Source organism: Rhinolophus sinicus, chromosome 15, assembly GCF_057876585.1.
Source record: "Rhinolophus sinicus isolate RSI-liver-muscle chromosome 15, RSI-T2T, whole genome shotgun sequence".
Classification (NCBI taxonomy): domain Eukaryota; kingdom Metazoa; phylum Chordata; class Mammalia; order Chiroptera; family Rhinolophidae; genus Rhinolophus; species Rhinolophus sinicus.
Window position 1 is genome coordinate 85,057,229 of NC_142515.1, and position 102,108 is coordinate 85,159,336.

Consider the following 102,108-nt stretch of genomic DNA (forward strand, 5'->3'; position numbering starts at 1 on the left):
TCTCACACTGGTGCCCAGAATCCGCTCAGAGTTATGCATATGAAACTCACAGAAGACAAAAAGCCTCTGGCCTTTGGGGTTCACAGTCTGGCAGGAGTTCAAGTCCTGCTTCCAGGCCACCCAGGGCCTAGGCTGAGAACTGCCTGCTGGGAACAGAAACAAACAAACCAGCCTGGCTGGGGATTTCCTCATCAGATTCAGGGGAGGAAAGGCCTACTGGGAAGAGGGCACCTAAAGGTGAGGGAGGTAAGTCTGAGGGGTCCAGACAGAGGACGACAGAGCTGGGAGACCTTGAGTAAGTTCTGCCTCGCCCTTGCTCTGACTCTTGGATGTGCCAACCCCCTCTGGGCTGTCCTCCATCTGGAAAAGGGGATGTTGGATGAAGGCCTGAGAAGAGGCTGATCTTACCCAGTTCCTGTCCCAAATTTCCCTGAAAGGGGGTCTCAGCTCTTATGAGATCTGCCCATGGTCAGGCTCCAAGATGAGGCTGAATTTGAAAAATGGAGCTGCTGAGTGAAAGGATTGGATGCTTTCCTCCTGCAATTAATAATAGAACGCTGGAGAAATGCCCAAACTCCCAGCCCTCATTCCTTCTAGACCTACATGATCCAGCTTCAGGTGGCTGTTCCTGGTGTCCTTGGCAATTTGGGGTGCACTTCCCTAGCACCTCCTCCTCCTATGCTGGGCTGGATCCACCTGCTGACAGGTCCACCCAGAGAAAAGCCAGGGGCAGGGCCAGGGAAGGTGAGAGGCAACAGGGCTGGCTACATAGATCGGGGGAGTAGTAGGAGAAAAAAAAACAAGAAACAAAGTCCAGAGAGGTACAGTAACTCACACCAGCCACACAGCAAAGGCATTCAACATGACAGCACAGAAAAAAGGGAATCCTGGCACATAGTGGGTGCTCATTAACTATTTAGGGAAGAAAGGGACTTTGTAGCCATGAGCTCTAAGAATTGGCTGCTCAAAATGTGGTCCTCAGACCTGGATATCACATGCTGTATCTTGGAAATGCACAATCTCAGGCTCTAACCCAGACTCACCAAGGTGATAACTGCAGAATTTTTGCCATTGTCCCCAATAAGAGGAGTTTCTGTCCCTTCTCCCTGAATCTGGACTGGCCGGGGGGTTCCTTAACCAATCGTATGTCGTTCAGGTGGTGCCATGCCAGTGATAGCCTTGAGGAGGGCTGACAACTTACACCCCTCGGAACCCAGTCACCATGCTGTGAGGAAGCCCAGGCCACCTGGAAAGTCCTCACTTGTTTAAATTCTGATCAACAGCCCCAACTGAGTTCCCTGCCAATAGCCAGTGTCAATTGCCAGCCATATGAGCGAGCCTTTGGGTGGTCCAGCCCAGGTGAGCCTCTACATGACTGCCCCAGGCGGGGTGGGGTGGCATTACGTGGTACAGAAGAACCATCCAGCTGAGCCCAGTTGACATGCAGAATCATAAGAGAAAATAAAATGGTCATTGTTTCAAGCCACTAAGTTTGGGGGCTCTGTGTTATGTGGTGATAGCTCATTAATATATCTACTGTTTCTCTCTCTCTCTCTCTCTCTCTCTCTCTCTCTCTCTCTCTCTCTCTCTCTGTTTATTGGGTGATGATTGTTCACAAAAAACTAACCTGACCAGGGGACGGCCGGTTAGCTCAGTTGGTTAGAGCGCGGTGCTCTTAACAACAAGGTTGCTGGTTCAATCCCTACATGGGCCACTGTGAGCTCCACAGCTAGATTGAAACAACTACTTGACTTGGAGCTGATGGGTCCTGGAAAAATACACTTAAAAAAACAAACAAACAAAAAACTAACCTGACCACCACCTCAAGCCACAGAAGGGAGATTTGGAGAAGGGAACTTTGGAAACTGTGGTGTCATACAAAGAAGTCGTTTGTCCCCTCTCCTCCCCATAGACAGGGTCAACTGCCAGCCCCCTTTAATATATATATATATATATATATATACATATATGTATATGTATATATATACATATATGTATATGTATATATGTATATACTAAAGAAAAATATATACCTTAAGATAAGCATAGAAATCTTAAAATATAAATTGTATATTTTAAGATTTATATATAAGATATCACACATAAACCTTAAGAAAAATATATATGTATATATAGATGGGTGTAAATAGACATAGATAGATAGATATAGGTAGATAATAGATATAGATAGATGTAGGTAGATGACAGATAGATAAATAATGAGTGAATGAATAAATAGACAGATGATAGATATGTATTAGGTTGGTGCAAAAGTAATTGCGGTTTAAAGGTTAAAAATAATTGCAAAAACTGCAATTACTTTTGCACCAACCTAATAGGTAGGCAGACAGATAGACAGATGTTATTAGTCTGTTTCTCTGGAGAACCCTGACTGATACAGAGGTGAATCTAACGCCTCTCTCCTTCAATCTGAGCTGTCCTCAGTGACTTCGGGAACTTCAAGTCTATATCATAAAAGGCTCGCAGCTTCCTTCCAGGACCCTTGGAATACGCCCTCCTGGACACAGCTGCCATGTGAAGAGGAAGCCCAGGCAATGCCACGCTGCGTCCCTAGGTTGATAGGAACTGAGGACCTCAGCCAGTACCCAGCACTAAATCGCCAGCCATGAGAGTGAATTATTTTGGAAGTGGATCTTCCAGCTGCAGATGAGCTACCCCAGCTGATGTCATGTAGAGTGGAGAAAGCTGTCGCAGCTGAGCCCCGCCAAATTGTAAATTCGTGAGGAAACTAAAGTTTGTCAATTGAGGCTACTAAACTTCCTGGCAGTTTGCTAACTGGAACAGGTTATATTTCCCAACGTGTTTGGAGCCCTCAAAAAAATGGGTATGTATGCATAAATACTTGTATATACATTGAAAAATGTTCATATATGCAATTTTTAAAAACTGGAATAAAATCAAACCAAACTGCTGGACTGGGGGTGGGGCTAGGGAGCAGAAGTGGAAGGATTTCCCTTCTAAATTTCCACATTTGTAACTTTTGTTTTTTTTACATCAAGCCCAAAGAATATTTGGAGAGAGGAGATAAATGCATAAAGTGCTGACAACATTCTGACATTCTCACAGTGGACACCAAGCAAGCATGTGTTTGCCATTATATCTCTTATTTCATGACAGAATGAAGACACAGGACCAGCCATGAGCATTAGGACCCTGTTGTGTATACTTCAGGGACCTTACTGGCTGTGAATGACGCTCATTTCTTCAGCCCTTAACAAAGAGGCACCCAAAAGGGAGCAAGCACTGGGCTTGGGGTCAGATGCCCCAGGGTCAAAGCCCAGCTTTGCCACTCTCCATCTGTGTGCCCTAGGGCAAGTAATGTGAGCCTCACATTCCTCTTCAGGAAAAGGGGCATAATAATAGGCCTGTGGGGATTGGAGGAACGAGACTGTGTGTCTTAGTGTGTGTTCCTTGAAAGTAGACTCTGATATAAGGATTCAAGAGCAAATACTTTATTTTGAGACAAGAATTTAACTGCAAGTTGTTTTCTTTGGGAAATGATCCCAGAAAATGCTATTTGGGCATGGGGAAGTCAGATAGGGAAGAGAGGGCAACAGGGAAAGAATGCTTTAGCAAGGAAGTTCCCACTGTGGGCACCTGGGGCTCAGTCCCCCTGGGGACCTCTGGGGGAGAGCAGAGAACATGCACTCACTCTCATTAGTCAGGGCTGCTGGCAAGGACATTATTTCTCTGGAATGTCCTGTGTGCTGCAAGGCTGAGGTCTGGACAGTGGCTTCTGCCTTGAGCAAGAGCACAGCCTGATGTGGCCAGTTACAGTCATTCAGTGAGTGGAGTTCTCTTCTCTCTCTCTCTCTCTCTCTCTCTCTCTCTCTCTCTCTCTCTCTGAATGGAGACCTGACTCCTTAGAGCCTGTTGTCCCTGAACTGTCCAGCAGAGGGAGCCTCTGATACGCTCAGAAGAGGAAGGAGGCCCCACAGCCGCCAGTGACAGCTCTGTCTTACGAACCACACGCAGGTGCAGTCGAGCCCTGGGCCCCACGGACCCCACGCCTCCCCTCCTCCCCATTCATCCATCATCAAGACCCTAGCGGAAAGCCAATGTGTATTACAAGCATGATGATCCTGTAAAATTCACATGGCAGGGGAGAACCGAGGTGCAGAGGGGCAGTCACGTGCCAAGGTCACCGCTAGGAAGGAGCAGAGCCGGGGTTTGAACCTATATATGTCGCTTCCCGAGGCCAAGTTATTTTTGCTGGAGATGACAGTGTCACACCGAGGCGTGGGGGCGGGGAAGAGGAAAGCTAGTGCAATGTTTGGGGAATGATGCGCAGTGGGAGACCCTCCGTCGGGCCCAAGGTGTGGGAGAAGCAGCGTCGGCAAGAGCCGGTGGCTCCTACAAGGCCCGTGTTCCCAGCCCCCCAGTCCTCCCTCTAAGCCACCTCCCTGCCACCTCATGGCCAGTGCTGTCCCTGCTCTCATACTCTCTATAGCTCCCTATTGCTCTCAGCATAAGGCCTGAACTGTGATGCGGCCCACAGTTCCCACGCTGCTGGCCCATGCCTACCCTTCCGCCACTCTGCCCCACTCCCCAGATCCAGCCACCCTGGCCCCTTGTGCATTCCTCAAGCACACCATGCTCCCCCGCACCTCAGGACATTGGCAGATGCTGTTCCTTCTGCCTGGAATGATCTTCTCTCCCTCATCACCACTCAAACTCTACTCCCCACTCAGCGTCAGAGAAGGTCTCCCTGAGCCACCCACACCCACTGTTATGCTCACCCAGCACCAAGGACCTCTCCCTTGCAGCACTTATCACAGGTTTCAGTAAACATTATTATATAAAATTATTTGTTCAACATATGCTCCCCAAAAGGCAGGAATCAGGCTAGCTGTGCTCCCTGACCCAGTGCCAGCAGACAATCAATGTGTAGTCTGTTGATAAAATAAGTGAATACACAAAAACTCTGAGTTTATGTCTAAGGACAATGGCTTTCCAGCCTCCTAGCCCACAGCTTCCCTCAGCCGCCTCCCAACTGTCCAGAGCCCTTCATTTCCTTGCTGGGCTCCAGGTGTCAGGATCTGGTCCGGCTAGAGGGTTGGATGGTGGAAGATGTCTGTATCCCTTGCTTTTATTCTACCAAAATCAGAACACTTAGCAAGGGCCTTTGAGCAAGGGAGGAAGCAAGGGGCTTGCGAGGGGTGGTCTGAGTTTACAAAACAACAACAAAAGCAAACAGCCCAGCCCTGGGGTGTATCCTGATGCCTGAGAAGTTTGCCCATCTGAACTGGAGGCCTCAGGAAGGTGATGTACAGGTTCAAGACTCTGACCTCGGACTCCAGCTCCCAAATCCTCCGTTTAGAACCGAGTCGGGATCCGCGGGGAGCGGAGCTTCAATCCGGACGCCTTTGATGTCTGGTTTTAGGTCCTGAGAAGACTCGGTGGGTGGGGCCTGAAGACCTGAATCCGTGGAATGCTTGGGGCGGAGTCTGAGCCAGAGGGGCGTGGCCTAGCCTGGTCCCTCAACGAAGAGGGCAGGAATGAACACTCAGGGGGCGGGATCAAACCCTCAGGAGGCGGGGCCCGGCCTTGAGAGGCGTGGCCTGCACCTACAAGCTGCTCAGTGGAGGAGCCTGAACTTCGAGGAGCCCATGTCCTCAGTACTTTTGGGGCGGGGCCTAGTCTCTCGGGGCGGGGCCTCGGCCTCTGGGCGGGGCTTGGACCCCCGGCTCCGCAGGGGCGCGCCTGCACTCAGGCCCGCGGAGGCAGCGGCTCCACGTTGAGCCAGATGCCGTTCTCCGTGCGCAGGATGAGCTCGGGCTTCCGCCGCACCTTGCGCGTTCTGTCCACACTCAGGCGGAAGCGCAGCAGCGTCAGCGCCACGACCACGCGCATCTCGGCCATGGCGAAGCTTTGTCCGATGCAGTTTCTGGGGGAAGGACAACTGTGTAAGCGGGGTACTTGAGACGGGGTAAATGATCTCCCTTTCTGAGCCTCCTCTTCCCGCATCTCAGGGCCTGGCACACAGTAGGTGTGCTTAATACCCAGAGATGCTATGGCAGATCTGATTTGGGGGCTACCGGATGCATTGAAGACAAGAGAGTGCCAGGTCGCTGGAATGGACACCTGGGTGGGATGTAGTCTCTGCCCCTGACAGACAGATCCCTGACCTTCCACTGGCCTTGGTATTCCTCCTACGCTTGGCTTGGACTGGGGAAATGAAAGAGTTACCTGGGTCCTGCAGAGAAGGGCACGAAGGCCAGCGGGGAGCGCTGCTGTGGGTTGTCCAGGTCAAAACGATAGGGGTTGTACACCTAAGCAGGAGCAGGTTGGATAAGTCTTGGGACTGACCCACCCATATCAGCTTGGCCCCCTCCCATAGCCTCTGGGGAGCAGCCCAGCTGGACAGGGAGAACCACACTACAATCCAGCCACACCACCTCCTTTTGCTGTTCAGGCACACAGGCTCATTTCCACCCCGGGGCCTTTGGACTTGCTGTTAACTCTGGAACACATTTCTCCCTGCTCTTCACACTTTTCAGGCCTCCGCAAGACTTCCTCACCATGTGAGCTAAAGTGCTCCTCTCCCCCCCCTCCAGTTTTATTTATCAATACCCCAATTCAAGTTATTTTTGCTTTTCTTCCTTTTCATTTCACCGTGAGCTCCATGGGGACGAAGAAGACAATATCTTCCTCTGTCCTGGGTGCCAGCACAGGGTCTGGCACACAATAGGTGCTCAATAAATATTTCTGGATCTACTGAATTCACAGTGAGTGAGTGAATAAATGAGGGAAGAGTGCTCAAGCCCTGCCTCTAGCCCTGCTGTCTGGCTCCCTGGGAAGCAGGGGAGGGGAGGCCCCAATGCCCCAGGACTGGTGCTTCTGAGGAAGAAGCCGAGGAAAAGGAGGAGCTCACCTTGGAGTCAGGCCACACTGTGGGGTTGTGGTGGGTCCCGTAGATGCTGACCAGGCAGATGATTCCTGTAGGGAGAGGTGGGGTCATTGGGGCAGAGGGGAGCCAGGGCCTCCTCTGCAGACCTCCCCACTCCTGGCTTCCCCTGGAGCCATGGCATTCCATGAGCCATCTGTCACCCTTTCTTACCCATCCTTCCCTGAAAAAATTCTGCTGCCTACCTCTCCCCAAGAGCTCCTCATTACCTTTCTGGCTGCCCGGCTGGCTACACAGGGATCTTTCTCACTTGCATATCTGACATTGCTCCTCCCAAGCTCATGGCTCCCTTGGCTCTCTACTGCCCTGAGGATCAAATTCAAGTGCCTCAATCTGGCATTGAAGGCCTTTCACTATCGTCACCCTGAGGTACTGCTCTCTTTCACTTCGAATGTCCCACGTTCCCTCTTCCAAGCAGCCCTCCCTGCTTTCTGCCCCAGACAGAGCCATTACTCCTTCTTTGGGGCTTCTCCAGCTCTTGTCTCTCCCTTTAGCCCATCCCTGTGCCTGCTGTGCCTGCTGTATCTCCCCAGCCTGGCCCCAGGGGTGAGGCCTCTCCAGATTCCCAGCATCACCCAGGACAGGATTGGGTCTCCAGGATACATCTGGCAACTGAAGGAAACCAACCCTCCACTACCTGCACCTTTACAGGGCCCACCCTGCCACACCCACTTTTCACCCAGACTCACCCACCTGTCTGTCCCCCACTACTAGCTTGGTCTCCCTCATCACCCCAGAAGCAACAGCCACACTGAGAGCTGCCCCATCCAAAGGGGTGGTATACCCGGGGCAGCCATGACCAGGCCCCCATGGGCAACAGGGCAGCCAGGCAGCAGGGAGCACACAGGGTACCTTTGGGGATGATGCGCCCATCTGGGAGCTTAATGTCCTCTGTGCAGCGACGGGAGACCAAGGTTACAGGTGGGAACTGGCGTAGGCTTTCCTTGATGCACATAGTGGTGAAGGGCAGCTGGGTCAGGTCCTCCCTGGGGAGCATGGAACAGGGGGATGATTCAGGGCCAGGCCACAGCAAGGCACACACATGCTCAGGACCAACCACACAGGAAATCAGTCCAGTATCTCAGACTTGCCCCCAGCTTCTGGCATTTGCAGTTGTGTCCTGCACACGCAAGTAACCCTCAGCATCTGACCCCCACCCAATTAGAGCAGTGCTAACAGGCTTCTGGGGCGGGGGGAGAGATGGGTGGTATGAACCCTTTAACTGATGAATTATGTAGAAATCAGGGGGCATTGGAGGAGGTGCCAGGACAACTAGGAGGGCCCGGGTAGCAGCAATTCACCAGCTTGCATGGATCAATTTCTGCATTAAAAAAAATACCATAAATCCTCTCCTTATATATATACTTTTTTCCTTTGGACTTTAGGGCCCAAAATTGAATTAATTATTATAACTCTTGGTTCATGATCTAGATCGTTTTCTTTACAAGAACAGGTTCTCTTGAAAAAGAAAGTTTATGTTGCTACCTTAAAGGGCAAACAGCCTGCCTGGAATAAAAGTGTCACAAACATAAGCGCCACTGGGAAACCAGCAGAGATTTATTAAGTTTTGGCTGGACACTATCTCCTGCCCACTTCTCAGAACCTGGGGCATCTTCTCCCTTTGTTAAAAAGGAAGATTAGCAAGGTGCTGAAGATCCAATAGCACCCAACTGAGAGTTTCTCCCTGAGTTCATAATCCAAAAGGTTGACATTGAAATACTTTCTCAATGTTCAATGCTACTTAATGCTCTTTTCTTTGCATCATCCAGAATATGCTCTACACGGCACACATCTGAAGTCAATCAGATTATTATTCCTGATTCTTTACTTCCTCTTTATTCGAATTTTACACCTATGCCCTCTGCCCTGTGATTCTACAGTGCCTTCCACTTAGATGTGTGGCGTATACATTCCACCCCACTGGGCTTGGTCATGTGACCTGCTTTAGCTAATGGAATGTTACGATGCAAGCAGAGGTTTTAAGTTGTGTGGTTCTTTGTGCTTCTGGAGTCTACCTTGAGATGGCCATGCCCAGGGTAGCTGCTGGTTCAAGGAGAATGAGAAGACATGTGGAACAGAGCAGAACCCAAACCTCAGTTTGGAAGCAACTCCACTCAACTCAGCAGTGCCCAGTAGTAACAAGAGTAATATGTAGACAAGAGCAAGAAATAAAATAAATGCTTACTGCAAACCCTTGAGTTTGGGGGCTGTTTGTTATGGAACATACTGCAATGATTGCTGACTAAGACACTCCTAAGAACTGCATTATGAGGTAGGCAGACACATTATTGTCCCATTTTACAGTTAAAGAAATTGAAATTCAAGACACTTAAGTAACTTATCTGAGGTCAGAAAGTAATAAGTGGTAGAGCAGCGAGATTCATACCCAAGGCTCTAGACTTAACCGGCCCCCACCATCCCCATGACCCCAGACTGACCACTCCAGCTCCTCCAGCTCGCGGCCTTTCATAACTTCCAGGATCTCTTCCCGGCACTTCTCCTGGTACTCCGGGTATTTGGCCAAGTTGAACAGCACCCACGAGAGCCCACTGGACGTTGTATCATGACCTGCAGACAGATGAGGACCTCAAATGGAGGCTTCCTGAAGATAGTGGAGATGCTATCTTCAGACAGTGAGCACATCTCCATCCTTCCCCAGCCTCGCGCCACATATTCACCCTCAAACATGAAGGTGTCCGCCTCAGCTCGGATGTCCTCATCTGTCAGTTCCTTCCCATCTTCATCCTGGAATAGGCAGTAGACAATGCTCAGCCCACTTCATCCCACCCTCTGCATGCTTAGGGATCCTCCAAAGTCAAAGATTCCCCCCTCTCTCTCTCAAGCTAAGCTGTAGGGGAAAGGATTTCAGGCACATGGTTGTATGCAACTTGTCTAAGAAAGATGGTAACAGGGAAGGATGGTAAGAGGGGAAAAAGGGAGTTTATGTTTCTTGAGTAGCTCCTAGCACCAAGCATGCTGCCTGATGCCTGACAACAATCTTGTGATCAGGTCATATGATCATCATGTCGTAAATGAGGAAAATGAGCCTCAGAGGGAAGCATCAGATGACTAAGGTCAAGCATCCATGAAGGTGCAGAGTCAGAACTGGAATCCAGGACTGTCTGAATCCAGAACCCAGATGCTGCTCAAAAATTCTACAGAAGTACCACAAATAGGTGACCACCTTTTTCTGCAAGAGTCACATATCTTCAAGGTCATGTATTTAATCTTTGTAAGTATTGTGGGCTGAATTGTGTCTCTTCCCCAACCCTACTTCCTGAACTTATATGTTGAAGTTGTAACCCCCAGGACCTCAGAATGAGTGTATTTAGAGATAGGACTTTTGCATTGGTAATTAAGTTACAAAAGGGTCATTAAGTGGACCTTAATCCAATATTACTGGAGTCCTTACTGTAAGAGGAGATTACAACATAGACATGCACAGAAGGAAAACCATGTAAAGATACAAGGGAAGACAGCCATCTATAAGCCAAGGAGAGAGCCTTCAGAAGAAACCAACCCTGCTGACACCTTGATCTCAGACTTCTAATCACCAGAACTGAGAAGATAAATTTCTGTTGTGTAAGCCAACTAGTGTGGGGCACTTTGTTACAGCAGCCCTAGCAAGCGAATACAGCAAGTCTTACGTGTTTACATCTGCCTGTATCCTAGGTCTATATTAGTTTGGACATTTATTACTTTAGGCAGTTGGTGAAACTCCTGAGGAGGCCATGCTTGGCAGGGCCCCACCCTCCAGGGCCCAGCCTCACCCTGGCCAGGAGCAATACATCAATGAAGTCCAAGGTCTTGCCCTGCTTGGACTTCATCCAGGCCTCAGCCCCCTGCTGGTGTAGCACCCGCCGCCTCTCCTGGATGACTTCCGTGGTGAAGGAGTGCACGGTGTCACAGGCCTGCCGGAAACGCCGCCCATCTGCTGTGAGGTAGTAGATGAAGTCGAGGTAGTGGTGCAGGCGATACTGGCGTCGAACCACCAGCGCACTCAGCTCAATGATGGCTGAGATGTAATCACTCATCTTCCTACAAGGAGAAGAAGGGCCATGAGCATAGGCCCATCCCCTAAGACAAGCGTCCTCTCCCAGTGAGTAGGCAACAAAAAGAGACCCTGAATTAACAATATTTTCTTTCTTTCTTTCTTTCTTTCTTTCTTTCTTTCTTTCTTTCTTTCTTTCTTTCTTTCTTTCTTTCTTTTTATTCTTGATGCTCTGCCACCTGGGGCCTCACTGACTAGAGAGACACTGCTTCTCCCAGGAGTAGCCTATTCTTGCCTTTCTTTTGCAAACCAACCAGTCTAGATCCCCTACTCCAAACTTTATCTGGCTGAGCCACTATTCCCCTGCCTTAATCACCCCAGGGCCAGGTACTGGACAACTAGGGGCACTCTGATGACCCAGAGCCTACTGAAAGTATCCAAACTAGGCAACCCTAAACCTGCATGCCCTGCCTTTCCCATTTCTTCCTGCAGAAATCCCCCCCAAAAGGCTTTTGCTATGCTTTCTCCTGGTGCCTTCCTGGTGGCTCAGTGTGGTGTGGCTGCTCCCTCCTCTTGACAACCGTAAGTAACAAACTGTCTTTTCACTGGCAATCATCTCCTGATCTGTTGGCCTCACCATACCTGAAGAAAACCAAAATCTGTGTACATTTTCAAACAGGCCCACAGAGGGATGAGAACTTCCAAATAGATGTAACATCACTAAAACTAAATGGCTACAACACATAGAGTGGGAGAAAATATTTGCAAATCATATATCTGATGGGGAACTTGTATCTAAACTATATAAAGAACTCTTAAAACTCAATGATAAAAAGACAACCCAACTTAAAAATGGGGAAAGGATATAAATAGACATTTCTCCAAAAAGATATACAAATGGCCAATAAGCACATGAAAAGATGCTCAACATCATTAGCCATTAGGAAAATGCCAATCAAAATCACAGTCAGATACCAGTTCACCCTGGCTGGGATGACTCTAATTAAAAGGATAGATAATCACAAGTGTTGGTGAGGGTGTGGAGAAATCAGAGACCTCACATACTGCTGGTGTGAACATAAAATGGGGCAACCACTATGGGAAAAATCTGGCAGTTCCTCAGAAGGTTAAACATAGAATTATATAACCAAGTAATTCCACTCCTAGGTATATACCCAAGAAAATTAAAAATATATATACACACAAAAACTTGTAGATTAATGTTTATAGTAGCATTATTCATAATAGCCAAAAGTGGAAACAACCCAATGTCCATCAACAGATGACTGGATAACAAAAATGTGGTATTATATGACAAATGGAATATTACTCAGCAATTTAAAAAATGAATTATTGATACATGCTACATCACGGATGAATTTGTAAACATTATGCTGAGTAAAAGAAACCAGAAACAAAAGTCTGCATAATTCCATCTATGAAATTTCCATAAGAGACAGATCTATAGACATGGAAGGAAGATTAGTGATTGCCTAGACCTGGAGGAGAAGTGGGTAATAGGGAATAAGTGCTAAAATGTACAGGGTTTCTTTCTCGTGAAAATATTCTAAAATTGTATGTGGTGGTCAGCCAACTCTATGACTATACTAGAAACCATTGGATTGTAGATTTTCAATGGATGAATTGTATGATATGTGAATTACATCTCAGTAAAGCTGTAATTAAAACAACTACTAAAAATCACTAGGGCAGGATTGCAAGGATCTGTCCGTGGTCCTGAAGTGTGCTTGTTTTCACACATTTATCAGTCTGTTATTTTTTTGTTTACTTATTTGTTCATGGTTACTGCCTTTCTTCCCACCAACATGTAAGTTCCAGAACTGTTTTTATTCACCACTGTATTCACAGTGCCTAGTCCAGGACCAGCACATAGTAGGCACTCAGTAAATATTTCTTGGATTAATTAATTACTAAGGCCATCTCCACCTTACCTAACTGAAACATACTCCTACAAGGCCCAGAGTAACAAAGTCAGCAGCTTGTTATTGAGAACGTACTATGTACTAAAAACTTGACATTCATTATGTTCCTTATTCTTTATATCCCCACTGAGACTATAAGCTCAAAGAACTGGGATTTCACCTGTTGCCCCACCATATTCCCAGTAGCTAGCATAGTGCCCGTCACATAGTAGGTACACAGGGAATATTTGATGAATGAATGAGGGAGTGAACCAGGGCAATGGTTATTTTATTCATTCAACAAATACTCACTGAACATCTACTACGTGTCAGGGCAGTGATACATCACTTTATCCTTAAAGCATCTCTCCAAGAGTCAGGGATTGTCATCAAACAAGAAAATGGAGGTTCAGAAAGTGGGGGGGATACTTTCCAAAGACCACATAGTCTTCATGGAGGAATGAGAGAAACTAGAATTTACTGAGCACCTACTATGTGCAAAGCCATTGACTCACATTATCTCATTTAATTCTAACACCATGACTATGGGGAAGGAATTGGGATTCCATGTTTTTTAAACAAGATAAAAGGCTCAGAGAGGTGATGTAAGTTTCCCAGAACCACACAGCCTGTCAGTGGCAGAGCGTCAGCAACCCAAAGGTGCCTAGCATCACCTTTCTCCTCCTACCACCTTGCCTCTGAAGCACCTGGTTTTATCTTCCCCAGGGAGGCCACACTCACTCCTGGCAGTTGCTATTGTAGCTGAAGACACATTTCTGAAGACTGTCCAGGGTCATGAGGCTGACATGCTCAAACATGTCAAGGGAGACCATTGAGCCCTCCACCAGGCGCCGCCATTTAGCCTGGAAGAGAGAGAGAGCACATGGGCACAGAGACCGCAGACTTAAAGCCTGGCTGACAGTGACCTAGCTGCATGCTCACTACAAGCCAATGTATAAACAAAGGAAGTGAGGCTTCGTAGCATCACGTGGCTCTCCCATGAGTTGGAGCCTGAACCACTCTTACTCCCAGGACACTTTCTTCCCATGAAATTTTGGGACTCACATGCATGATGTTGGTGCACTGGTTGAATATCTTCATGTAGGGCTTCAGGATGTCAAAGTGAAAGGCAGGTGTCAGCAGGCGGCGGTGCCGGCTCCACTTGTCACCTTTGCTGAGCAGCAGCCCATCTCCTGGGTCCAAAAGACTAGGGTTAGGAGCCTCTCCCATTACTCTGAAACACTCCAAGAAACCCATGCCCTGCCCCTCTTCTCTGAAACTCCAGCCCTGCACTCACCCAGCCAAGGTTTCAGAAAGCCATAGAAAAGGTCATCCTTGGGGGCAATGGCAGCTGTGGAGAGAGATGGAATTATGATGACTCAAAATGGAGTTCTCACCCTTGACCTCTGCTTATGACCGCCTTGGGGCTCCTCTCTGAGCTCTGACCTCCCACCTCGCCTCTAGTCCATCCTAAAACCTGCCCCAGAAATAGCCTTATAACATGCTAATCTGAACATGAGGCTCCCCTGTTCAAACACCTCCCAGGGCTCCCTATCGCCCTGGTGAAAAAAGTTCAAGTTCAGGTTAGCTCTGAAATCCCTGTCCCGTCTGGTCTCTGTGTGCCTCTCCCACATCATCCTTCATCATACACCAAATAACCCCACATGCTGTCCCTCACTTCTAAACCTTTGCCTAGACTGCCCTTTTCATCCAGAATGGCCTTCTTCATCTTAATCCATCCCATCTTTTCTGCCAACTCAGTCCATCTGAATTATGCTTCCTGTGCTCCCAGCCAACAGCCTTACCCTCTCCAGTCTAGCCTGCACCCTGGCCCCACAGGGATCTTATCTGATTTTAGATCTGACCATATCCTTTCCTGTACCAGCTGCTCAGCCCACTTTCAAAGTCCTGAAAGTCTAGTCCAGACCTTTCTCAAAACATCTTTATCCCCCAATCAAACACACACACACACACACACACACTCAATGTTCTAATGTCACACAACTTTTCTCAGCTCCTTGGAAAAGCTGTGTTCTCTCTCTGCTCTGAGTCATTCCACTAGGTGCCCTCTCTGCCTAAAATACTCTTTTCTCATCCTTCTAGTCTCTGCTTGTATGCCATACCCACCCCCACCAACCACTCTGGATTGTATCCATCTAGTTACGAGACCCTTGAGGGAAGGGACCGTATCAAACACTGATATATTGGTGCTCATTACATTTTTATTATATGAATGAATGAACCAAGGAATGAATGAGTGGATGGATGGATGGATGGATGGATGGATGTATGGATGGATGGATAGATGGATGGATGGATACATGAGTGAATGAATAAGTGAGTAGATTTCCTTTCTACATGCTAAACAAATTTGGGACAGAGTGGGGCAGGTGCCCAGGAAGGAAATACCTGAAATTCAAGTGATGTCACTTGTACCTGAAATGTGACTCAGCTGCCTACACACACACTCCCCAGGAATTGGCCAATCACACACACAGTCATCTGTCCACTCACTCTCCCATTCAACACACACCTCTTCTGCCACCTTTCTGTACCCAACCCATGCTGGGCAATGCTGGGGAGAGAGATGGCTCATGGCCACACCCCGAGGAGCTTGGGGTGGGGTGGGAAAGGGAAGCGGAGGCATGCCATGCAATTATCAAGAAGTAGGAAGTGTGCCAGGAAAGAAGGGAGGCACAGAGAAAAAAAAGGCTGCTGGAAGTCACAGCAGGCTTTCTAGAAGAGGAAACATTGTAGAGGAAAGTGTATGTCTAGTTGTTCCTCTCCTCTCTGGACCCTGGACTCCAGGCTAGGACCCCCAGAAGTCTTTCTGACAGAGACCTGTCCAATGGTGATCTTGCTCAAACACCTCCCATGGCTCCCTTTCACCCCCAGGGTAAACACATGCTCATTCACTTTGCACACAGGTGCTCTGAGTCCTGCTCCTGTATTATTTCCTACTTCTCCCCACACCTAGGTAGGTACCTTCACTCCAGATACCCCAAGTCACCTGAACTCCCCTGACACTTCCACATATCTGCACCTTTGCAGTAGTAGGACCCTCCACCTATTCATCTGGCAAACTTCTATGCAATTTTCAAAGCCCAGCTTCACCAATGCATCCTCCAGGAAGCCTTTCCCAAACCCTCCCCCAATTGAACCCTTGCTTTCGTATCCTTGGGTCCCTCCTCCACTCCAACCTTGACCACTCAATGCTAGTTTGTGTCCAGGCTGCCTCTTCCAACAACTTTTCCTCCAGTAAAAAGGGAATAGTAACGTCTACCCTGGAGGAAGTCATATTTTTAATAAAGCCTCCACACAGTGCGCAGCAGGAAGCTGCATATCACTATGGTTGAGAGCTTGGCCTTTGGTCTGGCCAGGTCTGGGTTCAAATCCCAGCCCTACCACTAACTAGCTTGTGTAAACTTGGACATGTTACTACCATGCCTCTCCATGTACTCATCTGCCAAAGGGGAATGGAACAATCCTGCCTGCCTAATGGCACCCCTACAAAAACTCAACGGGCTAATATGTGCCTGGCACATAGAAAGTACTCATTCACTATCTGTGCCTGTAAATGAATAACTAACCAACTGTTGGCTATTTTTATTACTGTAATTATAATTGTTGGTCATCAGTGTCAAGAATTTGTGAGATGAATATCTGGGTCTCCCCTCCCAGCTCACAGCAGGCCCCTATTAGTAAAAAGAGAAATGCATAGCTTCTGTGGAAAATAACCTGGATGTTCCTTAAAAGTTAAACGTAGAATTACCATATGATCCCACAATTTTTTCGGTAAATACTCTGAGGTAATTGACCCAAGAGAAATTAAAAATATATGTCCATACCAGAACTTATATATGCATGGTCATACTAGCATTACTTATAACAGCCAAAAGACAGAAACAACCCAAATGTTCATCAACGGATGAACAAATTGTGGTCCATCGATATAATGAAATATTACTCAGCCTTATAAAAGGAATGAAGTCCTGATAACTGCTACAACGTGGATGAACCTCAAAAACATTACGCTGAGCAAAAGAAGCCAGTCACAAAAGACCACATTTTGTATAATTCCTTTCCTATGATATATTCAGACTAGGCAAATCCATAGAGACACAAATTATACTAGTATTTACCTGGAGATGAAGAGAGTGGGGAATGGCAAGTGATTACTTAATGGGTACAGGGTGATTTATGGAGTCATGAAAAAAAAATTGAAACTACAGAGAGCCAATGGTTGCACACATTGTCAAGACACTAATTATCATATACTCTAAAATTGTACTCTTTAAAATGATTAATTATATGTTATGTGAATTTCATCTCAATAAAAAAAGAACGTATAAAACCAATCTATAATTATATGCCTATATGTCATGCTTTGTCCTCTGTAAAGCATCTTTACCTACTTTTTCCCATTAATGCTCTCTATCCCAAATGCCCATTAGAAGCTGAAGAAACAGAGGTTCTAAGAGGATCCCTGCCTTACTCAGGGCCCATAAGCTGTGTGGGTTTAAGCTCAGAACAGCAATGCCCCCCAGGGATGGCTTCCCAAGGAGGCCCCAGAGGGAGATGGAGTCTGATACTTGGGATCAGGCCTTTCCCATCCCAAGTGGGCAGGCACGGAGGGGGAGGGGTACCCTGGGGCCAGGCCTCGCCTGACTCACAGCCCCACCTTCCCCAACCTGGCGTCTTCCATCCTGTTCTGGTGAGGGAGGCAGTGGATATCCTGCATGTTTCTGAGGGAGGGTGGGGAGAGGAAGAGGCTTGAGATCTACTAAGTGCCAAGCCCATGCTGGGGGCTCTACTTCCTGATCTACTTGGAGTCTCAAAACCATGCAGGATGGTAATCAAGAAATTGATGCTCTGAGGAGCAGAGGGGAAGAGGAGGTGGGAGGGAGAGAAGGAAGAGTAGGGGAGAGAAAGAAAAAAAGTAAATTACATAGTCGGAAGAGAAGAAACCCTCATTAGCACCTACCTACATTATATTACTGAGTCTTCACAATGGCCCCATTTTACAGATCAGAAACTGAGGCCCTGAGAGGCTAGATGAATTGCTGGATCACACAGCAAGTATGTGCTCCAGCCAGGATTGGAACCCAGCCCACCCAGGTCCTGGCCCAGGGTTCTTTCCACAGGTCTTCCTACAACTTGGTGTCCATTCTTTGGAAGAGTCACCTCTACCAAGGTCTAGGTTTTCCCCTTTGTGCAATGGAGATGATCACGCCCTCATAGATGCAATAATGGAAATGAAGAGGCACGGGGAGGGCATGGCTGGAGGAGGGAAGTACAGCAGCCCCTTGCCCTTTATGGCCCCTGGGTGGCAGCCTTGAAGGCAGTCTACACATGTGTATTTGAGGAGGCCCAAGCTGAGGCCAGAGATCCTAAAATTCCTGGAGTTCTTTTCCCATCCCTCCTCTCTCAAATGTCCCATGATGCTTTCTGAGGTGCCCAGCTACATGCAAGGCCACAATGAGGATCCAGAGCCCCAATTATGACAAAGATATAGCTGGACACAGGCACACTCAGCCCGAAAACGTTAGGATTGAGAATGGGAAAGTCCAGAAGAGCAGGCTATGGTCTGCTGGAGAGTCAGGGAAGACTTCCTGGAGGAAGGGTCATTGGAGCTGCGTGTTGATGGCTGAGCAAGAGCTTGCCAAGCGTACTTGGGAGTCCTACGCCTTGGGATAGGTGTGGCTTGCAGAAGGAAGAAGCAATTCTTCTACATCTCCCTCTCTGCCAGTCCAGGTCAGCCCAGGTGAGGAGAGCAGGCTGCAGGTTGAGATAGTCAGAGTGGGAGTGTCAGAACCCAAATGATGAGAGTGCCATTAGAACTGAGTAACAACCAATTAACAAAATCTTGAGCAAATAATTGTTTATCTGAACATGTTTAGTTCTGACTTCCCAGAGGATGGGAATCCTCTTAAATTTATTGGGACTCTTAGACATTGTCATACCTTTTCCCATGCTGTTCCCTCTCTCTGTATTGCCATTTCTGCTTTGGTGAATTCCTATTCATCCTTCAAAGCCCTACTCAAATAGCCCTTCTTCTGGAAAAAGCCCGGCCTAGACACCTGGTGGGCTCTGGAAGTTGAGGGTTTACCCATCACTGAGAGACCCAGCCCACCTACCTGAGGCACCCATCAAGGGCTTGATGTAGTCGGGGTGTACCAGAACCAACAGTGGCAGGAAAGGTCCAACCCACACCAGGATCACGTGGTGCATGCTGTCCAGTACCTTCTTCTCATCTTGGAGGCCCGTTTCATTGGGAAGATACTGCAGGGGATGGTAGGGAAGGATAGTGAGGAGATACCCAGCCCCATCTTCCCCTAGCCTTCCCCTCCTGCCACCTCCCTTGCCCTCGAAACAAGCTGAGAAGGGCTGTATGACTGCAGATAGTTGGCTGCACCTCACTGAGCCTTCCTCATCTGAAAAGTGGGGAAGAATCAACTCTCCACCTGAGGGCAGCTGAGAGGATTCCTGACATAATAAAAAGTAAGAACCCTGGCACGGGGCCTGACACACAGCTGATGTTCAAAAAATAAAAACAGGAACAGTAAACACAATAATGATAATGGTTGGCATTTATCGAGTATTTGCTCTGTTCATAATAAAATATCACTAGTATTGTCATATTTAACATATGCGTGTGCTTGTAGTGTCTGGCACTGCTCTAGGCATTTTTCTTAGATTTGTGTGTTCAACCCATACAAGAACCCCATGACAGAGTTGCTACTATTTCCCCATTTTACTTTGTCTGAAGTTATAGATGGCTAAGTGACTATCCTGGTTTGGGCTCCCCAGAAGCAGGTCCTGAGACAAGGGTTCTAGGGCAAGTAGCTTATTTGTAGGGGTGATCCCCGAAAACACGGGTAAGGGAGTGGGGAAGTGAGACAGGGAGGGAAGGCAGCCAGTAAAGAGTGAGTTGTCAAGAAGGTTATCACCGTGGGCAACCGGGGCTCCGTGCCACTGGGGACCTCTGGAAGACACATACCTCACAGTCAACCCACCCAAGGGTGAGGGGGCTGGGCTGTTTCTACACCAGCTCACAGAGTCCCGTAGTCACTGGCTAAGCGGTCCTGGCACTTTCACTCTCAAGCTCACAGTACATACAGGCAGCATGGGCTCTGGCTACTAGAGAAAGCCCTAGAACACAGGTACTGGTAGCCAGAGGTCAGGCCATTACACCCAGCAATGGGCCCAGTGCACATGGGCAGGCACTGGCACCGTCTGTCATCGTGGCAGAGCCAAGGTTTGAACACAGGCCACCCAGCTCCAAAATGCCTGCTCTTAACCAACATGCGCTACAAGGCAGAAGCGCCTCAGGATCAATGTCAGACAGATCTGAGTTCAAATCCACCTTCAACCACTCTGTGACCTTGGGCAAGTCATTTAACCTCTCTCAGCCCCAAAGATCAAATCTATAACACAGGGCAGATCCATCCCTAATTCACATACTGTGAAAATTAAAGAAGAGCTCAGGTATGAAGGGGCCTAACCCAGTGCCTGGCCAGTGGTGGGGCCCAGCAATTGTCAAATGAAAGAATGAATACATGAACAAATGACTCCTGTCTGGATCCTATGCCTCCTTCCCTATCAGGCTCAGCCCTGAGCCTGTCCACACCCAAGGGAGATCATGGCCGTACCTAGGTCTTGTGGCCCCAGGAGATGGCTGAGTCCATGGGGTCAAGGTGGGGCTTCAGAACCAGCCCTGCCAATTGCCCAGGTCACCTGGACCTAGCTCCTACCTCTAGGACCACCATCCAAACCAAAGGGCTTCCTGGAGTAAGGGCACTGGAGATGTCGCACGAAACATGTGTAGAAGTTCATCTAACAGAGAAGGATATTCTGGGCGAGGGCACAATTTCAGCAAAGACCGTGGTCAGGACTTGGAGCCTTGTTATGGAACTAGAGGGGGATGGTGGAACCGGTGAGGAGTCTGGGGGTCAGAAATGAAAGAACCGTGAACACCAGCTGAGGAGCTGAGACTTTCCCCCAGACAGTAGTAGGGAGCCATGGAGGGTGTGTGAGTAGGGGAGGATTCAAGAATCTTTCTGGGGCCAGGATGAGGGATGGACTGGAGAGGTGAGACTGCAGGCAGGAGCCCAGGGAAGAGGCCGGGCCATGGTGCGACAGGGGAGGATGAGGCCTGAGCAGGAGTGGGAAGGTGGAAAAGAGGGAGGAGGCTCAGGCACAAACAGGCAAAAGTTGGTGAGTGCTGGTCCCTGAGGGATAATTCCAAAAACTGAATAAAATAAATGTTCTTTGCTCTATTGACTGGACACGCATCCTTCTTCTGAGACTCCATCCAAACAATATCTAAAATATTTCTAGAATCACTTGATACTTCCCGTCGCTGCAGGACTCAGGAGTTGAGCACGTGTATCCACCATTGTGTAGCAGACTTAGTGCCAAGCCTGCCCTGGACATTACTGCAGGAATTGTCAAAACAATCCCATGAGGTTATTAGGAACAATTATAGTCCCTGCATTACGGATGGGGAAACTGAGTCACGGGAGGTGAAGGAGCTCGCTCAGGATCACACAGGCAGCAGATGGTAGATGCAGGCATCAGGTCCACACTGATGGCTGCTGCCCTGAACTGCCTCTCTAAATCCACCTCCGCATTCAGTATGGGGGCTCAGTGCCCTTGGGAGTCTGGCTTTCTATCCCCTGTCCTCTGATGCCCTTTTAGGAAAGTCCAGCCTTTCTCATCCAGAAACTAGAGGCAGCCAAGGGAAGAGAGCTAAGAGTGCTGGAGCCACACAGCTGGGTTTGAACCCTGGCGCTGCCACTTAAGCGCTGTGTGACCTAGGGCTAGTTACTTAAGCTCTCTGAGCCTCAGTAGTCTGATGTGCGAAAATAAGGGTAGTCGTGGGACCTATCTCCTAGGATTGTCAAGAGGACTGAATGAGTTGACACTTACAAATCGCCTAGAATAATACTTGGCACATACATGTGACATAAGAAATGAAGGGCAAGGAAAGGGGTCCTGACCTGGGACCACAGCATTAAAGAGGGAGAGAGGGGGAACTATGTTGGGGTTGGGGATGGAGCTACCAAATCTGTGCCCCCCTCGTCCACCACCAGGGTCCTAGAACCTGATGAACTTCACAGGTACTGGTACCTGTATTCTGAATATATCATGTCTTATTATGTGATAGGACATATCATATGAAAGGTACAGCAATAGCCTGGAATTACAGAGAAAACTGTGGAGTCAGCTCTGCCTCATCCCAGCTGTGTGGCCTTGGGTAAACTGCTTCCCACCCCCACCCCCACCCCCCCCAGCCTCAGTCTCACTCATATCCTGTAAAGTGGGTCTGTTCATGGTTCCAACCCGGTTCTTGGGGAGATGCGAGAAGCCAGCAGTCCATCATCCTCACTGAATACCTGGGACCCGCCGAGCTCTGCCCCTCCCAGCCCACTGGCCCCCTACACACACCATGCCCAGGTGGCCCAACAGCCAGTTGCGCCTCGGCGGCTGAGGGAAGCAGCGCAGCCGGCGGCAGATAACGTAGAAGCGCCAGCAGAGCCTCAGGAACTGCAGCAGCAGGCGGAAGAGAACCAAGAGCAGGGAGAGGAGCAGCGCAGAGCCGGCATACAGGCGGAAGGCAGTCTTCTCCAGTCCCAGGAGGTGCAGCAGGTGTTCTGTGAAGGGCAGCATCCTGAGGAGACACACGGGATGGGAGTCAATGCGGGCGGGAACCACCCTCCAGCCGCACGTGTGCCGTACATACAGTGACCTGTGGAGTCAGGCATGGTATGCCTGGCACACAGTAGGAGCTCAATACCTGGAAGTTCCAGATGCCAAGGTTACATACCTCTCCTGCCCCCAGCAGTGACCTCCAGCCAGCTGGCCAGATAGATGCACCAGTGCCCCACCATATGCCCTCAGCCTTGACTTTGCAGGACATCCCTCCCGACTTCTCTGCCCATGCACGGCTGGCCAGAGTGCTGGAAAGTGACACACCCCGCCCTGAAAGCAGCTCTCATCAATGACTGATGAGCATTACTGGTAAATACTCCAGCGCCTTCTCCCTTCCCGTGCAATGTCCCTGAGGTGTGGGTTTCACAGGTGCTACCAGCGGGATCAACGCCAGCTGCCCACAATAGAAAATTTCTCTACTAGATGCCTGCCTTCCCCATCTTCCTCTTCCTTCTTCTCCTCCTCCTTCTTCTCCTTCGTCCTCTTCTTTTCTAAAATACGGTGAGATTCACCCGACGTAGAATGAACTATTTTAAAGTGCACGATCCAGTGGCATCTAGGGCATTCAGTGTTGTGCAACCAGCACCTCTGTCCAGTTCCAAAATGTTTCCATCACCCCAAAAGGAGACCCTGTCCCCACGAGCAGTCACTCCCCATTCCCCGTACCTTCACCCCCTGGCAACCACTGACCTGCTTTCTGTCTCTATGGATTTGCCTGCTCTGGACATTTCCTATCAATGGAATCATACACTGTGTGGCCTTTTGTGTCTGGCGTCCTTCACTCCGCATCATGTTTTCAAGGTTCATCATGTTGTAGTGTGTGTCAGCGCTTCATTTATTCTGCTGAGTGACATTCCATTGTAAGGATATATCACAATTTGTTTATCCATTCATCTGTTGATGACCATCTCAGATGTTTCCACCTTTTACCTATTGAGAAATGTTCTGCTATGAACCCACATGGACAAGTATTTGTTTGAGTCCTTGTTTTCAGTTCTTTAGGGTTCATTTCCTTCTTTCTTACTGGTGTTTTCTGTGATTATGTCCCAGATAAAGCACTTGAACTCAAATCCTTGACCTAGGGTCAGCTCCTGAAGAAACCAAAACGAAGTGAGTGGGTAACAATAACACGAATAACACAGTGACCTAGGTGCCATGCGCCGTGCTCAGGGATGTACGTGCTTCATCTCATGGAATCTTAAGGCAGGTCTTGGAGGAAGGTCCTATCATCCTCTCCATTTTCCAGACAACTGAAGGTCAGTTCCTCAAGTTCTAGGGAGACTGGAGCTCACAGGTCACAGGAGGCCCCACCAGAGGTCAACCTCAATCACCCTCACTTTGGGGACCCACGGAGCTCAGACACTGCCAAGGAGATTCCTGAAAATGGTGGGTCTTATTCTCATCTCTTCTTTTCTCCCAGTACTAGCAGCCAAGGATTCCCTCTATGCTCCTACCTCCTTGGGCAACACAGACAAAGGAACCCTGAACGCCAGGTCACCTGAGCCCCAATCTCTACCCACTCCAGCCAGTGGTGCTACCCACTAGGGGCTCAGACTCACTGGCTCTTCCACTAGCCAACACCCAACCACATCAACCCCAAAGAAAACATGAAATTTCTATTGGTTACTGCATCCTGGGGGAAAAGCTGGTAGATCATCACCAAATTTGGGGAGTCCCCCTGGGATGGGCTGACTTAAAATGAAGATGGCATGACCATTCATTAGGAGAGCTACTACCAAAAAGGAGAATAACAAATGTTGGTGAGGATGAGGAGAATCAGAACCCGTATGCATTGTTGGCGGGAATGTAAAAAGGTACAGTTATGCTGTGGAAAACAGTATGGAAGTTCCTCAAAACTAATTAAACATAGGATTACCATATGTTCTAGCAATCCCACTTCTGGGTAGACCTCCAAAAGAAGTAAAAGTAGGGACTCAGATATTTGTACACTCATGTCCGTAGCAGCATTATTCACAGTGACCAAAAGGTGGAAGCGCCCCAAGTGTCCGTAGATGGATGAATGGATAAACAAAATGTGGTCCATCCACACAATGGAATATTATTCAGCCACAGAAAAGGACATTCTCATACCTGCTACAACATGGATGAACCTCGAGGACATTATGCTCAGTGAAATAAGCCAGTCACAAAAGGGACAAATACTGTGCGATTCCAATTATATGAGGTCCCTAGAGGGGTCAGATTCATAAAGTAGATGGTGAGTGCCAGGGGCTGGGGGAGGGGGTGGAAGTTAGTGTGTAATGCGGACAGAATGCCAGTTTGGGAAGATAACAAGTTCTGAAGATGGATGGTGGTGATGGCTACACAACAGTGTGAATGTACTTAATGCCACCGAACTGTACAGTTAAAATGGTTAAGATAGTAAATGTTATGTGTATTTTACCTCAATTTAAAATCTTTTTTAAAATACAGACTTCTTAGTGTAGACGATATGCCCCCTAAAAGGTCCAGGTAGGGGCAGGGGTGGGGAATAGGCAACCTCCCAAAATGAAGCACAGAGAGCTCCAAGTCACAAGTCCAAGGCAGATGCTCTGAACTGGGGACACTGGTGGGCAACTGGGCTGCCTCTTGCATGGACAGCTCCAGGTGACATGCTCGACGGGAAGTAGCCATGGGTATTTATTTCTTCACCAATTTAACAGTGGATAATGAGTCTCCCCAGCGTTGCCAAGCAGCCAGCTAGTGATTCCTACTAAGAACTGTGACCTTCCTCTAATGTTTCCACATGCCACGCTCTTCCCCAAGTGCTCTACATGCATTTCTCCAGCATTCAGTTGGTGAATCATTCTTTGAGCCCTGCGATGTGTGTAACTCTGTTCTGGGCATTGGGGATATAATGGTGAGCAGGACAGATATAGCTCAGGTCCTCAGGGGGGGTGACCACCAACAGACATGATAGAGCACCATATAAAGGATTCATGTCATGAAGGAGGTAAAAGAGGGGCTGAATATTGCCCCCCCCGCCCCCCCCAAGAAAGACACAATGTCCTAATCCCTGGGAACCTGGGAATGTGACTTTATATGGCAAAGTCTTTGCAGATGGGATTAAGGATCTTGGGATGGGGATATTACCCTGGATCATTCAGATGGGTCCTAACAGGAATCACAGGTGTCTCTCTAAGAGAGAGGCACAGGGAGATTTGACACACAGAGGAGGAGAAGGCCATGTGAAGACGGAGGCAGAGACTGGAGTGATGTGGCCACAAGCCACGGGACGCCTGGGGTCACCAGAAGCTGGAAGGGTCAGGAGGGATCCTGCCTTAGAGCCTTCAGGGGGAGTGTGCTTTGCTGACACCTGGATTTCAGACTTCTGGACTCCACAACTGAGTCTGTGTGGGGTGCCAAAATTCAGTGTGTGGTCATTTGTTACAGCAGCCCCAGGACACTAATACACAGAGTGAAAGGGTAAAGAGCAACTCTATTAGCTGAGGTGGTTCAGGAGGGCCTGTCTGGAGAGGGCGATCTGGGCAGACCCGAAGTGATGTGAAGAACATAAATCAAGTGGGCTTTGCTATTAGATGCTCACGCGCGTGCACACACACACACACATGCACACCACACCCATACACATACACACATACACACACATACACACACATGCACACATACACACATACCACACACACATACACACACATACACACATACACACACATACACACACATGCACACACATGCACACATACACACACCACACACACACCACACATACACACACCACACACACATACACACACGCACCACACACACACATACACACACACCACACACACACACACACACACACACACCATAAGTAGCTGGGTTCTAATCCTGACTCTTCCACTGACTGGCTGTGTGCCCTATGCCTCAGTTTCCCCCTCTGAAACTGTGTAAAAGATTATCTCGGAGGGCGAGGGGAGGTCCCTATCTTGTCACACCCAAGACTCTTGTGGGGGGGAGTCAATACATTCAGCCAACAGGGGGACACATGGGTCACCTCGAATCCCTGGGCACCCTGGCTGCAGTCCGGCTCCCAGTTACCTTTCTGAAGGTCTGCCTCTTCCCTGCTCTCAAGCCCTCCATGGCTCCCCATTGCCCTCTGCCTGGCATCCAAAGCCCTTTAGGAGCTGATCCCTGCCCACCCTCCGTGTCAGCCATGAAGATCCATCCCCCTTCTCAGTCTGTTTTGGACTCCTCTTCACCCAACTTAGAAATGTTGGGGTTCCTTAAGTTTGGGTCTGGGTCGTCTCTTCTCCCTCTGTGTACACCTCCTGGGGATCTAAGTCTGTCCCATGGCTGCTGTGACCCCATCTCTGAGGTGCTTCCCATGTCTCCGTGTCCAGCTCTGAATATCCCCCACTCTGAATGTCCAGCCATCTCCTGGGTACTTCCCTAGACCCTCAGATTCACGTCACCTCCCTCTTTCTCCCCTCATCCAATCTGTTGTCCGTTCCTGCCAGTTGTCTGTCCTCATCATGTTTCACAACCATTCACTTCTCTCCATCCCCATCATCCCATGTCAGGCCACCACCGCAGGATGTTCCCACTGGGCTCCCGAGTTCTATCCTGCCCCCCAACAGTCCATTCTCCACATAGCAGCCAGAGGGATCTTCCTAAAGTTAAATCAGATCACGGCCTCCCCCAGCTCAGAATCCTCCGCTGGCTTCCCTTCACACTTCACACTCTGAACACAATTCAGAGATGTTTCTGTGGACCACAACAACGCCCTGTGTGGCCTGGCCCCTGCTGACCTTTCCAACCCTGTCTCCCAACACCCTCCCCCTTGCTCACGCAACTCCGGCTACTCCAGCTGCAGGCCAAGTTCATTTCTACCTCAGAGCCTTTGCACATTCTGTTTCTACCACAGCATGACTTTCCCCCAGCTCAGCTCATGGTGGTTCCTCCTCTCCCAGGCCCAACTCTGCCTCGATAGTCCATTTTTCGCTACCATCAGCCACCCCCCTTCCCTCACTCTCTAAAGAGTTATTGAGCACCTGCTGTTACGTGGTGGTTTTCACAGTCATTCCTTTCATCTTCCCAGTAGCCCTCAGAGGGGGTTGGGGAACTTCTGAGTGTAGTAACAGCAAGAGCCCCACCCCCACCCAGGAAAATCCCAGCTGATATCCTGACAAAGAAAATGTCTTCTTAAAAAATTGAAACAGGAAGAAATTGGAACAAGAGAAAGCACCAGCCCTGGAAAAGGAGACCCTGCTCTGGGTAGGTGGGTCTATGGGGAGGTGAGAGAAAAAAGTGGGTGAAGCCCTGTGCCCACCTCATAAGTGAGTAGGTGCTTGGGGAAGTCGGTTAATGGGGAGGGCCAGGCAGGGCAATTCTGAAGCCTGTGCCCACCTCACCCCCGTGTATACCAGGCACAGGTCTGCAGCCTTTCCTAGGACAGATACCAGCTCTGCTCCTAGCAGGAAGAGCATATGCTATGGGTCCCCAACTGGCTCTCACCCTGGGAGCCTCAGTCTTCTTATCTACAAAATAAGAATAATAGTAAGAGATCCATCTGATGCTCAGGAGAAGCTCAATAAATGAGTACATAGAGGAAATCCTCTACTTTCTTCAGCTGGGTCCCCCCTGCCCCGCAAACAAGAGCACTTCTGTCCAACTCCCCAAAAGAAGATGCTACAAAAAGCTTAAAGGTGGTGCAGCCACTGTGGGAAACAGTCTGATGGTCCTTCACAAAGTTAAATATTGAATTACCACATGACCCAGCAATTCTACTCCTAGGCATATACCCAAAAGAATGGAAAACAGAGACTCAAGCAGATACGGGGTACAAATATTCATAGCAGCATTATTCACAATCACCAAAAGGTGGAAACAACCCAAATGGCTATCAACTCATGCATGGATAAATATCATGAGGTCCATCCATACAATGAAATATTATTCAGCCACGAAAAGGAATGAAACACTGATACATAGTACAACATGGATGACGGCAGCACGAAGGTTGCCAGTTCAATCCCCACATGGGCCACTGTGAGCTTTGCCCCCCCCCCTTAAAAAAACAGCAACACTAACAATTGTCACCCCAATAAATAAATAAATACATAAATAAATAAATAAATAAATAAATAAAACAGCAACAACGGTGGCTCAGGTTGTTGGAGCTCCATGCTCCTAACTCCGAAGGCTGTTGGTTCGATTCCCACATGGGCCAGTGGCTCTCAACCACAAGGTTGCCAGTTCAACTCCTCGAGTCCCGCAAGGGATGGTGGGCAGCGCCCCCTGCAACTAAAGATTGAACATGGCACCTTGAGCTGAGAGGCCACTGAGCTCCGGATGGCTCAGTTGGTTGGAGCGTGTCACCTTAACCACAAGGTTGCCGGTTCGACTCCCACAAGGGATGGTGGGCTGCGCCCCGTGCAACTAGCAACGGCAACTGGACCTGGAGCTGAGCTGTGCCCTTCACAACTAAGACTGAAAGGACAACAACTTGAAGCTGAATGGCACCCTCCACAACTAAGATTGAAAGGACAACAATTTCACTTGGAAAAAAGTCCTGGAAGTACACACTGTTCCCCAATAAAGTCCTGTTCCCCTTCCCCAATAAAATATAAAAAAAGAAAAAGAAAAACAAAAAAAAAACAAACAGAAAAAACATGAATGAACCCTGAAAACATGATGCTGAGTGAAAGAAACCAGACACAAAAGGCCCATGGAATATGATCCCATGTATGATGAATGAGATATCCAGAACAGGCAAATCCATAGAGATAGAAAGCAAATGAGAGGTTGCTAGGGGTTGGGGGAGGGGGAAGGGGAGTGACTGCTAATGACGACAGGGTCTCTTTTGGGGCTGATATACTAAATGCCACTGAATTGTTCACTTTAAATAGTTATATTAGGTGAGTTTTGCCTCTGTGTTTTTAAGGCAAAAAAAGTGCTTTGAGGGCTCCTGCGAAATTTCTCAGGATGGCTGCCTCTGGAAGGGGCCTAGAAGAACTGGGGTAGGGGTGGAAGGGAGACTTAACTTTCACTCATCATTTTTGGGGACTTTTTTATTTTCTATACCATAAGCACTATAGTTAATTATATTAAATTAACTATAAAAATTAATGAGTTGACTATGTAACCCAAAAAGTGAACTCTACTGTAAACTATAGTTAATAATAATGTGTCTATATTGGTGTATCAGCTGTAACAAACACACCACACTAATGCAAGACATTCATAACGGGAAATTGTAGGGAGTTGAGGGGGTGTGCTGGCACTCTACACTTCCAGCGTAGTTTTTCTGTAAACCTAAAACTGCTCTAAAAAATAAAGTCTATTTAAAAATTAATTTGTTGAAATGAATGAAAAGGAGTTAAGATACTTTCATTGGTGGAGGAGCGTTCTGGGGCACAGGTCGTCTTCCCTTTCTTGTTCTGGATGCTGATGACGTGTGTGGATTCAATTTGTGAAAACTCCTGAACTGTCCAGTTCTGGGATGAGCACTTTCCTATACAAATAGTACACTTCCACTTACATAAATAAAAGTAAAATAAAAGGTTGCTTGGGGACGGTATCGTCCTTTCAAATGTGCAGTTTCGACTCAAACCAGCCTGGGTTCAAATCATGACTCTGCTCCTCCCCAAGTAAGCGGCCTTGAGTGAGTCCAGTCCCCACCCTCAGCTTCCATTTACCAATCTGGAAAATGGATTACTACTACCGTGTTTCCCTGAAAATAATACCTAGCTGGACCATCAGCTCTAATGCGTCTTTTGGAGCAAAAATTAATATAAGATCCAGTCTTATTTTACTATAATATAAGACTGGGTATAATATAATATAATATAATATAATATAATATAATATAATACCAGGTCTTATATTAATTTTTGCTCCAAAAGACGCATTAGAGCTGATAGTCTGGCTAGATCTTATTTTCAGGGAAACACAGTAGCAGTACCTACCAGTTCAGGTTGTTTTGGACACTTCAGTGAGATGAGGTTTGGCAGGTAGCATGCAAAATTTTCGCCATTATTTCTATTTGTGCTGTTACTATTTTGTAGAATTGAGAGCAATTCAAAGCTGATACTTGGGATGCCATGGGAGGCTGGAACACCTACTCCTCTCTGCATCAGCCCCCAATCTCATCCCAAACACCAGGCAGGGCACCCAGCAGCCCGCCCTGGCAGAGGTGGCCCCGCCCACCCTCCTGGGGCCTGAGTTATCTGGAGATGGAGGTGCTAGTAGCTCCAAGGTCCACGCCCATGGAGTGCTGGTTTGTCAGGTTAGCCCAGCCACCAGCCAGGTACTTGTTGTACAAGGTGTGTGGGCTCCTGAGAAGGAATGCAGGACAGAGACCCTGACCCACCAGAAACCACCTATCTGCCTCTCCTTGAACTACAGGCCCTGGGGCCCACCAGCAGCCTGACAGCCAAGTAGTAGCAGACTTTTCCAACTGCCCCACATCCCAGCCCTTCTCTCCACCCCCTCTCACAGCCTGTAGTCAAGACAGCCTCCCTCCATCTTGGCTCATGGCTCTCCATGAACCCCCCATATGCCAAAGGGCTGCCCAAGACTCATACTCTTCCAAAGTGCCAGGCTCCAGAAGGCCTGAACTGAGAGGGGGCTTATCCCAAATTTCTGGAGTTCTGAGAAAGAGCTTCAGGGGCAGTTCTGAGGGAAAAGCCGAGTTGGCAAATAAGCATGGGGAGGCGGGGAGTCTCACTGCAGGTTTGGGCATATGGTAGGAAATCCTGACAGAAAAAGAAGTTTAAAAACCATCAGTAATCTAGATTATTCCAGGGCTGCAATCATCTCTGTGCACCATCCTGAGCAAGTGTGGCCACACTTGAATGTCAGACTTGGAAAGTATTCTATAAAGCTCGGCTGTGTGACCTCAGGAGGGTGTCGGCACCTCTCTGAGCCTCAATTTCCTTCTCGGTAAGACAGGAACCATATTACCCACTTCATGGGGCTGTGATGACCACACAGCATTTTTAATGTGCTCAGCTCAGTGCTTGGCACACAGTAAGCCCTTGATCAAGCTGCTGTTGGTGCTGCCATCATATTCAGTATTGTTACCCAGCCACCTGGGATTTGCAGAATTAGGCCCAAGGCTTGCCTGAGAGAGAGAGAGAGAGGGTCCCATTTTGTGAATGGCTCCTGAGTCATCCAAGCCTCTCTGCAGATACCAGCCCAGGTCATCGCCGGCCATGAGCCCAGAGCTAATGTTACCACTTAGAAACCCAAGCTGGGCTATACACAGAGTCCCGGGGCCATTGGAAAGCGCCCAGGAAGGGGTCATACAGGGCTGGTGTATTCAAATCCCAGCTTCCCCTCTGTGTCCCTGTCTCTCTCCCACCTCCAGCCTGAGACTCCCCAGCTAGTGGGCCTCAGCCACCTTGCATGGGCCAGGAAAGCTAGCTACCCCTGGTGCAAGGGGTGAGGGCCTGGTTCCTGAGACACCAGAGAGCAAGCATCTTGTCATCAGCATCCAACAAATATCAGCTGGGACCAACTGCAGGATCTCATACAACCCGCACAACCAATTCTAAGAGCCCAGGAGGGCATCCTATTTTCACAGAGGGGCACTCTACGGTGCTGCGCCTGCCAGGGTTGGGTTAGAGGGACCAGAAGGCAGCCGGACCACAAGCGTAAAGTCCATTGGTGGGACGCACAGCCTCCCCTTTAAGACAATGAAATTACAAGTGACTCGAATCAGCCCTAATGAGGCAGGGCTGGGCTTGGATCCCTCTGTGATGTCCTGGTGGTTGGGGGTCTTCTTGAGACCCTCGCCCATCACGGACACCCAGAAAAAAGGACACACCCAGGACTCCTGGGCGCGCACAGAAAAATCCGCGTTCATACACAGCGACCGTCGGGGACACAACCAACCATATCCCCGAACCCGAGTAGCCCGATCCTGGGTCCGGGAGATCCGCAGGGCGGCTGAGCGCAGACCCTCGCAACTGTCCTGTCAGCCCCAGAGCCGGAGCTCGTCAGGTTTCAGTGCTGAATGAGCTCGGGTTACGCCCCCCTCTGCCACTACCCATCCCGCCACCCCACGGGGTACACTTACCCCGCGGGTCTCGGCCTCCGACCCTCAATCCAGATCCGACCAGGCCGCCACCTCGACTCCGACCGCGAGGTCCCTTGGCACGGGTCTTTAACCCCACCCGGCAGTGCTGCGAGGCCCGCCCCCGGCCCGCCCCCGGCTTCCCCGGCCACTAGGCGGGGACTGAGGCGCGGCCTCCAGAGACGCGGAGAGTGAGAGACAGAGGCTGGGAGGACTCTAGAGTGACAGAAAGGGAAAGACACAGAGAGACAGTCGAAAGAGACATGCGGAGAGACAAAGACGGGGACACCCGGAAACTGCGAACGCCGGGCTCCTTCTCCCCGGCCCCTGCCCGCCCCTGCCTGGCTCCCCGTAGCGACCAGATCCTCCTCCTCCTCTCCTGCCTTGACACTCTTCTCCCACACTAACACTCCTCGAGGCCGCCACTTCAGGGCCTGCTCCCAAGCTTGGACAGGAATCCCTAAGCCAGCACCCTGACTCCCCACTGGCCCCCAGGAGCTTCCTCTGGGACCGCCAGGAATTCTCAGATTCCACCAGCCCTTGGGAACCAGCCCTTCTGTGCCCTCTGGATCCTGGGTCCAACCCACCCCCCTGGGGTCTGCAGCCAGTAGCAGCCTCTCCCTCCAGGAAGACCTCTGGCCTCAACAAGCAGCAGACTCTGGTTCTGCTCCTCCCTCCCCACCCACCCACTGCCAGCCACTTTGTCCCTCCTGCTAGGATGTTGTCCTTGGCCAGCCCATCTGCTCCAGACATGCCCAGACAGGGTCAGCCAGCCTCCAGATGGGAGACAGAGATATAATCCTTGGGTCAGTGAGTGGGTGAATGACTGATCTGGGCAAGTGGGCAGACAGATGGGAGGAATCACAGCTGACCTCTGGTTCCCCACCATCTCCCCAGAGCTGAGCAAACCAGAAGCCCAGGAAATATGTCAAAAGGGCAAAAAAGCCACAGGAGACGAGAGAGCAAAGACTCCAGTCATTATTGCAGGCCCATCTGGGGAAATTGAGGCACAGGCTGTGGGCTCAAAGAGAGGCATGCATTTCCCCAGTTCAGGCAGGGGTCAGACACTGAGAAGCCCAAAGTTAGGGGAAAACAATGAGTTCCAAAGTTAAAACCATAGTAAACCATAAAGAAGCTGAAGAAAGGCAAGGCAGCAGAGATATATTCCCTCAGGATGGCTATTCCAAAGCCCAAAATAAATTTTGGATGCAGTGACAGATTTAGTGCCTGGCAGGTGAGCCAGTCCTTGCTTTGCAGGCAGCCCGGTGGGAGGTCTGACTGGTTTAGCCTGGTGGATGGGGCCGAGGGGTAGAGCTGGTCCAGAGCAGTGCTGAACTCTCAGAGAACAGAGCATGGGGGCCAAGGCCAAATGCAAAGCGATGTACGCAGTGGTTAGAGCATGGACTCTGGAAGCAGTGGGCCTCTGTCGTATACTCACTGTGAACCTCGGAAGGTTGTTGTAATGCTTTAAGACAGTGATTCTCACCCCAGGCAATTTTGCCCCCCAGGAGACATTGGGCAATATCTGGAGACGTGTCAGGTCAGACTTGGGGGTGGGAGTGCTATGGCATCTCGTGGGTAGAGGCCAGGGATGCTGCTAAAAACCCTACAATGCACAGGACAGCCTCTCACAACCTGTAATCCTGCCCCAGATGGCAACAGTGCCAAAGTTGAGAAACCCTGCTTCAAGATATGGGGAGCACTTCTGTATTTTACAACATAGTAAGTGCTGAGTTCTATTCATAAGCACCATGGAGCTTCCAGGCTTCTCCCTCATTGGCAAATCCTGATTGCTAACTCCATGCTCTGCGTGCCCCAGTTCAGAGAAAGCAGTGGCTTCTCAACCCATCCAGTCAGTCAGGCAAGTGCAATCAGTCAGGCAAGTCTTCTGTCAGCCTGGCTCTGTCTCCCCGAGACTAGGGTCTCCAGGATCAGCTGGAGTGGGGCTGGGCAGTGCTCAGTTCAACATAAATCTGTGCCACAGTGGAGTACCCACTGTGCTCCAAGCATGGGAACATGGCAGAGAATAAAGACAGACCAAGTCCCTGCACTCGTGGAACCGAGACTCAAGTGAGGAAAGCAGAAAATAAACATATCCATCAGGAAATTGCCACCAGTGAAGGGATCTGACATAGAGTCTTGCAGTGGGGTGGGGGGTTGGTATTTGAGGTTGGGTGTCAGGTACCTTCCCAACCAAAACCTGAATAGTGATAATAAATGTTGAATCATAATGTACATTTTAAATATACAAGGTCTGGCAATTAAGCTCGTGAACTCATCCTAGAAAAAGTGCCACACACCTCATTGCTGAATATCACTATGGTCACCTTTGAACTACTTCCTTTGGGAAGCTATGCACCAATGCCAGTGCCTAGTCCACCCTTCAAAGCAATTTTGGAACTCTTTTTCTCAAATGGCCATCAGAGCTGTCATCGTATTACCCCTGATGTCCTGAATGGCATCAAAATATCTTCCTTTTAATATTTCCTTTATTTTGGGGTAAAAAAAGAAGTCATTGGGGACCAGGTCAGGTGAGTAGGGAGGGAGTTCCAATATAGCTATTTGTTTCCTGGCTAAAAACTCCCTCACAGACAGTGCCGTGTGAGTTGGTGCATTGTCGTGATGCAAGAGCCATGAATTGTTGGTGAAAAGTTCAGGTCGTTTCATCTATCTTTTTCATGCAGCCTTTTCAGCACTTCCAAATAGTAAACTTGGTTAACTGTTTGTCCAGTTGGTACAAATTCATAATGAATAATCCCTCTGACATCAAAAAAGGTTAGCAACATCGTTTTGAGTCTTGATTTGGACTGATGGAATTTTTTGGTCGTAGAGAATTGGCTGACTTCCATTGTCAGCACTTTGACACTTTGTTTCAGGGTCATATTGGTACACCCATGTTTCACCACCAGTGATAACATGGCCCAAAACATCGTCTTGCCTCTCCAAAAGGTCTTGGCAAACTTCGACTCTCCTTTGCTTTTGTTCATTAGTGAGCTCCTTCGGGACCATTTTTGCACACACCTTTCTCATGCCAAGATTTTCAGGTAAGATTTTCCTAATGGTGTCTCTATCGATGTTTACTTGGTCTGCTATGCTTCTCACCGTCAGCTGACAATTTTCATGCACAATTCCATGAATGTTTGCAATGTTTTTGTCAGTTCTGCTCATTACTGGCCGCCCTGACCTCTCTTCATCAGTGACGCGTTCTCTCCCCTCAGAAAAACATTTAATCCATTTGTACACTGCCATTTTCTTCATGGCATTATCCCCATAAACTTGGATTAACATGTCGCTGATTTCAGTTCCACTCTTACCACGTTTAGCAAGAAATTTAACATCTGTTCATTGCTCTAAGTCAAGCTCAGACATTCTCACGACAGCACACAAAAACATGCAACAATGATAATGAACGCCACTCAGCAAGACACCACCACATGTCGACACGAACACAGCCGTGAGACACTGATATACCATGGCTATGAAACCTTACCGAGCTGTTTGTACAAACCTTACCAAGGTACAAACCTTACCGAGCTGTTTGTACAGTGCTGCCAATGTAAGCACACGGTGGCAAGTTCGTGAACTTAATTGTCAGACCTCGTACATAATTTTTATTTGTCAATTTTACCTCAATAAAGCTGGGAGGAAAAGAATACATGTGGGATGGATGGATGGGTGGGTGGGTGGGTGGGTGGATGGATGGATGGATGGATGGATGGATGGATGGATGGATGAATTTTCACGAGTCAGAACCTCACAGAAAATACTCTGGCTGTTTCCCAAAATCTGGTGCAAGAATTCTTAGCTGTTATGCACAATAATTTTAGATGGCACATGGAGGAACATTTTCTATTCATTTTCTATTTTCTATTTATGTTAAATGAGAGGTTTGGTTTGATGAATAAAGCAAAAAATATACTTGGCCTGTATATTAAATCATTATACCTTTTGGGTATAATAGTGACATAAATTTTGCTTTAAAATAAATAGTGTTTAAAAGGAAGACCACTGAAAGAAAACTATTAATTAATAGAAACATAATACATAGAAGGGTTGTAAAAGTGGTGACAGAAGATTGTGAATGGCTGAAATTTCAGAATCAGACACCATCTTGTCTGGATGAAGAAGGTGGAGCAGGAGACTCAGGACGTCTAAGTTTGAGTTTTGGAAATGTTAGGGCAGCAATCTTCCCCAAATTCCAGAAAACAAGAAGCAGAGGATTCAACACTTAAAGGAGAAAATGTTAAAACAAGTATAAGACACCTCCCTTGCCCCAGCAGGTGGTAACCTTGGACTCTTCATTTCAATAATGTTCCCTCACTAGGTGCTGGGCCCTCAGCAAGGGTGAGAGGGGGTGGTGTTTCCAGGTGAAGAAGAAGCAATACAAATAATTGAAGCTTTGCTGCTTGGAGGAGGCAAAAGGGAAGGCTACGTGAAGGATGTGACATCTGAGCAGGGACTTCAGGGAGGGGTTGGATTTCAACAGGTGCAGGAGAGGGGGTGGGGCTTAGGCGCAGAGAAACCTGAGGGTGTGGCTGGGCAGCTGGCTTTCCCTCGCCTTGGGGTGTGAGAAGGGAAGAGGCTGGAGAGGTACAGGGGTGGATATGAAGGGCCTTGAAGACCAGTCCCAGTGGCTAAGGCTTGATCTGGTGGGTAATGGGGAGCCACAGATGGTGCTTGAGCAGGAGAGGTGCCCCCTTTGTATTGGTTTGTTTTAAAGCACGTTGGAGTTTATTTTTTTTTTAGGGGTATGGATTTTTTTAAGGATGTGGGGGATATACACATTGGTGACTAGCTGGATATGGGGTTCCAGGAAGCAGGAGGAGGAAAGAAGAGGTTGTCAGCCCAGCTTCTCTGCCCTCAGAGAGATGGAGACAAGAAAAGAGAAACAAGTTGAAGGGCTGGGGACGAGGAGTTACTAAGAGTGAGCTTCCTGGCCGTGTGACCTTGGGAAAGTCACGTGACCACTGTGGCCCCCCCCATCCTGTACAGATAAAATAGAGGAGATGACCACAACATGAAGTAGTGGTGACAGAGTGCTCAGCCCCATGCTTGGCACAGAGCTCGGACTGGACAAACTTCAGCACTTCAAGCTTGTGGTTTGATTTGTGCTATCCTAGCGGTTCTCAACCAGGGCGAATTTTCCCCCCCAGGGGACATCTGGCAGTGTCCACAGATACTTTGGTTGTCACACTGTGGAGTGGGAGATGAGAAATCCAGTCGACAGAGGCCAGGAATGCTACTAAACACCCTACAATGCGCAAGACAACCCCACCCCAAAGGATGATCCTGCCCCAGATGTCAACAATAGCAAGGCTGGGACACTCCGGGTTACCTTGAGTCACAAAGGCCTGTGGGCCACTCAGGGAGACTCCCATGAGGCATCCGGGCACACCTTGAGAAGTGTGTCTGTGAGTCACCTGTATTGGGAAGACAGTGGATGCGCTGGAGTAGGTCAGTGAGGTCACGCAAGGAGGGAGGCAGACAGAGAAGAGGGTGGGGAGACAGATGCTGCATTTAAAGAGAGGACAGGCAGGCACAGCACTGGAGTTGGAGATAGCCATGTCTGGGAGGTTGAGGAAGAGTGGTAATAGGCACCATTATCTGTGCCCAGTTGTCAAAGAGCCTAGGCTCCAGGACGGGACAGGACTATGTGGGTAGTAGGTCACCAGAGTCCTCAACCTGGCAGTGGCCAAGGTCTCAGTGAACTAAGGTCAAAGGGAGAGGATAAGAAGTGAAGATGGTACCAGAAAGACATCTGGAAGTGGATAAAGACAGAGCATGGTGAGGGTGAGGGCAGGGCTTTTCCTGGGGCTCCAGCAGCTAATGGCAGACTTTTATGGGAAGCGATAAAAAGAAGAGAGATCTTGTCATACACTGCGGATGGGATGTAAAATAGTCCAGCCTCAGTGGAAAACAGTTTGGTGGCTCCTCAAAAACCGAAACATAAAATTACCATATGACCCAGCAATTCCACTCCTAGAATATACCCAAAAGATTTGAAAACTGGGATTCAGATACATGTACATGTGTGTTCATAGCAACACTGGTCACAATTGCCAGAAGGTAGAAACAGCCCAAGTGTCCATCAATGGGTGAATGAATGAATGAACAAATGTGCTCCATCCACATAATGGAATACTCATCAGTCATGAAAAGGAATGCAGCTGTGGCACACACTACCATGTGGATGAACCTCAAAAACATGATGCTGAGTGAGAGAAGCCAGACACAAAAGGCCACATCGTGTGTGATCCCATTGATAGGAAATGTCCGGAACAGGCAAATAAATCCATAGAGATAGAAAGCAGATTAGTGGTTGCCAGGGCCTCTGGGAGGAGGGAATGGAGTGAAACACAAACCCAGGGGAAAGCGGTATAAGATCTCCTTTTGGGATGATGAAAAAAATGGAAACTAGATAGAGGTGATGGTTGCCCAACATTGTAAATGTACTAAATGCCAGTGAATTACACACTTTAAAACGCTTAATTTTATATTATGTGAATTTTGCCTCAATAAAAAATAAAAAGAGAATGCTCTGGCAGGAAACAGAGGACTCAAATGGGATCATTTGAATGATGTTTAATAAAAGCTCTAGTTTCAGGCCCAACCGTCCTCTTCAGAGTTTTGCTCTGCTCTCGGGCACAGCTTCTCCTGAGAATCTTCAAGACCCAAGCCCCAGAGGCCATCTGAGAGGGAAGATTGTGGGGAAGGCCAAGGAAGGAGACGTGACCAAGTGGTGGTGGGGGAAGGCCTCACCTGGCAGTCTCCTTGAGGAGTTCCAGTCAAGAGGTGCAGTAGGTAAACGCTGTGCTTACCTTCTCTGATGGCCACATCAAAATTACAACTAAGCTACATAACAACCGTCATTGAGAATCACATAAAATCTTGCTGAACTGAAGACCTAAAACAAAGGACACGCTTAATTTTATATTATGTGAATATAAGAAGCCACCTCGAGACTGCTAGGAGAGGCAGAGACGCAGAACGGGCTGGTCCCACACCTGCATATGACCATTAAAAGTCAGGAGGAAGGGCGGCGGGATGGCACGAGCTCTGAACAACAGGGTTGCCGGTTTGATTCCCACATGGGATGGTGGGCTGTGCCGCCTGCAACTAAAGATTGAAAATGGTGACGGGACTTGGAGCTGAGCTGTGCCCTCCACAACTAGATTGAAGGACAACAATTGGATGTGCTCTGGAAAAACACACTGTTCCACAACATTCACCAATAAAATGGAAAAAGAAAAAAAATCAGGAGGGATATCTCGGCTATGGAAGTCCCCCTCCCTGTCCCCGGAAGAGGAAGAGGTCACAGCCCAGGGTTCCAGTGCTGGGAAGAGAAGTCCCCATGATTTCTGGTTGTGAAAACCAGCAGAGATGGTGACCGAGTGAGATGGAGGGCGGCTGCACTCCCAGTCGCTCCTGTTAAAGGGACCGTGCAAGGACTTTCTCTGAGCTCTAGTGCTGGGGCAGCACTTGGAAAGGTGGCAGGGACACATGGTGGGGAACTGAGTTGTCTGTTTGGGATGGGTGCTGGAGGAGCAGCTTTCTCCTGGACGGAGGAATTGGTGAAGGTCACTGTATCTTTGTTGAGCTCTTTGTTGAACCCTCCCTCCTCCAAGTCTGAGGGACGCAGGCAGTCACCATCTCTGAGTCTCCCCCGTTTGTTCACCATGCCCTCGTGATTTGAGACCCCATCCCACCCAACTTTCGGGCACACCTAAGCCGTTTCCAGTGGCTTTTTCATACAAACACCTGCCTTAGCTCATGCTGCAGACTTTCCTAGTGCCTCTCAAAGATCCGTGGAACCCAGACCATCAGAATCTGGCTTGAGCATGTCCTGTACCTCTGGCTGAGCAGCCCTAAGCCTGGCACCAGTGATAGCCAGCCTTGGCCACAGCTTGGACACTTGTGGCACTTCAAAGCACAGCATGGGCAGCAGCCACCTGTGAGTTTCTTTGTGGCTCCTGCGGGGTGGCCCCAGGTGGGACATGGGCTGCAGCTGAGCTTGACCTGCAGCAGATCCCCTCCAAGGCAGACCAGGGGTTGGCGCCCCCAGTGGCCAGCTTCGAAATGAGCTGGAGCATCACCCAGCGGCCTCCAAGAATAACACACCCAAGAGGTGGATTGGGCAGGCGCCAGAGTCCAGGCTCAGGCAGAGCCTGCTCAGTAGGGTCAACCCCTGCTCCACAAGTCCACCACTGGCGTCACAGCCAGTCTTCACAACTAGTGAGCCAGAAGGTCAACCCCTCCCATTGATGTGCAAATAGCAACAAGGGCAAATAGCAACAAGAGGAGGGCACTTACAAGCACACAAGGGCCTCACCTGGAGTGCATTTTCAAGTGACCAGAAAGACTGTGCCATCCAGCCCACAGCACACCTACATCACACCATTTTACTAAGACCGGAAGACATGGCAGCCCTACCTAATAAATAGAAACAAGCACACAGGCAGCCAAAATGGGGAGACAAAGAAACGTGTTTCAAATAAAAGAACAGAACAAAACTCCAGAAAAAGAACTAAACAAAATGGAGACAAGCAATCTACCAGACGCAGAGTTCCAAAGTCTGGTTATAAGGAAGCTCAATGATCTCAAGGAAAATATCAACAAAGAGATAGGAGACATAAAAATGGAGATAGACAACATAAAAAAGGACCAGTCAGAAATAAAAAATACAATATTGGAAATGAAGACTATATTACAGGGAATCAATAGTAAATTAGATGAAGCAGAGGATCAAACCAGCAACGTAGAAGATAAAGTAGCAGAAACCATCCAATCAAACAGCAAAAAGAAAAAATAATCCAAAAAATTGAGGAGAGTTTAAGGGGCCTCTGGGATAACATCAAGTATACAACATTCACATCATAGGGGTACCAGAAGGAGAAGAGAGAGAGAGAGCAAGGAATTGAAGACCTATTTGAAGAAATAATGACAGAAAACTTCCCTAACCTGGTGAAGGAAATAAATAACAAGCTGAGAAAGTGCAGAGTCCCAAACAAGATGAACCCAAGAGGCCAACCAAGACACATAATAATTAAAAGGACAAAGGTTAAAGACAAAGAGAGAATCTTAAAAGCAGCAAGAGAAAAGCAGTTACCTACAAGGGAGCCCCCATAATACTGCCAGCTGATTTCTCGGCAGAAACTTCGCAGGCCAGAAGGGATTGGCAGGAAATATTCAAAGCGATACAAAGCAAGGACCTACAACCAAGATTACTCTACCCAGCAAAGCTATTATTAGACTCAAAGAACAGATAAAGAGCGTCCCAGACAAGAAAAAACTAAAGGAGTTCATCACCACCAAACCAGTATTACAAGAATTCTTACAGGGACTTCTTTAAGACAATAAAATAAAACAAAATAAAACAAAATAAAATAAAATAAAATAAATAAAATAAAATAAAATAAAATAAAAGAATAATAAAATGGCAATGACTACATACCTATCAACAATTACTTTCAATAGAAATGGATTAAATGCTTCAATCAAAGATACGGGTGCTGAATGGGTAAGAAAACAAGACCCTTACATACGATGCCTACAAGAAATGCGCTTCAGATCAAAAGACATACACAGACTGAAAGTAAAGAAATGGAAAATGACATTTCTTGAAAATGGAAACGAACAAACAAACAAAAAGCTGGGGGTAGTAGTACTTATATCAGGCAAAATAGACTTTAAAATGAAGACTATAACAAGAAACAAAGAAGGACCTAGTAATCCTACTTCTGGGTATTTATCTGAACAAACCCAAAATGCTACTTTGAGGGGATATGCTCATCTATATGTTCATTGCAGCATTATTACATAAGCCAAGACAAGAAGGCAACCTGGGTGTCCATGAGTAGGTGACTAGATAAAGAAGTGGTACATATGTATATGCAATGGAATATTACACAGCCAGAAAAAAAGAATGAAATCTTGCCATCTGCAACAACATGGATGGACCTAGAGGGTACTATGCTGAGTGCAATAAGTCAGACAGTGAAAAACGAAAGTCATATAATTTCACTCGTAAGTGAAATCTAAAGAAAATAAATAAATGAAACAGAAACAAACTCATAGATACAGAGAACATTTTGATGGTTGCCAGATAGGAGGAAGGTTGTGAGTGGGTGAAAAGGGAAAGGGATTAAGAAGTACAAATTGGTTGCTACACAGTAGTCATGGGGATGTAGGGTATAGCATAAGGAATATAGTCAATAATATTGTAATGACTATGTATGGTGTCAGGTGGGTACTAGACTTATTGGGGTGATAAATAGGAGGGGTGTTGGGGGCAGGGTGAAAAAAGTGAAGGGATTAAGAAATACAAATTGGTAGTTACAAAATAGTCATGGGGATGTAAAGTATAGGGAATAGAATCAATAACACAGTAATAACTAGTGCCAGGTGGGTACTAGTCAGGGGGATCACTTCCTAAATTATATAAATGTCTAACCACTATACTATATGCTTGAAAGTAATATAAAATAATATTGAATGTCAACTCTAATTGGAAAATTTTAAAAGAGGGGAAAGATCAATCATATTGTGATAGCGTGGTATGGTGTCAGATGGTTGCTGGACTTATCACGGTGATCACTTCTTTAGGACAGGAGATATAATCAATAATGTGGTAATAAGTCTGTATAGTGGTAGGTGGGTACTGTTGAATAACTATGATGTATACCTGAAATTAATATAATATTGTATGCTAGCTATATTTTAATAAATATCTTTTTAAAATAAGCACTAGTTTCAAAGAGATAGTACAGCACCCCGGGGGCTAGGAACAGCCAGGAGCCATCACCACCCCTGGGGTCTGGGACTTGAGGCCAAAGTAGTTACTGGTACCTGGACGAGATAGAGCTATGTGGGGAGGTCTGCCTGGCAGGGGCTGTGAATCTTCAGTCCAGGGACACAGACACCATGCATGGACCATACAGGAAAGGAGATGAGGTATTAACACCCTGAATTCACTCTCCTCCCTCCCTCCAATGCCTGCTGTGGCTCCCCCATTGGTTGAAACCAACCGGAAGCCACAAGGCAAAGGAGCCTGTTGAGTGGTCCATATAAGTCAGCCTCCCAGGACACAAAATAGGAAGCAGGGGGGAGAGATGAGATAGGAGATACCAGAGATTTGAAACAAAAACAAGAGCAGTTCAGAAGAGTGGGGTGAATGGGGGAGCAAATAGCCCCTTCCAACTCTTCACTCACCACTCTCTTGCTCATGGTCCACACACCAGCCACCTGTAGCCATTTTTTTCTAAACCTACCAAGGCCATCTCTCCCACCTCAAAACCTTTGCACATGCTGTTCCCTCTGCTTAGAACTCTTTTCCCTCTCACCTGCTCAGCTAACTCTTACTTACACTTCCGGTCTCAGCTCAAAAGCCATTTTCTCTGAGGGCCTCCCCACCTTCTGGGCTCAGTTCAAGCCCATACTCTACGTGGCCACATTCCCTGTGCATCTTCAGTCACAACAAAATTGTTCTTGGAATGATTGTTTAGTGAACGCTATATGGGTAGGCAGGGTCTTTCACCTATCCTTTTTGTTTTCCCCCCAGCCCCAGCTGACAGAGAGCACATATTCATTCAACAAACATCAAGTTCACAGAGAGTACTAGGCGAGGTCCTACAGTGAATAAACGAGATCACAGACTCCCTGGAGATTATATAAAGCATAATTAGAAACATAATGAATAAAAGTGTATTCTATGTGTTACATGCTAGGGAGGAAAATCCAGCAAGTTAAGGAGATAAGGAGGGCCTCTCTGAGGAGGTGATATTTGAGCAGAGTCCAGAAGGGAGGGAGGGGATATCTGGAGAAAAAACATTGCAGGCAGAGGGCACAGCCTGTACAAAGGCCCTGAGGCTGGACTGTGTCTTAAGGAACAGCCAAGAGACCAGGGAGGCTGGAGAAGAGTCAGCAAGGGGGAGAGTGGGAGGAGATGAGGACAGGGAGGTGACAGGATAGATTGTGCAGGGCCTGAAGGGCCACTGGCAGGACTTAGGTTTTTACTCTGAGAAAGGTGGGAGCCACGGAGGGTTCAGAGCAGAGGAGGATGGGACCTGACTTAGGTTTTAACAGACTCCCTCTAGCTGCAATATTATGGACCAACTAAAGGGGGTGCAAGAGCAGCAGGAGGATACTAGGGAAGTGGCTGTGGCCCTGGGTCAGCACAGCAGCGATGGAGGGACTGAGAGTTGTGAAAGGAGGAATTTATTTCAAAGGTGGAGCAGAGAGGATCTCTGCTGACACATTAGATGTGGTTGTGAGATGTTAACCTAGAAAAAAAAAGCCCTTTCAAAGTGAGAAGCAACAAGTGTTTATTTGTGGTCCAAAAGAATAGCTCTTCGTGAATCATTACTTCAGGCAGAAGCCCAGATACTGTTCCAATTAGGAAACAAATGCAAGGGGTGTTTAGGAGAAAGGGAAGGGGAACAATTACATCAGTAGAAGGAAGGCATTTCTGTGGGTGAAGATAACATAACATAATGATGTAAATTCTAAACAATGTTTTTACTTTTCAGTCCGGTTGTCATTAGTCTAGTAGTCACCATATCTTGTGGTTACCCTTGCAAACAATTTTGGGGGGCACAAGGTTGCTTTAGGCCCTGTCCAAAGGTGATTTTGCCGTTTTAACATTCCAGAGGTTTGAGGTCTAAGACGTACAAGGCAATTCCTCTGGGATGGCAGGTCTGGCTCCATTTTAAAGTGGCTCCGTTTATAGGATTATTATTACTATTATTTTGTTTATTTATTTATTTTTGACAGAGAGAATCAGAAAAGTCACAGGTGACTTCAAGGTTTGGGGCTACACAGCAAACAAAGAAAAGGAGTAAATAGGTTAGGGCCATATTTAGGCTCCATTTTCAATGGACAACAGGAGAAAAGGGAAAAAGAGATAAAGACAATAAATGGGAGGAGAGGGAGAGGATTCCTGAGGGAGGAGGAGGACAATCGCCACGAAGAGGCAGGTGGGTGCAGGGAGAGCCTTCGAGGGGCACAGGGAGGAGAGGCCGTGGTCCTCAGAAAGTCACTAGAGAGATGGAGAGCATGTCCTCCTAGAAAGTTGGGGCAGGGGCGCTGCTGGGGAGGCGTAAGAGCTGGGAGGACCAACACTGCACCCAGAGGCGAGGTCCTTGCCTGTACAACCTGGGCCAGAAATCCTACTGGTCGGATCACTCTGAACTAGGTGGGCAAACAGGCAAAGTCTCACTGGCTGGGATTAGCAAATAAAATGAGCTCACAGGGGGGGACTGGGAATCTAGTTTAGATAAAGTGGTCAGGGCTAGGCTTCTAGGAGGAAGTAACGTGTGAGTGATTCCTGAGTCATAGGAAGACACGAATTAGAGCATTGCAAGCAGTGAGTGGCGAGTGCAAAGGCTCTGGGGCTGAATGAGGGTGGCATCTTCAAAGAGCAAGAGGACCGTGGGCTAGTGTGGGGGACCCACTTGGAGAGACAGAGGGGAAACCAGATCATGATGGTTCTAGTGTATACAAGGCAGAAATGAGAACGACGAGGGAAGGATGCCCCAGAGCAGAGGGACAAGCAGGAGCCAACACCTGGATGCAAGGACGTGCCTGGCCCACACCTGTTTGGGATACAGGATGTCACCCTGCCTCTGTCTGCGTGATATAAACTATACAGCAAAGAAAAGGAGTAAATGGGTTAGGGCAAAAGTGACCTCCACCAGGGAACCAGTTGCTGTGGTTCATGACCACAGGCCACCCAGGCTGATTCAGCAAGTTTCTGTGTTATCAGAGGTCAGCTCCCCAAAGAGCAAAGCAACACAGCAGCAAACTATCCCCACTCCCCAGAGGACTTGCCTTAGGAATCTCTCCCTCTTCACTAGCTCCCAGAGAGGTTAAGCTTCAGGAAACTTCTCAAAAATACTTGCAGGCTGGATTCAGTCACCAATTGCTGTGTGACTTTCAGCAAGTTACTTCACCCCTCTGAACCTGTTGACTACTTTTTTGTTTGTTTTTTGATCCATCTGTAAACCAAAGGCTTAATACAGGCACCATCCTCTGCCTACATTACCACATTCATTCTCTACAATAAGGCAGGGATCATTTATAGGTAAAGAGATGGTGACTCAAAGGGAGGAATTCATTCGTTCAAGTCAGGATTTAAACCCACCGTCAGATTCCAGTGATGGCGAGGCTACAGAGAACCCAATCCTAAGATCCTCCTTAGCAAGCGTCTGGCACCCTGTGATCACTAAGCAGACAAGAGCTATTCTTATGACCATTAGCCGTACGGTGGTGTGGGGCCACCTCTCCCAGCCTTGGTTTCCTTGGCTGCAAATGGACTTAGAACCCTCCACTTAGAATTCTCTCCTCACTGGCTTTGGGAGGTATCAGAGCTATAATGTGCACAGAAATAAATGGTGGAGCGTTGGTAGTTCCTCAGAAAGTTAAACGTAGAGTTACCACATGACCCAGCAATTCCACTCCAAGACATAGACCCAAAAGAATGGAAAATGGTACTCAAACAAGAACATGTACACACATGTGCATAGCAGCACTATTCACAATAGCCCAAAGTGGAAACAACCCAAATGGTCCATCCACACAATGAAATATTACTCAACCATCAATGGGATTTATAGATGATGTAATACAGAATTGTACACCTGAAATCTATGTAATTTTACTAACAATTGTCACCCCAATAAATTAAAAAATATATATATATATATATATATATATATATATATATATATATATATATATATATATTACTCAACCATAAAAAGGAATAGGTATTGACACATGCTGCAACGTGGATGAACCTCGAAAACATTATGCTGAATGACAGGAGCTAGACACAAAAGGACACATATTATATGGTTCCTTTCATATGAAATATCAAGAGTAGGTAATTCTTACAGGCAGACAGCAGATTGGTGGTTGGCCAGGGACTGAGGAGAGGGGGAATTGGGGAGTGATTACTTTATCGATATTGGACTTCCATCTGGGGTGATGAAAGTGTTATGGAAGCCTGAATTAGATGTGGAATCTCCCTGACCTCAAGCAGGTCCACTCCTCTGTCTGGGAGCCATGCAGGTGACACAGCGAAGTCACCACCCTAGGGCACAGGCGACTCAGCGCGAGGGCAGACAACAGAAGCCAGGATATTGGCCAGCTGGACCTGGTACTTTTCTCCTGGCCCAAGAGAACCCAGCCAGGGAGGCCCAGGGCTAAGTGGCTGTCCTAGGTTCAGAGAAAAGACTTTCTGTTATTATCACTCCTCTGTGCTCAGTCTTGTGCTGAATGCCCCCAAAAGGCAGCTCTGGAGCCAGCATCAAAGGAGCTCCCACTCTGGAAAGTACAGAGTTAGACATAGACACTCCCGACCACTCAGTGTCAGGACTGAGCTAGAGAAAGGAAGCGTTCCTAGAAAGGGGAATATAGGAAATAGGTTTTGAAGCATCTATAAGAGTCCAAATGAAAAAGCTTATGAGTATTTTACACACTTGTATACTTTACCAGTGAAAATGCAAAGATATAGGCAAATGAAAAAGCTTGTCAGTATAGTTTACACAATCATATACTTTACTAGCGGGGATGAAAACTGGTGACATCTAGCAAAATTATATATGCATTTATCCACTTAGAGAAATATATCCCAATGATTCTCTTGCAAAAATAAGAAAACATGAATGAATAAGGCTTTTCATAGCAGCACTATTTAAAATATCAAAAGACTGGAAATAGCCTGTATGTCCATCACTAGGTGCTAGTTAAATAAATTGTGGCACAGCCACACAATAGAGTATTATGCAGCTGTAAAAAGAAATAAGGAAGATCTCTGTGTACTGGTATGGAGAGACCTCCAGGAAACGGTTAAACCGTGTTAAGTGGAAAAACAGCAAAGTGGATTTTTACATATATATATATATATATATATATATATATATATATATATATATATAATTACTTTTTAATTAAAAGATAGACCATGAAAAATTATCAATGGTGACCTGAGGAAGAGGCAAAGAACATGATGGAAGGTACAGGAATAGAAGCTAGATGTCTCTCTATATGTTTTGTAGAGTTGACTTAGGAAGCATCTAAATATCTTACATAATTCTAATATAATATATCTTAAAAATAATCCTCTCAGTTTACTCCCACTAGGATGGCTATTATAAAAACAAAAGAAACTAACAAGTATTGGTGAGAATATGGAGAAATGGAAACACTTGTGCATTGTTGGTGGTAATGGAAAATGGAAAACAGTATGGAGATTTTTCAAAAAATTAAACATCCAATGCCATATTATCTAGCACTTCTACTTCTGGATATATACCCAAAAGAAGTGAGAGCATAAACTCAAACAGATATTTGCCTACTCATGTTCATAGCAGCACTATTCATAATAGCCCAAAGTGGAAACAACCCAAATGTCCATCAACAGATGAATGGATAAACAAAATGTGGTCCATCCATAAAATGGAATATTATTTATTCTTAAGAAGAAAGGAAATTCTGACCCATTCTACAACATGGATGAACACTGAAGACATTTTGCTAAGTGAAATAAGCCAGACACAAAAGACCAACATGATTCCACTTATATGAAGTCTCTAGAGTAGTCAAATTCATAGCGACAGAAAGTATTAATAGATGATGGGCACCAGGGGCTGGGGGAGGTGGATAGGAGTTAGTGTTTAATGGGGACAGAGTTTCAATTTTAGAAGACGAAAAAGTTCGGGAGATGGATGGTGGGATGATTGTTCAACAATGTGAATGCACTTAATGCCAGTGAATTGTACACTTGAAAATGGTTAAAATGGTAAATTTTATGTTATGTATATTTTACTACAATAAAAAAAGTAATATGGTATTACCTCATTTGAATGACCCAGTTACTATAAATTGCATTTGTTATAGTATATTTCAGAGATACTTTTTTAATGGGGGGAAATAGTAAGGTGAAATTTTTGATAATAATAATTATTACAATTAATTCTGTTATTTGAGATGCTTTGTAATTAGACAGTGTTCCTAATTGTACAATTATAACACACAATCTTATCAAGAGGTGTTGTGTCTACTGCTGCTGCTATTTTCAAAAATAAAAACTTTCGGGGCCGGCCCGGTGGCTCAGGCGGTTAGAGCTCCACGCTCCTAACTCCGAAGGCTGCCGGTTCGATTCCCACATGGGCCAGTGGGCTCTCAACCACAAGTTTGCCAGTTCAATTCCTCAAGTCCCGCAAGGGATGGTGGGCAGCGCCCCCTGCAACTAAAATTGAACATGGCACCTTGAGCTGAGCTGCTGCTGAGCTCCCCGATGGCTCAGTTGGTTGGAGCGCATCCTCTCAACCACAAGGTTGCCGGTTCGACTCCCGCAAGGGATGGTGGGCTGTGCCCCCTGCAACTAGCAAATAAAAACTTTCTATCCTCAAAAAAATTCCCTAAAAATCAAAAGCTTCAGGTTAATGGCATAACTACAGAAAGAAACTACTTCAAGGAACATTGTAGTACAGTAATTTGATGATGGCACACCCACAATGGGATTTATTCAAAAAAACAAAAGAACCAGAAAAAAAAACACCTTAAACTGTTTTTCATTAATTGTATTATTTAAGGTACTGTTGGTATGTTATTTTGAGAATTGATGTGTGTATTGTGGAATAAAGGAAATGTTGGTATCATTTAGAATTTGGATTTTCACTGTGGAAAAAAGAACATACAGTGCAGGTAGAAGATGGATCAGGTTAGGTAAAAATCCATGTATGAATTGGAAGTATCAGCAAAAATTCATGATGTGTTTTATTTTTTTTAAAAGAAGTGGGGATTGCCTATTTATGTCCAGTGAAAAGACATAGAAACAACACCTAACCCAACAGCCATGCACACCCCTAGCACCTCGACTGTGGTCTCTAAGTGTCACCTTCTAATCAAAAAAACAAGATCTCCTTAGAGAAATGGCTGAGCCCAGGCTGGAGGCAAGAAACGTACAAGATGTTCCTGACTTATCTTGTTACATCATAAAGCAAGAAAGCTACCTAACAGTCTTATCAAAAGAACACAGAGTCAAAGTGAAGAGAACCCCACTGGCCAAAAATGGAAGAATAATTTATCAGTAATGATAAGAACTGCCGTGAATTGGCCCATTTCAGTAAATTCATGAGTTCATAAATGTATAGGAAAGGAATGTCATTATCTGCCTTTGGAGGATGTTAAGGGGCCCAATAATTATTTTGAAAACTAGGGGGAAAAAGAACCAAGCATTTATCTTTTTTGGGACTGGGGGGCATACTGGGGAACAGTTTTTCCAGGACCCATCAGCTCCAAGTCAAGCTGTTGTTTTTCCTCTAGTTGTGGGGGGCGCAGCTCACTGGCCCATGTGGGAATCGAATCAGTGACCTTGGTGTTACTAACACTGTGCTCTAACCCACTGAGCCTACTGGCCGCCCACGCATTTATCTTTTTATCTTGCCTTTCCCATGTGAATTGTCCCACTGGGTAACAAAATGGCAAATAAGAGCATGTTTCTCTTTCGAGAGGTATTCCAGCTAATAAATGAAGAAGAAATAATATTAATATCATTTCAATATCACTGTTATAACTTCTAATGAATTAATAGATCTAGGCAATGGTAATCAATGGGAGATAACATCACAAAGGAGAGACAATGGGTAGAGGTTACAGAAGAAATAAGATGGCTCATGAGTTGACTCTTGTCAACTGGATGACGGATATACATGGGGGCTCATTATACAATTCTCTCTACTTTAGAATATGTTTGAAATGTTCTATTTAGAGGAAAGGTTTAAAGCCCTTTGCCCTGTGTCATTCTCTCAAAGCCAGGTAGTGACACCTAGAAGCCCATAGGTGCTTGGTAAATATTTCTCAGGGAGTGCCAACATTTGGCCCCATTTACTTCACATTTGTTCATGGCCTCTAGCATACTGCCAAGGGCTGAGCTCACAATTTCGCTATAATATCCAGTCCTCGGTTACAAAACTCCCTTCTTTCCTATTCCAGGACCAGGTGTCTGAGATTAAATCTCACCTCTGCTCTCCCAGAAAGGCGCAACTAAAGTCAACTTGTGACTGTGGCGGACCTTAGAATAGCCCCAGCTGAAGGTGGTGGGACTGATGACTCGTACCACGACTTGCTTTTCCCTTTGGCAAATTGGGTTCAACCACTTCTGGAGCTGGCCTGCCCCAGCTTCAGTGATTTGGCTGTGGTTCCAGATTGGCTTGAGGCTCAGCTCTAAGGCCCAGCTGGCTGCTGGGGAGCCAGGGCTAGCAGGGAAGCCTGGGTTGGACAAATGCCCCAGATGTATTATTTCTGATAATATATGACCAGAAAGTGGGAGTCTGGCCATAATAGATTATCCTGTGGGCTGGACCTTTGCTGGCGAGGCTGGAGCAGGTGGGTAGATAGGTAGAAATGACTTCTTACTCATCTAATGCTTTCCACAAGCTAGCACAGTTCTAAGCTCTGTACATTTATCAGCTGGTTTAACTCTCACAATATCCCTATGAAGTTGGTACTATGGTCCTATTTTAGAGATGGACAAAATGAAAGCTAGAGATTATGCCACTTGCTCCAGCTAGTAAGCACCAGAGTGAGAATTTGAATCTGGGTGAGTTGGCTGACCATAGGTCAGCAAACTATTAAAAGGCCACATAAAGCTGAACGAAATGAAATCACTACCCTGAAGAGATATCTGCACTCCCATGTTCACTGCAGCATTATTTATACTGGTCAAGACCTGGAAACAACCTAAGTGTCTGTCGATGGATGAATGGATAAAGAAGAATATATATATGCCACAAAAAATGGTAACTATATGAGGTGATGGATGTGTTAACTAATCTTATTGTGGTAAACATTTTGCAATATGTACAAATATCAAACCAACTCACTATATACCTTAAATTTACACATTGTTATACGTCAACTGTATCTCAATAAAGCTGGGGGCAGGGGGAAGTCACACAGTAAATATTTTCAGCTTTGCACACCAGATGGTCTCTATCAAAACAACTGAAGTTTGCTGTTATAGCATGAAAACAGTCATAAACAATATATAAACAAATGGAAAAGGATGTATTCCAATAAACCTTCATTTACGTAAACTAGTGGTGGTACACCCATACAATGAAATACTATTCGGCCATAAAAAGTAATGATGCATGATAAAAAGCACTGATTGTTATTATAACGTGGACGAACCTCAAAAACATTATGCTCAGTGAAAAACAAAAAGCCAGACACAAAAAGTCACATATTATATGATTCCATTTGTATGAAATACCCAGAGCAAGCAAATCCATAGAGACAGAAAACAGACCGGTGGTTGCCAAGGGCTGGAGAGTAATGGAGAGTGACTGTTAAACGGGTACAGGATTTTATCTCAGGGTGATGAAAATGTTCTGGAACTAGATAGTGGTGGTGGTTGCCCAACATTGTGAATGTCCTAAATACCACTGATTTGTACACTTTAAAATGGTTCATTTTATGTTAGGTGAATTTCACCTTGAAAACAAATAAACAAACAAACAAAGAAACATTATTTACAAAACAGACAGCTTGTCCATAGGCTGTAGTTCACCCACTCCTGCTGTATGACATCTCTTAACAAAACCCAGAGCTGAATAAAAAAACCACAGGCACATAAAATCTTAGCTCAAAAACCCGCAGACAGCAATTTGTATTATTATTATTATCAGGGTCTTCATTATTATAATATTACAGCTACCAAAGTAAATATTAACTCTGACCTTGGTCCCAAGCTCAGTCCTGCCCCAAGTTCGTGTTCCTCTGGCCTCTGGCCCTGGTCCCAGCCTCACTTCAGATCCAGGCTACAGGGCTCTGCCTGTCTATGACAATGCCACCTCCATTAGAGCTGTCCCCACTCCCTGGACAGGGACTGCTCTCAGGAGACCCCTGGTCTGTCCGCAGCTGTAGGGCTGTTCACCTACCCTGGCAAGAGGGCCTCATGAGGTGGGCGTGAAGTAGGGGTAGGAGGCTGATTCATCATGGGAACCCCAGCCTTTTCGCTGTCACCCAGGCCCAGCCCAGACGAGGTGTCTTGGAGAGTGGGGGCCTGTATGTGTATGTATGCGTGTATGTGTGCGTGTGTTTCATCGCCTGACCCCAAACTGACCCCACATCCTCAATCAGGCCTTTCATGCACTCAGCAATCCCTCCCTGCAGCCCACTTGGTCCCTGGCCTGTATTGGGCACTTCTGGGTACCCCAAGACTCAGCATCTCCTAGTCTCAGGGGGATAGAACCAGATAGAGAAACTCCCAGCCCTAAATGGGTGGGTCTGGGTCAAAAGGAGGAACCCTAGGCTAGGGAGCCAGGATGGGAAAATCAGGCAGCCACGGGTCATCAGGGAGGCTTCTTGGAGGTAGGTTCCTACCCCAGAAGATCACAAATCTCAAACAGACCCTAAGGGAAATGATGGCCAGCCATGATATGCCCCTGTCTCAAACTTGACCCAGCCTCTGCCACCAACTCCAAGCTTTAAAAGGGAATCAAGACTGCCTGTCTGGCTGGCCCATGAATTCCTGGGTGTGAAGTCGCTCTGCAGACAGTCTGCAAACAATTCTCCAGTGTAAAAGGTCATAATTACATTGATTCTGACCCAGCCACAGGAAACGTGCACTTGGCTTAAAGCCTTCTCCAGGTGCTAGCTTTGTGACTTTGGCCAAGTTACTTAACCTCTCTGAGCTCATTCACCTGCTGGGTAAAATGGACATAAAACAGTTAAATAAAACTGCAAGAGTCCCCCAAAGCCACAATCAGTGGGAAAATCAGAGGTAAACACCCAGGGTCCATAATGCTAAATCAAGGTAATCCCCAAGTGGGCATCAGGGGGGGAATCTCATGTGACAGTCATCCCCACAGCATCCCGGGGCTCCCCCCTGGTGGATGCAGGGCTGGGACTAAAGGCAAATGAGGCACAAAGACAGGATCCGAATTCATGATTTTCCCTTTTATCCATGGCTCCAGTATGTCTTCACACAACACTGTTCCTGATCCTGTCTTTATCTAAAATGTTGGTATTTTGTTCATCGTGGATTTTTTTTGCACTCACTTTGGTTTTTTAAAATACTGCATTAAAATACTACTTATCTTAATGGCTGAGATTTTTGGCACTGCCTTAAATTTTGTGCATGAGGAGGATGCTTCACTCTCCTCACTCTAGTCCCTGCCCCAGATGGACACACAGCCCACATCTGCATGTGGCTCTACCAGGCAGAGCCTCCATCCCCAAATCCTTGGAAACGGGGACTCAGAGGAAGATATTTCCTCGGATTACCCTAGGGAGTGGCCCCCACTCACTCTCTCCCCTAGCACCCTATTCTCTGAGCTTCCACTGTGTGTCCAGCTTTGTGGTGAGCGATGTTGGGTCCCCAGAAAGAGGAAACTGGATGTCTGAGCATGCCCCCTGGGAAATCCCAGGCCTGGTTAACCCTGGGCATTCCCAGGCTCGCCCAGGGCCCGCCCTGCACTGAATGCACAGCCTGGTGGGTTACCTGGAAACTCACCAGGCTGGTTTTGAGGTGGGAGGCCCACAGTGAAGCAATTTACACGGCAGCCCCAGCCACATCGAGCCCATCCTACCTGACGCTCAAATAAAGGGGAGGCAGGCTCACTTCTGCCGGACTCAGCCACAGACCAGGGGAAGAAGGAGGACCCCTCACTGTCAACCAGGTGAGCCCAGATGCCAGCGCATGGGACAAAACCAGGGTCAGGAAGGCCCTGGCCCAATCCCTGCTCTCAGCTACACCTGGTGCCTTGGGATCAGGAGCTGGAACTGGATGAGAGGGGACATCTCCTGGTCCCCTGGGCTCAGAGTGGACCTTGCCCAAAATAATCCCCAGCCCCTGCACCAGTTCTCTGCCTGAGCTTGAAGAGCTGGCAGCAAAGGCAGGAGGCAGTGCCAAATTCAGGTCTCTTCTCTCCCCTCCCCCCCGCACAGCCTGTCTTACCAGTTGGGCGGGCACCTCAGAGTACTCTGTGGTGGCCAGCAGCAGTTATTGAATAATCAGGAACCAGATAGGGCTCGCTGGGTTGGCCTCAGTCTACCTCTCTTGAGAATGGGCAATTTGTTGGAGTCTGAACTACCTGGCCTCCTGGTGCCTCCTGGGAGGGCCTGGCTTACTGACTCTTGACCTCAGCCTTGGGGGGACAGGATAGAATGGGGGAGCCCCTGAGACCCACATGACCTTGGCCCAAGGCACTCTGTCCCCATGCCACCACTGCCTCCCGCCCACAGCTCTGCAAGGGGCAGCTGTGTCATTCACCGCTGGACTTTGACAGTGGCCAAAGACACCGTTCAGTTCTCCACGCCTGTCTTCTTCCAACTTTGCCGAGGTCTCTGCTGAGGTCAACCGGATATGTCCCCCGGAAGCTGGAACCCCACAATGGTGGTCCAGGGTATCGTCTGGATCCTGCTTGGATTATTGCTGTGGCCGGAGCCGGGAACAGGTGGGTCAGAAGGCAGAGGCCTTGGGGCAGGACAATCAGTTCTGCAGAAGTATACTGCTGTCCCCTCTATGTTCAGCCCCGTACAGAGTGACTGGAGACCCCCAAGAGACCCCAGGCTCAAGGAACCACCAGTCAGGGGACACAGATGCTCCCAGGTCCACAAGGTCTGGGTAGGGGTAGGGGAAAGACCTGGGGACAGAAGAACAAAAATCAGGAAAGCTTCCTGGAGGAGGAGACTTAGATATATGACAGGAAGGAGAAGAGTTTTACTTGGGGAGAAGCAGGAAAGGGCATTTTAGGCAGAGAGAAGAACAGAGGAATTACAGTGTGGACTCTCTGGAGAAGACCCTGGATTTCTGGGTTCAGATCTGCCTCTGCCTCTGCCTCTTCCAAGTGGTGTGACTTTAGGCAGGTCATCTACCCTCTCTGTGCTCATAGGGTCATTGTGAAGATTAAATCTGTTAAGTTATGTAAGTCACTTAGAATAGTGTCTAGCATATAGTAAATGTTTAATAAATGTTAGTTATTATTTAACAACCCATTCCAGCTCTGAGCCCAGCACTTCTGGGTTTCAGATTGAGCTGCTGACTTTTCCCCCACAAGGCACAGGTCCAAACTCTCCTCCCCTGGGCATCCTCCATACACCTTTCCCTCTAAAATTCCCCAAACTGCAACCCATCACAAAAATATTGTCCATATTTCCCTCAAAATACCTGGGGACTCTGCCCCTTTTGTCCATCATATTGCCACCACCCTAGCTTTGGCCACCTTTATTTCTCACCTCTACACTGGCTCCCCTTCTCTACTCTAACTAGCTTTCTAAAAATGCATTCTCCACGTGGCCGCCAAAGGAGCAATCTTAGAGCACCAGCCTGGCTGTGTGTCTCTCCTGTTCATGAACCTACCATGGCTCCGCAGTGCTTAGATAGTCTGAGCTCCTTAACCTGTTGTCTGTGCCTCGGTTTCCTCATTCACACGAGGACAGTGTTGGGGGTCACAGGTTGTCAGATGGAAAGTTGGGGGCATTGAGAAGATGTGGAAGAAGCAGAGGGAGGTTCAGGAACAGAGGGTGCTGGGCCGTGAAGCTAATGCCATCCCTCCTCCTGCAGCATCCTTGCCCCTCCTCATGGACTCGGTCATCCAGGCCCTGGCTGAACTTGAGCAGAAGGCGCCAGTCACCGAGGCCACCCACACTGCCACTGTATGGTGGCTGTCAGCCCAGGACTCTGGCCCGCAAGATCCCCTCTATCCCTTCGTGCTGGAAGGATGGAGTCTCAAGGCCACGGAGTTGGATCCCCCTGCACTGAGCCCAGAGCTTCAAGGCTTGATCAAGGAGGTGGCCCGACATGGTGTGCATGGTGGGCAGGAATATGGGGTGGTGCTGGCACCCGATGGTTCAACAGTGGCTGTGGAGCCTCTTCTGGCAGGGCTAGAAGCAGGGCTGCAGGGGCACAGGGTCATAAACTTGCCCTTGGATAGCACAGCCACCCTTCTGGGTGCCGGAGCTACCTTTCCAGATGTTGGAGCTGTGGTTCCTGATATAAAAGCCACCTCCCCAGAACTCAGGGATACCTCTCCAGGTGTCACCTCTGCAGATGTCAGAGCAGTATCTCCAAATGTTAGAGCCACAAATCTTGATGTGGGAGCCGCCTTTCCAGGTGTCAGAGCACCCTCTCCAGATGACCAAGCCTCCTCGCCAGATGCTAAAACCGAGTCCCCGGCCACTGTGGACAGCCTCCTGGTGGTCACTTTGGCCAGAGACCTGGGCCTCACTTTTCTCCAGAGCCCCCAGACCCGGAGAAATCCAGGCCTAGGAGCTGAGGGCTGCTGGGACAAGCTCTCTGACCCCCGGAACTTCACGCTCCTGGACCCTGAGGCATCACCACTCACCACAGCCTTCCTCAATGGTGCTCTGGATGGGGCCCTCCTTGGAGACTACCTGAGTCGGGCCTCTGAGCCCCGGCCACCCCTCAGCCACCTGCTAAGCCAGTACTATGGAGCTGGGGTGGCTGGAGACCCAGGATTTCGCAGCAACTTCAGACGGCAGAATGGAGCTGCTCTAACTTCAGCCCCCGCCCTGACCCAGCAGGTGTGGGGGACCCTCATCCTGCTACAGAGGCTGGAGCCAGCACACCCTCAGCTGCAGGGCATGAGCCTAGAACAGCTGGGGGAGGTAGCCATCCGTGCCACCAAGGAGTTCACTGAGGCTTTCCTGGGTGAGAATGGCTGCCACCCCCTGTGACTCTTTCTCTCACAGACAGGGACATTCTCAGCCCCATGTGATCTGGGGAGATCCAGGACTGGGGGATTCCAGAGTGAGCAATAGGGCTCTGACTAAGAGGCCAGGGCACCTGTACAGGTGAGGAAAGGCTAGATTCAGGTCTTGCAGGATATATAGGAGTTCATCTAACAAAAAAGTGAGGAAGAAAGCATTGCAGGAGGTGGGCTCAGCACATGTAAAGGCACAGAGATTGAAATGCAAGTTCAGCCAGTTACTCCTGTGTATCTTTCGGTGAGTTGCTTCACTTCTCTGAACCTAACTTTCTTCAGTGAGGCCGGGAAATCATAGCTACCTCTTGTATTTGCTGGATGGTTTAAGAAAAATAAACATGTAGAACAAGTAGCACACAAGTGAAGTATAAAAAATACGGGCCAAGATCCCTCTGTTTTCATTATAGCTGTCTCTCCTAGGGCTCAGAGCAGGGCCAGCTGCAGAAAGTGGGTCCTGGATTGTAAAGAGCCTTGAAGTCTGAATTACAGTTCTTGGGGTTTATCCTGAAGGGGGTGGGAGTCATGCGGTTATTCCAACAGGACTGGAATGCTGTTAGATTTAGTTAAGTTAGATCCCAGTGGAGGCCAGTGTGGTGTGAAATTGAACTGTCCCCAAATCTGGAAGGAGGCTGGGAGAGTGGCCCATATATGCGCTCTTACGGGGTGCAATTAGCAGGCAGAGAAACGATGGCTGACTCCAGCCCTGGACGCCCTTACCCGCAGGGTGCCCCGCCATCCATCCCCGTTGCCGCTGGGGCGCCGCGCCATACCGGGGCAGCCCGACGCCGCTGCAGCTGCCGCTCAGGTTCTTGTACGTACATCATACCTACTTGCCTGCGCCACCCTGTACCGCTTTCGCGCGCTGCGCCGCGAACATGCGCTCCATGCAGCGCTACCACCAGGACACGCGTGGCTGGAACGACATTGGCTACAGGTAGGCGGGACCTGGCGGGATGGGGACGAGGCCGGTTTTACAAGAGGTAGACCCTGAGTAGGCGGAGCCTGACGCAGGGGTCGGGATTGGAACAGCAAACCTGGCGAGACGGAGGCGTGTGAGGTGGGTGGGGCCAAGGTGGAGAGAGGCGTGGCCTAGGCAAGGGTGGGGCCTTAACAGAGACCAATACTCAACACTGGGACCCTTGGATCTGCGGTGGGACTAGGAAAGGAGGCGGGACCTGAGAGGGGGGCAGGACCTGTGGTAGCGGCTAGGGCTGGGGCGGGGCAGTGATGGGGTTTGGCCTAAGACAGAAAAGGGCTGTGAACGGGAAAAGAACTGGACTTGAAACAATGGGGAGGGGGCTGGACATAAAGGGGCGTGGCCAATGCCGAGGGACGGATCCAGAGAAACAGGAGGGTTTCTGAAGTGGCATTTGGTGGGGGAGTGGGACGAGGCTGGGCCAGGCAGAGACAGCGCGACCAGGCAGGACTTGGGGTGGGTGTGGCCATTGGCACAGATATGGGGCGGGCGCCTCCTGACACCGCGCAATACCTGCTCCCCTCTTCTCTGCAGTTTTGTGGTGGGCTCAGACGGCTACGTATACGAAGGCCGAGGCTGGGACCGGGTTGGCGCGCACACACTCGGCCACAACTCCCGCGGCTTTGGCGTGGCCTTCGTGGGCAACTACACCGCGGAGCTGCCGGCCGAGGCCGCGCTGCGCACAGTGCGCGACGTGTTCCCCAGGTGCGCGGTGCGTGCGGGATTCCTGAGGCCGGACTACGTGCTGCTGGGCCACCGCCAACTTGTGCGCACCGACTGTCCTGGTGACGCGCTCTTCCACCTGCTGCGCACCTGGCCGCACTTTGATGCTGTGAGTCGGCGATGCCCTCACTACCTCGGCCTGCCACCCATCTGACACAAGCTCAGCCTGCCTGCCTGTACAACTTCAGCAGGCCCCTCTCTCCTTCCTGTAACCCCTATGCCCACACAGCCAGGCCCCTGATCTCCTTTGCAGCCTTTCTGTTGAGGCAACTTAGGCCCAGCCTTAAGTTGTTCTGCTCTCAACATTTACTCCCCGCCATCGCGTCCTCTGCCTGCACAACCGCAGCCTACTCCCTGACCTCAGCCTCCAACACGTCTGCCCTCCTAACCAGAGAAAGGACCCAGACCCCTGCAGCAGACCCTCTGCCCTCACGACCTCAGCCTGGCCTGCATCACCTACACCCAAGTCACAAACCTCCTGCCCACACAACCGCGTTCCAGCCTATCCAACCTTGGCCTCACCCCTGCCTCCTACCCAAAGGCCTTCTGTCCACACAACACTCACCTAGCCCGTTACCCTCTACAGAAAACCCCTTTTCCTGCATAATCTCTGTGAAGCTGCTAACCCTGTGTTGCAGTCTTCTGCCTAGACAATCTCAGCCCTGGGGATGCTTACTCAGCCCCAGCTCCCTGACTGCTGATGACAATTCTTATGCTGGAGCAATCTAGGCCCAGCCAGCACAACCTCGGCCCCACCCCCTGACCTCCATCACTAAAATATCTCTATACTCACACACCTGCAGGACCTCGTGCTACCTGCATACTGCCATTCTTATTTCATTAAGCTGGACTGCAGTCAGTGGTGCACCCACCCCCTCACTTTGTCCTCTTCCCCATGCAGTGGCCCACCGTGAGGAGGGGAGACCCAGCCCCACCCCACCCCCCAAGCCTCACCCTCTCTCATCTTTTTTAGAATGTGAAGCCAAGAACCGCCAGGAGGGCCTCCAGGAGTTCCAAGAGAAAGCCAGCTCCAGTGACCCTGCCAGCCACAAACCTCCAATAAAGAGACTGTGGAAAGAAAACCTGTGTCTGTGCATCATCTGTGTTTGCACACGTCGTCTTAGTTTTGGTTTGCCCAGAAGAAGACCCTGAGAAAAGAATTCCAGTGCAAGTAGTTTTGGAGGTGATCCCAGTACATAACAGTTGGGGAATAAGGATGAGTGGTAGGGAAGGGAAGGCAGCGCGGAAAGGGTGCTTTATCAAGCAAGTTGATACTGGGGGCACAGGTGCTCACTCCCACTGTGAACCTCTGGGGTACAGCATAGGACACACACCTCAAAGTCATCCCACCCAAGGGGCAAGGGAGCTGGGGTATTGATCCTCCAGCTCCCATAGTCATTGGCTGAGGGCTACTCTTGGGGAGGTGTTAATTGTCTGGCACTTTCGGGCTGTTTGTTGCATGGGCAGAGTGGACTCCATCTGTCAAAGAAAGTCCTCCAGCAAAAATGCAGGGAATTGGGAGTGGGGCCAATATGCACTGAAGTGGTAAATGCTCAGGGATACGGTAGAACACGGGGAGATTCCACATGTGTGTGCAGTGAGTCGCCTGATACAGTATGAATAAGGTGGGCATAGCTAAGGCATGTGCACCTTCGTGAACACGACTGGCTCCAGGAGAAGGGTCTTTGGCTCTTACTGAAGACTCTCCTGCTCAGAATGGATTATAGAATTTGTGAGGGCCAGTGTAAATGAAAATGCAGGGCCCCTGTTCAAAAAGCAAGAACTTCAAGACAGCAATAGCAGAGCATTAACTCAAACATAGTGTGGAGTGCTTCTGAGTGTGGGGTCCTGAGTGACTACTGCACATCAAGATGGTCCCACGCACCTCACCTGGTGGATTCTGGTCACCTTGCCTTTGTACAAACTGTTCCTTCGACCTAGCATGCGCTTCCCATGCTTCAGGTTGCAAATGTCACCTCCTCAGGGAGGCCCTCCTGGATTTTTGCAGCTCAAAAAGTGTCACTTCTGCTCAGCTTGTACTGCAATCTGTCTATTTTCTTCCAAGTCCTCCTCACTTGCTAGAAATGCCCCGCATTTGTGTTCAGGATCTGTTTCCCTGCCTAAACTGTGAGCTCCAGGAGAGCAGAAATTGTGTTCATTTAGTTCCCTGTGACTTCTCCAGCACTTAGCACATAGTAGGCACTCAGGAAACATTTGTTGAATAAAAGAAGGCTCCCATTATGAATCTTCTGAAACTGATATTATCATTGTGTTGTACAAATATGGAAACCAAGGCTCAGAGAGAGGAAGTGACTTGCCTGAGGTCACAAAGCAAGAGAGGGATCATCTGGCACTGGAACCCACTCCTGGACCAGGATTCTACTGACTCCTATGCTGACTCACTTATTCCTCAGAATAGAATTTGCCCATCTCTTTTTTTCAAGAAAATATTTATTAGGGAATGGTACCAAAATATACAGCTCAATGAATTTTCACAACCAAGCACATTCATGTAACCAACACCCAGCTCAAGACATAGACTTCTTAAATGTATTATGTGAATTTCACCTCAATTTAAAAAAAAACAAAAAAAAACCATGACCGTGCTCCCCCACCCACTAGCCCCCACCAAAGGAAATTGACATCTTGATTTGTTGCACATAGTTTTACCTGTTTGGAACTATATAAATGGAACCAGACCATGTGTATAGTCTTCATTGTTGGGTTTTTGTTTGTTTGTTTGTTTTTGCTCAGCATTGTTTGTGATTCATCCCAGTTCAATTATTGAGCAATTTGTTCATTCTCATTGCTACATGGTATTCCACTATAGCAAGAGATCACAATTTATCCATTCTACAGTATATAGACAATTGGGTTGTTGCCAGTTTAGGGCTATTATGAATAGCGCCAGTGGGCACATCTATTGGATGAGCTGTTGGGTCAGAGGAGAAGTGTACAGTCAATGTTCGTCAATCAGGCCAAACAGTTTTCCAACTTGGGAGAATTGGTCTACACTCAGACCAGCAGTGGATGAGAGTTCCAGAGGCTCCAGCACTTTGGCAACGTGTACCTATTTTCAGATAAGGCAACTGAGGCTCAGAGAGGCGCATGTGCTGCCTCCTGGTCAGTGAGAGATTCTGGGTCCTGCTCTGTCACCTCCTCTCCTCCCGCATCCTGCCCCCACTGTGCCCTGCTGCCTGGCTGTGGGGTGGGGTGGGACAAACAGGGTCACGTGGAGTAGCGTTCAGCAGGAGGAAGCCAGGCAGGGTACAGACGGCTGCTGATTCTGGGGCTGGTGAGGAAATCAAGGTAAGGGAGAGAGTGCTTGTGGCCCACAAGGGGGTTTCCTGGGGGCAAAGCTGAGAGTCAGGAGGGGGCCAAGCTGAGGGCAGCATGTGGGCAGACACTGGGCAAAACTGTCACCCTCTCGTCCCCTAGGAGAATCCCCACCATGGACCCACCATCAACAAGCGAGGCCTCCCAAGCCCAGCCTGCAGCCCCATCCCCACTAGCCTCCTACCGCTGGCACACAGGGAGCAGTGGGGAGAAGAGGACTGGAGGGTCCCACTGGGGCCGCCTTGCGGGCTGGGGGAGGGCACTGAGCCACCAGGAACCCATGGTCAGCAGCCAGCCGGCCCAGCTGGCCCGGCCGGCCCGGCGCTCGCTGTTCCGCCGGGTCTTCTCTGCGCCCCCCAAGGAGTCACGCACAAGCCACCTCCGAATATCCAAGACTCTCTGGGGGAGGCATAAAAGCCCATCGCTGGAGCCAGAGTCGGAGCCAGAGGCTTCAGGTACATGGTTCCCCCATCCGGAGCTTGGGCTGGGCTGGGAGGCCGGATGCTGGGTTTTGTGTGCCTCCGGAGCATCAGCTCTATACAGACACAGGAAGTTGTGGGGAGTGCAAAAGCCCAACAGGAAGTGTCTGGGGCCCAGCTGCCCTCTTCCCTCTTTCCCCGCTTACCAGGGCCTGGGGGTGTGGAGTGTGGCCAGGGACCTGTAGGAAAGGGGGTCCAGCCTGTGGAAAGGACAGGGAATAGACTAACTTTAATGCTGTCCAGATGCCAAATGGCTCCTGGGCCCAGTGGATCTCTTCTCATATCCAATGGCCCAGGCTCATCCTCTCCTGCCTGGCTATACACCTCAGCTGCCTTCTGCTCTCCTGCCCTCCAGCTTCCATGTCTTAGTTTCTTCACTACCTTGGGTCTTAGTTTCCCTATCAGTTAAATGGCAATCATTATCCTACCTTAAAGGGTATATGATTTCATTCATTCATTCATTCATTCATTCATTCATTCATTCATTCATTTGCTCATTCATTCAAGCAGAGGTCTTTTGAGCATTTAGTATGTTCCACGACCTGATCTAGACACTGAGGACACAGCAGTGAACTAAATAGATGTCACTACCTGGCCCATGAGGCTCACAGTATAGTGAACATGACAGACAGTTAACAAGTAAACAAGAAAAGGACAGATGGGGCTAAGTGTCACAAAGAGGGATCTAGAAGAGTATCTTGAGGATTGGAACTCATGAATGAAGAGCTAGCCCAGGGCCCAGCGTATTTTAAGCGGTCCATTAACGAGTGGGTATTATTGTTTCTTTCCCTAGTGGTAAAACAATAGGGCAGACAGCTAATCTGGGATGGTTGGTTCAGCCAACAATTCTCACCGTTTGTATTCCCATTTTGCAAAGTCATCTCTTCAACCCTGTCTAGGGTATTAGGTATTGCCCACTCCACAGGATCCAAGAGCACTCTCTGATAAGCAGACTGATCCTCTCCCGCCCAAATACCTCCCAGGGCTCCCCACTACCCCAGGATAAAACCCCCTCTAACTGGCACCCAAGGTCCTGCACCAATTCTTCCTGGATCTTCCCCTTCAGCTTCTGAGCTCCCAAACCGTTTTGTGCTTCCCTTTATTTCCCCGGCCCTTGTCATCTCCCAGCCTTTGATCAAGCTGTTCCTGCCATCATTTCCTCCATCTCTGTCAAAATCCAACCTGCTGTTCAAGTACCAGCACAAACTTACTCTCACTGGGAAGTCTTCCCTGGTCCACTGCACTACCACCTCCCCTTACCCTGACCTTTTTCTGTTCCTTTCTCAAACTTTGAATACATTCCACCTCAGATTAGTTATTTATGTAAGGAACCAAGGTTGCTGTCTTGTTGTTTAACCACTTGGGCCTACCTACTGTCTTGGTTAACAGAAGAATGCTTGGGTCTGAAGCCCAGCTCAACCACTCACAAGCTGTGCGAACATGGGCAAGTGACACAACCTCTCTGGTTTCTACTTTCCTCTTTGGTAAACGGGGGTTATAATAGCCCTTTGAATGGATTTGGAGGATTAAATGAGAGAAGGAGTGTGGAGCAGTAAACACAGTACAGAGTACATAGTAGGTGGGCTGTGTCCACTACCCATGGTTGGTGGAGACAAGGCCCTGGCGTGGCTGCTTCGGGGGGGAGGGAAGAAGAGGAAGCACTTTGGAGGGAACGCCCAGTGAGCCTTGGTTAATGGAAAGGGTGGTCTGAGCGACAGGAAGGACTCCCGGGTGCTCAGCACCTCCTCCTCTACCCAGAGCCTAAGCCAGAGCCGGAGACCCCTACACCACAGATCCCCGAGGCCCCCACACCTGATGTGCCCGTCTGGAACATTGGGGCTTTCACCCTACTTGATGGGAGGCTGGTGCTTCTCGGTGGTGAGGAGGTGAGAGGGGGCCCATGGGCAAGGGGAGGGAAGAAGGGGATGGGAGAGGGAATAATAGAAAGGTGTCTGCCTCTCCCTCGGTCTGCCTGCCTGCCTCCCCTTTCTGACTACCCACTCCTGTGGGGGAACAGGGTCCTCATCAGTCCCGGATGGGGAGCGCTAGCTCCGAGAGCAGCATCCAGGTGACCATGGGGAACCTCAGGGATCCAGGTAAGTAAGTGTGAGAGGTGGGAAAGGGTGGGACATCTGGGAGCCTGTCAAGGTGGGGCAGAATCCAAGATGATCCCATCCCCCAACCTTCCACCCCTGACCACCCACAGATCGGATCCCTGGAAAGACTGATCCAGAGGCTGCTGGCCCCAACCAGGTCCACAATGTTCGGGTGAGGCATCCAGTGGGGGGTGGAGGGGACAGCAGAGATTCTCAGACCCTCAGAAGTGAAAGGGGACTCTTACTGGGTGATCCTGGGCAAGTCACTGAAACTCTCTGGGCCTCAGTGTCTCTATCTGTCAAATGGAGCCAATGAGAGAATCTCTCTCTCTCTCTCTCTCTCTCTCTCTCTCTCTCTCTCTCTCTCTGGGCTGTTTGTGAGAAATCAATAGAAAACACGGGGAAGCATATGATTGGTGCTTTAGAAAGGGGAGCTATTGGTTGCTTTTATTATTCCTACTAATACAGCCTGAGCTTGTGGTACCCCAAGACCAGCAGATCTTCCAGGACACCCTGGGGGGAAAGGAGCTGAAGAGGGAGCATAGGGTTCTGCCCAGCTGATCTACCCCTCCCTACAGGGGTTGCTCAAACGGCTGAAAGAAAAGAAAAAAGCCAGGTCGGAGCTGGGAGCCAATGCCTCTCGAGATGGGTAAGGGTCTCTGAGGGACCAGAGGGGCTGGGATTCAATATTGCCCCTTCCCCCACCCCCTGCCTATCATTGACTTTCACCAAATATTCCCTGTGGCCCCCTCTGTGTTCTGCCCCATGTTGGGCCATGCTGGGGCCACTGAAAGACCATAACATGGTGCCAGTCCTCCATGGAAGCGTGGGAGCAGAGTCTGACACAATAAGCCTAAAACCGAAGCTATGTCAACACCCTGGTCTGGGAATGTCAGGGAAGGTACCCTTGAGCTGAGATCTGAAGGATGGATGGAATTTAACTAGGTCCAGAAGTGTAGGGAAAGCATTCCAGGCAGAGGGAATAGCATGCACAAAGGCTAAGAGGCTGGAAGACACAAAAACAAGGCCAGTATGACTGGAGTTCAGACAGGTAGGGATTAAGTGAAGGGAAGTGAGGTCAAAAGGTGACAAAGGATATACTATGCAAGGTCATGCAGACCACCACGAGGAGTTTGGCTGAGCCTAAAAGGGATGGGTTCAAGTTCAGTTTAGGTTCAAGTCCATCCTGACTTCCCTCCACCCTTCAGGCTGTAGGGGATGGTAGGGGGAGGAGGGAGAACGAAGCTTGTTCCTCGCCCCCTCCCCAGACCCCCCAGTGCTCTGGGCTCTCGGGAATCGCTGGCCACACTCTCAGAGCTGGACCTGGGCTCCGAGCGAGATGTGCGGGTATGGCCACTGCATCCCAGCCTCCTGGAGGAGCCCCACTGCTTCCAGGTAAATGCAGGCAACTCTTCACTCTTCACATCACCTCGACCCTTTGGCTTTGGCTCTACACTTGGTCTCAACCACCCTTTGGGATCCCCCTTCCCAACAGGTAACTTGGGCAGGCGGGAGCTGCTGCTTCTCCTGTCGCTCGGCCGCTGAGAGAGATCGCTGGATCGAGGACCTTCGTCGCCACTTCCAACCCAGCCAAGTCAGTACCGCGGAAAGTCAGGGACATAGAGGCTCCGCCCACAGCCCGCCCCACGTCCCTTCACCAATCCAACTCCCCGCCCACTCCATCGTCCCACCGCCTTGACCCTTCTGTGCTCACAAATGTACAACCACTTCTAGACCCTCCCCTTCTAGTACCAGCCCCTTGCACACGACCCTGTCCCTTCTATTCAATCCGGGCCCTATCTGCAACCCAAAGCCCCGCCTACCAGGCAGTAGTCAAGTCCCCAGCCAGCGCGCTACCCTGCTAAGCTCTGTAGCTCCGATCTATCCAAGAGATCCCAGAACAGCTAGAGGGCTTCCGCATGGCCACTTTGGAATCCCCGCTGCCCCACCGTCTTCCCCTAAGGGCCCAGCTCGGGCACTGCGTTTCACCGCTGGTGCTCACCATCGAGCACCTATGCCTCTCCCTACCATTCTGGTCCGCAGGACAACGTGGAGCGGGAAGAGACGTGGCTGAGCGTGTGGGTGCACGAGGCGAAGGGGCTGCCCCGGGCGGCCGTGGGGGCGCCAGGAGTGCGCGCGGAACTGTGGCTGGACGGCTCGCTGTTGGCGCGCACTGCGCCCCGAACTGGCCCAGACCCGCTCTTCTGGGCGGAACGCTTCCACTTCGAGGCGCTGCCGCCCGCGCGTCGCGTGTCGTTGCGGCTGCGCGGAGCGGGCCCGGGGGGCGCAGCGCTCGGCCGCGCTACACTGGCGCTGGAGGAGCTGGGCGCCCCCCGCGCGCCCGCCGCCGGCCTGGAGCGCTGGTTTCCGCTGCTTGGGGCGCCAGCCCGCGCGGCGCTGCGGGCTCGAATCCGGGCGCGGCGCCTGCGCGTGCTGCCGTCCGAGCGCTACAAGGAGCTGGCCGAGTTCCTCACTTTCCACTACGCGCGCCTCTGCGGGGCGCTGGAGCCCGCTCTGTCCGCGCAGTCCAAGGAGGAGCTGGCAGCTGCCATGGTGCGCGTGCTGCGGGCCACAGGCCGGGCGCAGGTGCGGCTCTGCGACGGAGCGGACCTGGGTGACCAGAGGCTGACCGACAGCGCGCTTTGGGGTGGGAGTGGGGGGGGGGCAGAACCAAGTGGCATCTACGAAAGATGGGGCACCTGGCGGGGCAGGGCAACTGGAGGGGCACGGCCTGAGCTTCAGCTAGAGGGGCGGGGCCTGAGCTGAGCCTCCGCGCTCAAAGGTTTAAGATTCTCCGGTGAGAGCTGGAGGTCCCCGCGTGTTAGGTTGTTAGGTGCCCTAGCAGTCAGTGAGGGCCGGGCCAGAGTTGTCGCTATGAAAGGAGGGGCCTGTGACCAGGTGGGAGGGACCCGCCAAGCGCAGGGATTGCCCCTGGCTCAATCTGCGCTTCGTGCAACGTAACCTCCGCTATGCCCAGGCACTGGTGACAGACCTGGGCACCGCGGAGCTGGCACGCAGTGGAGGCCGTGAAGCGCTGCTGTTCCGGGAAAACACATTGGCCACCAAAGCCATCGATGAGTACATGAAGCTGGTGGCACAGGACTACCTCCAAGAGACGCTCGGTGAGGAACGGGGTCTGTCAGAGCTTGCTGGGCGGGCTAGGGGACCCCAGGGGAGATCTGAAAGTCCCTAGGTAACATGGATTCTGGTACTGGGTGGTGCCTTCGAGGTGCTGGGATGCTGGATGGAAATGGAGGACTCCCAAGATGTTAGGTGCCTCCGGAGTAAGTTGGAGATAGGGTTGGAGGCTGGGTGTGGTGGGTCCTAGTGGTCATGGCCCTGGCCCCTGTCTGGCTGTGCTGGACTGCAGGGCAGGTCGTGCGGCGTCTCTGTGCCTCCACTGAGGACTATGAAGTGGACCCCAGCAAGTGCCCGGCCTCAGAGCTGCCCCTGCACCAAGCCAGACTGCAAAACAGCTGCGAGGAGGTCTTCCAGAACATCATCAACTCCTATGAGTAAGAGTCAGGGCTCCAGCACCTGAGCCTGCCACTGCCTCTCAGCCACTGTGCTAGTTGCCAGATAAAATACAGGGTGCCCAATATTTGGAATCTACATATACTAAAAAATTATTCAATTTTTTATCTGAAATTCAAGTTTAACTGCTAGTTGAAGTTTTACTTGCTAAAATTAGCAACCCATTCCTAATGTCATGCCACCTAACCCCAAGTAACCTGGGATCCAATTCCTTGTCTTCTAACCACAGGTGACCCCATACCCTAATTGCATGCTACCTGACCCCAGTTAACATAGGACCTCAATCCTATGACCTCTGATTCCAGGTGATGCCATGCCCTCAATCCTATGACCCCTGGCCTTAAGTGACCCTGTACCTCAAATCCCATGCAACTGATCACAGGAAACCTGGGATTCCAATTCAATAATCTCTGACCTTAGGTTAACATATATGCCTAATCCCATATCACCTGGGAAAACAATACCATGATTTCTGAACCTAGGTGAACCCATAACCCCAAGCCTATTCTATTTCATATCATGTACTCTGTGTGGCACCCCAGTCTCATGTCCAGTTATAGCTAGATCCCAAGCTCATGGCCTCTGTCCCTAAGTGAACCTGTACCCCCAACTCCAAGATTACTGACTCCAGAGCGCACCACAATAATAACACCATAAACCCTGGCCCCAAGCATTATTACCCCTGATGTCTGCAATCTTGAAACCCAGAGTGCAGGTGACTCCTGATCCCTGACCTGAGGACTTTGATCATCCATACCCATCCCCTCCCTCTCTCTGACCATTGGCTCTTCTTCCCCAGCTGGTTTCCGGCGGAGCTAGGCACTGTGTTCTCAGGCTGGCGGGAAGCATGTAAGGCACGTGGCTCTGATGCACTGGGCCCCCGCCTGGTGTGTGCCTCTCTCTTTCTGCGGCTCCTGTGTCCTGCCATCCTGGCACCCAGCCTCTTTGGCCTGGCACCAGAGCACCCAGCCCCTGGCCCAGCCCGCGCCCTCACACTGATCGCCAAGGTCATCCAGAACCTCGCTAACTGTGCACCGTAGGTGCTGGGAGGCTGGAGGGCCCTGGTGGGGTCCATGGGGGTGGCAGATGCCTGACCTGACCCACCCATTCGGATCCTGACTCAGGTTTGGTGAGAAGGAGGCCTACATGGGCTTCATGAATGGCTTCCTGGAGGATCATGGACCTGCCATGCAACACTTCCTGGACCAAGTGGCCATGGTGGATGTGGACGCAGCACCCAGTAGTTACCAGGGCAGCAGTGACCTGGCCCTCCAGCTGGCGGTACTGCATGCCCAACTCTGTACCATCTTTGCTGAACTTGACCAGGTGTGACCTGAGCCCAGAGCCCAGGACATGGGGTAGGGAGGCAAGAAGGCAGGGACCCTCTGGCCCCTGAGAGCTTGCTCAACATCCTCCATGCATGCCTCACCAGGTAACCCGTGACAGCCTGGAACCGCTGCCCACCATTCTGCAGGCCATAGAGGAGGGCCGGCCTGTACCTGTGTCTGTGCCAATGCGTCTCCCACCACCCCCAGCCCAGGTCCACTCCAGGTAACTTGCCGGCCTCCAGTCTGGTCCAGTTCTGATGAGTGGGAGCAGGGGCAAAGGCAAGCACAGGGTCAGATGGGGGTCAGAGGTGAAGGCAGGATCATGTCAGAGGTTAGGGATAGGGTCACATTGGTGTTGGGGTCAGAAAGTGTATTGGATGGAGGTCCCAAGCTGGAGACAGGTTCATCCAAGGGGTCAGGGAGAGGCTTACAGTATCGTCAGAGGACAGGCACAGGATCAGATTGAACTCTAGGTGAGAACTGGTCATTGCAGAGGTCAGGGACAGGTCACATCTGGGGCCAGAGAGAAAGTGACGTTATGGTCAGCAATGAAGGTCAGGTTTCAGTGAGAGGCTGTGGATGGCGTCAAATCAGGGGTCAGATTGGGATCAGATGTTAAGATACATCACCAAGGGTCAGAGACAGGTTCATACTGTAAGCAGAGGTCAGGGTCAGATGGGGTTAAGGGTATGAGCAGAGTCATCTTTGCAGTCAGAGTTCAGTGACAAGGCTACAGAGGAGTCAAAGGTTAGAATGGGGCCATGTCAAGAGTCATAGGACAGTATTGCTAGAAGTCCAGGACAGGGTCAGAGGTCCAAATGTGATGTCATCAGAGACAAGGTCACATAGAAGTAAAAAGATTATGTGGGATCATTGCGGTCAGAGGTAGGGATGGGGTCAGCTCAGGGGCCAGTCAAGTGTCTGAGCTCCTCCATCCCACCCCCAGCTTTTTCGCAGGGGAAAAGCCCGGCTTTCTGCCTCCTCGAGACCTCCCCAAGCACACCCCTCTCATCTCCAAGAGCCAGTCCCTGCGCAGCGTTCGCGGTGCAGGCAGTTGGATCCTGCAGAGGCCAGAGGAGGAGAGGCCCCTACGGCTGCCCCGGCTGGTGCAGCGCACGCAGAGCGTACCAGCTGGCCGCCCCGCTCGCCGCCGCCCATCTGTAGGGCCTCGACCGCGACCCAAAAGCTCCCTACGGACCGGCCCCGCGCCGCACGGCCGACCCTGGACCAGGGCCTCAGCCTCGCTGCCTCGGAAGCCATCAGTACCCTGGCAACGCCAGCTTGACCAGCCGCAGGACACAGACCAGGCGCTGGGTACACACCGACCGGTCGGGAAGGTGAGGTCCAGCCCAGGTCCTCACACAGGGGAGAGATGACACTGGAGGCCAGGCAGGTCTGGGTTCAAATGTGAGCCCCCAGCGCTGTGTGACCCCGGGCCTACCTCAACCCTCTCTGAGCCTCAGTTTCCTCCTCTCTACAAGAGAGCGCTATTCCACAAGAGACAAGGCTGTGGGGAGGCAGAGAGCAAGGGACAGGGAGGTCAGGGTCTTGGTGAGAAGGGGCAGGACGGCGGTGGGTCAGGTTACAGTTGCTCCCTCCCCTACAGCTGGCAGTACTGCAAGGCGAGGTGGCCGCTTTGCGCAAGGAACAGAAGGTGCTGTCTGGCATCGTGGAGTCGCTGAGCACCCAAAACCGGGCCTTGATGGAGCAGCAGCAGCAGCTTCGCTGCCAGCTGGAGGAATTGAACTCCAGGTTCGGTGGAGGGTGAGCCTGCTCTCTCCATTAGCTCCGCCCCCAGGTGGACCCGTTATACGTAATCGGATAGCCCGGGACCCACTTTCCTTCAGGCCCTGCCTCTCAATCAACCAGTCCCACTCAAATCCCGCCTGGTATGGCCACACCTCCTAGGCCAGCCCCGCCCAACCCACCTGTCTAGGAGGCGCCTTTTGGTCAGCTTCGCCAGCCCCTAGGTAAACCCGCCGCAGGTCCCGGGCGGGTCCTCTCGTTAGGCGTCATCCCTCAATCAGCCCCTTCCAAACAGGGTAGTCCAGGCCCTCAGTGTGGGCACGCCCCCATCCCGGTCAAGACCCTAACGAGGATGGGCCAAGCCCCGCCTCCAAGGGTTGGTTGGTCCTCTCATCCCAGGCATTCCAGGCTCTCTGGTTCAGCCCCTTCTTCAAGTTTACTTAGGCCCCTCCCTCCTTCTGGACAGACCCTGCCTTCACCCCAAGCCCGGTAGCCTGAATACCTGTCTCTCCAATCAGGGGTTGGAGGGCAGTTCCCCAGTCTCTGAGCCTCCCTCTTTGCCCCTGATCTCCACAGGACCTCGCAACTCGATCCAGAGCGCGACCCTCCAAGCAGTGAGGCCCACAGGCTAAAAAGTCTGGTGAGACCCCCTGCGCAAGCCCTGGGGCAGATCTGGGCGGTGAGGGAATGAGAGTTGGGATGCAACCCTTCCCTGGGTCCCAGCCCACTGCTGCTGTTTCCCCAGGAGCGCCGACTGGCTGAGATGGAGAGTTCTCATGCCCAGCTGAGGGATGCCATACTGAGCCTGCAGCTCCTTCCAGGGATGCCGGTGTCCCGGAGCCAGCCCCTGCCCCTCAAAGCACCCTCTGTCAACGGAGACACCACCTGAGCTGCCTACTCCGCCCCTACGTGGTCTGGGAGTAAAGAGATAGCCATATTAGGGGCCCATTTGATCCCTGCCTCAGCCCTATATGGCCTTCAGTGGGGAGTGGAGCTGTAGGTGCCAAGCATTCTGGCACTGTGAGGTTACCCAGTAAAATCTTGATTTCAGTAAAATCAATGGTTTCTTTGCCCCTAAGTGTTGCCAATCAGAAAGCACCCCCTATTCAGCTCTCCCAAATTCTCCCCTAATTGGAGTCTAATGTAGTGGGTGATGTAAAGAGATTCTCACCAGCTGTGTAACCTCAGGCCTTCACTCTCTCAGAACCTCAATGTCCATTTCTGTAAATTGGATCTAAAGTTCTTTACACAGTAGAAGACCCTTAGTTCAAAGTATTCAAAAAAAAAAAGGTATTCATTCACAATTGTTAGGACCAGCACCTGCTTCTCAATGAAGCCCAGATTTCACCTCCACCAACCCTCAGGCCCCAGATGACAGCATCTTCCAGAGTCCCTAAATCCCACACCACCTCACTCATGGCAGGGAGGGCATGGGTCTAGGTTAACATTGCCGGATGTTTGCACTAGTAGGTGAATAGTTAAGTAGTAGGTGGTTAGCTGGGATGGATATGTCTGCCCAGGCCTGGATCGTAGTAGGAAATAAGTATTTGAATTGAGCATGTGGTTATATATATATTATATGAACATTTATTGAGGTGACATGAGAATCTTGAGCTGAACAGTGAGGAAACAGTAATGAACCAGACAGACAAGATTCCTGTCCTTGTGGAACTTACACTCTAGTGGAGGAGACAATCAAGTAAACATGCAATTGATGGATGGATATTTGGGTAGCTGGGTGGAAGGTTCTGTAGGGGAGGGTGGGTATTTGCTTGGTTGCATGGATAAGTAGGTATTTACTTGGGTGGTGGATGGATGGACAGGTAGACGGGACACAGATAGTTGAATTGAGTGGATGTTCAGATGGGTTGATAGGTGTGGGGATTTGGGAGGGTGGTCAGCTGGCTGACGGGATCAGATGTTGGTTGAGTGGTGGACGGATGAGTAGGTAAATGGGAGGTGAATGGGTAGTTTGGGTATTTGGATGGATGGATGAATGGATAGGTGGTTGGAAGAGTGGATGAACAGGTGGTTAGTTGATTGGATGGGTGTGTGGATGAATGGGTAGGGAGATGAATGGGTGGTTGGACATATGGATGGTTGGTAGCTGGGAGAAGGCAGCAGGCCTATTATGTGTGCATGATGGGGTAGTCCTGGAGGCTATGATTCTGGATTGGATGGAGAAGGGGGGCTTAGCGTTGGGGACCTAGGGCAGGCTCTAGGGGCATGAAGGTGCTGAAGTCCAGTGTGGATAACGAGGAAGGAAGGAGTGAGCTTGTGGTTGGAAAGAAGCTAGTTGGGGACAGAAGGCTAAGGCTTGGCTGAGTGGAGTCCTCAATGACCTATGAGTGACCCATAGAACTTCTCTGCCCCCTCTCCACTCTTCTGGTACTATTAGTGACATAGCATTAGAAGAACCAGTGGGGTGATGAGGTACCATCAGGGGCAGCAGGACAAGAGTATTGTCGTGGTAATAGAGCCTCTCCCTGGATTCTCAGGCCGCGTGGGCCCTTTAAGAGTGACCAGCCGAGCCACTCCCAACATGGCGCGGGCCTGCTGGCCGACCCCCCACCCCCCCGCCCCGGGAGGCACGGGCGGGAGGGGGGATCGGGGGGCGCCCCAGACCTCCCCATCATGGCGGCGCGGCAGGGCTGTCGCGCTGAGGTCACGGCGGCGCGCCGGGGGGGCGGGGCGGCGGGGGGAGCGATTTAAAGGGACAATGTCCCCCGAGCAGTGGAGGCGGCGGCGGCTGCGGAGGCCGCGGCACCGGCACCGGTAGCGGCAGCGGCGGTAGCGACAGCGACGGCCGCACCGAAGAGGGGAGCTCCGAGCCCCGGCGCCCGGCCGGCGGCGACGCCTCCCCGGTGAGGCCCGGCCCGGCCTGGGAAGCCCGCGGGCGGGGCGGAGCCGGCGTGGGGAGGGGGAGGCCGGGCCGGGCCGGGCCAGGCGGGACCCCCTGGGGCGGGGGGCGGGGCGGGGCCTGCAGGGGCGGGGCCTGATCGGGGGCGGGGCAGGGCAGGTGGGGGGAGGAGCGGGGGTCTTGGGGCAGGTGTCCCCCCTACCTCGGCGCGTCCCGCGGGGTCTCCCGCCCCGAGATGCACGGGCGGAGGGCGCATCTCCCAGACCCTGGCCCCTCGAGGGGTGCGCTGGCGCGTCGCCACTCCCACCCCTGCGACCCCCCGGGGGCGTCCAGACAGGAGCCCCCTCCCCACGCTGCCAAAGTGCTCCGAAGTTGCGGTCCCGCCGGTTCCCCGCGGGCAGTGCCCACCGGGTGGACACCCGCAGGTGCTTCCTCCAGGCCTGGGCAGGGACCCCCGCCACGACTGCCAGTCCACGGACGGGTCCCTTGGGAGCCCCCAGGCCCCCGAGGGCAGCGCCTGCAGCCAGGCCTGGAGCCCCGGCCCCGCCCCGGTTGCCTGGGCCCGGCCTCCCCACCATCTCCCTGGGGAGGGCGCCTCATTCCTGCCCTTCACTTTCCGCCGTTACCTTGAAGGTATTTATAGGTGGAGAAGACAGCCCCCACCCCCACGGCCTCCCCAAGGTCCTCATTTCTGGACCAAGAGCCCTATGCATCCCTTTTGCCTGCAGACTATTGAGATCTTGGGAGGGTGGGATGGGGGAACCCAGGCTGGATGTGCATGAGGGGTAATGTTGCGGGGAAGCGAAGAGGTTAATGCTGGGATCACTTGAGGCTGTGTGTGAGGGTGAAGGGGTTAATACTGGAGAACCCTAAGGTCGTGTGGGAGGGAGGGCTGGAATGTGGGAAAAGTGCAGGGATAATGATAGGGGGACTTGAGAGGGTATAGGATCAGAGTGTAGAAGTGGCCGGCATGCATGCCAAGGCATGGGCATAGGGTATATGAGCGCATGGATGTGAGGGCATAATTGGGGAAAGTGCAGAAGGGAGGCATCTGGGAGAAGTGATAGGATTAATGCTGCAAGAAAACAAGGTGGCTGAGTGTGCACGTGTAAAAATGGATAAACTGGCAGCACAGGATCTGTGTAAAGAGAGGTGTTATTGATAGGGAGACTGAGGCATACTGAAAATAGGGACCATTCAGGGTACACTGTATGTGGCTAGGGCCTCAGCACCATTTACTTAGTTCACTTGGCTGGAAGGGAAACTGAGGCAGTGGGCAAGGGTAAGGACTAGGGCTTCAAGGAAGGAGAAACTAAGACAGAGTCCCTTTCCTACCTTCCCTAAGCACCTGTTTCTCTTCCTCCAGACCTACAATGCCTCACTGAGCCAGCCTGGCAGCTGAGTGGAGCCAAGCAGAGAGCATCCATGGATGGGCCCCTGGCAGGCGGCCTGGCTACCCCAGACCGTCCTCGAGGCCCAGAGAGACTGCCTGGCCCAGCACCAAGGGAGGACATCGAAGGTGGGGCTGAGGCTGCTGAGGGGGATGGTGGCATCTTCCGGTCCACCCATTACCTGTCTGTCACCAAGGAGAGCTCCCGAGACATTCTGGATGGCAGAGGTGGCATTTCTGGTAAGAAGGTGGGCCCTGTGGCCCTGGGAGAACATCCATCTCCGTGTTCCCAGGGCTCAGAGGGGACCAGGTCACCCAACCCAGCAGGGGCTGAGTTGGGATTTGGATTCTGCTTTGGTCCAGAGCCTTCTCTTTGCACTCTGTTGTGAAACACAGAGGCCTTGGGAGCCAATGACCTGACTAAGGCCCCCCAATGGGTGGCAAGAAGCTGGGACTTGAATTCAGGTCTGTCTGGCTCCCTCCTCTGAGCACATTAATTGGGTCCAGGTACCCAGCTTAGCATCCCAAGCTCCCTGTCCCAAGTACACTTATTCCCCAGGTGTTCCCTGCCTCAGCAGTCTGTCCTGGCTCTCTTGCTGCACTGTCTTGGTGAGTCCTGCCCCTGAGCCATAAGCCAAAACAGCTTGTGCCCTCTAGTGGCTCAGGAAAGACTGGGTAATCAGGGATGCCAGCTACCCCTTTTTGCCTCGATTTACCCAGCAAAAGGGGATCTCACACTGTCCGCACCTCAAGATTTGTTATGCATTAAATACTCAGCACCTACTACATGCCAGTCTCTGTTCTACGTGCTGGGGGTATAGCCGTGAACAAAAGAGGCACAAGTCCCTGCCCTCCTCACAAGTCCCTGGGCCTGACATTCTAATAGGTGAGACAGACAACAAGTAACCAAATAAATAAGGGCAGGTAGTGACATATGCTGTGAAGGTATTCCATGGAGTGACAGGCTTCGGGAAAGATCCCCGAGGGTATGGAATTTGAGTGGAGCATGGAATGAATGGGGGGGAGGGCAAGCCACATGGAGGGCATGGCAGGTACAAAGATCCTGTGGGGACGAGGAGCCTGGCATGTTCAAAGACCAGGCAGAAGCCTGATATAGCCGAAGAGTGGTGGGGGCAGTGCAGGCTGATAGACCAGATACACCTCCCTTCGTCTCCTTGGCCTGTCCTGAAAGCCTTGGTTTCGAGGAACCTGCAAGCACCCCGTTAGTGGTTTCCTACATACCAACCCCTTTACGTGGTCATCTCATGTCATTCTCAAAAGAACCTTGTGGGGTAACCTTGATTATTATTATCCCATGTTAAAGATGGGGAAACTGAGACCCTGAGGAGTTAAGTTGTCCAAGGTCACACAGCTAGTCAGTAACCTGACTTGACAGCCGGCATCCTTAACCACCATGCTCTGTCAAGGTGTCCTTGACCTGCCTCGCTCACCCTTAGAAATGCTCATGATGCCCAGATATTTACAGAGCACCTTTCTGGGGCTGGGCACAGCCAGTGACCAAGCACACATACCATCCCCACCCTCATGGACCCTGCCATCTGGGATCAGGGAGACAGACCAGCCACAAAGTGTTATGACACAGTTGCTGGGGCTGCAATGGGGGAAAACTAGCTTGGCCCAGCCTTTAGAGGCATCCAGGAGTCATGGATGAGGAACAGTGAGTCAGGTAGTGAGCTCCACATATGCAGTGGTATGGAAATGACTGGTGGCACCTGAAGGTGTCATGAAGGGGAATGGCAGGGTGAGAACTGCAGAGTACCAGCGCTCAGCGAACTTGAGCAATCCACTTCTCCAAACCCTTAGTAACCAAGGCCGAAAGAGGCAGAACTCTGTCCCAGGTCACAATGCTGGCTAGGGTAACCCCGGGACCTTGACTTTGTGGGATCCTCAGGGAACAGGCTCTGGGGTCCCAGGTTCCTCTCTGGGTCTGATTCTGAGGAATGGGGTGCTTCTTCTCTACCTGGCAAAAGCCCCAGGTAGGTAGATAGGTGCGTCCTCAGTCTCCCCAGGGAATTAACCAGGGGCCAGTGCATGGGCCTGGGAAGGAGGGGAATTTGGCTGCTGAGCGGTGCCAGGCCTACCCGTAGTGGTGTCCCTGAGCGAATAGGGGCACGGGGGAGGGATAGCTTGATGTGGGGCCTCAGCCGGACAGTTGGAGGAGGGCCTGAGCTTCAGACATGGCGTTCTCCCCCACCCCTGCTGCCCTCTCAGCCTGCTCAACCCCATTTTCCTGGCACGGGTACCTGCCCTAGGAGTCTTGTGATGTCTATAAATAGGAATAGTTTCTGGGGCTGCTGTTCCACCCCAAAGCCTGGGCCCTCCCTCAGCCCCACCCAGCCCTTGGATTCCCCCAAGGGTACCCCTGGAATGGATACCTCCAAACTTCTCTGCCTAGATGTGAATGCGTTCACTACCTCCTCTGTCCTCCAGTATGACTGTTGGCCTGGAGCACCCACAGGCTCCCTGCCGCCTCTGCCCAATGTTTGACCTTTCTGGTCAGCCTCCCAGGTGCAGCCAAGGCTTGGGGGACTGAGATGGTCCACACGGATTGATGAAGAGTCTAATGCATACCTGGCATTGGAACCAGGGGGTTGGGGACAAACAGTGTTTCATTTCTGCCCTTACGGGGCCTTAGACTGGGAAGAAAATCAGAGCGTGGAGTGAGTGGGGGCCTGAGGTTCCAGAGCCAGCCTCCGGCTTCCAACCTGGGACATCTCCGAGCCAGCCTCCATCTCCCTGGGCACTCCCACCTCCTCCTTCCCCCCCCCCCACCCCACTGCCTCTCTGGATGGAGCATGTACTGTGATCTCCTTGGCACCAGTCGCCTGTCCTGTAAGACTGGGCCAGTGGCTGTTCTCACTATACAGAGGAGGAAACTGAGGCTTGGGATGGGAAAGGCATGCCCTTCTGGTCACCACTGGGACTTAAACTGGGATCTGTCTGACTCCACAGTCTAGATTGTTGGCCACTCTGCCATGCTGCCTGGCTTGGGGTTCAAGCTGCTCTCGGACACCCTTGTATTCCCTCTCATTTTCAAACCTCTCGGGGACCTGAGAAGGCGGGAGACCATGATGACCTCTCGACATGGCCACTGCCACGGGCTGCATCCTAGGTGCCTTGTCTGACCCATAGGGATTTCTGGATCCCCACTGGCTGGGTGAGGCCCCCGGCCCCCAGGTGTCTTGGATACAGGGCCCTGCTTGGCCTGCTTCCTTCAAAGTTACTGCCACTAAAAATAGGAGCCTCACTGGAGCTGCTCAAAGAGGCCAACACGGCCCTCTGGCTCGTGGAATTCTTAGACAACAGCAATCGCAGAATCATCGAATCTGGGACACCCAGAATCTCAGAAGCTTGGGGTCCCAGAATCTCAGATGCAGGACGCTGGATCCTGAGACTCGTGGCTGTGCTGGGGCCTATTGCCGGTTAAATTTGTTGCCCACTCCTGAGAAGCTCATACCTCTGAGGCTTGTGGTCATGCTCCCTTGGCTGGTCCAGGCCTGACTTTCCCAACCCTCACACCCTCTCCAACAGCCCACTCACCCCATCCTCCCACCCTGACACTGACCTGCGCATCCAAGCCTACCACTGGCCTGGCCCTGCTCCCCATCCGTCTACTCCAGGAGTTCGCAAAAGGGGGATGATTCTGTCCCCAGGGGACACGATGGCCAGGTCTAGAGACATTTTTGTTCGTCCTGACTGTAGGGGTGGGAGCAGGGGGCTGCCGGCATCTAGTGGGTGAAAACGAGGGATGCAGTTCAACATTCTGTAATACACAGGGCAGCCCCCACCAGAGAAGGACGGGCCCCAAATAGGAACAGCACCAAGGATGATAAACTGCTCTGGACAATGAATTTCTATAACCCCATCCGCATTCTCACCTTCCAGAAGCCACGGGACATGGGACAGTCCTAACCTTTCTCTCAGGCTCAGCAGAAAGACGCTTGGGCAGTGATTATAACCTTCTGACCCTTCCACCCATGGCCTCCCGCCAGTACTTTTAATTCTTCGGCTCCTGCCAGTCAGCTCTCACTGTCCTGGGCAAATTTGGTGGTGGGAGATTGGAAAAAGAATGAGCCCCGGCACTAGTCCTCTTTCTGGCTCTTCTTCAAATTGAAGCTAATCCAGCAATTGCATCTGCCAGGCTCTGGACGGGGTGCAAGTTCCCCCAGTGTGTTAACCTTGGCCCAGGCCTTTGGCGGGAGCCCCGACTGGCACGGTTGCCGTGTCAGTCAGGGCGGCGGCAGAGGAGGCACAGGCCAGGATCCCTGTGGTCGCTCCAGGCGTTGGCTCCACAGGTGATAATGGAGAGTTGGCTCTATCTGTGTGAGGGGTCCCAGGAGGGGATTTGATTCTAGGATGAAGGCCTGGAATGGGGTGTGGAACACAGGGATGGGATCTCCGTAGCGAAGGCTAGAGGGCTGAGCTCTAGCCGGGCTCATTCATCATCGGGCCAGTATAGGCTGAGCACCTGTTGTGTGCCAGGTGCTGGATGCTGCAGTGAATGAGGCTGAAAAGGTCCTTGCCCTCGCGGGTGCTTACATGCTAATAAGAGAAACAGGCAAGCAATCATTCAGAGAAGGAACCAGGCAGTTTAAAGAGTGCTACGTAAGAAATGAAATCAGTGATGAAAGAGAAAATCATAGGAGCTTACTTTAGCAGGTAGCGAGGGAAGGGCTCGCCAGAGCAGAGGGAATAGCCAGTGCAAAGGCCTTGAGGCCAGAAAGAGTTAGGTGGGCTTGAGGCTTCAGGAACAGTCAGGGTTGAGTGAGTGAGGGGCAAAGAGAGGGAGGTGAGGCTGCAGAGAACTGCCGAGGTCCAACCTCGCAGGTCCTTGTAGGTGGTGGTTGGGAATCTGGCTTTTATTGTAGGTATGAGAAGCCAGGTGGGTTTTTACCAGGATGTGACTTTTCAAAATCACCGTGACTGCCCAGCAGGGACAAAGAGAGGAGGGTTGAAGGCAGCAAGCCCCTGGGGTCCCCCAGGAATTCTAAGGGGACTCCTCCAAGGAAACCCCTTTCAGGTCTCAGGAATGTAGAGGCCAAAGGCCTCTCAGGGGAGAGGGGTAAGGAGCCGGCAGGGCCCTCCCAAGGGTCCCTGAAGGGCTTCTGGAGCTGGGGTTAAAAGGGCCCCGGCCAGGGGGACCCCAGCCCCTCAGGGTCTCCCCTCTCTGTTGCAGACGGGCAGCCCCATCCCGGCCTCAGCGAAGCCCTCCCCCGTGCCACCTCCGCCACCCATCGGATCAGCAGTTGGTGAGTGCCATGCTGGCCCTGACCTCAGGGAGGGCAGGGGGGCAAGCAGGATGTGCCCAAGCCCGAGAGAAGCCCCTGGGAGTGAGAAGGGGACAGGAGGGAATCAGGAGGCCAGGCAGGAGGAGGTGGCTCCCAGCAGGCAAGCCCCTGGGTGTGTGCAAGGGGTGGGGGGAGGACTGGGATGAACACAGACAGTCAACTCTCATTATCCCTGCCAGGACCAGAGCCAGGGGGCCAGGAGCCTGGAGGTTGGACCCTTGAAGTCCTGTCTCTGCCAGGTGACCCTTAGAACCATGCCAAGCCTCTCTGAGCCTCAGTTTCCTCATCTGTAAAGTCCCTAAGATGCATCTCACAAACTTGCCTTGAGGAACCAAGGGACATTGGATAGGAGCAGGAAACAACAACAATGCCGACAGCAGCGACCCTCTATTAAAAGGCTTGGCGGTGCCAATGCATAATAATAGACATACCAGGATTAATAACAGCTCCCTGTTATTGAGTGCTTACTGTGTGCTGGGCTCTCAGTCCCACTGAATTGTTGCCAGAGCCCTGAGGGCATGGTCCTGTTGGTATTGCTTTTCGCTGATAGGGCTGAGAGACGTGACCCTGTGATTTGCGCTCATCCTCTCAGTATGATTGGCAGCTCCCGCCGTGAGGCAGGATCTTGAAAATGAAGGGAGATGGATCAGGAACAGTTATAGTAGGAACCCACGTTAGTCATGGGCTGACCAGGAGCCAGGCATCAGGCCAAGCAAAGTGTTTCCCCAGCACCGAGTTGTGTCATCTTCACCTTAACACTTCATATGGTCAAGGTCTCCTGTTGAAGGGCTGTGGTTGGGATTATTTAGATAAGCACTTGCCATGTGTTAAGGTTTCTTTGATTACAGATATGAGCGAGCTCCTTAGAGGTTGCGTAAGGGTGGGAAGCTCCTGGTTCTTGGGACTTGTCCCATTTTTAGGATTGGAAAACTGAGGCTCAGTGATGTGGCCTTGCCTCCGCCTCCCCCGAAGGAGGTCAGGGTCACTGGGTCCAGAGGCTCAGTGGCACTGTGCACCTCTCCTGACTCTACCCTTCCAGAATGGGAGCTACGGGAGGGGGATGTAGGGGGAGGTGACTGCATCTCCTGGAGCTGCTCATGCCATAGAGTTTCAGCAAATTTGCTGGAAAGGTGAATCTAAATAAACTAAAGCACCCCAGTTTGTGGAGGACTAAGATAAAAGCAGCCTGGAGCACAAGTCAGAGCCTTGGACCCTCCCAGGGGACAGATGAGAGTTGACTGTGCCACCGGACTTGGGGGCACGCCTTGTGACTCCAGTGTGGTCTCTGCAGTGGGCCTGGGCTATATGCACAGGTGCATGCTGGGAGCTGAATCTGGATTTTAATCCAATGGCTCTGGAAGGGTCCACATGTACTCCCCCCACTTCCCCATCCTCACCTGCACACTTCTGGCCACTGTGAGGTTGCCCTGGGGCTGAGTCTCTGAGGCCTGTCTTAGACTGCCTGGGAGGACTCCCCTCCCCTGCCTGAGAAAAGGAAACTGAGGCCCATGGCTAACCTGTCCCCATTGGAACTTCCTTGCAGCTGCTGGGATGGAGGCAGCCTGGACTTCCGGCCGGGTTCCCCACCACCCCATCTCCTGGGCCACTTCCCTGGCCTCCCTGATGGTCGGGGGCCCTGGGAGCACCCTCTGGTTCAGGAAGCCAGGGAGGGCATCCCATCTGAGCGGAGGTTTGAGGACTCCGTCATTGTGAGAACAGTGAAGCCCCACGCTGAGCTTGAGGGGTCTAGAAGGTTCTTGCACCACCAGGGTGAACCGAAGCTCTTGGAGAAGTCCCCCCGGGGCCACCCCAGGTTAGACTGGCTCCAGGATGAGGATGAGCAGGCCCCATCGCGGGACTCAGGGCTAACCTTGGACCTGCCGCCCCCGCCGCCACCCCTCACCTCCTTCAGGACGGTGCTGGTGCCTATAGAAGATGCCGTGAAGACCTTGGATGTGGCTGTGGTGGGCGCCAGAGAGCACTTGCCGGACCTGGAGGGGCTGGCCCAGCCACCCACTGAGTGGGGCCTGCCCAGATCCGCCTCTGAGGTGGCCACGCAGACCTGGACAGTGAATTCGGAGGCCTCTGTGGAGCGGCTGCAGCCAGTGCCGCCCCCAGTCCAGACAGGGCCCTACCTGTGTGAGCTGCTGGAGGAGGTAGCCGAGGGGGTGGCCAGCCCAGATGAGGACGAGGACGAGGACCCAGCTGTGTTCCCGTGTGTCGAGTGCAGCATCTACTTCAAGCAGAAGGAGCACCTTCTGGAGCACATGAGCCAGCACCGCCGAGCCCCAGGCCAGGAGCCCCCCGCTGACTTGGCCCCCCTGGCCTGCGGTGAGTGTGGCTGGGCCTTCACCGACCCCAGTGCCCTGGAGCAGCACCGGCAGCTGCACCAGGCCTCTCGGGAGAAGATCCTTGAGGAAATCCAGAAGCTGAAGCAGGTCCCGAGCATTGAGGGCCGGGAGGCGCGGCTGCAGTGCCCCAAGTGCATGTTTGGCACCAGTTCCCCCAAAGCCTTTGTGCAGCATGCCAAGCTGCACGTGCGCGAGCTGCCAGGCCAGGCTGCCAAGGAGCCCTTTGGGGGCGGCAGCCCAGGCCCTGACACCAGCACCCTCGGCTATCAGCCCTATGCAGCCTCCTCGGGCCTCAGTGCCTGTGTTTTCTGTGGCTTCCCAGCACCCAACGAGAGCCTGCTCAGGGAGCACGTGAGGCTTGTGCATGCTCATCCCCACTGGGAGGAGGATGGTGAGGCTTTCGAGGAGGATCCTGCCAGCCAGCCTGGTACCAGCCAGGATGCATACCCCCGCTTCCCTGAAGCCACTGAGGACGACTTTGGCAATGCTGAGCCGCTCTTAGCCCCCATGTGGCGGGAGAACCCCGCTGGATACAACCCCAGCCTGGCCTTTGGCCCAGGCTGCCAGCAGCTGGGCACAAGGGATTTCCCACCATCAAAGCCACTCCCTCACAGCTTGGTCCAGAGGCCCCTGGGAAGGCCAGCGTTCCCCTCACCACTAGCATCCGTCCCCTACTCCTTACTGCCTGGTAGAAGCAAAAACGCTATTCACCTGCAGGGTCTCCCAGCCCAACTGGGGGACCTGAGGCACCCCTGGAGTGATGATGAGGAGGAGGAAATACAACTGGCCTCAGAAATGGACTTTTCCCCTGAAAATGGGGTCTTTCCACTCCCAGCCGTCCCCAGCCTCATCCCAGAGCCAGCCCTGGAGCTGAAGCGGACTTTCCGAGAAGCCCTGTGGGCAGCGGAGTCCTCACCATCACAGCAGCAGCAGCTCCGTGCTATGGTGCCAGTTGTGCTGGTGGCCAAGCTGGGGTCCCAGGTCCTGGCTGCAGCAGCCAGGGCGCCCCCAAGGCTGCAGCCAGAAGAGCTGGGGCTGGGAGGCACCCACCCCCTGGACTTCCTGCTCCTGGATGCACCACTGGGGGGCCCGCTGGGGCTGGATGTGCTGCTGGACGGGGACCCAGCAGTGGCACTGAAGCATGAGGAGCGGAAGTGCCCCTACTGCCCAGACCGCTTCCACAATGGCATTGGCCTGGCCAACCACGTGCGGGGCCACCTGAACCGCGTGGGTGTCAGCTACAATGTGCGGCATTTCATCTCCGCTGAGGAGGTGAAGGCCATCGAACGCAGGTTCTCCTTCCAGAAGAAGAAGAAAAAAGGTAGGGGGGGCTTCACTCCAGCACCCACCTCCCTCTGAGGCCCCCGAGACACAAAGCTGGGCAGCTGAGTCTGAACCAACCAACCCTCACTCTAAATCCTCCCATAGTGCCAAGTGGGGTGAAGTCGGGGCCTCCCCTCTGGGAAGATCTGGGAGCAGCGACAAAGGCCACCACGTCGGTGGAGGTGTGGGGACGGTCCCATGCCCTGACCCTTCCAGCACCTGGAGGAAGGAGTATAGGCAGAGGAGTCAGCCCCAGGCAGGGGATTTCATTGGTTCCTTCATTCAACAAATATTTATTGAGTGAGGTCCCCTCTGTTCTGGGCATTGGGGCCACAGCAGTGAATTAAACAGCAGTCCTTGCTCTCCTGGAGTTCACAGCCCAGTCACAGCAATGGTGGGACCCTGGCCGGCTTCAGAACCCCCGGGGCTGCCTGTGAGGTATGCAGAGTCCCAGGCACCAAGGTTCTGATTCCAGAGGTCTGTCTCTAACATGAGTGCCCTGGGTGGTTCTGATGCTGACAGATCCGGAAACCACTTGGGGAGGTGCCGGTATGGTGTTTGAGAAAATGCGTGTGCACATGCACTGGAGATGAGGGGCAGGGGAGGACAGACAGAAACCAGGCAGTTAGGATGTTGAGAGCTGTGATGGGGGAAGCTTGTGGAGCATGAGCTCTAGACACGAGAAGGGTCTTCATTGAACACTCACCCAAATGCTTGCAAATCCACAATTGAAGAAATGTTTGAGGGTAGGGTTCCTGATGCTGTGTGAGGGGGAACCTGGGAGGTCAGTAGAGAAGGCTTTTTGGAGTTGGGGGGGACACAGGAGGTGATGCAGGCAGGCGCGTGATCTGCAAAGGGGAAGGGAGGCATCTATGTGAGGAACAGTACCAGGTGTGTGATACTCAGAAGGTGAGCTGCCCTGGGAGAGGGGAGGGCTGGGGCTGGAGAGTTGCCCCCCTTTCCCTCCCAGGTAGTCCATGTCCTGTCTCTCTCCACAGTGGCTAACTTCGACCCTGGCACCTTCAGCCTGATGCGCTGTGACTTCTGCGGGGCTGGCTTTGACACGAGGGCCGGCCTCTCCAGCCATGCCCGGGCCCATCTGCGTGACTTTGGCATCACCAACTGGGAGCTCACCGTCTCGCCCATCAACATCCTGCAGGAGCTGCTGGCCACCTCAGCTGCCGAGAGGCCCCCCAGCCCCCTTGGCCGTGAGCCTGGGGGGCCCCCTGGTGGCTATCTGACCTCCCGCAGGGCCCGCTTACCTCTCACAGTGCCCTTCCCACCCACCTGGGCTGAGGACCCTGGGCCAGCCTACGGAGATGGTAAGGGGAAAGAAGGTGGGCAGCTGTGGAGCCCTGACCCTTCTCAGGAGCCCAGAGAGTTGGAAGGATGGGAGGGGGGCAGCCACTCCTCTTTCCTGAAAGTGTTTCTAGTTACTCTACAAAGTACGTTAACAACTGTCCTCACAATTTCCCTACCACTTAGGGGCCACTTCTGTTTTACTCAAGGGCTGACCTGGGGCTCCTCCTGAATCCAGTTTCACCCTGCACTGCCTGACAGTGATTTTAACATATGGTTACTGAGCTCTAAGGGCCAGATATTGTTCTAAGCACTTTACAAACATGAACTCATGTACATCCATCCTCATGACAACCCTATAAGGAGGGTATGATGATTCCCAGTTTGCAGATGAGGAAACAGGCACAGAGAGCTTAATTAACTTGCCCAAGGTCACACAGCCAGAAGTGGTGGAGCTGGGATTTGAAATCTCAGGCAGGTCACACTCCAGATCCTTGTTCTTAATAACGTCATCTATCTAGAGCGGTGCTGTTCGGTAGAACTTTCTGAGATGATGGAAATGTTCTCTCGATATCTGTGCTGTCCTACAGGGTCACCACTGGCCACATATGGTTATTGAGCACTTGAAATGTGGCTAGTACAGAGTTAGTCTGATCCTATTGGGCAGTGTGGATCTAGAATCTACATTCTAGATTTTCAGTGGTATCTACTTTGTCCGGCAGCATTGATAATCGCTCCCATAATTGGGTGCTTGCTGTGTACTAAGGTTTCATGTATGCTGCAAAACAATTCCATGGGGCTAAGGATTGTTGTGTTCCTGTTTTACGGATAAGGAAACTGGGTCATTTGTTTTGCCACAGCCACAAAGCAGCAGAGCTAGACTTCTGAACACCATGTTTGGTGGTCTCTCCAGTGAAAATGGCTTGGGAAATCCAGAAGTAATATTTTGGGGGTGAAGGGGCCTAGGGCTTGGAACTGTGGAGTGAGCGGAAATGTGAAAGACCCAGCCTTGCAAAGCCTGACTTTGTGGGAGCCTTTACTGAACCTCAAGGCAAAGAACTCGGCAGTGAGGAGTAGGTAGGCTTTGGGTAATGGAGAAGGTGCTTGAACAGGAGGGACTGTCCAGGGGCTGCTTGGGTCTGAGGCTTCCTCCTATGTTTCTCCTGTCTGCAGCTTCCAGGATGGTACCTACATCTGTATTCTGGGATCGGCTGGTTCCCTCTACAAGCCCCCTTACCATTGAAGGGCATTGAAGGTCTGCAGAATGGAGGGTGGGGCTATCAAAGCCCCCGTTCCTCTTTGGACAAAAAGACCGAGGCACAGAGAGAATAGTGGCTGGTTGAGGTCACACTTTGGGAAGAGGCAGAGTGGGGACATTACCTCAGGCTTCTTGCCTCTGCTGAAACTGTCCTGTGGGCATTCAGCTCCCACACCTGGCTAGGTTTGTGAGGGCTCAGGGGTGGCTGGGAGGCACACCTGGCAGTTAGTAGGCTCCAGCTCTGCCCCTTTCTTTTTCTGTCACTCCCACAGAGGCCTGAAGGTCAGGCTCACACCCCTTACATACCCAGCAGCCAGGTTCAGCTTTGGCTAAGCTATTTCCACCAGAAGACCAATGTGCTAGCCCCCCAGTTAGTGCTGAGGGAGCAGGCCAATCAATAGGGTGCGATCAGTCTTTCATTGAACACCGAGGAGAGGATGCGGGAACAGTTCAGGAGTGTTGAGTAGATAGATCCTGGGAGCCTGGCCTTGAGGAAGGATGCCCAAGATTAGGGCTACGTCTTAGCATTGGCCCTACGAGGCTCTTAGAAGCCTCTTCCATTCCCTCCCTGTACGCGGCAGGTGCCAGGTTGGGGGCGGGGCAACGGTCAGATTCTGGCTTCACCCAGCTGTCAAGGAACAGCTGGGGGCAATAGGGTTGGTGTTAGGGAGACGCAAGTTGTGCTTAAAATGTGGTGCAGGCTGTGTGGGGAGTTCTGTAGGATTGCGGGACAGTGCCGTCAGCATGATGTTGGGCCGGTCCTCGTGGTTGGGGATCAGGGATCTTTCAGGATCCCCGACCTGGAGATGAAACTTACAGGGAAGGGAATGGAACAGGGTCCTGGGGCAGGTCCTAGCTCCGTCGGTCGTGGCGGAGCCTGTATGCTGTTAAGACGGATGCGTGTAGACGGATGATTCCATCCTAGCCTTAGGGCTGTCTGGGGTGGGGGACAGTTTCCCAGCCCGTCGAGGCCCAGGCTGGAGCGGCCGTCGGGGGCCGCGGGGTGCACGGTGTGCATGCATCCACGAGCCAGGGTGCGGCAGGGGCCGGGAAGGGAGTTTCACTCGCGGCGCTCGGCGCTCGGCCGGGTACCCTGGGCGCGCCCCGAGGGGCGGGGCAGAGTGGGCTCGGCGGCGGCCGGGGCTCGGCGCTCGGCTGCTTCCGCCTGAGGCGGCCGCCCCGCGTGCGCCGGAGCCAAGATGGCCGCCTCCACCGCCCAGTGCCGAGTGACAAAAGCGGAGAGCAAGGCGGCGGCGGGGCCGCGCGCGGGAGGTGCCCGGGAGCGCGCGCCTACGGGGGCGCCGCCGCCAGGCCCCCCGAGCCCCGGCCCCGCGGCCCTCCCCGTGCCGCCGCCGCCCCCACCCCCGCCGCCGCCGCCGCCGCCGCCGCGGGACGGGCCCAAGGCCGAGCCGGAGCCCGGGCCCGGGCCCGCGCCCGCGCCGGGTAAGAGCCCGAGCCAGGGAGGGTTCCGGGAGGGCAAAGTCGGCGTCCCGCCCGCCCCCTCCCGCCGCCGCCGCTCCTGACGCCCGCCGTCCAGTCTCCGGACTCCCCCTTCCCCCAGGCCCTCCAGTCGCGCGGGGCCCCAGGCCTCCTGTCGCCGCTCGCAGGGTCCCGGGCTACAGAAACACTCTCCGCTGCTGCCCCGTGGGACCCTCGCCCCGTCTGACAGATGCCCCTTGCTCCTCTTGGAGCCCGGGAGCGTCCCTCACCACAGTTCCGGTCCCTGCTGCGCAGAAACCCACTCCAAGTCACTTCAGCCCTGACACGGTATCTGTCCCATCTGACAGACGCGCCCACTTCACCCGGAGACTTTGACAAAGTCCTAGGTGTCCCCGTGGCCCCCTCTGCCTGCCTTTTCCTCGCTTCAGTAGGACTCACACTGAGCAGGGGACCCGCCGGCTACCTGCTCACACCACTGAGTGCCTCCAAGGCCCCATCTGACACACAGTTCCTTCATCCTCAGAGCGATGTCCATTCTCTAAGCGCTAAACCTGGGGCTCAACAGTTCTCCCAGTCCTCTTTTTCTGAAAAATTAGACTATGAAAATGCACCTTTGACTCCCAGTCCTCATACACACCTCACCCAGGGAAGCTTATTAGCCTGGTGGATGCTTCACAAACTTTCTACAAAGTTCTGTGATTCCCACTCCTCCTGTCCCCAGTCAGATCTCTGCTGATGCAGGCAAGCTGTCTGTTCTCACCTTACCCCCCTTAGGGCTCAGCTTGTGATCAGTAGGCCAGCCTCCCTCCCTGCAGTTGTCTCTGCAGCCCCAGCTCCAGCTGTCTTGTCTGGTTAGAGATTTCCCACAAGTCCTTTGGAGCCTACTCCCTGTCCTTGGCTCCCCACCATTCCCTCTCTGGCCTCTGACCCGGGCCTTCTCTTACTGAATTCCCCTTCTGACCACCCCCACCGGTCCCCAAGACTGACAGATGCTCTCCACAAGTTTTGCCCAGAGATTTTCTCTGAGATCTCCTAGGATGGAAGTCTCAGCATAGCACTGTGTCCCCTCACCTCACCTGTCTGTGTTTGCTGTCAGTGGGCAGCCTTGATGTCCCTGCGTCATCCTGGCACTGGGGGTTATGGATGGAAGCTCAACTTTCGTTGAGTGAGTTGCTATCCAGAGTGAGAGCAGGCACCAAGGATGAGGAAGAAGGCTCCCCCCCCCCATGCACACACTGTGCCCCCACTTTCAGTCCTTTTGAGGGTAGACAGCCCATGCCTTGCCTGGGCTGAGCCTGTCTTCCCAACCTCACAGGCCTGGGTTCTGAGGAAAACGCCATGGTGGCCATGGACTTGGGCTCCCCCCCGCTCCCCAAGAAGAGCCTGCCTCTCCCAGGGCCCCTGGAGCAGGTGGCCAATCGGCTGAGCAGCAAAGTGGCTGCAGAGGTTCCTCATGGCAGCAAGCAAGAGCTGCCGGACCTCAAGGGTGAGTGGTCCAGTTGGCAGGGTGGGGTTGCTGGCCAGGCTGGTCACACAGGGAGCTCTTGGGCCTGGGGGTTAATGTGGGGCCCCAGGTTGGCCACAGCTCTCTCTCCACCCCAAGGCACCAAGGAGACACCCAGCTGTCTTCTCTCGTGAGCTGCTGCTGCCCTGGGTACACATGGCCTTGAGCTTTACCCTCACTGGACAAGGGAGGGGCATCTGAAGAAATGGGCATAGTTGTCAGGGCTCACACTCAGACCCGTTCATTGGCTGACTTTGACCCTCGTTAGCTGTTTGATCTTCCTCATGACACTTCCTTATCTGTGCGTTGATTCTCAGGTCCTTACTGAGTAGTGACAGGCACAGTGCTGGCCCCCAGGGATGTGAGAGATGCAAAACAGACCTGGCCCTTGTCCTTGGGGTCCTAAAGGTGGGGAGCAGGGAGGCGAAGAAGCAGACAGGCAGGGATAGGGCTCTGCAGAAGAGGGTGCAGGGCACCACGAAGACCGTGACTGAGGCCTCCATCCCAGCGTTTAGGGCATGAGTTGAGTGGCAGAGGGTGGCCAGGACTTAGCTCTGTGAAGCATGTGGCTGGCAGGTCAGCAGTTCTGTGAAAACCTGTTGCCAGGACACTGGTACATTGGAGATCTGAAAGGTGTTCTGCTGGCTAGACCGCAGAAGGACTCTGCCTCTTGCTCTGTGCCCTTGGACACAACTCTTCCACTCTCTGAGACTCATTTTCCTTATTTGCAAACTGGACAGGCCAATTCCCACCTCATTAGAGTCATTTTAAGGATCACAGGGGCTTGACAAAAGCAAAACCCTTGCAGGGAGCCTGGGTGAGGGGAGTGGGAAGTGGGAGAGAAGTGGGAGAACAGGGCCTCACAGCTGGTTCTCCTGGCCTCCATCTCGCCCTCCAGCCCAGAGCCTGACCACCTGCGAGGTCTGCGGTGCCTGCTTTGAGACACGCAAGGGCCTGTCCAGCCACGCACGCTCCCACCTGCGGCAGCTGGGTGTGGCCGAGTCCGAGAGCAGTGGTGCCCCCATCGACCTCCTCTACGAGCTCGTGAAGCAGAAGGGCCTGCCTGACACACCCCTCGGGCTGCCCCCGGGCCTGACTAAGAAGTCCAGCTCTCCAAAGGAAGTGGTTGCTGGGGCTCCCCGGCAGAGCCTGCTGACTCTGGCCAAGCCCCTGGACACCCCAGGTGTCAACAAGGCCATCAAGTCGCCTCCTGGCTTCTCAGCCAAGGGCCTGGCCCACCCACCCAGCTCCCCACTCCTCAAGAAGGCACCGCTGGCCCTGGCGGGCTCCCCTACCCCCAAGAATCCTGAGGACAAGAGCCCCCAGCTGTCCCTGAGCCCCCGGCCAGCCTCCCCAAAGGCACAGTGGCCTCAGTCTGAGGACGAGGGGCCCCTGAACCTCAGTGAGTGTGGGTTCCGGGGGCTGAGGGAGGTCCTGGTGTTGGGAGGGCCGCGGTTCAGGTTGGGCTATAGGGCCCAGGGTGGGGGCACCGGGGGCCACAGCTCCTCTGTGCTGGGTCGACTGGGTCAGAGTGTTGGTCACAGTGCTGTGTCTCTTGTTGGGCCGGTCGCCCTGCATATTATCACCTGTCTCCCACTTTACTTTGTTGTTCTTCCCCTAGAGGCCTGGCTGTGGCTGCTGAGCCAGCCAGGGTCACCCTTGCCACTTAGGGACAGCTTTTGGCCTTCGCTGGGCCTGAGGGTTGGGGCAATAAAGGGAACCAGGGTTCCCATGGCGCATCTTGGGCCCTGCAGGTAGGCAAGTGGTCCACCTGACAGGTCCCGTGGTTGGCCCTGTCTTCTCATGCTCCTGCCTGTCTGTCAGTCCTGTGCAGATTCATTTCTGACTGCCCAGGGTGGAGCCACGCCTCTGGGCTGCCTGCAGGCCTGGCTAAGACAGTGTGGGAAGAAACCCCTAGGTGCGGTGAGCAGGTATAACTTGAGCAGCCCTTAGGAAGTCAGGCCTTCCCACACATTGGTGGCCCTTAGAGCCTGGGGGTGAGCCCAGGGTCTGGCCCCCTGCCCAACGGGGCACCCCAGTTGGCACCTCAGGTTCCGATGAAGTTGCTTCCATGGTCTGCTGTGCTTTCAGGAGCAGGGCCCTGAGCAGGTGTGCCCTCAGCTGCACGCTGCTGGGCAGCTGGGTAGGGCCCTGTTTTGTGCCTGCTACCCACCCTGCCTAGCTCCTATAGCTGGGGTCCCAGGGACAAGGTCCTGGGAGCATCAGATTGACCACTGGAATTGGGCCATTGCCTCCATACGCTTGAGCTCTTTACACTCATCTTGATGCCGAAGGGCGAGGCAGGGAGCAGGGCTTCTTGCTTCCCAGAACCTCTTAAAAATCAACCTGCAGCATGAGTCTCAGACTCCGTATGGCCTGGGCAGCTGAGAATCACACACCAGGCCCTCCTGCCTCAGTCCCGCAGGGCCAGCCAAGGTGGCGGCCGTGAACCCCCCCTGTGTTTTGTCTCCGCAGCTTTAGATAGTGACGGGGGCAGAGAGCTGGACTGCCAGCTGTGCGGTGCCTGGTTTGAGACCCGCAAGGGCCTGTCCAGCCACGCCCGCGCCCACCTACGCCACCTGGGCGTCAGCGACCCGGACGCCAAGGGATCCCCCATAGACGTGCTCCACGGGCTCATCAGGAGGGTCGGCGTCCAGAATCGCCTCCCACCGGGGCGCGGCGTGCTGGCCCAGCTGGGGCGGCCTCCTCCCACCTCCACGGCCCTCTCCTTGCTCCCCCCCCCACCGCCGGCCAAGAAGGCCAAGCTGAAGGCCGCGGGTGCGGCCAGCCCCTGGGGGAAGCAGGACCTCTCGGCCGCCGCAGCCGCCGGCATTTTCTGGGCCTCTGATGTGGAGCCGTCTCCTCTCAACCTCTGTAGGTTCTCGCTTCAGCCGCCCCCTCCTCCCTGCGGGCCCTGGAGCCCCTCCCGGGGGGGTCACGGCTCCCTCCCTGCTGGGGCAGGGAGTAGACAGGGGCCCTTGGCAGTGGGCTGGTTATGCCCAGAGATCTTATTGGCAGTCGGCTGTTAGGCCCTCTCTCTTGGCCTTTGACCTCCATGATTGTGACCTTCACTGAGAATGAAGGCCAAGGGTGGGGTGCTGCCTGTTGGTGTGGAAGGTGCCCATAGTTGTCCCTGGTCTGGATGGCAGGTGGCACTTAGGCTGCCACTTCCTGCCCTTCCGTCCCCGTCCTTGTTGGGACCCGCAGAGTCGTGGAGTCTTGGTTCCATCCTTCTCCGCCAGGACTGAGGGCCCATGGCTCGAGCCTCCCCTTGCTCCTGCCGGGTGTCTGGCCCCTGTCCCATTCCTCAGCTCCCTGGCCTGCACCTGCCCTCCACCACCACCCTAGCCTGTGGGCATGCCGTTGTCCACACCCAGCTGACCAGGATACCCACAGGTGATGCTGCTGACGTTGCCCGCTGTGCTAACTGCCCCTTTCTCCTCCTGCTGCAGCTTCTGGCCCAGAGCCAGCTCGCGATATCCGCTGTGAGTTCTGTGGCGAGTTCTTCGAGAACCGCAAGGGCCTGTCCAGCCATGCACGCTCGCACCTGCGGCAGATGGGGGTGACTGAGTGGTACGTCAACGGCTCACCCATCGACACGCTGAGGGAGATCCTCAAGAGACGGACCCAGTCCCGGCCCAGTGGACCCCCCAACCCGCCGGGACCCAGCCCGAAAGCCCTGGCCAAGGTGATAGGCAGCGGAGGTCCAGGCAGCTCACTGGAAGCCCGCAGCCCTGCGGACCTTCACCTCTCACCCCTGGCCAAGAAGTTGCCACCGCCACCAGGCAGCCCCCTGGGCCACTCACCAACTGCCTCTCCTCCTCCCACGGCCCGAAAGATGTTCCCGGGCCTCACCACACCCTCCCTGACCAAGAAGCTGAAGCCTGAACAAATGCGGGTGGAAATCAAGCGTGAGATGCTGCCAGGGGCCCTTCACGGGGAGCCGCACCCATCCGAGGGTCCCTGGGTAGCACCGCGGGAAGATATGACTCCCCTGAACTTGTGTAAGTGTGACCCTGGGGCAAGGCAGGGAGAACAGGTAGGGGGGTTACCTTCCCTCCTCTACCCCACCTTGGGGGTACCCAGAAGGCCCAGGGTTGAAATGGAAGGGAGGATACATGGGTCCAGTGGACAGGGGCCTAGGTGTGCAGTCCTGCTGTGCAGACACCCAGCTGAGCTGCTGCTTGATTTTCCTTCATACATTCAGTGATGGCAAAAGAATTTTCTCTTGTGCTATCTGCAATCAATTGGTAGTGGCTGCCAACCAGATTCCCAGGGAGAGTCTGTAGGGATAAATTAATGATGTCTGCCATTGGCAGCAGTAGAAACCCATCAGAAGCGGGTGTCTAAACTGTGTGTGACACTTGTGGTCGCTAAATTTGACATTTGGAGCCAGGTTCAAGTTAGGATCTTAGCTGTTCCACAGTCTAGCAGTATGTGAAATTGGGCAAGTTTCTTCTTTTCTTTTGGAAGATGGAGATGAGTATGGTTCCCACTCTACGGTTTTCTGAAGTGGTATAAAGCACTTATTACAACGGTGTGCCTGGCGAAACAAGTTGTGTGTGTGCAGCAGTCGTCATGTCCCTGTCACTCATTTCCCTTTCGTGCAGTCCGGTTGGCTGAGCTCCTGTTGCGTGCCCAGCAGGTGGGACGGCCCAGCCCTGGCCTTAGCACTCATGTGACTTCGTGCCACATGTTCTGAACTGCTCTGCTCCACTGTAGGACCTCCCAGTAATACTGGGAGGTAGAGGTTTCCATCCCCATTTTGTAGAGGAGGAAACAGGCTCAGAGAGGGGAAGTGGCTTGCCTAGCATCACACAGGGTCACAGCCACGCTGGCATCTGAGCCCAGGATCAAGGCTCCTTAACATGTCACCATGTCACAGAGTCATCTTGAAGCCAGCTAGAATTTGAGGTGACACAACAAGCAGAAGGGCTGGATGTACTTAGGACCCTTGGAGGCAGATGAGAAAGCAGGTCATTTGGGTCTGTGGATGCATGGATGGAGCAGCAGGGCACTTAACACTGGCTTTAAGCTTGGAGGCTTCCTGTCAGCAGCCACCTCCCTCTTCTCCCCCCTCCCCCGACCCTGTACAGCATCCCGGGCAGAGCCAGTGCGTGACATCCGCTGTGAGTTCTGCGGCGAGTTCTTCGAGAACCGCAAGGGCCTGTCCAGCCATGCACGCTCGCACCTGCGGCAGATGGGGGTGACTGAGTGGTCCGTCAACGGCTCACCCATCGACACGCTGCGGGAGATCCTTAAGAAGAAGTCCAAGCCGTGCCTCATCAAGAAGGAGCCACCGGCCGGAGACCTGGCCCCTGCGTTGGCTGAGGATGGGCCCCCCACAGCGGCTCCTGGGCCTGTGCAGCCCCTTTTGCCGCTGGTACCCATGGCTGGCCGGCCAGGCAAACCAGGAGCTGGGCCGGCCCAGGTACCCCGCGAGCTCAGCCTGGCACCCATCACCGGTGCCAAGCCCTCAGCCACCAGCTACCTGGGCTCAGTGGCAGCCAAGCGGCCCCTGCAGGAGGACCGCCTCCTCCCTGCAGAGGTCAAGGCCAAGACCTTCATCCAGACTGAACTGCCCTTCAAAGCAAAGACCCTCCACGAGAAGACCTCCCACTCCTGTAAGCAGTGGGTGGCAGGGTCCCGGGAGGGCATCTGCCGGGGCCTGCAGGGCCGGGCACTGCCTCATGCTCACCCTCCCCCAGTGGGGGTCAAGGCACTAGTGGGAGGCGGGACTGGCTCCCGACCTGGGCGGTGCCTTCTGGGTACCCTTGCTCCCTTGGGGCTGGGGCTCAGCAGCGCCCCCTCTGCCTGCAGCCACCGAGGCCTGCTGTGAGCTGTGTGGCCTTTACTTCGAAAACCGCAAGGCTCTGGCCAGCCACGCACGGGCGCACCTGCGACAGTTCGGCGTGACCGAGTGGTGTGTGAATGGGTCACCCATTGAGACGCTGAGCGAGTGGATTAAGCACCGGCCCCAGAAGGTGGGCGCCTACCGCAGCTACATCCAGGGCGGCCGCCCCTTCACCAAGAAGTTCCGCAGTGCCGGCCATGGCCGCGATAGCGACAAGCGGCCGCCCCTGGGGCTGGCACCCGGGGGCCTGGCCGTGGTGGGCCGCAGTGCTGGGGGTGAGCCGGGGCCCGAGGCTGGCCGGGCAGCTGACAGTGGTGAGCGGCCTCTGGCAGCCAGCCCGCCGGGTACTGTGAAAGCTGAGGAGCACCAGCGGCAGAACATCAACAGTGAGTGTTGGGGGTGGAAAGTTGTGAGGGCGGCGGGCACCAGTGGGTCCACCCAACTGCCTCCCAGGTTCTCTGCTGTGCTTCTGCCCTGGAGTGACTTCCTCAGTTGCTCGCCCATTCACTCATCCATTCACCATCCCGCCTGTCACCGGGGCCTGGTGGTATCCAGTCACCAACTGGCCTGTCTTATAAATCCCCACGGTGTCTGCTCATCACTTGCTGAAGGCAGCAACCTCCCTGAGGGCCTCAGCCTCCAGCTTATCTCCCGTTCCTCTCCCCCCTTCTCACCTCAGAATTTGAGCGCCGACAAGCCCGCCCTGCAGATGCTTCTGCGGCCAGGGGAGGCGAGGAGGCCGGTGACTTGCAGCAGAAGCTGGAGGAGGCACGGCAGCCCCCACCCCGGGTCCGGCCGGTCCCCTCCCTGGTGCCCCGGCCGCCCCAGACGTCATTGGTCAAGTTCGTGGGCAACATCTATACCCTCAAGTGCAGGTATGAAGCTCCTGGGGGAAGGAGGCAAGGAGGCAGGTAGGCCACTCGCCTGGAGTTTGACTACCTAGAGCCTCTGAACAGGGTGGGCTGCTGGGAGTCTGGAGAGGGAGCCTCAAGAATGTCCTGGGGTGGGCTGGGTACAGGCTAAGGGCTTCTCACAGACAGAGATGCCTCAGAGTATTGGGCTGGGATTCTGAGCTCTGTAGCCAGCAAGACCTTGACACTTAGCAGCTTAGTGACCTTGGGCAAGGACTTCCTGCTCCATGCCTCAATATTCCCACCTATACAATGGGGTTGATAGCAGGCCTACCTGATTGATTTGTTATGAGGATTAAAAGAGTTGAATATGTATAAAGTACTTGAACTGTGCCTGGCACATGGTAAGCCCTCGACAAATTTCTGCCTGATTAAGAAAAAAAAATAGATCTTAGTTCATTCTTACCAAAGTCCAGGTAAACGTCAGAGGCCAGGAAATGGATTCTGGGATGTGATGGGGCCCCCTTAGGCCACACAGGCCAAGTCAGAAGTAGGATTTGAATTCAGGTCTCTGTAGCCATGAGCTCAGGTTTGGGGCCCGTGTGCTGTGAGACCTCCCTTAGGGCTTCAAGGGCAGGGAACTGGTGAGTTGGGTGCGAGTTAGTGCCCGAGCCCCCTTTCTGTAGCTACATCCTCTGTCCTGGAGCCTGTTAGGGCAGGATCTTCTTCTCTGTGTCCTCTCCCACCAGAGCACATGCTCTAGTCAGATGGCAGAGGTGTTTGGGAAGCTGGATGGCCCGTACCCAGCACCTGAGCCAGCAGACTATACTGAGCACAGAGATGGGGACTCCACCAGTACCCTGTGATGGGTAGAAATAGTTGTCTATAGGGGAACATCTGGCTTCTGGGCCACCTTCTTCAAATCTGGGGCTTGCTTTGTCCACACTGAGCAGCAGCAGGTGTGCCGGATGCTCAGGGTGTGGCCAGGGCTACACATCTGCCATTTCTTCTGACACTGGCCACTTCTCTCTCCGTCCCCCATGCAGGTTCTGTGAGGTAGAATTCCAGGGGCCCCTCTCCATCCAAGAGGAGTGGGTGCGGCACTTACAGCGGCACATCCTAGAGATGAATTTCTCCAAAGCGGACCCCCCGCCCGAGGAGCCCCAGGCCCCACCGGCACAGACAACGGTGGCAGAGGCGCCCTAACACAAAAGCATTCCAGATTCCTTCTCATGCCACCTCTGTCTCCTCCTCCTCTTCCGTCTCCTTCTCCCTCTCCTCCCTCTTTTCCGTTCCCAAAGGAGCAAGCCAAAACCTCAAACCGGCACCCTCGGGGGCCGGGCACACTACAGCCGGGGCACCCTTCCCCCAGCCCAAGGACTCTGGGGCCATACCCAGGGCATCTTCCTTCAGCCCACGCCCACCCAATTCAGTGGGGGCAGCGGGCCAGGTCCCTGGTGGTAGGTGATCTGGTCACGGGAGGAAGGTCAGTGTTCCCCTGAGTCTAGCAGCCAGGCGGGCTCTGTTTGCCATCCGTGGCCATTTGCAAAGACCCCAAAGACCCCCTGTCCTGGTTCCTTCTTGCCCCCATGAATATTCTCTCACACACACGCACACGCGAACACACACACATACACACATGCACGCACGCACGCACCTCGTGAAACCCGGGATCTGCCCCAGCCCCCCAGTTCCCGAGTCAAACGACCACATCATGCCACGGTGCTTGCTCAGGGGAAGGCACACTCCCTCTGCGGGCCCACCAGGGCCTGGGAGCCCCCACTGAGCCCACAATGCCACGGAAATCCTTGTTGCCCCCCTGCCCCCCAGAGGGGCCTTCCCAGCTGGGAAGAGCTCAGAGCTGACAGCTGCCTCCTGCCATGTCCAGGCCCCCCAGAGCCTTGGGGGCTCCGGGCCCTGGAGGGGGTGGGGGCGGGGGTGGGACTGTCCTCCCCCACCTCCTCCCCCCTCCCTCTTTTCACTGTTCCTTTCTATGTATAGCTCCCTAGACCTTTCACTTTTTTAAAAATGCGTTTTGTGTAGAGAATAAGGAACGTGGATCTTTTTATTTTGCAATCCTGGGCCAGCTAGAAACCGGGAGCTGATCGATCTTTTAACTTTTTTCAGTGGCCACATTTTGGTTATCGATGTACCTAGAAGTATGTAAATTAGATTAAATTTCTCTTCTGGAAACACCCGGGGGCAGGCGGCCAGCGTGTGTTTTTCTGTCGAGTGGACAGGCTGGCATCGGCTGGCAGCTGGGGCTGAGATCAAGTCGCCTCTGCCCAGAGGCCTGGGTTTTCCCATTGGCTACCAAACTGACCAGACCCAGCTGGGGATGATCCCAAGTTCCCAGCTGTTGGTCCTCAATGGCATGGCTGGTGGGGGGCCCCGGCCAGCTGGTAAAGTGGCTCCTGTGAGCAAAGGAAAGGAACCAGGGCTCTGGGCAGCTGGTCCAGGAAGGGAGCCAGGATGGAGATACGATTGAGGCCGATTGAGGCCGAAGGGCCCTGTGATGCCCTGCTGGGGGAGAGAGGAGCGCACAGCTGCCAGGAGCTTTCAGAGAGCTGGGACTGGCCCGCCCTCAAAACATGTGACTTGTTAGGAGACATGCACCCTGTACCCCAGTAACACAAGGGGGAAAAGGGAGCTGCTGGCTCTTCTGCAGTGTTATTTATTTTCTCACTCTGCAAATGTTTATTGAACATTTCTGAGATTTGTAAGAGATTTTATTGGCTCCTCCTTGTTTACTGCATGTGGTTTTTCAGCTCCTTGTTTTCACTTAGATGGCCAAGGGCTGGAAAGTGGGAATGACCTCATGGGATGTAGACAGAAGAAGCCTGCCTCCTCAGCCCCCAACTCTAACCCTGGCTCCCACTGTGGCCGGGAAGGAGAGGCTAAGAAGCTGTGACAACATGCCCACAGGAGTGGTCTTGGTCCGCACACTTGGCTTTCTGCTCGTGGGAGGTCAGGACACAGCCCTTGCCCAGTGGGGGAAGGCCACAACCATTGCTGTCCATCCCACACTGGGTGGGAGTGTCTGAGACTTTGAAAGCAGAGAGGGTATCTCTTGGGATGAGAGTTGACCCAAAGGCACTTCTTTCAACTTTTTACAAATTAGTTTAAAAAGTGTTATAAGCTGGATATTTTAAAAAGTTCAAAAGATGCAGGAATTTATAAAGTAAAATGAGAAGCCCGTCCTCCCCACAATCGTGTAGTGCTAGCTGTGTGAGTCCTTGAAAGGGTCACATACATTCTTAGCACAGAGGGGTCTTTTCCTAAAACTTCTGAGCATGTCCCTTCTTAAGCCATTGGGTCTCAGAAGCAGAGGGTTGGATGTTAAACTCATCAAATGAGGGTAAAATGATGGCTGTGGTACGTGCCATGAAGGAAGCTTCCCAGGAGAAGTGTCCAGGGGATTGCTTTAATTTGGAGGACAGGCAGGCAGATATCCCTGAGGGTGACACAAATGAGCCCCAAAGCTGGAGTCCACATGAATCAGTTTGATGTGCTTCATGTATGGAGTTTCTCAGCGCATCGTAAGCCATGTCCCATGTGGCAGCAAGTTCTGCAGAAGCCTCATTTTTGGGAAAGGAGTTCTAACATTTTATGGAGAATTCCAACCCTACAGAAGAATAGTACAATGAACCCTCATGTACTAGTCAATTGTGAACTCATGACCAATCTCGAGCTGTTTCAGCTATAACCCCTCCACTCCCTCCTCCCACTTCCCTACCTGAATTATGGTGAAGCACATCCTGGTCATCAGATCAATTAATCTCTTAATAGTAGGTCATTATCACACCTTAAGAAATGGACACTTCTCTAATATAAACCAGCATGATTTAAAACAAATATTTAAGTAAAACAGAAAAGTGTACATGTAATTGTATAGCTTGATGAGTTTTCACAAACCCACTTTACCATTTTCAGTGTCCGCAGCTCTGTCCAGTAATCTCTTAGAAGTTATGAGATGTGTCTGACAGTGGATTCCAAACATCCAGTGAGGGTGCTGAGGACAGGGCTGGAGCCTGGCTGGGCCACTGCAGGATCTCTAGAAGTCCAGAAAGAACCAAGAGGGTTTTAGAAGGGGCGTTCCAGCTTTAACACTTGTCAAGGCTCTTGAACAAATCATA

The 102,108-nt window shown here is 51.8% G+C and overlaps 4 protein-coding genes and 1 long non-coding RNA gene across 22 annotated transcripts; 3 read left to right on the forward strand and 2 right to left on the reverse strand.

Annotated features, from left to right (window-relative positions):
* Window positions 1–3,457: 3,457 nt before the first annotated feature.
* Window positions 3,458–59,297, reverse strand: CYP4F22 (cytochrome P450 family 4 subfamily F member 22). Of its 3 annotated transcripts, none has more exons than XM_074338003.2 (13): window positions 59,142–59,297; window positions 22,292–22,514; window positions 18,979–19,123; window positions 14,139–14,192; window positions 13,907–14,034; window positions 13,583–13,704; window positions 10,699–10,966; window positions 9,607–9,673; window positions 9,367–9,496; window positions 7,781–7,914; window positions 6,896–6,960; window positions 6,211–6,293; window positions 3,458–5,908 (listed from the first exon to the last, which is right to left on the reverse strand). In XM_074338003.2, the coding sequence occupies exons 2-13, from the start codon at window positions 22,511–22,513 to the stop codon at window positions 5,731–5,733; spliced, it is 1,596 nt and encodes a 531-aa protein (XP_074194104.1). In that variant the 5' UTR covers window position 22,514; window positions 59,142–59,297; the 3' UTR covers window positions 3,458–5,730. The 3 variants fall into 3 exon arrangements, with proteins under 3 accessions (XP_074194104.1, XP_074194103.1, XP_019592398.1); XM_074338002.2 differs by having other exon boundaries at window positions 59,033–59,251; XM_019736839.3 differs by lacking the exon at window positions 59,142–59,297 and adding an exon at window positions 32,583–32,735.
* Window positions 59,191–60,168, forward strand: PGLYRP2 (peptidoglycan recognition protein 2). The gene is made up of 2 exons (XM_088792667.1): window positions 59,191–59,249; window positions 59,826–60,168. Exons 1-2 carry the CDS (start codon window positions 59,191–59,193, stop codon window positions 60,166–60,168), a joined length of 402 nt encoding a protein of 133 aa, XP_088648793.1.
* Window positions 60,169–62,678: 2,510 nt separating this feature from the next.
* Window positions 62,679–73,604, forward strand: RASAL3 (RAS protein activator like 3). 2 transcript variants are annotated; one of them, XM_019737086.3, is made up of 18 exons: window positions 62,679–63,323; window positions 63,453–63,805; window positions 65,588–65,715; window positions 65,847–65,925; window positions 66,036–66,097; window positions 66,504–66,574; window positions 67,194–67,320; window positions 67,421–67,519; window positions 67,969–68,511; window positions 68,903–69,047; window positions 69,296–69,440; window positions 70,259–70,495; window positions 70,584–70,785; window positions 70,892–71,010; window positions 71,734–72,124; window positions 72,394–72,551; window positions 73,110–73,173; window positions 73,279–73,604. In XM_019737086.3, exons 2-18 carry the CDS (start codon window positions 63,466–63,468, stop codon window positions 73,420–73,422), a joined length of 3,054 nt encoding a protein of 1,017 aa, XP_019592645.3. In that variant the 5' UTR covers window positions 62,679–63,323; window positions 63,453–63,465; the 3' UTR covers window positions 73,423–73,604. The 2 variants fall into 2 exon arrangements, with proteins under 2 accessions (XP_019592645.3, XP_074194130.2); XM_074338029.2 differs by having other exon boundaries at window positions 72,394–72,539.
* LOC141572695 (uncharacterized) lies at window positions 63,762–68,087 on the reverse strand. Its single transcript, XR_012498073.1, has 3 exons — window positions 67,954–68,087; window positions 63,976–64,029; window positions 63,762–63,885 (listed from the first exon to the last, which is right to left on the reverse strand). It is a non-coding gene; the product is annotated as an uncharacterized LOC141572695 (long non-coding RNA).
* A 1,557-nt stretch (window positions 73,605–75,161) lies between the features above and the next one.
* On the forward strand, window positions 75,162–100,170 carry WIZ (WIZ zinc finger). 15 transcript variants are annotated; one of them, XM_074338005.2, is made up of 13 exons: window positions 75,162–75,397; window positions 76,760–77,023; window positions 81,981–82,053; window positions 83,636–85,764; window positions 86,765–87,088; window positions 91,079–91,249; window positions 92,166–92,669; window positions 93,743–94,141; window positions 94,720–95,271; window positions 96,364–96,891; window positions 97,088–97,507; window positions 97,801–97,996; window positions 99,019–100,170. In XM_074338005.2, exons 2-13 carry the CDS (start codon window positions 76,819–76,821, stop codon window positions 99,176–99,178), a joined length of 5,661 nt encoding a protein of 1,886 aa, XP_074194106.1. In that variant the 5' UTR covers window positions 75,162–75,397; window positions 76,760–76,818; the 3' UTR covers window positions 99,179–100,170. The 15 variants fall into 15 exon arrangements, with proteins under 15 accessions (XP_074194106.1, XP_074194107.1, XP_074194112.1 ...); XM_088792404.1 differs by lacking the exon at window positions 75,162–75,397 and adding an exon at window positions 75,577–75,818; XM_019736981.3 differs by lacking the exon at window positions 75,162–75,397 and adding an exon at window positions 75,858–76,026.
* The last annotated feature ends 1,938 nt before the right edge of the window (window positions 100,171–102,108 follow it).

Bases quoted from the DNA above. Each gene is read 5' to 3' on its own strand.
- CYP4F22 (XM_074338002.2), bottom strand. From the start codon at position 59,139: ATGATGTACGTACAAGAACCTGAGCGGCAGCTGCAGCGGCGTCGGGCT. The intron at 19,124-22,291 runs GTGTGTGTAGGG...CATCCCCTGCAG, and splicing joins TGTTGGGCCACCTGGGCATG to TATCTTCCCAATGAAACGGG. The intron at 9,674-10,698 runs GTGAGGCTGGGC...TGCCTATTCCAG, and splicing joins ATGTATTGCTCCTGGCCAGG to GATGAAGATGGGAAGGAACT.
- PGLYRP2 (XM_088792667.1), top strand. From the start codon at position 59,191: ATGCGCTCCATGCAGCGCTACCACCAGGACACGCGTGGCTGGAACGAC. The intron at 59,250-59,825 runs GTAGGCGGGACC...TCTTCTCTGCAG, and splicing joins TGGAACGACATTGGCTACAG to TTTTGTGGTGGGCTCAGACG.
- RASAL3 (XM_019737086.3), top strand. From the start codon at position 63,466: ATGGACCCACCATCAACAAGCGAGGCCTCCCAAGCCCAGCCTGCAGCC. The intron at 67,321-67,420 runs GTAAATGCAGGC...CCTTCCCAACAG, and splicing joins AGGAGCCCCACTGCTTCCAG to GTAACTTGGGCAGGCGGGAG. The intron at 69,441-70,258 runs GTAAGAGTCAGG...CTTCTTCCCCAG, and splicing joins AACATCATCAACTCCTATGA to CTGGTTTCCGGCGGAGCTAG.
- WIZ (XM_088792404.1), top strand. From the start codon at position 75,629: ATGCACGGGCGGAGGGCGCATCTCCCAGACCCTGGCCCCTCGAGGGGT. The intron at 75,819-76,759 runs GTGCTTCCTCCA...CTCTTCCTCCAG, and splicing joins CACCGGGTGGACACCCGCAG to ACCTACAATGCCTCACTGAG. The intron at 95,272-96,363 runs GTAAGTGTGACC...GACCCTGTACAG, and splicing joins TATGACTCCCCTGAACTTGT to CATCCCGGGCAGAGCCAGTG.